We start from the raw sequence: 141,765 nt of genomic DNA, 5'->3' as shown, positions 1-141,765 counted from the left end.
CAACTCTTCTATCTTATATTTTATTTTAAACTTTACTTTATAAATAATATTGTCTATTAAGTATACATGGGTTGTTGGACATAATTTTACAAAACCGAGGGGGATAATGTACCCTTTGGACGGAGGGAATTGATGTAAAATTTATGAACTTTGTTTATATCTCTGTAGAGTTGATAGGAACTCTGGTCACGTCTCTGTAAAATTTATGAACTTTTAATGTTACAGCTTTTACAGCCACACCAGAGACAGGACAGTTAGGACATTTTTGCCTTAGCAAAGAATATCCCAGCAAAAAGACCTGGCGAGAGAACATGCGCAGATGTCGTGACATCGTTAAGGCTGGTAAAAAGGACATAAGAAAATATAAAAATGAGAACACCATCAAAACTAAGGACACCATCTTAAAAATCCGAAAAAAAAGTATGGTTAACATGCAACAAAATGAAATTCATACGCTTGATAAACATATTCCCACTACTCATTGAAGACTACAACCACCGCGACGCCATGCATGTAGAGACTGGTGAGCTTAGGGAATAATAACCAACCAACTCTGGTGTGGTAACCATTCGTGGAAATCGGTTATGATGCTAATTGTTAATGTAAGTTAGCATATATATGCTATATATGATGCTAAAAAGATGGTCATTTGTTTTACATTTAATACTAATAACTTTATTACAATCGAGTTTTTATTCAACCAAGTAAATAAATAAAACATATATATGTTTTCCAGTACAATAATCCATAATCAACTAACAACATAGTTCCGGACTATAGCTAGGCCTAGGCGACTACTCTTGGAGAAACGTGGATTCGGCGAGGTCAATGGCGCGAGCAGCCCCAGCAGCCTTGTTCAGGCACTCCTGGTGCTCGTCATCCGGCTTGCTATCGGCGACTATGCCGGCTCCGGCCTGAAGGTGAGCGATCCACTCCTGCCGTGACTTCCCGTTCGCGTAGGAGTACATGGTGTCGAACCGGGATGCGGTGGGGAAGACGATGGTGCGAAGGGCGAGCGCGATGTCCATGTCGCCGTTGAAGGAAATCCCTCCGAAGCCACCGCTGTACGGCCCACGCATGTCCGCTTCTAGCTCGTCGATCAACTCCATTGCTCTCACCTGGTTAATTAATCAAAAGAAAAAGCTCAAAGACAGATTATTCAGGAAAAAAGGTCATGCAATGAAAAATATTAATGACATATCCTAATTATTACATGTTTCTAAAAGCTTACTAATATATACTCGTAAATTTACAATAAGTTTATAACCAATTTCAACGAGTTACCTTTGGAGCTCCACTAACTGTTCCAACTGGCAATGCAGCTCGTAGCGCATCCCAGCACGTAAGATCATCACGTAGCTCACCGGTGACCTGCACAAGTTTTTTAAAATACGCATGTTTCTTATAAATAATTGTTGATACTACAAATCATAAAAAGCTGCTAACTTGTTCATACTACATAATTGTGTTATTCTACTTACCAAACATTCATAATAAGCAGTTAATGTGTTGTATATATGTTTGTATTATATTGCATGATATATAAAGACAATAATTGTTTAACTAATATATCCATGAAGATTAATTGTGGTATTGCTGACTTTTGTTATTATTAAAAGAAGACTCACGGTTGAGCTGATGTGCATGACATGAGAATATCGTTCAATATTCATCAATTTCTCCACCTTTACTGAACCTGGTTTGGAGACCTGTACACACGACAAGTTTATTATATCATAGATGAAACAAGATAGATGTGTAATAACAAACAAAACATAAAACCGACTTTTTTCTGAACTATAGTGCGACAAACGCATAGAAGTTTAATCATAACCAAATCAAGCCCTTGTCATTGATATTGCTCGCGTTTCATTAGTAGCCAACCACTAACAAATGTGTAGATGTATCTATAGTGGAAAATTTTACATATTTTGTTGTTATTGTAGAGAGTTGTCCAAATTTGTTTAAACATAAAACTTAAAATATATATAGTTGTACGTAAAAGTTAGACAGATGGGAAGTGGCAACATCTGGACATTCCACATAAAATATATCTCTACTATAATTTCTTTTACATTCATATTCAATTTCTTAATATGTTTACCATGCATGCTAAAAGTATATAGTTTTAGAGTCCCCTTTACTAACATAAACCAATGACCACCCTAACATCTCGTCATCTAGAAGCTTCTCAAAACATCATTTTCCAATTGCTCATTAATTAGAATATAATGAACAATTGTAGATATTTTTCTAAAATAATTTGGAGATAAATCATGCCAACAAAAACCAAAATGAATCAAGAAATGGAAAAAATGAACCTTTCCAACATCATTCCTTCCAAGGTCTACAAGCATTATATGTTCAGCACGTTGCTTTTCATCACTCAGAAGCAATTGTTCTAAAACTTTGTCTTCTGCCTTTGTTTTGCCTCTTCTTATGGTTCCAGCAAGCGGTCGATTGACTACTGTCCTCTGAAAAATATATAAATATGTAAAGAAAGTTCGTTATGCTCACTTCAACATGACATTTCCTTTTTATAATATTCACTAGAGTGCAATATAAAGCCCGAGATTAATTTAAGGCAACATGATGAACATATATGAAAAAGGCAATACAGTCACTATACCTTTTGTACCCGCGTAAGAATTTCAGGGCTTGATGCCACGAGAATACAGCCTCGTGCCTAAGAAACGTCATAAGAGATATATAAATCACATGCATATATATATCGTCGATTAATTAGTAAATATTATGCAGAAACTAAACATTTGACATGTATTATATAGTCACCTGTAGATAGGCCATATATGGGCTAGGATTGACGATGCGCAACGCACGGTAGATCTCAAAGGGGTCCGCGAACGTCCGTCTCTCCAAGCGCTGGCTTAGAACTGCTTGAAAAATGTCACCAGCCAAGATGTGTTCTTTAGCTTGGACAACGATATTTTTATACTCTTCTTTTGACATATTTGACTTTAGCGTCGCCGATCCAAAGCCTCCAACGTTAAGTTTTATAGAACCAGAAGAAAGCGTTGGGCTACAGAAGAATCGAATGATGAATGATTAGTAAAATTGGCAGTACCTAGCTAGCAGTAGGGAAGAAAAAAAAACGGTGAAGCAATGTAACTCACACGTTGAAGCAATGTAATCTTGATAGCAAAGATTCAAGCCGATTTGTCCCATCTTCATATGCTTCGTCAAGAGATTGGTAGCAGTCCGTCCTCACCCAGTGGATAACATGCATTTTCTGTAACAAATAAATTAACATCAGAGACTGGTAATTAAGCAATGCAACAAGATTTGATTGTCTGTTATATTTTTGTACTACTTTATTTAAAGTTGTATATGGTGGTGCATACCTTTTCAACATGATCAAACACAATGACGTTGGTATAGAGGCCTAAATGCATGTCAGGAATGTTCCTGTCGTCATGCGGTGCCTTGCTAAAAGGAAGCTTCTTTGTCTCAACATAACGCACTGTATCGTATGAGAAGAATCCAACCCACCCTCCTACAAAATACCATAAATTAAAAATGTTGTGTGAGCATTCACATTTCACGGTAATAAGAGCATCATTTGACCAACATTTATTTGAATTACATACAAGCACAGATTAGAACATGAGACTTGATATATATATCGATAGGCTTATATCGAGAGGTGCCTCTAATTTGAGCTTGATTTTTACTAGCAAACAACAACATCAGGAAGTGGAGGAGGCTAGGGGGGAGATAAAAATGTACGTACCACAAAACGCATCAGGGAGGCCATCAGTAACTTGCGGCGGGTTCCACTGTTCCATGATGGTCCTTGGAATCTTCATGGGATCAGGCACCAAGTGCTCCCTCCTCGACTTCAACTCATGGTCCATCACCGTGACTTTGTTAGCCTTCGCCAATACCTCCATAGCAGGCTGGGCCGCCACAACGCTATACCTTCCCTGCAAAAACGATCCCATGACCCCATTCATCCAGCTAGCAGCAGGTCGAGGCCGCGAGAGCCGGGCGAGTCTTACTCACCATATTAGTACCTTCGGACCCTTGTTCTACGGATTCGAAGAGGAAGCTAGGCGCCTCACGATCATCTTCTTTGACTAGGCAACGGTACGCGAGCACCGGAGTAAGATGATCAGAGAAAATGCTTCTCGTGATCGGCACCAAGTTACAGCCCTCCGCCGCGGCCCTCCGAAATTTAGACTCTTCCTCTCTCACTGCTGAGGAGACACCCAGGTCCAGTTAACTAATTAGTCCGGCCGGCGGCGCGAAGAGGCAGATTCGGAGGCACAGGAACTCACCGACGGCGTCGAGCCGGTGGAACGTGGCGGTGGTTGCGCGGCAGGTCACGGCGTCGGGCCTCCTGCGGTGGAGATTCAGCGGTCGCGACGACGGCGCGAATCGCAGCGAGAGCGCGAGACTGACGGTGGCCATGGAATGCAGGCGGATAAGAGCAAGCTAGCTAGTCACCAACCCAAGTGTGTGAGATGTGCCGAGAGTTGTTTGAGCGACAATGGATATATAGCGACGGGGCGGGGCGGCGCGGGGCGAGAGGACACCGCAGCGCCTGGCTTCCCGGCGTGGCCAACCGCGTCCTCCGCGCATCGCATCCATGCATGCATGGATGCCATGGACGTGAGTGGAGTGCTCTCGATCTGCTCAGCGCACGGAGTAGAGGACAAACGGAGAAAAGTCGCCGCGTCACGCATGCATGAGAGATCGACGGATCTGGCGGGGGCCTTGAGACGCGCTCAAGGCTCTCACGTCCCCTCCTCGGAAGACCGACTTCTTCGCGTCCCCCACTATCACTCCCCTGTCAAATGAATATCCACATGGCACTCATCTATCTATAGACTATAGCTATAGGTTTGTAACTCTCCCGGGATGCGGTGAGGCTAAATAATATTCCTGTTTATTAAAAGTCACTCGAGAATGTGGGTAGGGGTGACAATGGGTTAGGTTCCGGCTGGGTGCAGCAAAAATCCATTTCGCACTAGAACCTAAAACAACTCATGATTGGACCCACGGGTAAGTGTGTAAACGGTATGAATATTATCCAAACATGTGACCATCCGAAGAGACTAATTATCTGGTCGGATAGTTTTTTCGAATATCCGTAATATATCTGGATTTCAGATTCGGATCCGGATAGATATCAGATATGAATATGGGATAACTGATATCCGTTAGATTTTAGATATCCCGATATCTTTTCGGATAAATATATGCATTATAATGATTTTGTGAAGAAAAAATAATTATACATAAATAACCTCAGAAATTCATGAAATTTTACAGAGGCACAACATGTATCCAAATATAATCCTCAAAAATATTTGAACCATGAAATCCATAATATACCATAGTTTATTTCATTTTTCACTTTCACTTGTTGCGTGAGTTACACGTAAAATCACTTTAAGTATCCGAGTTTCAACGTAATCAATACTTTACTTTACCATCTTTACATGAGGACTTAAGGTTATCTTCTTATAGAATGTCTATTGGTATTGGTAACTTGTTTGCACTTTTTTGTCGACGCTACTATATTTTATGAATTTATTTGTATTTTAATGATTCTTTGCATGAAGAAATTAATAATACACAAATAGCATCAGAAAATCATGAAATTTGACGGAGGGGCAACATATGTTCACATAATTCCTAAAAAATGTTTAGACCATAAAATTCACAAGATGCAAGTGTTTCTTCTATTTTACTTTCACTTGTTGTGTAAGTTACACGAAAAATGTTTTAAGCATCCAAGTTTCAACATAACCAATACTTCACTTTATCATTTTCATGTGGTGACTTGCGGTTATCTTCTTATACATTTTTTATTAGTCTTCGTCACATATTTGCAATTTTCGGTCGACACTAGAATATCTTCTGAATTTAATTGCATTTTGATGATCTTCTAGCATGAAATTTTACGGATGCGCTACATATGTCTATATATAATCCTCAAAAATGTTTGGACCATAAAATATATAAGATGGCAACATTTCTTCAATTTAACTGCTACTTGTTGCATTAGTTACACCACTCTAAGTATCCATGTTTTAACATAATCAATACTTCACTTTCATTTTCATGTGAGGACTTGAGGTTATCTTTTTATAGAATGTTTGTTAGTTTTGGCAACTTATTTGCAAATTTCAGTCGACACTAGAATGTTTTATGAATTAATTTCATTTTGATGATTTTTTGCAAAAAGGAATTAATAATACACAAATAGCCTCAAGATTTCATTATTTTTATAGAGGCACAACACATGTTCACATATAATCCTCAAAAAAATTTGGTCTCAATAAGTGGCTAAATGATTACAACAACCGTGATATGTGTGGAATGGTGTGGAATCCGTAAAAAAATCCAGTACCGACGATATCCGAGATTGACTAATTCCATATTCGACATGCGATTATTCATATTTGCATATGAAAACATTCATATTTGTATTTGTATCCAAAGATATTCGTATTCGAATTCGAATCTGAATAAAATTATGAAAACAAATATAGTTTCGGTGATATCCGTTCGTATTCAATCCGATCACACCCCTATCTACGGGTGCAATTTTAAACCCACATCTGAACCCGTCGGGTTTTGGGTCATCCGCGCGTTTTATTGAGTGTACACATTTGAACAACAATTCAACTATAAGCACTTAAGTACCAACAATAATTGAGTTATATCTACGGATTTTAAGTCTTCTTATGTTGGGTAGCAACATAATTGTCGGGTACCATAATTAGGGGTACCCCCAACGCTCCTAATCATGGCTGGTAAACACCCTCAGACCAACTGACGGGTGTGGTTCAAGTCAAGACTTCGTCTACCCGAGGGACGCGATCTCACCCGAGCCCAGCCTCGGGTTGGAACAGTAGTCCCAGACGAGTTCACGCCTCGCCCGAGGGCCTCCTCAGGCAGCGGGCGCCCCCTCGGCTCTCCCGAGGCTCGGCTCGGGCAGGCTTCGTTGTGAAGCAACCTTGGCCAGACCGCCTCACCAACCGACCGCTTCGCAGGCACATTAAATGCAGGGGATGCCTGACGCCGTATCCTGACACACGCGCCTCAAGCGGGCAGGCCAAAGTGACCGCAATCACTTCGCCCCTCATCTTTACTGTCTGATCTGACAAGAAAACAACGCCGCTCGCTCCGCTCCGACTGCCGTGTCAGCCACCCCGACGACGACTGACAACAAGTCACGATCAACCACCGAGTTCAGCCTCGGGCGCAACAGGAAGCTCCGCCTCGCCCGACCTCATGCTCCGGCCTCGGGAGGAGGTCTCCGGCTCGCCCGACCCCCGGACTCGGCCTCGACCCCGGTCTCGGGAGGAATCGCGTCCTCGCCCGACCCCGGCCTCGGCCTCAAGAGAAGTCTCCGCCTCGACCGACCCCGGGCTCGGACCGACCGCGCTAACAGGGGATACATCATTTCCCTATTCCTAGCCTGCTCAGGCTACAAGGAACAAGACCGACGTCCCATCTGGCTTACCCCGGCGATGGGTAATGATGGTGCCCCGCGTGCACCATGACGCCGGTGGCTCTCAGCCCCTTACGACAGCAAGGAGACGTCAGCAGAATCCTCGCCGCGCTGCCAGCTGTGCTCCTACAGGACTCAGGCGCTCCTCCGACGGCCACGCCATCACATGTACAGGGCCCAAGCTCTCCCCCAACGGCCACGTTGGCATGTACACAGGGCTTAGGCACTCCACTGCTGGACACGTTAGCGCATAGCTATGCCCCCCGTTGTACGTCTGGACCCTCTCCTTGCCTCTATAAAAGGGAGGTCCAGGGCCACCCTGAGGGGGGTTCACGCGGGGGGAAGCGGCGGATGAACTCTGTGTCTCTCTCTCCCCCACGCGACGCGCTTGTAACCCCTACTACGAGTGGCACCCCTGGTACAGGATAATACAAGGCTTGTCCCACCTCTTGTGTTCCATCCCGCACCAACCCATCTGGGCAGGGGCACGCAGCGATTTCACTGGTCGATCCAAGGGACCCCCTAGGTCCGAGACGCCGACATTTGGCGCGCCAGGTAGGGGCCTGCTGCGTGTTAACAAACACCTTCCCGTTGAGATCCAGATGGGGAGTCTTCAGCAACCTCTTCAGCCCGGGACGGTGCTTCGCTTCGGGAGTCTCGAGTTCATGTCCCTCGACGGCAGCTACGACATGGTACTCCTCCCCACGCGGCGTGATGACAACGACGGTCTCCGACTCGCCCGGCGGCGGCGAGCTCTACGACAGCATCTCCCCGCGGCAGAAGAGGAGCACTCCGGTCGTCCCCGCCACTCTCCTCATCGGAGGAGGCGGAGGCGAGGCAACCATGGCCACGCAGGAGGCGGCACCTTGTCGGCTGTCGCACCAGAGCGAGTCAACGACGCCGGCACTCCCCCAGGGGACATGTCGGACATTGTCCTTGGACCTGAGACGACGGCGGGTGTCACTTCCCCGCGACGTGTCAGCCCCAAGCAGACTGACGACGCCAGCACCCTCGCAAAGGACCTGCTGGGCGTTACCCTCGTACTTGAGATGACGGTGTGCTCCGCCCTCGACACGACTTCACCACCGTCCAACGACCGGGAGGTACCGTCCATTTTCCATCCTGTACCTTTTTGGTTCAGCTTCGATCCACCTAGCGACCCCGCTATGGTGAGCGCCTTCGTAAAGGCATATCCAAACCTTCTGGGGTACCACATGTGGTCGACCTGGGACCGACTGACAGCCGTCTCAACCTTCGGACCGGCGGGTTCTGAGGAAGAGGATGACCCCGACTCCGGTTGGGATTTCTCTGCCCTCAATGACCCCGGTGCCATGTGGGGCTTCATGTCCGCATGTGACCACTGCCTCTCCGGTTGTTCTGACGATGGCCATGACCTTGACAACGAGGGTTACGGCCCAAGTCACGAATGTTTCCACGTCGATCTGGGAGATCACAATGAAGGCAACCACCTCGGTATGCTAGAGGTTGACGATCCCCCTGGGCCCGCATCTCGCGTTGGCATCCCGTGGGAGCTAGCTGTGGTCCCAGTCCTTGCGGGGGGTCAGGACATACAGCTCGAGCAAATCCGTGAGATGCAGGCCCGGGTCGACGGGGAAACAGACCGGCTTGTACAGCTCCGAAAGAACATCGAACAGGAGTGGGCAGGCCGAACACTCACCAGAGAAGCCTGTCACCAGGCCCAAGACATCCAGCACCGCATCATCGACAATGCCAGGGCAGCGCTGCCCCGGCCATCAGCGGGTCCGACCAGGACCTAGCTGCAGCGGCGATGCTGCTTTGAGCCATGCCGGAGCCATCCACCACCGAGGGACGGCGTATCCAGGGCGAACTCAAGAATCTCCTAGAAGGCGCCGCGGTTCGACGAGCCGAGAGCTCCGCCTCCCGCAAGCGAGCTGACCCCTAGGAGCATCACGCGGTGTCCTCCCAACGCATTCGGGAAGCCTCGGTCCATCCAGAGCGCACGTGGGACGAGGCGCCCGTCGCCTAGGAACACCTCGGCAACGAGCACCACCATCTCGACCATCGAGCCCGCCTCGACGAGAAGGTGCGCCGAGGCTACCATCCCAGGCGTGGGGGACGCTGCAACAGTGAGGAGGATCGCAGTCCTTCGCCCGAACCACCCAGTCTGCGAGTCTTCAGCCGGGCCATACGACGAGTGACGTTCCCTGCCCATTTCTGAGCCCCGACTACCATCACCAAGTACTCGAGGGAGACGAGGCCAGAGCTGTGGCTCGCGGACTACCGACTGGCATGCCAGTTGGGAGGGGCGGATGATGACAACCTCATCATCCGTAATCTACCCCTTTTCCTCTTCGACGCTGCCCGAGCCTGGCTGGAGCATCTGCCTCCTGCGTAGATCTCCGACTGGGACGATCTGGTCAAAGCTTTCGTGGGAAACTTCCAAGGCACATACGTGCGCTCTGGGAACTCGTGGGACCTCCGAAGCTGCCGCCAGCAGCCAGGGGAGTCCCTCCGAGAGTACATCAAGCGGTTTTCAAAGCAGCGCACCGAGCTGCCCAACGTTACCGACTCGGATGTCATCGGGGCTTTCCTTGCCGGGACCACTTGCCGAGACCTGGTGAGCAAACTGGGGCGCAAGACTCCCACCCGTGCGAGCGAACTGATGGACGTCGCCACCAAGTTTGCCTCGGGTCAAGAGGTGGTCGAAGCCATCTTCCGAAAGGACAAGCAGCCTCAGGGAGGGCCAAAGACAGACGCCCCTGAGGCGTCCGCCCAGCGGGGCACGAAGAAGAAGGCTAAAAACAAGTTGCAAGCGAAGCGTGACGCCGCAGACGAGAATCTCGTCGCTGCGGCCGAGCACAGGAACCCTCGGAAAGCTCCTGGAGGGGCCGACGCGTTCGACAAAATGCTCAAAGAGCCGTGCCTCTATCACCAGGGGCCCGTCAAGCACCACCTCAAAGAATGCGTCATGCTCCGGCGCTACTTCCATAAGACCGGGCCCCGGTGGAGGATGGCAAGGGCCATGACAACAACAAGAAGGAAGGCAGCAAGGAAGAGGGATTCCCGGAAGTCCATAACTGCTTCATGATCAACGGCGGGCAGGCGGTGAACGCTTCGGCTCGGCACCACAAGCAGGAGCGTCGAGAAGTCTGCTTGGTGAAGGTGGCGGCGCCAGTCTACCTAGACTGGTCCGACAAGCCTATCACCTTCGACCAAGGCGACCACCCCGACTTCGTGCCAAGCCCAGGAAGGTACCCGCTCGTCGTCGATCCGATCATCGACAACGTTAGGCTCTCCAAGGTCCTCATGGACGAAGGCAGCAGCCTTAACATCATCTACGCCGAGACCCTGGAACTCTTAGGGGTTGATCGGTCTGAAGTCCGGGTCAGTGCGGCACCCTTCCACGGGATCGTGCCCGGGAAGCGAATCCTACCCCTCGGACGGATCGACTTACCCGTCTGCTTCGAAACTCCCTCTAACTTCCGAAAGGAAGCTCTCACCTTTGAGGTCGTCGGGTTCCGAGGAACCTACCATGCGATATTGGGAAGACCATGCTATGCCAAGTTCATGGTCGTCCCCAACTACACCTATTTCAAGCTCAAGATGTCGGGCCCGAATGGGATCATCACCGTCGGATCCATGTACCGCCACGCGTACGAATGCGACGTGGAGTGCGTGGAGTACGCCGAGGCTCTCTCCGAGTCCGAGGCCCTCATCGCCGACCTGGAACGCCTCTCCAAGGAGGCGCCCGACGTGAAGCGGCACACCGGCAACTTTGAACCAGTTGAGGCAGTCAAGTCCGTCTCTCTCGACCCCAGCAACGACGCCAGCAAGAAAGTTCGGATCGGCTCCGAGCTCGACCCCAAATAGGAAGCAGTGCTCGTCGACTTTCTCCGCGCAAACGTCGAAGTCTTTGCGTGGAGTCCTTCGGACATGCCCGGCATACCGAGGGATTTCGCCGAGCACTCACTGGACATCAGAGCTGGAGCCCGACCCGTGAAGCAAACCCTGCGCCGTTTTGACGAAGAAAAGCGCAGGGTCATAGGCGAGGAGATCCACAAGCTACTCGCGGTAGGGTTTATCAAAGAGGTATTCCATCCCGAATGGTTAGCTAACCCTGTTCTTGTAAGGAAGAAGGATGGGAAATGGAGGATATGTGTAGACTACACTGGTCTAAACAAAGCATGTCCGAAAGTTCCCTACCCTCTACCTCGCATCGATCAAATCGTGGACTCCACTGCTGGGTGTGAAACCCTGTCATTCCTCGATGCCTACTCAGGCTATCACCAAATCAAGATGAAAGAGTCCGACCAGCTCGCGACTTCTTTCATCACACCTTTTGGCATGTACTATTACACTACAATGCCATTTGGGTTGAGGAATGCAGGCTCCACTTACCAGAGGTGCATGAACCACGTGTTCGGAGAACACATCGGCAGAACGGTCGAGGCTTACGTCGACGACATCATTGTCAAGACGAAGAGAGCCTCTGACCTCCTCTCTGACCTTGGAACGACATTCAAGTGTCTGAGAGCGAAAGGCGTGAAACTCAATCCCGAGAAGTGTGTCTTCGGAGTCCCCCGAGGCATGCTCCTTGGATTCATCGTCTCCGAGTGGGGCATCGCGGCCAATCCGGAGAAAATCACGGCCATCACCAACATGGGACCGATCAAAGATTTGAAAGGAGTACAGAGGGTCATGGGATGCCTTGCGGCTCTGAGCCGCTTCATCTCACGCCTTGGCGAGAAAGGCTTGCCTCTGTACCGCCTCTTAAGGAAGGCCGAGTACTTTACCTGGACCCCCGAGGCCGAGGAAGCCCTCGGAAACCTTAAGGCGCTCCTTACGAACACACCCATCCTGGTGCCCCCCGCCGCAGGAGAAGCCCTCTTGATCTACGTAGCCGCGACTACTCAGGTGGTCAGCGTCGCGATCGTAGTCGAGAGACGAGAAGAAGGGCATGCACTGTCTGTCCAGAGGCCAGTCTACTTCATCAGCGAAGTGCTTTCCGAGACCAAAGTCCGCTACCCACAGATCCAGAAGCTGCTCTACGCAGTGATTCTGACACGGCGAAAGTTGCGACACTACTTCGAGTCTCATCCGGTGACTGTGGTGTCATCCTTCTCCCTGGGGGAGATCATCCAGTGTCGCGAGTCCTCGGGTAGGATAGCAAAGTGGGCGGTGGAGCTTATGGGCGAAACGCTATCATTCGCTCCTCGGAAGGCCATAAAATCCTAGGTCTTGGTAGACTTCCTGGCTGAGTGGACTGACACCCAGTTACCGACAACTCCAATCTAGCCCGAGCTCTGGACCATGTACTTCGATGGGTCACTCATGAAAACAGGAGCAGGCGCCGGCCTGCTCTTCGTTTCACCCCTCGGAAAGCATCTTCGCTATGTCATTTGCCTCCATTTTCCGGCATCAAACAACGTGGTCGAGTATGAGGCACTGGTTAACGGGCTACGCATCGCCATCGAGCTAGGGGTCCGACGCCTCGACGCTCGAGGCGATTCACAGCTTGTCATCGACCAAGTCATGAAGAACTCCCACTGTCGTGACCGGAGGATGGAAGCCTACTGCGACGAAGTCCGGCGCCTGGAAAACAAGTTCTATGGGCTAGAGCTCAACCACATTGCCCGACGATACAACGAGACTGCGGACGAGCTGGCGAAAATAGCCTCGGGGCGAACGACGATTCCCCCGGACGTCTTCTCCGGAGACCTACATCAACCATCTGTCAAGATCGACGACACGCCCGAGCCTGAGGAAGCCTCGGCCCAGCCCGAGGTACCCTCGGCCGAGCCCGAGGTACCCACGGGCGGACCCGAGGCACCCTTGGCCATCGAGGAAGATGCCTTGCCCGTCGAGGAGGAACAGAATGGGGTCACGCCAGATCCGAACTGGCAGACCCCGTACCTGGAATATCTCCTTCGAGGAGAGCTTCCCATCGACAAGACCAAAGCTCGGTGGCTAGCTCGGCACGCCAAGTCATTCGTCTTGTTGGGTGATGAAAAAGAGCTCTATCACCGCAGCCCCTCGGGCATCCTCCAACGATGCATATCTATCGCCCAAAGACAAGAACTATTGCAAGAAATACACTCGGGGGCTTGCGGCCACCATGCAGCACCTCGAGCCCTCGTGGGGAATGCCTTCCGACAAGGTTTCTACTGGCCAACCGCGGTGGCCGACGCCACTAGGATTGTGTGCTCCTGTCGGGGGTGTCAATTCTACGCAAAGCAGACGCATCTGTCCGCTCAGGCCTTGCAGACGATACCCATCACCTGGCCATTTGTTGTGTGGGGTCTAGACCTCGTCGGTCCCTTGCAGAAGGCACCCAAGGGCTTCTTGCACCTTCTGGTCGCCATCGACAAATTCTCCAAGTGGATCGAGGTCCGACCCTTGACCAGCATCAGGTCCGAGCAGGCGGTGGCGTTTTTCACCAACATCATCCATCGATTCGGGGTCCCAAACTCAATCATCACCGACAATGGCACACAGTTCACCGGAAAAAAGTTCTTAGACTTCTGCGACGACCACCACATCCGTGTGGACTGGGCCACCGTAGCTCATCCCATGACGAATGTGCAGGTGGAGCGTGCCAACGGTATGATTTTGCAGGGGCTCAAACCGAGGATCTACAACGACCTCAACAAGTTCGGTAGGCAGTGGATGAAAGAGCTACCATCGGTAGTCTGGAGTCTGAGGACGACGCCGAGCCGCGCCACGGGTTTTACGCCATTCTTTCTAGTCTATGGGGCCGAGGTCGTCCTCCCCACGGACTTAGAATACGGGTCCCTGAGGACCAAGGTGTACGACGACCGAAGCAACCAGACCAGCCGGGAAGACTCGCTGGACCAACTCGAGGAGGCTCGAGATGTTGCCTTACTACATTCGGCACGGTACCAGCAGTCGCTGCGGCGCTACCACGCCCGAAGTGTTCGGTCCCGAGGCTTCCAAGTGGGATACTTGGTGCTTCACCTGCGACAGGACACCCGAGTGCGCCACAAGCTCACTCCTCCCTAGGAAGGGCCCTTCATCATCGCCAAGATCTTGAAGCCCGGAACATACAAGCTGGCCAACGACCAAGGCGAGGTCTACAGCAACGTTTGGAACATCCAACAGCTACGTCGCTTCTACCCTTAAGATGTTTTAAGTCGTTCATGTACCTCGTTTACATACACAAAGTCTAACCGTCAAGGAAAGGTCGGCCTTGCCTCAGCAAAGCCCGACCCTCCCTCGGGGGCTAGAAGGGGGAAACCCCCTCTGTGTCAAAATTTTCCTCGGAAAAATTTTCTACCAAAACAACCTTTGTGCTTTCGACTTCCGTATCGATAGCAGGATCCTGAGAACGACGAGAGTACACGTAAGCGGCAAGACCGACCGAGCCGAGGAACTCCTACGCCTCCAGGATACGGATACCTCATTCATCACCTTTCGTGAGAAGTAACTCACGCTCGGATAAGCGATCCTGCTACCGAACAACTTCTAACACTCGGGTAGAAAACGACTTTCGCGCCTTCTCGACTGTACCAATAATGGAATCCTTCGACCAAATGAGAGCGCACGTAAGCGGCAAGGCCGACCGAGCCGAGGGACTCCTACGCCTCCGGGATACGGATACCTCACTCATCACCTTCCGCAAAAAGTAACTCTCGTTCGGATGAACGATTCTGCTATTGACAGACAAGTAGTGATGCTCGAAACAAGAGGAGAGAAGACGCAACTTTTTAAACACGACGATAAAGTGTTTAGGCCTCGGCGGCCGCTAAAAAGCATGTGCATGCTACAGTCAAACTGTTCCTACAGGTTCGGGCATCGGCAGGGGGAGCAGCAGCACCCTCGGTGTTGTTTCCACCCTCGGCGGAACCTGGCCCGGCCTCGGACGGCGACCCGGGCAAAAGGACCTCCACCTATGGGAGGACGCCAGCACCGCGCCAGCAGATGTCTTGGCCAAGCTCCAGCGGCTGCTACCACATCTTCCTCGGCCTGGGAAGCCGCCATCTCCTGGGCCGACGAAGTCTCTTTCCGAGCCGACTCCACGTCTGTCTGCGCTAACACCACTTCCTCCGGCTCCGGCTCATCGCAGAGCAGCCGAGGGTTCCAAAAACTTAGCAAGAGAAGCCTAGAGCGGTGAGGCCGACAGAGCCGAGGGACTCCTACGCCTCCGGGATACGGACACCTCACTCGTCACCTTCCGCGAAAGGCAACCGACGCTCGGTTAAGTGGTTCGGCTAGCCAACAGACAAGTCCCAGCACTCGGAATGAGGAAGACACACAGCTTCATTCTCGAATACCCAAATGTTCAGGCCTCGACAGCCACAAAGAACAAACACATATACTTGGGGGTAACTATGCTACACAGACTTAGACGTCGGTAGAACCCTCAGCGGTTCTCTCGACCTACGACAAATGTCTAAGTACTTGAAGTGGTTACATTTTGCTCCGGCAAAAACCTGGTATATCTCCTTACAAACGGGACTCTAGTTCCATTCCCGCAGGCACGAACAACCTCCACACCGGAAGGCTTGCGGGATAAAAAATTCCAGGTGGCTTGCCGGCGACCCCTGACAATAGCGACAACGACCCCTGCTCCGAGCGGCTAAACAGCAGCAGCGATGACCTCAGGGCCGACGCTGCTGTGACGAGGCCCTCGCCCACGTCTCTGCTCGAGGGGCGAGGACAAGCCATCAAAGCCAAAGAGCCGGGGGTCCGGCCGCAGCTGGCGCCGATGGTCTCGTCGGCGGAGAAACCTTCTCCGGCTGCCACCGCCTCAGCACTGACAACAGCGGCCACCTGCGCGCCAGCGCCACGCCGATGAATGGCGGACGCCTCAGCCTGCACCGGCAGATCCCCACTCAGGTCCTCACGGACGGGCAGGCCCCGACCTCCGCGCGGAGGCATCGTGCCGGAGTGAGGACAAGACAATCCAAGAACACGAACATCACCCATGCGGCGTAAGGCGTCTTGGACGGTCCGCCAGTGCGCACGGCGCAACAGACGCCCGCGCCCGGACCAAGCGGCAGGAGGCAGCGTCGGAGGCCGCGACAGAGCCAGCTGAGCCAGCAAGCCAGGCACGCTGGAGCGGATGACGCTTGCGGCCGACCGGTCCCGCGTTGCCGAAGTTCGCCCCTCCGCAAGGTCGGTAAGCGCCTTCTCCCCTGAATGCTGAAGGAGGAGATGGCCTGCCGGCCCATGCGGGAGGTAGAACCCTGGCTCAGCTCTCCCTCCGCCTCAGCAAGGATGACGAAGATCCTTGAAGCTGAGGGCGGGGCGGAGGCCGCAGCCCGGCTTGCTTCTCCCCACCAAACTGCCCATTGGTGAGGGAATGCAGCCGGGCTGCACGACGAAAATCCTTGAAGCCGAGCGATGGCTGAAAGGTGCCGATCTCCACGAGGCCGCGCTCCTCCAACGACAGCAAGAGCAAGACGACGCTGGAGCACCCCATCCGGGGGCTCAAAAGGTGGAAGGGCGCAATGCATGAGGGGAGAACGAAGGCATGGCCACTGCCGAGGGGATCAATCCCCCTTTTATAGGCAGACCTCCTCACTTGCACCCCTTAGCGTCACGGGTGAAATCTCCACTGACATCCTCCAGGGTTCTCCCCCTACGACACGGGGGCTGGGACCCACACGTCATACGAGCTGATCCGAAGCACGAAGAAGGCGAACCGCCGCACGCGAGGCATGTAACCGTCCCGCGGTTACAAGCGCTCTCCCATCTTCGCAGAAACCGGTGGTCGAAAGGGTGGACTGCCACGTGACAGGCATCCAACTGCACCGCAACTGTGCGCCCCTTCGACTCCGTCCACATCCGACAGACCAGTGCAAAGGAAGCGTGCCCGCATGTCATGTAACCGGCGCGCCGGTTACGACGTGCGAGAAGTTACACCGCCACTCGCGCCAATGTTGCGCCTCCTCGACTGCGGAACCAGTACCGCGACTCGAGGTAGCCCTGCGCATGACCCAACAGTGCCAGTTAAAGGTGACAGCCACGGGCCGGTCAGCCGCGGGGTAGGCACGACGGTTGGCATGGTCAAAAGCGGGCCGGCAGTAACTGCAGCGGCAGACGAGCGGAGGCAGCGATCAAGTCGCCTGGAGGCTCACGTCCCCCCTGAAGCGACGGAAGAGCCCTCTCCCACGACATGAAGACGACGCGCCCGTGCCCCGTTCCTCGAATGGCTCGCGCGCGCAACGGGCGCCACGCGAATCACCCGTACCGTCGCATTAACTCCCCGACGGAGCGGGTGACACCTCTGGCAGGCGAGGCGAGCATCGCTTCGCCTTCGCCATAATGACCGCGTCAAAAAAGGTGCGCCACCTTATTTAAATTCATATCCTTCCCCTCCTCCTCTCTCTCTCTCTTGCTACAGGGACCAGGAAAGGGGATGTTGTGGAAAGGATCCTTCTCGGTGAAGGAAGCGGGCCCCGAGCCCTCCTACTGATCAGGGGTTCGAAGGCTGGCCCCTTGGGAGGGTTTCGACAGCCGCCCCAGAGCACTCGGACCTCAAGCCCATTACTGATCAGGGGTTCGAAGGCTGGCCCCTCGGAAGGGTTCGACAGCCGCCCCAAAGCGCTCGGGCTCCGTGCCCACTACTGATCAGGGGCTCGTAGGCTGGCCCCTCGGAAGGGTTCGATAGTCGCCCCAGAGCATGCAGAGTGAGGGATGACTCTGGGTACGTTCGATACATAACCGAGGCTCGGGCTACGCTCCCGAGGTACCCTAGGACATTTCCGAGACTGGCGGGAACGATTTGTAACAGAATCCCACCGGAGGGAGGCATCGAGCCCTCGGACCCTGTCGAAGGGGTCTGAGTCCGGCAAATCACCCGCAGGTACTTTTGGAGCGCGCCTCTAGGCCACCAGCCGACCCCTAACGAACGGGGCACGGGCATCCACTTGGATCGCCCGTTAGCAGCTCACTGGAAACACCATGTTCGGCGCCCTTCGAGGGCAACATGGCGCTTTCCCCCCTCCTCCTTGTGGAAACGCGACTCAGGGGCGTATAATAAAAGTCAAGAAAGTCCTTGATCGTCCTCTCGCTCCGTGAAGAGGCTTGGAGGCTACTCTCGCACCCGGCTACGGCCAAAACTGTTGACAGCGTCAACAAACCAGCTTGATAACTTGGAACCCGACCACGCACCTGGGCTACGGCCGGGCCGCATGAGGGAACGATCAGACCGGTCGAAGCACCACGAAAAGCATTCAGACCTCAGAGGAGTCAAACCACTCCTCCGAGGCCTCGGGGGCTACACCCGGCGGGTGCGCTCGCGCGCACCCACCAGAACAAGGCAAAAACCGAGAAAGGCTGGTCCCCTCACCGAAAACACGGCAAAAGCCTCCAAGCGAGTACCAACACTCCCTTCGAGGCTCGGGGGCTACTGTCGGGTACCATAATTAGGGGTACCCCCAACGCTCCTAATCATGGCTGGTAAACACCCTCAGACCAACTGACGAGTGCGGTTCAAGTTAAGACTTCGTCTACCCAAGGGACGCGATCTCACCCAAGCCCAGCCTCGGGTTGGAATAGTAGTCCCAGACGAGTTCACGCCTCGCCCGAGGGCCTCCTTAGGCAGCGGGCGCCCCCTCGGCTCTCCCGAGGCCCGGCTCAGGCAGGCTTCGTTGTGAAGCAACCTTGGCCAGACCGCCTCACCAACCGATCGCTTCGCAGGCGCATTAAATGCAGGGGATGTCTGACGCCGTATCCTGACACACGCGCCTCAGATGGGCAGGCCAAAGTGACCGCAATCACTTCGCCCCTCTTCTTTACTGTCTGATATGACTGGAAAACAGCGCCGCTCGCTCCGCTCCGACTGCCGTGTCAGCCACCCCGGCGACGACTGACAACAAGTCACGATCAACCACCGAGTTCAGCCTCGGCGCAACAGGAAGCTCTGCCTTGCCCGACCTCATGCTCCGGCCTCAGGAGGAGGTCTCCGCCTAGCCTGACCCCCGGACTCGGCCTCAACCCCGGTCTCGGGAGGAATCGTGTCCTCGCCCGACCCCGGCCTCGGCCTCAAGAGAAGTCTCCGCCTCGACCGACCTTGGGCTCGGACCGACCGCGCTAACAGGGGATACATCATTTCCCTATTCCTAGCCTGCTCAGGCTACAAGGAACAAGACTGGCGTCCCATCTGGCTTACCCCGGCGATGGGTAATGATGGTGCCCCGCGTGCACCATGACACCGGTGGCTCTCAGCCCCTTACGACAGCAAGGAGACGTCAGTAGAATCCTCGCCGCGCTGCCAGCCGTGCTCCTACAGGACTCAGGCGCTCCTCCGACGGCCACGCCATCACATGTACAGGGCCCAAGCTCTCCCCCAATGGCCACGTTGGTATGTACACAGGGCTTAGGCACTCCACTGCCGGACACGTTAGCGCATAGCTATGCCCCCCGTTGTACGTCTGGACCCTCTCCTTGCCTCTATAAAAGGGAGGTCCAGGGCCACCCTGAGGGGGGTTCGCGCGGGGGGAAGCGGCGGACGAACTCTGTGTCTCTCTCTCCCCCACGCGACGCGCTTGTAACCCCTACTATGAGTGGCACCCCTGGTGTAGGATAATACAAGGCTTGTCCCACCTCTTGTGTTCCATCCCACACCAACCCATCTGGGCAGGGGCACGCAGCGATTTCACTGGTCGGTCCAAGGGACCCCCCCAGGTCCGAGATGCCGACAATAATGTTTTATGAATCATTAGCCAAGTTACTTATTAAGAATAATTATTGTTGTATTTTAATATTTTTTGCAAAAATAAAGAATAAACCAGATTTCGAGTCGAGTGTGCGTCACCCGCGGGTTGAAATGGAAACCCGCACCCACGCCAGCGAAACTTCGGGTCGGGTGTGGGTTGCATCCAAGAGTCAAAATCTTCATTTGTATCCACATCCATCAGGTTTCGGGTTTACTGGTTAAATTTCCATCCGTAAGAATGGAGGCTATTGAGCACTCCATGGCTTCAACCGTCGTTGTAACGCCCCGAATTTTGCAGTTGAATTTTTTCTTTTCTTTACTCGCCAAAATTCGGGCGTTACCTTTCCCTTTTCTTTTTCCCCTCGCTAAACCTTGGCCTTTTCCAAAGTTCTAAGCGGGATTCGGTTTGGAATTCCCGTACGTATAAAAACCCTAAATACTTTATGTTGTTTGATGCACCATGCCGCCCTTGCATTTCTTTTGATTGCTTTGAAAAGCGCAATTGCATTCATGTAGAAAGATCGGATTTCGAAAATGTGGAGAAGATCTTTTCTTTCTTTTTCTTCCTCCCTCTCTTTTTTCTCTCCTCTTTTCCTCTCTCTCCCGCGCCGTGGGCCGACCCCGGCCGGCCCAGACCCCTGCGCGCCCCCCCCTTGGGCCCAATAGGCCCAACCGCCCCCCCCCACCTCCCCTTTTTCCCCAATTCTTTCTCCCTCCCTCTCATTTTCTCTCATTTTCTCTCCCTCTCCCTAAGCCGCCGCCCCTACCCCTGCCCTAAGCCGCCGCCGCCCCCTGCCCAACCGCCGCCCTCGGCCGCCCCTGCCGCCGGCCGCCCCTCGCCGTCGCGCCCCTCCCCGGTGAGCTCCCCCCTCCCCCTCTCCTCCCTCCCCCATCCCCTCTCCCCTTTCCCCATGGCCGGTTCGGCCGCCTCCCTGCCCGCCGGTTCGGCCGCCCCATGGCCGGCTCGGCCGCGCCGCCCCCTGCCCCGCCGGTTCGGCCGCCCCACGGCCGGCTCGGCCGCCCCCCGCGCCGCCCCCTGCCCCGCCGGTTCGGCCGCCCCACGGCCGGCTCGGCCGCCCCCTGCGCCGCCCCCTGCCCCGCCGGTTCGGCCGCCCCCTGCCCCGCCGGTTCGGCCGCCCCGCCCTCGCCAGCTCGGCCGCCCCTGCGCGCCCCGCCTAGGGCCGGTTCAACCGCCCTAGGGCCGGTTCAACCGCCCCCCCCCCCTTCTGTTTTTTTTATTTTTTTTTTTATTTTATTTTATTTACTTTCTGTGATCATAATTACTGTATTTTAAGTAGTCTAATCACTGTTTATGCTATGGGAAATAGGAAGTTTAATTTAAAATTCCGTTATGCTATTGATTCACGTAGTTAATTGTTTACCCTGTGCAATGTTGATCAACTAAAAGTGATTAGGTTTCCATTAGTATATATAAATATGTATAACAGAATTATTTTGTTAAAAACCAATTGTGTCATTAGTGCATAAGATTTAACCCCCTGCGAGACCTTTCCCGTTTCTTTCTATCCACAACAAATGCGTTATCGAATGTCATACTTGATGCATATTCGCTTTATTTGTTATCTTGTATGGTGTACTGTTCTTTTGTATTAAATATGTGGATGTATGTATGTACGTTTGCGCTCGCATAGAGAACGATCCGGTCGAAGAGCCCGAGGAATTCGCAGGAGAAGCCCCTGAGCAGCAGTCGTTTGGTGGAGGCAAGTGTCCTTTGACCTATCTATGTCCTATTCATTCTTTAATTCACCTCCCGCATTACACATTTATACCTAAGGATTGACTAGCTTTTGTTATCCATGTCCTTGTTTACCTACTTGGGTCGGATTATTACTACTTAGTCTGATGCTATTGCTCAACTCTAATCAATGAACATGATGTGATTATCTATGATACGCTGTTTTCCCGTTCTTCTTTATGATTATACTTGTGGTTTTCAAGGGGACTCGAGCGGTTTCTCGAGTGCCTCTCCGTAAGGACCTGTTCTATGGATGACCGCCCGGGAAAACAGTGCAACCATGAGGGTGGAATGGGGTGCCCTTAGCTGAATAATTAGAGGATCCGGGGTGTAGTTCACTTAGCCGTCGTGCCGTCAATGGGGCTCGGTGTATGCGGCTCGCTCTGCCAAGTTTGGGTTCGCCCCTTGGGGAGGAGTGCGGTGCATTTAGGAAACCTAACGGGTGGCTACAGCCCCGGGGAATCTTTGTAAAGGCTTCGTAGTGAATCCCTGGCCATTCACCTCGGGAGTGAATAAGGGTCTTGCAAGCCCGGGCCAGAGAGGGAATCACGGCTCGTGGGTAAAGTGCACAACCTCTGCAGAGTGTTATGAAACTGATATATCAGCCGTGCTCACGGTTATGAGCGGCCAAGGGAGCTCCAGTGATTAGTGGTATTTGATCAGAGATATTTTGGTACAGGTGGCAATGAGATTGATGGTTCTGGTTATGATTATGGTATTGGTAAGTGGTATTCTTTCCGTTTGGAAAGGATACATTGGGTTAATAACTTGGGCTAATGTTAAAACCTGGCTTTCTACTAGTAAGTAATAACCTGACCAACTAAAAGCAACTGCTTGACTTATCCCCACATAAAGCTAGTCCACTACAGCCAAACAGGATACTTGCTGAGTATGTTGATGTGTACTCACCCTTGCTCTACACACCAAACCCCCCCCCCCAGGTTGTCAGCATTGCAACCACTGCTCAGGAGAAGATGAAGCTGTGGAAGGAGACTTCCAGGAGTTCCAAGATTACGACGAGTTCTAGGAGTGGGTTAGCGGCAACCCCCAGTCGGCTGCCTGTGAAGGCCGTGTTATCTACGTTTCTTTTCCGCACTTTGATTTATTGTAAGAACTATATGGACGTCTCAGACGTATGATGTAATCGACTATTCCCCTTATTAATACTATTTTGAGCACTGTGTGATGATGTCCATATTATGTAACTGCTGTGTACGTGAATAACTGATCCTGGCACGTACATGGTTCGCATTCGGTTTGCCTTCTAAAACCGGGTGTGACATAAGTGGTATCAAAGCCGTGCTGACTGTAGGACCGCTAACCTAGAGTAGAATGGTCGTTCTAAGGATTATAGACCTCTGTCTCTGCCTTGACTTTGATATCCCTTCAAAAGTTGGTCCTACTGACCAAACCTATGTTCTACTATATATTATACCTTGCTGAAAATCATGTTTTATTCTGATCCTTCATTTACTTATGATTCATTATTTGCTGGTCATATTAATTCTGTTCTTACCCTTTTGCTTGCGATGTCTTTTGTAGATGGCTCGACTTAGACACACTGCACGAAAGTCAGTCATCCCCTTCTTACCTTCCCGCCTTGCTGAGCGTCCGCTTCGCCGTCCCGTGGCCGGACAGTCCAGCCACTTGGAGAGACTACACCACCGCCTGCGTGAGGAGCAGGAGCGTCGACGACAGGAGCAGCAGAGCTCTTCCTTCTCGCTCCACCAGGAGATAGAGTCTGTGAGGAGCTGCTCCCCTGTGCTTCCTCTGGAGCCGCCCCCTGCACCACCACTGGGCGCCCCAGCTTCTGGAGTAGCTGCTGGAGGAGACCCAGACGACGGAGGAGGCGACGACAGCTCGAGCCACGACACCGACTTCTCTGCTAACCCTGAGCCGGAAGGATGGGTTGCTCGACCCATCACTCGCGACGCTGCTCGCGGGTGTCACTTCCATGATGCGCTCGACACCCTGCTACGTCGGGCATTTGACCGGCATACTTGGTCCGTCGAGTATCGCTGTGTGGTCTACCAGCATAGTCGCGGGGTCTACCCGGACCGCTGGGAGGCGACTTGCTTGGTGCGCTGCCCGGAGGACAGTCTCCAGGGTGCAGAGGCCTGTTCAGAGCACTATTCTATCTCTGAACGGGACTCAGCTGAGGCAGCCATGCAAGATGCTGCACGGCGTGCGCTTTCGCACTACTGCTCGGTTTTCGGTGGGGCAGCTGACGGTCTTGACCTGAAGTATTACCCCCGCCGTTCATCTGGCAGCACAGGAGGCGTGATTGTCTCACCTGTCGGTGAGGGCAATCCTAGGTTGAGCAGCACAGTCAACCTAGCCGCCGTGCTAAACACGGAGCTGGACCATGCACTAGACGAGCTGAGTAGGGCTCGTGCTGAGATCGCCCAGCTGCGGGCTGAGCGCGCGGAACGTCGTTTTCTGGACGGTGGTTCCCCCGCTCCCGTTGGGACTCAGCACCCGTACCGCTCACCTCAGCGTGGACACCAGTCTTATGGCAATCCCGCCTGCAAGACCAAGATAAACCTAGAACCATAGATCGTTAGAGTTGGATCTTGTAATTAATACGAAATAAATATATACATAGAAGCTTCAGTCTTAGCGTTAGTCTCGGTCTTAGTTAGTTTTAGTTAGACAGGGTAGTTTGCTATATCCTGTGCATTTATGTTTGTCATGATGAACTATGTTTGGTTTGGATCTTTGTAATGATTGTCACCAGAGTGTGGGTATCCCCTGCATTTTGGTTTGCATACTATGTCAATAAAGTTAGTTATATAGTTGGGAAACCCATTATTCTCCTTTCCTCTTTATCTGAGAAGTTGTGTGGTCTGTGTTGGAGATCAGTGAAGATGCTCATCTGTTCAGTGCTGTTGGAGAATTCTATACTCTTTTCTTATGCTGCAAGCTTTGCCAGATCAGTTCTGATGTGTGGTTGCGTTCTGCAGATGTCAGAGAACAGGCGTAGAGGAGGAAGGCGTGCTCAGCAGGAGCGAGCCGCTCCGCAGGATGAGGTGCCCCAGCAGCAGCACCTGCCGCCCCCGCCCCCGATGTCGATTGAGCAGATGTTTCTGATGCAGACTCAGGCAGTTCAAGCCATCGGTCAGACTCTGGCCGCCATTCAGCAGCAGCAGCAGCAGCAACAGCAGCAAGCACCACCCCAGCCTCAGATGCCTCAGATGCCTAGAGACAAGCGTGCTGAATTCATGAGAGGTCATCCCCCAACGTTCGCTCATTCTTCTGACCCCATGGATGCTGAAGATTGGCTGCGCACTGTGGAGCGGGAGTTGCATACCGCTCAGTGCGATGACAGGGAGAAAGTTCTGTATGGTCCCCGTCTGTTGAGAGGAGCAGCCCAGTCATGGTGGGAGTCTTACCTCGCCACCCATGCCAACCCCGACACCATCACCTGGGAAGAATTCAGAAGTAGCTTTCGTCAGTACCATGTCCCTGCAGGTCTGATGACAGTGAAGAAGGAGGAGTTCCTGGCCCTTAAGCAAGGGTCATCGTCTGTCAGTGAGTATCGGGACAGGTTTCTGCAATTGTCTCGCTATGCTCCTGAAGATGTCAACACCGACGCCAAGCGGCAGTACCGTTTCCTGAGAGGCTTGGTTGACCCTCTGCAGTATCAGCTGATGAATCACACCTTCCCGACATTCCAGCACCTGATTGACAGAGCAATCATGACAGAAAGGAAGCGCAAGGAGATGGAAGATCGTAAGCGCAAGATCAGTGGACCCCAGCCTGGAAGCAGCAGCCGTCCTCGTTTCTCAGGCAATCAACCTCAGCAGTTCAGGCAGAACCAGCGTCCACCTCAGCAGCGTCAGCAGTATCAGCAGTTCCAAAGGCAGTACCCTCAGAATCAGTACCAGAACCGTCAGAGCAATCAGTCAGGAGGTCAGTTTCAGAAGCAGAATCAGCAGACACCTCGTCTTCCTGCCCCAGCAAATCAGCAGAACAGTCAGGCAGCACCAGCTCAGGTTGGAAACAGAGCGTGTTTCCACTGTGGAGAGCAAGGCCACTGGGTGATGCAATGTCCGAAGAAGGCAGCCCAGCAGCAGTCAGGCCCCAATGCCCCAGCAAAGCAGAATGTGTCTCAGCCTGGAGCAGGCAATCGCCCTCAGCCGCGCTATAATCATGGGAGGCTGAACCACTTGGAGGCTGAAGCAGTTCAGGAGACCCCCGACATGACAGTAGGTATGTTCCCAGTCGACTCCCATATTGCAGAAGTGTTATTTGATACTGGAGCAACACATTCTTTCATTACTGCATCATGGGTAGAAGCACATAATCTTCCAACTACTACCATGTTAACCCCCATTCAAATTGACTCAGCTGGTGGTAGAATTCGAGCTGATAGCATTTGTTTAAATGTAAGTGTGGAAATAAGGGGGATAGCGTTTCCCGCCAACCTTATAGTAATGGGTACTCAGGGAATAGATGTCATCCTAGGGATGAATTGGTTAGATAAGTATCAGGCAGTTATCAGTTGTGATAAAAGGACAATCAAGTTAGTGTCCCCACTAGGAGAGGAAGTGGTGACCGGGTTATTCCCTCCTGAGCCAAAGAAAGGAAGTTGTTATCAGATGGCTGTCGATAGCAGTGAAGCAGATCCAATTGAGAGTATCAAGGTTGTGTCTGAATTCCCAGATGTGTTTCCAAAGGATTTACCGGGTATGCCACCAGAGCGGAAAGTTGAATTTGCTATAGAGCTTCTTCCTGGAACCGCCCCCATCTCTAAGAGAGCTTACAGAATATCTGGACCAGAATTGGTTGAGCTTAAGAAGCAGATTGATGAGCTGTCAGAGAAAGGTTACATCCGGCCAAGCACCTCGCCTTGGGCCGCCCCTGTCTTGTTCGTAGAAAAGAAAGATGGCACCAAGAGGATGTGTATCGATTATCGAGCTTTGAATGAGGTCACGATCAAGAACAAGTATCCTTTGCCCAGAATAGAAGATCTGTTCGACCAGTTGAGAGGAGCCAGTGTGTTCTCCAAGATCGATCTGAGGTCAGGTTATCATCAGCTCAGGATCCGACCTTCGGACATTCCGAAGACGGCATTCATTTCCAAGTATGGTTTGTATGAGTTCACAGTGATGTCTTTTGGTTTGACCAATGCACCAGCGTTCTTTATGAACTTGATGAACAGTGTATTCATGGATTATCTTGATAAGTTCGTGGTGGTATTCATTGATGACATTCTGGTTTATTCCCAAAGCGAAGAAGAGCATGCAGATCATTTGAGGATGGTATTGCAGAGATTGCGAGAGCACCAGTTGTATGCAAAGTTGAGCAAGTGTGAGTTCTGGATCAGTGAAGTCCTGTTCTTGGGTCACATAATCAACAAAGAAGGATTGGCTGTGGATCCGAAGAAAGTGGCAGACATTCTAAACTGGAAAGCGCCAACAGATGCTAGAGGAATCAAGAGTTTCATTGGAATGGCCGGATATTATCGGCGATTCATTGAAGGGTTTTCGAAGATTGCGAAGCCAATGACAGCGTTGCTAGGCAACAAAGTTGAGTTCAAGTGGACCCAGAAGTGCCAAGAGGCCTTTGAAGCGCTGAAAGAGAAGTTGACTACAGCGCCCGTCCTAGTCTTGCCCGATGTGCACAAGCCCTTCTCTGTGTACTGTGATGCTTGTTACACAGGTTTGGGATGTGTGTTGATGCAAGAGGGAAGAGTTGTGGCTTACTCGTCCCGACAGCTGAAGGTTCATGAGAAGAACTACCCAATCCATGATCTAGAGTTTGACAGGTTGAGTCTCGGATTTCTGAACAATTCGCGAGGAGTCACAGTTGAATTGGAACCTACCTTGGAGCGCGAAATCAAAGAAGCGCAGAAGAATGATGAAAAAATCAGTGAGATTCGGCGACTGATTCTAGAAGGCAAAGGCAAAGATTTTCGAGAAGATGCAGAAGGTGTGGTATGGTTCAAAGACCGCTTGTGTGTTCCCAATGTCCAGTCTATTCGGGAGTTGATTCTTAAGGAAGCTCATGAGACAGCTTATTCGATTCACCCTGGCAGTGAGAGGATGTATCAGGATCTGAAGAAGAAATTCTGGTGGTACGGAATGAAAAGAGAAATCGCAGAGCATGTGGCTATGTGCGATAGTTGTCGAAGAATTAAGGCAGAACACCAGAGACCAGCTGGATTGTTGCAACCGTTGCAGATCCCTCAGTGGAAATGGGATGAAATTGGTATGGATTTCATAGTCGGATTGCCTCGCACTCGAGCCGGCTACGATTCCATTTGGGTAGTAGTGGACCGCTTGACCAAGTCAGCCCACTTCATACCTGTCAAGACCAACTACAACAGTGCAGTATTGGCAGAATTGTATATGTCTCGGATCGTTTGTCTTCATGGTGTGCCAAAGAAGATAGTGTCAGACAGAGGAACGCAGTTCACCTCTCATTTCTGGCAGCAGTTGCATGAAGCCTTGGGCACGCATCTGAATTTCAGTTCAGCTTATCACCCGCAGACAGATGGCCAGACCGAAAGAACCAATCAAATTCTTGAAGATATGTTAAGAGCCTGTGCGTTGCAAGATCAGTCCGGATGGGACAAGCGATTGCCTTATGCAGAGTTTTCCTATAACAACAGTTATCAGGCCAGTTTGAAGATGTCACCATTTCAAGCGCTGTATGGAAGGAGTTGCAGAACTCCGTTGCAATGGGATCAGCCTGGAGAAAAGCAAGTGTTTGGGCCAGACATTTTGCTCGAAGCCGAAGAGAACATCAAGATGGTTCGAGAGAATCTGAAGATAGCGCAATCGAGGCAGCGAAGCTATGCAGACACAAGAAGAAGAGAGCTGAGTTTCGAAGTCGGAGACTTTGTCTATCTGAAAGTGTCACCGATCAGAGGAGTCAGGAGATTCGGAGTGAAAGGCAAGCTAGCACCCCGCTACATTGGTCCGTATCAGATTCTTGCAAGACGAGGAGAAGTGGCCTATCAGCTCAGTTTGCCCGAGAATTTGTCTGCTGTGCATGATGTCTTTCATGTGTCTCAATTGAAGAAGTGCTTGCGTGTGCCAGAAGAGCAGTTGCCAGTGGAAGGTCTGGAAGTCCAGGAGGACTTGACCTATGTTGAGAAGCCAGCTCAGATCCTTGAGGTCGCAGACAGAGTCACCCGAAGGAAGACCATCAGAATGTGCAAAGTCAGATGGAATCACCACTCTGAGGAAGAAGCAACCTGGGAGCGTGAAGATGATCTGATGGCCAAGTACCCGGAGCTCTTTGCTAGCCAGCCCTGAATCTCGAGGGCGAGATTCTTTTAAGGGGGATAGGTTTGTAACGCCCCGAATTTTGCAGTTGAATTTTTTCTTTTCTTTACTCGCCAAAATTCGGGCGTTACCTTTCCCTTTTCTTTTTCCCCTCGCTAAACCTTGGCCTTTTCCAAAGTTCTAAGCGGGATTCGGTTTGGAATTCCCGTACGTATAAAAACCCTAAATACTTTATGTTGTTTGATGCACCATGCCGCCCTTGCATTTCTTTTGATTGCTTTGAAAAGCGCAATTGCATTCATGTAGAAAGATCGGATTTCGAAAATGTGGAGAAGATCTTTTCTTTCTTTTTCTTCCTCCCTCTCTTTTTTCTCTCCTCTTTTCCTCTCTCTCCCGCGCCGTGGGCCGACCCCGGCCGGCCCAGACCCCTGCGCGCCCCCCCCTTGGGCCCAATAGGCCCAACCGCCCCCCCCACCTCCCCTTTTTCCCCAATTCTTTCTCCCTCCCTCTCATTTTCTCTCATTTTCTCTCCCTCTCCCTAAGCCGCCGCCCCTACCCCTGCCCTAAGCCGCCGCCGCCCCCTGCCCAACCGCCGCCCTCGGCCGCCCCTGCCGCCGGCCGCCCCTCGCCGTCGCGCCCCTCCCCGGTGAGCTCCCCCCTCCCCCTCTCCTCCCTCCCCCATCCCCTCTCCCCTTTCCCCATGGCCGGTTCGGCCGCCTCCCTGCCCGCCGGTTCGGCCGCCCCATGGCCGGCTCGGCCGCGCCGCCCCCTGCCCCGCCGGTTCGGCCGCCCCACGGCCGGCTCGGCCGCCCCCCGCGCCGCCCCCTGCCCCGCCGGTTCGGCCGCCCCACGGCCGGCTCGGCCGCCCCCTGCGCCGCCCCCTGCCCCGCCGGTTCGGCCGCCCCCTGCCCCGCCGGTTCGGCCGCCCCGCCCTCGCCAGCTCGGCCGCCCCTGCGCGCCCCGCCTAGGGCCGGTTCAACCGCCCTAGGGCCGGTTCAACCGCCCCCCCCCCCCTTCTGTTTTTTTTATTTTTTTTTTATTTTATTTTATTTACTTTCTGTGATCATAATTACTGTATTTTAAGTAGTCTAATCACTGTTTATGCTATGGGAAATAGGAAGTTTAATTTAAAATTCCGTTATGCTATTGATTCACGTAGTTAATTGTTTACCCTGTGCAATGTTGATCAACTAAAAGTGATTAGGTTTCCATTAGTATATATAAATATGTATAACAGAATTATTTTGTTAAAAACCAATTGTGTCATTAGTGCATAAGATTTAACCCCCTGCGAGACCTTTCCCGTTTCTTTCTATCCACAACAAATGCGTTATCGAATGTCATACTTGATGCATATTCGCTTTATTTGTTATCTTGTATGGTGTACTGTTCTTTTGTATTAAATATGTGGATGTATGTATGTACGTTTGCGCTCGCATAGAGAACGATCCGGTCGAAGAGCCCGAGGAATTCGCAGGAGAAGCCCCTGAGCAGCAGTCGTTTGGTGGAGGCAAGTGTCCTTTGACCTATCTATGTCCTATTCATTCTTTAATTCACCTCCCGCATTACACATTTATACCTAAGGATTGACTAGCTTTTGTTATCCATGTCCTTGTTTACCTACTTGGGTCGGATTATTACTACTTAGTCTGATGCTATTGCTCAACTCTAATCAATGAACATGATGTGATTATCTATGATACGCTGTTTTCCCGTTCTTCTTTATGATTATACTTGTGGTTTTCAAGGGGACTCGAGCGGTTTCTCGAGTGCCTCTCCGTAAGGACCTGTTCTATGGATGACCGCCCGGGAAAACAGTGCAACCATGAGGGTGGAATGGGGTGCCCTTAGCTGAATAATTAGAGGATCCGGGGTGTAGTTCACTTAGCCGTCGTGCCGTCAATGGGGCTCGGTGTATGCGGCTCGCTCTGCCAAGTTTGGGTTCGCCCCTTGGGGAGGAGTGCGGTGCATTTAGGAAACCTAACGGGTGGCTACAGCCCCGGGGAATCTTTGTAAAGGCTTCGTAGTGAATCCCTGGCCATTCACCTCGGGAGTGAATAAGGGTCTTGCAAGCCCGGGCCAGAGAGGGAATCACGGCTCGTGGGTAAAGTGCACAACCTCTGCAGAGTGTTATGAAACTGATATATCAGCCGTGCTCACGGTTATGAGCGGCCAAGGGAGCTCCAGTGATTAGTGGTATTTGATCAGAGATATTTTGGTACAGGTGGCAATGAGATTGATGGTTCTGGTTATGATTATGGTATTGGTAAGTGGTATTCTTTCCGTTTGGAAAGGATACATTGGGTTAATAACTTGGGCTAATGTTAAAACCTGGCTTTCTACTAGTAAGTAATAACCTGACCAACTAAAAGCAACTGCTTGACTTATCCCCACATAAAGCTAGTCCACTACAGCCAAACAGGATACTTGCTGAGTATGTTGATGTGTACTCACCCTTGCTCTACACACCAAACCCCCCCCCCCCAGGTTGTCAGCATTGCAACCACTGCTCAGGAGAAGATGAAGCTGTGGAAGGAGACTTCCAGGAGTTCCAAGATTACGACGAGTTCTAGGAGTGGGTTAGCGGCAACCCCCAGTCGGCTGCCTGTGAAGGCCGTGTTATCTACGTTTCTTTTCCGCACTTTGATTTATTGTAAGAACTATATGGACGTCTCAGACGTATGATGTAATCGACTATTCCCCTTATTAATACTATTTTGAGCACTGTGTGATGATGTCCATATTATGTAACTGCTGTGTACGTGAATAACTGATCCTGGCACGTACATGGTTCGCATTCGGTTTGCCTTCTAAAACCGGGTGTGACAGTCGTATACACATGATGTGTGTGGACGCGCTTGGAGCGGTTATGGCCGTGACTTGGGTCCCATGGGATGATGCCTGCAACCGACCGAATCGATGAGGGCGATGGGCCTTGCGTTTCACTTATTATGAAATTGGAGTCTTTGATTATGTGAACTAAATTTGTGATGCAGTGAAATCATTATTCACTTTTTATATGATGTATGATGTATTTCTAAATTCTTGTAACTATATAATTTTTACTTTTTAAAACTGTGTGTAATCTATCATGTAAACTTGTTGTATTCGTTGCCTTGTAACTAAGTTTGGTATTCGGTTTTTACCAAAAACCAAAGTAAAATAAACAAAACCAAACTTCTCGGTTTTCTTTTTCTAGCAAAATGAACGGTTTCTAATGTTTGTAAAACCAAAGTTTATTAAAACTGAAAAACGGAACCGATGTTTTTAATAAAAACGAATGGCTCTTTCATTTGGTACAAATGCATATTTCTTATTCTTCTTGTGTCAAAGCTAAGACTAATGTGCTTCCAAGTGTATTTCTATACTTAGTCTTAGAATGAAAAAAGAATAGAGTTGTAGGCAAAGGCAAGGCTTCCACTGCATCTCCATTGGTATCAAATACCCTTTGCCCTACTCATGTACTTACACTTATATCTTTTTTGTTATAGGCCTCTAGATTTCTATATTTTTGGCTTTTAATGCCAAAGCAGAATTGCTGATAAAACTATGCCTACATTGAAGCAAGAGGCATATTCATATTATAAATACTTAAGTGTGGGTCTGAGTACCGCACTGCAGTTTGCCTTTTTGTGTCTTGAGGGCCTAAATTTCTCATTTGGGACTTCTATTGTATTTCTTAGGCTTGTAAGCTCTTTTATATCTCCTTTACTAATATATTTGTTTGGCAGATGTCCTGCCAACAATTTTCAAGGAAAAATATATAGCGCGCACAACGTTGGAGAGGTGGCATTTGAGCGATGTCATCTCCTTGTTGCAATTATCTTGGTCACAGCTTGTGGTAGTTCCGGCTAGCAAACTAGACTAGCAATCAAATCTTACAGAAAACATAGTCGATCGATCATACATAAATATATATATATATGCCATATGGGACAAACCAGACTAACACCTTTTGTATCTCAAATCCTCACAGTTTGCTACAAAAATTTGTTTATTGACATCATTTAAAGACACTTTTTTAATTGAGATAGTACCTAGGTATCTATTGTTTTCTTCAGACTCTTCGATTTTGATTTCAATGACTAGGGGTTCCCTTTAGATTCTTAGGTGTTGATTTTTTCTTTACTAGCTAGGGCCAACTATCTAATCTGTCCATTCCTCTCTTGTGAATGTCGTTGTTCTTGCTGTGATTTGAAATTGTGCACCTCCTATAGATCCGACTTTGTTGAATGTCTTTTTTGTACCTAGAAAAATATCCTTGTACATGATGACCAATGTGAGGGTATGTAGCCTGTAGGGCTATTGTCCTTAAGTTTCTTTGTTTTAGTTTGGCAAATGCACGTGTTCAACAGTTTGAGTGAATTTACTTTCTTATAACGAACATATTTCATTCTTTTGTAACTCTTATTATATCTCCTGGAATTCAGATATTATACTATTGATGCTTATTTAATTTTCTAAGTTAGCAATAGAGCACTAGGCAGCTGTAGACAATTTATATTGTCCCCGTGCTTCCAGATTTTTTATAATTTATGGTTTCATTTGGCCCATGTATGATACAATTACTAGTCCCAGGAGGCTAGTAAACACATTTATACATCAGATGATTTCAAATCTGCTTAAACGAGACAAACCTATAAAGGTGGCGATCAACTTTAAGAGTTGGTCCACGACTCGGGACATATCATTAGAGTGGGGCTGAAGCAGCCCGATTTACGCAGCGAAGCAAATCAGTGGTCCAACAGCCACAGGCAAGGTTGGGAACAGTCATAACTCTTACCCGATCTCCTTTTCTGAAAAACAACAAATAAGCAAGGGTGAGTACAAACGTACTCAGCAGCCCACCTTCACCCACGGAATGGGAAAATCAGATATAATGCATGGAATATGTGGAGCTCAGGATATTTTGCAGAAACAACAATATTTTATGCAGGGTTGTTTTGTAAAACATTTTGTATTTTTTCAAAGTGCATCCTCTCCCAAAGGAGCAGGAAGTTTTTCAGTATAGAACAAAATCCCCTAAACTAAACCATCCAGATATCTCAGCAGTTTCCCACTGGTTTTCATTTTCAAAAACAGCTACTGGACTTCCCGTCCACTATAGCTCACGGCTAAACCGCCGGACCTTTTAAAAACCACTTTTCTCAAACACACCTTTTTTTGAAAACAAAACATTAATTGCCATACCATACCAGACTCGTCCATTCCTGTGGACACAGACTATTCGAATAGGTTTGAAACTCTGCGCAGAGGGGTACACTTTACCCACTAGTCCGGTTTCTGCGATCTCACCGTCGTGAGACCCGAATGCTGAATCTCTTTCTTTCCTCGCACGTCCTAACCTTAACGGTTATACCGGAAGGAGTCAGGCCACCGCCATGCCCAAACTGGACAAAACATTCCCCCTCCTTATCCTCCTGGTGCTCCCCAGCCTTCATAACCCTGGGGTTGGACCGTACGAGTTCAGATTGAGTGACTGCCCACACAGTCTCGAGTGGTTGTACTTATCATGAGTACAGGTAGTGAATGATGACAAACCGGTCCTTATATGAGGGGACAATCCTTCTGCTCATGCCTAAACCAGCTGAGCCACCACCTTAGGCCCTCCCCTAAACCAGGGAGTCCCTGATCATCCCTACTCAAAGGTGATAAGGGTGAAAACCCTTCATCATACACATTTTGAAAAGCATTTTCTTTTGAAAACTCACACCTTTTCTCAAATCATTTGTAACAAATATATCAAGTATTGATTGCGGCAAGCGGCTGGGTGGCCATAATAACTTGTCTCAAAATCATATCATGCATAAAATAACAGGCTGAGGGTTGTGGTTGTAAAAGCATAGGTAATTTATGCATCAAAGGGATCCAGTGAGCTTGTCGTGCTTATCCGGCGAAGGGGGAAGGGGAGCTCGTGGAACTGGCTTCTAGCTCTACTGCCTGGCGTAGACTTGCAGATCTGGCCTCCACGAGACGGCACGAACGCTCCGATAATTATGCAACATGAACAAGCAAACAACAAACCAGCAAGTATACCAACAAATATTTAGTATAGTGGTCAGAATAGCGATATATGGATGGGCAGAGTCTTGAGTAGAATCGGTGTCATGTGGTGTTGAGGTACTACTAGTGGTGGAGCGGAGGTGCTTACTAGGAGGGTGGACTGGAGGCGAAGCGACACTGTGCGTGTAGCTGGCAGAGCGGAGTAATTGAGTGGGTGTTGGCTGAGGGTGTTGAGTGTGTGGAGTGGGAGAGGGTAGCTGGGTGTATTTATAGCTGGGGGTGTATGTGGTGTAGCTCAGTGAAGTTCACTATTGGTGAGAATAGTGACGAAAGAATCGTCTGACTTAGCATGGACAGGAGAGTTATAGGCAGAATATGGGACAAGAGTATTTTGGGAGTTTTCTGGAATATGAACCATGCTTAAGGGATGACATGGTTGGATAGAGAATAGTTTGACAAGAATTTTAGAAACAAGAATGACTGAAATCTGAGTTTGGATGGAGGAGTTTTGGATTTTATAATCATAGGGAGAAAAAGAAAAGGAAAGGAATATTCTAGAATTTGAATATTTAGAGATGTTTGGATAATCAAAAATACAAATGTATTTTTAAGCGGGGTGCGAGGAATTATTTTTTGGATTTTCTTGGGCAGAGGTTTATGTTGGTGGAAACTGTTCCTACCTACTGTGTCACATCAGAAAACAGTAAGGCGGGACCCAAATAGCTGGAATGCTGTGGTATTCTGGTCCAAGTGGGCTGTGGTATCTTGGGCCAGGTTTTATAGGATTGAAGACGTATCCATACAAATATGGTTCGCCTTTCTTTTTGGAAGTCTGGCTTGAAAGAATCTCAAAGTTAAGCGTGCTCAACTTGGAGAAATCTAGGATGAGTGACTAGATGGGAAGTTCCCTACTGGAAGGAAAATCACAGTCACCGGAGTTCGTATGACTGGAATATGGGTCTGGCTGGTCTTAGGTGGACTGGACAGCATGACGGATGAGTAGTTGAAATTTGGGGTGATCAGATGATCGATGAATAGTAACGATGAATAGTAACAACGGAAAAGTAATTATAGGTATCATCGATGAATAGTAACGATGATGACTAGTAATGATGAATAGTAACGAGGAATAGTGATGGTGAATAGTCCGTATGAACGAACGATGAACGATGAATAGTGACGATGAACGAACGATGAACGATGAATAGGAACTATGAACGAACGATGAACGATCGAATGATCGAACGAACGAACGATCAGAATTTCGGCAGCATAACGGCAGGAAAAAAGATTATATGGACGAACGAACGGACGAACGATCGAACGATTGGACGAACGAACCATGAACGATCGGACGAACTATCGAACGATCGGACGAACGAACGAACAAACTAAGAACAGGTGGACGAACGATCGAAGAACGACCGAACAATCCTTGTGCTAGTGTGTGCTTGTGTGGGAGGTGGAGTGGGAGTGGGCGTGTGGGGGGGGGAGGGATTTGCCATGAAATGGCTTGGGGTGGGATGAGAGGAGGCCCTTGCCCCTCTATTTATAGCCATGGTGGGGGGATTAGGGGGAGGGATGAGGGGATTAGTGGGAGGATGAGAGGATTAGTGGGAGATTAGCATGGATTTGTCTTATATGAGTGTAATTAGCTTGTAGAGCTCACCGTATGACACCGGAGGCATACGTATACGTATGAGCATGAGGAAAGTTATGGAGAAAATATTTGTAGGGACTTGAAAAATGATTCTGAAGGTATTTCTCAGGAAGAAAATACTTGGAGATATATTGGTGGAATATTTAGGCAGTATTTCTGAAAGAGTTTGAGGGTGATCATTGGGAAATATTTGTAGGATATTTTGAGGAGAATTTTGGAGAGAATATAGACCACTATAATTTATTTGTTGATATCAACTCACAAACAAACATTTTGAAATGAAGCTTGAAATTCATTTTGAATTTAGAGCAAGTTTGAGAAATTTCTAAGATTTGAATTTTTGGGATGCTACATAGACCATGGCTCGCCCCAGCCTCGGGCGACTACTCTGGGCCAGCAACAGCGCCCGACCCCGCCATGTGGACGGCTCTGAAGCCGCCATGTGTCCAAAGAAGGTGGCATATCAGACCCCTAGAATGGGATCGGACCCCCTCGTATAGGGTCTGGGCCACCCACAGGGGGGTCCCAAGGTCCCGGGACAGAGAATACGCAGGCCTTGCTCAGGCGGAGGTCTGGTGCCGACATGTGTCCAAGCCCAAGGTCGGGACCCGAAATGCACGTCGCAACCAGGCGCCCGTGCGCTACGGCCAACGGTTCGTGCATAATAGGGAGCCCAGGGTCGGGACCTAGTCCTACGGCAAGTACCGAACCGAGAAGGGCTCCACAAACTCTCCCCCAGCTGGGAAGGACCCTTCAAGGTGACAGAAATACGCCGACCTGGGTGTGTCCACCTTGCTACAACTGAAGGGGTACCTCTTCCTAACCCTTGGAGCATATCTATAAGTTCTATCCATAGGAGCAAGTCTGAGGGGTCGAGTTTTTCTCCCTTTTATAACTAGGTAATGCATACGTGTATGCCAGCCCGGTGAGGTCCGCCCTCATAAGCCCGGCCTGTTGGTCTGCACCCATTCATGTCAAGTTATAAAGAGAAGATCTACCCCCTCAGATGCGCTTCTATGATAATTTTATCCTCCTGCTCCATGGTCTTACCCTGTAGTTTCCAGATTTTAGTTTTTATCTAATCCACTCATATAGTTCCCATCCCGTCTGACATGATGACATCCAAATTGAATAGCCAGGCTTGCAGTTTAGGACCCCTCTGCGAAAGCAGGAGGGTCCGACAGCCTGGGGGCCGGTTTTAAAGAACGGGAGCCCGTTCCATGGGGTGGTCCGGAGCTGTGTGGCCGCTTAGCCTGGTTTCGTACCCAAAGCCTGCACACTCCACCACTCTGTGATGGGTACCCTAGTATTTGGAGCTATAGTCCTGTGGGTTCGACAACCTGGGGTCCAGCTCTAAAGAATGGACACTTGTCTCCTGGGGTGGTCTGGAGCCGTGTAGCCGCTCAGCCTGGAACCGTACCGTGAGCCTGCATGCTCCACCACTCTGCGACGGGTGTCCTAGTATTTAGAACCACGGTCCAGGGGGTCCAGATGCACAACTTGGCTTCCTAGACTAGATCCTGTAGGTCCCGTGCATGTGTCAAAGGATGGCTAATGTCAGACGATGGGTCCTATGGGTGTGCTACTAACACTCCCTAGCCGAAGCTGTGTACAGGTCCAGGTCCCAGTAGACACTACCTCCTAGGGACCGGGTCACCAAGTCTTTCTTAGGTATACTGTTATCCAGCCTCGACACGTCGGGCCAAGTACCAGGGAGACGTTGGTAACGATGCACACGGCGAGGGAAAATAACATACAGATAAGTGTTGTTTGAATAATACTTCTCAAAAGCATCTTACAAAACCAAAAGTTATTACAAGCCGCACCCCAGCGGAACCCTTGTTTTGTCTCTACAGAATGGACTACTCGTCATCAGCAGGATCTCGCTAGAAGCGCTTGGCCACCGGCTTCACGACGTCCTGTACGCCCTCCCGGGCGGCGTCTCCAGTATTGGCCAACGGACCAGCTCCACCGCTGGAAGCTTTAGCCCCACCTGCAGGCTCGCATCCTCCCCTGAGGTGGGCCCGGGGGCCACTATCGGTAACCTGAAACAGGGGTATCCCCTACAACAGTATGAAGACGTGGTACCCACGCGGCTATCTCTAGTCACGTGGTAAAGGAGCTGTGCGTGGGACCAGACCATGGCTCGCCCCAGCCTCGGGCAACTACTCTGGGCCAGCAACAGCGCCCAACCCCGCCACATGGACGGCTCCGAAGCCGCCATGTGTCCAGAGAAGGTGGCATACCGGACCCGTGGAATGGGATCTGGACCCCCTCGTATGGGGTTCGGGCCACCCACAGGGGGTCCCAAGGTCCCGGGACAGAGAATACCCAGGCCTTGCTCAGGCAGGGGTCCGGTGCCGACACGTGTCCAAGCCCAGCCTGGTGCGGACCTGACCGCATAACGTTACAGCTCCCCGCCCAGGCGGAGACCCAATGCTGCCACGTGGCCTACCGCGCGTGACGTAAGCCAGCGGGCGGAGCCTGACATAAGGACTACGTGCCACAGGCTGCACTACGCATCGCACGATACGCTATCTCAGTATTTAATGCGGAGGATGCCCGCAGCCTGACATGCGATGTGCCATCACAGCATTTAACGCGCCCCGTCCACTCCGCTGCAGGCGAGGTGACGGCTCGGCATTTAATGCACCCTCTCTCTGCTCCTCTGGCAGGCGACGACTAGGCCACCCTACAGGAGACGTGCCTGTCCAATCAGACAGCGGGCGTACACCCATACCACCGCGCACGCGCCGTGGTCATCATGACTTGTACGTTGCCAAGGAAACTTCTGCTGCAAGCCAATGCTACGGAGATCACAGATATCAGGGCACGAGGAGATTGCACTGGATGAATGGCTCCAAGTACTACGTCTGTTTTGTCCCTGGGCCCACATGTCGAGGCTCAGTATCCTTGTATGTGCCCTCCTTGAACTATAAAAGGAGGGCACACTACGTTACAAAGGGACAGACTCACTCAGACCCAAGTCATCTAGAACACACTTAGACTCCCTCGGGCTGACACACGACTCAAGCTCTCAAGCAATACAACACACAGTGGAGTAGGGTATTACGCTCCGGCGGCCCGAACCACTCTAAACCCTTGTGTGTTCTTGTGTTCATTCCTCTGATCTCTAACAAGCAAGACGCTTAAGCCCCCTCCACATCTTAGGACTTAGGGCGGATGCACTCTGCCACCCGGGCGGAGAATTTCCTCTCCGATAGAGAGGAATATTATATTCCTTCTAACTATTTCTCTCGCTTCATTATCTGCTACTCCCCTCATTCCAAATTATAGATAAATTATAGATATTTCAGTTTTTTAGATACATAGCTATATTTGTAGAGAAGCAAAAACGTAAAATTGGGAGTGGAGGGAACATGACAAATATATGAATGTGAACTTGCACTATGCATTAGACGTTATATGAAGGCAAGACAATCGGGCTCCGGCTCTGTTGGATACTGAGATCATAAATATAAAATTGTGTTCCTACAAAATATAGCAAACTAACGACTGACTACGTAGACACAATAAAAATATTAAATTGATCTAGCTTTGTAGGCCGATATAAAAAAACTTTAGACTAAAATTGGCCGCTATTTTATTGTCTTCTAATTTGAAGGCTATAATCTGAGTATTTTCTATAATTTTGAAGGTGAGGTTTTTCTGACATACAATCACAGATCCTTGGATGGATTGAATGTTTGTATTTTTATATATATATTTTTTATATAGCCAGATAGGTTCTGGCAAAACTTACACTATGGTAGGTACTATAGGAACTACAATAGTAATATTACTGATTAAAACTAACATCCTTACAATACCAACATGTGATAAGGAGGATAATAAAAAAAGAACAAATATGGTATATACATGAAAAACATTGTCTACAAAGAGGTCGTAACTCTATGAAATGTATTATCTTCTATTTTTATAACTTTTGTAGATCTTACATTTATATCGCATTACTAACATTTATCATATCCATCTGTATTGCAGGTAATAGAAGTCTAAGATAAAAAAAATATGTAGCATATGATGAATTGTGGACATGTTATTAATGTACTGGCTATATATATTAATGAGTATATGTTTGAATTGTAAGACATTATGGTATTTTCTAAAGACTTGTATAAGTTTATAATTATTGTGATAATCTTAGCATTTAAATGATACGATTGACATGACATTATTAAAATTATATACAGAAGTCTGCATGGTATTAATGGTTGCAATGTAGTGGTAAAATAACTAGATTAAAATAACAAATTTATGTATGACTCGAATCACAAATAGATTATGAAATATTTTTTCTCATAACATTATAACACACATCTGTATATAAGTTATCGTAGTATTATATGTTCCTGTTGCAACACACGGTCACTCACCTAGTGGTTTAAGATGATCCTTGGTACTTGTTGGGGGTATGCTTCGTCGTCGAAGATCCTGTAAGAAGAAACACCTTCGGCAGATCCTCTCAAAAGCAGCGCCGAAGCTACCATCCATGAAGCTTCGGCACAGTGACATGTCTCAAGACAAAGGATCGCACCGACTTAAAGGTGAAATGACCGATTAGTCCACCCTGTGTCATAATTGTAATCTTTTGTAAAGGACATGAATGTAATATCTCACAGGTTGCGCCCTGTGCCTATAAATAGATGAACAGTACCCTCGTACTGTTCACGCTGACTTGTATTTGCTCGCGCGTCACGCTTGGACTTTTGCCTTCTATAAAGCCGAAGGTATAAATGTAATTCAATATTGTTCACGTTTGTTCATGATAATATAATTTAAAGATATCAATAACGCCATATGATTATTTATGTTATTTCTCGTGTTTCATATGCTTCTTCCTTCATTAATATGTATTGAAATGTCGAAGGTATGTCCTTCATGCCCTTCGTCTGAAGATCTTTATAGCCTAAGGGATATAATGTTTCGAAGGACAAAGGGTATTAACCATTAACCCTTTTATGTTGCCTTGTTCTTAACTCATAGCATTTGAGAACAAGTCCCCAACATTGGCGCCCACCTCCGGTGAACTCACTTCCACTTTTGAGCTGATGGCTTCGTCCAACATCCAAGCTGAAGCTGCTTCGGCTACGAAGCTGGTGCTCCTAATAACAGGCGGTTCATGCTCAGAACCAGTCAACAAGAAGCAGAAGAAGGAGGCTCAGAGAAGAGTACAACATGTTGGGGGTACAAGGACCCTTCATCAAGAAAAAATGGTCCCACATCCCAATCACCTTCTCCCAGGAGGACCTTCAGCTCAAGGATTATCCTCATAATGATGATATGGTCATATCTTGTGTCATCAAGGGATTTCTGGTCCACAATGTTTTGGTTGATACAGGCAGTGCAGCTGACATCATATTTGCTAAGGCCTTCAGATAAATGCAAGAGCCAAAGGACAAGGTTCATGATGCTACACACCCTCTTTGTGGCTTCGGTGGAAGGCAAATTGTAGCACTCGGCAAGATCACAATGTCAGTAACCTTTGGTTTTGTCCACAACACAAGGACTGAACAGGTTGTGTTTGATATTGTTGACATGGAATATCCTTACAATGCAATCATTGGTCGTGGGACACTTAATACTTTCGAAGCAATTCTTCATCCAGCATACCTATGCATGAAGATACCTTCGGAACAAGGGCCTATTGCAATTCATGGAAGTCAGGAAGCTGCCAGAAAGGCTGAGGGAAATTGGACAGGCTCAAAAGCCATCCACAATATAGATGGAGCTGAAGCTTGTGAGCAGTACTAGTACAAAAGAGAGAAGGCTGCTTCGGCTGATCAGCCGAAGCCCATGCTTCTGTGTGAAGATATAGCAGAGCAGAAGGTACTGCTGGGGTCTCAATTACTAAAGAGCAAGAAAAAACTTTGATAAGGTTTTTATTCAACAACAAAGATGTTTTTGCATGGTCAGCCAACGATCTCTGTGGTGTCAACAGGGATGTCATTGAATATTCACTCAATGTCGATCCATCCTTCAGGCCCAGAAAGCAAAGGCTTCAGAAAATCTCTGATGATAAAGCCGAAGGTGCTCGGAATGAAGTAAAAAGACTTCTCAGTGCTGGTGTCATCAGAGAAGTAAAATATCCAGAGTGGCTAGCCAATACTGTTATGGTGAAGAAGGCCAATGGCAAATGAAGAATGTGTATTGATTTTACGGATCTCAACAAGGCCTGTCCGAAGGACGAATTCCCATTACCAAGGATAGGCTCTCTTGTGGATGCATCAGCTTCGTCAGAACTTATGAGTCTTCTGGATTGTTACTCAGGATATCATCAAATATGGATGAAGAAGGAGGATGAGCCGAAGACTAGCTTAATAACTCCCAATGGAACCTATTGCTATCTTTGGATGCCTGAGGGGCTCAAAAATGCTGGAGGTAGTTTCAGCAGGATGACGGCCAAGTTCCTTCATTCCCAGATAGGTAGAAATGTGCTAACATATGTTGATGATATCATAGTAAAAAGCACGAAGCAAGAAAATCATATCACTGATCTGCAAGAAACATTTGCTAATTTCAGACAAGCTGGCCTGAAATTAAATCCTGAAAAGTGAAAGGGAAATGTGCCCTTGGGCCATTACTAAGTATTTTGGTGGTTGAGTGCCAACACAAGTGCTTTTGTGTTAATCTATGCAAAGTGGTGGACAAAGTGCAAATCAAGTCAAAAGGTATGTTTCTAGACTTAGTACATTGTTTTATGGACTAATGTATTGTGTCTAAGTGCTGGAAACAGGAAAAATCGAATTGGAAAAGAGATGGCTTTGTACAGCCAAAGTCTGCTCAGTCTGGGTGCACCGGACTGTCCGGTGGTGCACCGGACAGTGTCCGATGCGCCAGGCTGGCTCTAGCGAAATTGCTGCTCTCGGGACTTCGACGGGGGTGTACGGCTATAAATCACCGGACTGTCCGGTGGTGCACCGGACAGTGTCCGGTACGCCAGGCTGGCTCTGGCGAAATTGCTGCTCTCGGGACTTCGACGGCGGTGTATGGCTATAGATCACCGGACTGTCCGGTGGTGCACCGGACTGTCCGGTGAGCCGTTCACAGGCGAACTCGTCGCTCTCGGGAAGCCATCAACGGCGTACGACTATAATTCACCGGACTGTCCGGTGAGGCACCGGACTGTCCGGTAAGCCAACGGTCAGCCGGGGCAACGGTCGGTCGAGGATTCCGTGCGTGACGCGTGGCCGAGCCAACGGTCACATTGGGGCACCGGACTGTCTGGTGTGCACCGGACAGTGTCCGGTGCGCCAACGGCTCTCAATCAGCAACGGTCGGCTTCGCCAAATAAGGAAACAAATCCGCACCGGACAGTGTCCGGTGGTGCACCGGACTGTCCGGTGCGCCAGGCGACAGAAGGCAAGATCTGCCTTCCTGGAATGCTCTCAACGGCTCCTAGCTTCCTTGGGGCTATAAAAGGGACCCCTAGGCGCATGGAGGAGGACATTAAGCATACTCAAAGCATTCCTAAGCACCAAGACTTCGATTCCACGCATTTTTTCTTCGTGATAGCATCTAGAGCTCTAGTTGAGTTGTGAACTCGTCGGGTTGTGTTGCGAGCTCTTGTTGTGACTTGTGTGCGTGTTGACATTCTGATTTTGTGTCTTGTGTGCGTTGCTCATCCCTCCCTTACTCTGTGCTTCTTTGTGAACTTCAAGTGTAAGGGCGAGAGACTCCAAGTTGTGGAGATTCCTCACGAACGGGATATAGAAAAGCAAAGCAAAACACCATGGTATTCAAGTGGGTCTTTGGACCGCTTGAGAGGGGTTGATTGCAACCCTCGTCCGTTGGGACGCCACAACGTGGAAGTAGGCAAGTTTTGTACTTGGCCGAACCACGGGATAAACCACTGTGTCTATCTGTGTTGATTCTCTTGTGGTTATCGTGTCTTGCAAGAACTTCTCCCTAGCCACTTCGCGATTATTGTGCTAACGCTTAATCAAGTTTTTGTGGCTTAAGTTTAAGTTTTATAGGATCACCTATTCACCCCCCCTCTCTAGGTGCTCTCATTGGTATCAGAGCCGTTCTCTTCACGAAGGGACTAATCGCCCGAAGAGATGGATCCTAAGGGGAAGGGAATCATGATCAACGATAAGGAGAAGGAGTCCTTCGTCAACGAGCCGAAGGATGACAAGCCTACCGACTCGGGCTCGGGCCATAAATGGAAAGATGGGAAGAAGAAGAAGACAAGGCGCATCAAGGAGATCGTCTACTACGACGACAGCGACGAGTCCACTTCTTCCCAAAAGGACGACTACGACTACGAGAAACGGAAAACGGTCAATTCGAACTTTTCTTTCAATTACTCTCGTATTCCGCAAAGTACAAATGCTCATTTGCTCTCCATTCCACTTGGCAAACCTCCTCACTTTGATGGAGAGGACTACGGATTTTGGAGTCACAAAATGTGTAGTCACTTGTTCTCTCTCCATCCAAGCATATGAGAGATAGTTGAGAGTGGAATGAAATTTGATAGTACTGATAGTCCCATGTTCATTAATGAGCAAATCCACAAAAATGCACAAGCGACTACTATTCTTCTAGCTTCATTGTGCAGGGATGAATACAATAAGGTGAGCGGCTTGGACAGCGCCAAGCAGATCTGGGACACCCTCAAGATCTCTCATGAGGGGAACGACGTCACCATGCTCACCAAAATGGAGTTGGTGGAGGGCGAGCTTGGAAGATTCGCAATGATAAGGGGAGAGGAGCCAACCCAAACATACAACCGGCTCAAGACCCTTATCAATAAAATAAGGAGCTACGGAAGCACGCGATGGACGGATCACGACGTCGTTCGTCTAATGCTAAGGTCCTTTACTGTACTTGATCCACATCTGGTGAACAACATTCGTGAAAATCCTAGATACACCAAGATGTCGCCCGAAGAAGTTCTTGGGAAGTTCGTAAGCGGGCGAATGATGATCAAGGAGGCGAGATACGTGGACAACGCGTTGAATGGTCCAATAAATGAGCCTCAACCCGTTGCTCTCAAGGCAACGAGAAGCAAGGAGGCGCTACCTAGCAAGGTGGCGCAAGTTGAGGCGGCAGGGCTCAATGATGAAGAGATGGCCCTCATCATCAAGCGCTTCAAGATGGCGCTAAAGGGTCGCAAGGGATAGCCAAGCAAGACCAAGACAAAGGGGAAGCGCTCATGCTTCAAATGTGGTAAGATTGGTCATTTTATTGCTAACTGTCCCGATAATGATAGTGACCAGGAAAAAGGGAACAAAAGGGAAAAGAAGAAGAATTACAAGGAGGCCAAGGGCGAGGCACATCTCGGAAAGGAGTGGGATTCGGATTGCTCCTCCTCCGACTCCGACAATGAAGGACTCGCCGCCACCGCCTTCAACAAGTCATCCCTCTTCCCCAACGAGCGTCACACATGCCTCATGGTGAAGGAGAAGAAGGTATGTACTCGAAACAATGCCACTTATGATTCTTCTAGTGATGATGAGTCTAGTGATGAAGAAATAGATTACTCTAGTTTGTTCAAGGGATTGAATAGAACTAAAATAGATAAGATTAATGAATTGATTGATGCCTTGAATGAAAAGGATAGACTTTTAGAGAAATAAGAGGACCTTTTATATGAAGAGCATGATAAATTTGTTAGTGCACAAAATTCACTTGCTCTAGAAGTTAAAAGGAATGATATGCTTTCTTGTGAACTATCTACTTGTCATGAAACCATTTCTACTTTAAAAGGTGTTAGTGATAATTTAAATGCTAAATTAGAAGTAGCAAGTAAATCTAACTCTTGTGTAGAACATGTTATGATTTGCAATAGGTGCAAAGAGTTTAATGTTGATGCTTGTAGTGAACACCTAGTTTGCATTTCTAAATTAAATGATGAAGTGGCTAGTCTTAATGCCCAACTTAAGACTAGCAAGAATGAATTTGACAAGCTAAAATTTGCAAGGGATGCCTACACGATTGGTAGACACCCCTCAATTAAGGATGGACTTGGCTTCAAGAGGGAAGCTAAGGACTTAACAAGCCATAAGGCTCCCATCTCCGCCAAGGAGAAAGGGAAGGCCCCTATGGCTAGTAGTGCTAAAAAGAACCATGCTTACATGTATCATGATAGGAGACATTCTAGGAATGCCTATAGAAGTTATAATGCTTTTGATTCTCATGCCATGTTTGCTTCTAGTTCTTCCTATATGCATGGTAGAGATATGTCTAGGAGAAATGTTGTTCATCATATGCCTAGGAGAAATGTTGTTAATGTTCCTAGGAAAATTAATGAACCCTCTACAATATATCATGCTTGCAATGCTTCATTTGCCATTTGTAGAAAGAATAAGAAGGTGATTGCTAGGAAGTTAGGGGCAAGATGCAAGGGAGATAAAACTTGCATTTGGGTCCCTAAGACCATTGTGACTAACCTTGTAGGACCCAACAAGAGTTGGGTACCTAAGACCCAAGCCTAAATTTGCCTTGCAGGTTTATGCATCCGGGGGCTCAAGCTGGATTATCGACAGCGGATGCACAAACCACATGACGGGAGAGAAGATGATGTTCTCTTCCTACGTCAAGAACAAGGATCCCTAAGATTCAATAATATTCAGTGATGGGAACCAAGGCAAGGTGAAAGGGTTAGGTAAAATTGCTATTTCGTCCGAGCACTCTATTTCTAATGTGTTTTTAGTTGAGTCACTCGGATATAATTTGTTATCTGTAAGTCAACTTTGTAATATGGGATATAATTGTCTATTCACAAATGTAGATGTGTCTGTCTTTAGAAGGTGTGATGGTTCACTAGCTTTTAAGGGTGTACTAGACGACAAACTTTATTTGGTTGATTTTGCAAAAGAAGAGGCCAGTCTAGATGCATGCTTAATCGCTAAGACTTGCATGGGCTGGCTGTGGCATCGCCACTTAGCACATGTGGGGATGAAGAACCTTCACAAGCTTCTAAAGGGAGAACACGTGATAGGTCTAACTAATGTGCATTTCGAAAAAGATAGACCTTGTGCAGCTTGTCAAGCAGGCAAACAGGAGGGAAGCTCTCATCACACCAAAAATGTGATGACCACATCAAGACCTTTGGAGATGCTTCACATGGACCTCTTCGGACCCGTCGCCTATCTAAGTATAGGAGGAAGTAAGTATGGTCTTGTTATAGTTGATGATTTTTCCCGCTTCACTTGGGTATTCTTTTTGCAGGATAAATCCGAAACCCAAGGGACCCTCAAGCGCTTCCTAAGGAGAGCTCAAAATGAGTTTGAGCTCAAGGTGAAGAAGATAAGGAGCGACAACGGGTCCGAGTTCAAGAACCTTCAAGTGGAGGAGTTCCTTGAGGAGGAGGGGATCAAGCACGAGTTCTCCGCTCCCTACACACCACAACAAAATGGTGTGGTAGAGAGGAAGAACAGGACGCTCATCGATATGGCGAGGACAATGCTTGGAGAGTTCAAGACCCCCGAGCGGTTTTGGTTGGAAGCCGTGAACACGGCTTGCCACGCCATCAACCGGGTCTACCTTCACCGCCTCCTCAAGAAGACTTTGTATGAGCTTCTAACCGGTAACAAACCCAATGTGTCTTACTTTCGTGTATTTGGGAGCAAGTGTTATATTCTTGTGAAGAAAGGTAGAACTTCTAAATTTGCTCCCAAAGCTATAGAAGGGTTTTTATTAGGTTATGACTCAAATACAAAGGCGTATAGGGTCTTCAACAAATCATCGGGTTTGGTTGAAGTCTCTAGCGACGTTGTATTTGATGAGACTAATGGCTCTCCAAGAGAGCAAGTTGTTGATCTTGATGATGTAGATGAAGAAGACGTTCCAACGGCTGCAATGCGTACCATGGCGATTGGCGATGTGCGACCACAGGAACAATTGGAGCAAGATCAACCTTCTTCCTCAACAATGGTGCATCCCCCAACTCAAGATGATGAACCGGTTCATCAGGAGGAGGCGTGTGATCAAGGGGGAGCACAAGATGATCATGTGAGGGAGGAAGAAGCACAACCAGCACCTCCAACCCAAGTTTGAGCGACGATTCAAAGGAATCAACTCGTCGACCAAATTTTGGGTGATATTAGCAAGGGAGTAACTACTCGTTCTAGATTAGTTAATTTTTGTGAGCATTACTCCTTTGTCTCTTCTATTGAGACTTTCAGGGTAGAAGAGGCCTTGCTAGATCCGGACTGGGTGTTGGCCATGCAGGAAGAGCTCAACAACTTCAAGCGCAATGAAGTTTGGACACTGGCGCCTCGTCCCAAGCAAAACATTGTGGGAACCAAGTGGGTGTTCCGCAACAAACAGGACGAGCACGGGGTGGTGACGAGAAACAAGGCTCGACTTGTGGCAAAAGGGTATGCCCAAGTCGCAGGTTTGGACTTTGAGGAGACTTTCGCTCCTGTGGCTAGGCTAGAATCAATTCGTATTTTGCTAGCATATGCCGCTCACCATTCTTTCAGGTTGTTCCAAATGGATGTGAAGAGCGCTTTCCTCAACGGGCCGATCAAGGAGGAGGTGTACGTGGAGCAACCCCTGGCTTCGAGGATGAACGGTACCCCGACCACGTGTGTAAGCTCTCTAAGGCACTATATGGACTTAAGCAAGCCCCAAGAGCATGGTATGAATGCCTTAGAGACTTTTTAATTGCTAATGCTTTTAAGGTTGGGAAAGCCGATCCGACTCTTTTTACTAAGACTTGTGATGGTGATCTTTTTGTGTGCCAAATTTATGTCGATGACATAATATTTGGTTCTACTAACCAAAAGTCTTGTGAAGAGTTTAGCAGGGTGATGACGCAGAAATTCGAGATGTCGATGATGGGCGAGTTGAACTACTTCCTTGGGTTCCAAGTGAAGCAACTCAAGGATGGTACCTTCATCTCCCAAACGAAGTACACGCAAGACTTGCTAAAGCGGTTTGGGATGAAGGACGCCAAGCCCGCAAAGACGCCGATGGGAACTGACGGACACACCGACCTCAACAAAGGAGGTAAGTCCGTTGATCAAAAAGCATACCGGTCCATGATAGGTTCTTTGCTTTATTTATGTGCTAGTAGACCGGATATTATGCTTAGCGTATGCATGTGTGCTAGATTTCAATCTGATCCAAGGGAGTGTCACTTAGTGGCCGTGAAGCAAATTCTTAGATATTTAGTCGCTACGCCTTGCTTCGGGATCTAGTATCCAAAGGGGTCTAACTTTGACTTGATTGGATATTCAGATTCCGACTATGCTGGATGTAAGGTCGATAGGAAGAGTACATCGAGGACGTGCCAATTCTTAGGAAGGTCCCTGGTGTCATGGAATTCTAAGAAACAAACTTCCGTTGCCCTATCCACCGCTGAGGCCAAGTATGTTGCCGCAGGACAGTGTTGCGCGCAACTACTTTGGATGAGGCAAACCCTCCGGGACTTTGGCTACAATCTGAGCAAAGTCCTACTCCTATGTGATAATGAGAGTGCTATCCGAATAGCGGAAAATCCTGTTGAGCACAGCCGCACAAAGCACATTGACATCCGGCATCACTTTTTGAGAGACCACCAGCAAAAGGGAGATATTGAAGTGTTTTATGTTAGCACCGAGAACCAGCTAGCCGATATCTTTACCAAGCCTCTAGATGAGAAGACCTTTTGCAGGCTGCGTAGTGAGCTAAATGTCTTAGATTCGCGGAACTTGGATTGATTTATAGCATACATGTATTTATGCCTTTGATCATGTTCCTTATGCATTTTGTTGTTTACTTATGGTGCTAAAGTTGTACAAGTACTCCCCGGACCTCACAAGTCCATTTGCAAGTGATGCACATATTTAGGGGGAGATATGCTACAACTTGACCCTTTGAGACTAACCGTGTGCTTGAGTTTTCTTAATTTAGTCTCAAAGGAGGTTTGAAAGGGAAAAAGTGGACTTGGACCATGAAAGACTTCCACTGCACTCCGATGAGAGGGTAACTTATTCCAAGTTCATCTCATGTACTCTTATTGCCTGTGTATTCTTATTTGAAGAATTTTGGTGAGACAATGGGGTTCAAGGGCCAAGATTGATCCCATTTTAGTGCTTGATGCCAAAGGGGGAGAAAATAAGGCTAAAGCAATAAATGGATCAGCTACCACTTGAGAATTTTGAAAATCGTAGAATAGAGCTTTTGGTTTGTCAGAACTCTCTTATTAGCTCTTTTTGTCAAAAGTTGATATCTTGTGGGGAGAATGGTTGATTATGGGAAATAGGGGGGAGTTTTTGATACTGTGATCAATTTCTATTGGAATACCTCTCTTTATGTCTCTACAAGTGAATTTGACTTAGAGATAGGAATTTGAGTTTGATTTGCAAAAACAAACCAAGTGGTGGCAAAGAGTGATCCATATATGCCAAATTTGAATCAAAACAACTTTGAGTTTTCATTTGCATTGATATTGCACTTGTTCTAGTTGCTTTATGTTGTGTTGGCATAAATCACCAAAAAGGGGGAGATTGAAAGGGAAATGTGCCCTTGGGCTATTACTAAGTATTTTGGTGGTTGAGTGCCAACACAAGTGCTTTTGTGTTAATCTATGCAAAGTGGTGGACAAAGTGCAAATCAAGTCAAAAGGTATGTTTCTAGACTTAGTACATTGTTCTATGGGCTAATGTATTGTGTCTAAGTGCTGGAAACAGGAAAAATCGAATTGGAAAAGAGATGGCTTTGTACAGCCAAAGTCTGCTCAGTCTGGGTGCACCGGACTGTCCGGTGGTGCACCGGACAGTGTCCGGTGCGCCAGGCTGGCTCTGGCGAAATTGCTGCTCTCGGGACTTCGACGGCGGTGTAAGGCTATAAATCACTGGACTGTCCGGTGGTGCACCGGACTGTCCGGTGAGCCGTTCACAGGCGAACTCGTCGCTCTCGGGAAGCCATCAACGGCGTACAGCTATAATTCACCGGACTGTCCGGTGAGGCATCGGACTGTCCGGTGAGCCAACGGTCAGCCGGGGCAACGGTCGGCCGAGGATTCCGCGCGTGACGCGTGGCCAAGCCAACGGTCACATTGGGGCACCGGACTGTCCGGTGTGCACCGGACTGTGTCCGTGCGCCAACGGCTCTCAATCAGCAACGGTCGGCTTCGCCAAATAAGGAAACAAATCCGCACCGAACAGTGTCCGGTGGTGCACCGGACTGTCCGGTGCGCCAGGCGACAGAAGGCAAGATCTGCCTTCCTGGAATGCTCTCAACGGCTCCTAGCTGCCTTGGGGCTATAAAAGGGACCCCTAGGCGCATGGAGGAGGACATTAAGCATACTCAAAGCATTCCTAAGCACCAAGACTTCGATTCCACGCATTTGTTTCTTCGTGATAGCATCTAGAGCTCTAGTTGAGTTGTGAACTCGTCGGGTTGTGTTGCGAGCTCTTGTTGCGACTTGTGTGCGTGTTGACATTCTGATTTTGTGTCTTGTGTGCGTTGCTCATCCCTCCCTTACTCTGTGCTTCTTTGTGAACTTCAAGTGTAAGGGCGAGAGACTCCAAGTTGTGGAGATTCCTCGCGAACGGGATATAGAAAAGCAAAGCAAAACATCGTGGTATTCAAGTGGGTCTTTGGACCGCTTGAGAGGGGTTGATTGCAACCCTCGTCCGTTGGGACGCCACAACGTGGAAGTAGGCAAGTTTTGTACTTGGCCGAACCACGAGATAAACCACTGTGTCTATCTGTGTTGATTCTCTTGTGGTTATCGTGTCTTGCAAGAACTTCTCTCTAGCCACTTGGCGATTATTATGCTAACGTTTAATCAAGTTTTGTGGCTTAAGTTTAAGTTTTACAGGATCACCTATTCACCCCCCCCCCTCTAGGTGCTCTCAAAAAGTGTGTCTTTGGAGTGAAGAAGGGCAAGTTCCTTAGCTGTCTGGTTTCGACGAAGGGGATTGAAGCTAACCCAAGCAAGATCGAAGTTATCCTTCGAATGGAACCACCGAGCACAAAGAAGGGGGCCCAACGGTTAGCAGGAAGATTGGCTTCATTGAATAGATTTATATCTAGATCAGCAGAAAGAAACTTGCCATTCTTTGAAATACTAAAGTCAGCCGAAGTCTTTCAGTGGGGCCTAGCTCAATAGAAAGCCTTTGAAGAGCTGAAGCAATACTTGATTGATATAACAACATTAACTCCACCTGCGCCAGGGGCTCCGTTACTATTGTATGTGGCAGCTTCACACTCTGCAGTAAGTGTGGCGCTTGTGCAGGAAAAATTCGATGGACAAATCAAAAAGCAAGCCCCGGTATACTTTGTCTCCGAAGTTCTAAGCTTATCAAAAAAAATTATACAGAATTGGAGAAGGTGTTCTATGCTGTCTTAATGGCCTCCAGGAAGCTTCGGCATTATTTTCAAGCATTCCATATAATTGTTCCTTTGTCACAGCCTCTGAAGGACATCATGAGGAACAGAGAAGCTACTGGAAGGATTGGAAAGTGGGCTGCGGAACTCAACGAATTCAGCATTGATTATGTGCATAGATCCTCGATTCAGTCCCAGGCGCTAGCAGACTTCATCGCTGACTGGACGCCAGGTGCTCAGGAAGAAGAAGCAAATAAAGATGCCGAAGCTTGGACAGTGTTCTGCGATGGTTCTTAGGGAACCTTCGGGGCAGGTGCGACTGCTGTCTTAGTTGCACCTTCCAAAGTCAGAACATGTTATGCAATAAGGCTTGATTTCAGTTGTACAAACAATATTGCTGAATACGAAGCTTTACTTTTGGGGCTTCGGAAGTTAAAGGCAATGGGGATAAGAAGGGCGGTCCTTAAAACCGACTCCCAAGTTATTTCTGGACATGTCGATAAGAGTTGCAAAGCAAGAGATCCGAAGCTTGAGAAATACCTAGACATAGTTCGAAGGCTTGAGGCTTCATTCGAAGGGTTTTCTATTAAGAATATTCCACGAGGAGAAAATAAGCACGCTGATCTGCTAGCCAAGTCAGCGGCACAGGGACTGCCTCTACCTTCGGAAGTATTTTTTAAAACGATAAGAGCACCTTCGGTGGAACTCCTCGAAAGAGCAGTGCTCACTACATCTCCTGTTCATAGTGAAGATTGGAGGACTGAGATTATATCTTTCCTTCAAGGTAATTGCCTTTCAGACGACAAAGCTTATAATAAGAGAATGGAGGCAAAAACAAGACCATATGTAATAATAGAAGGGGAGTTATACAAGCATGGAGTCTGCTCTCCACTTCTTAAGTGTTTATCCAGAGCCAAAGGTATAGAGCTGATGAAGGAGATACATGCAGGATTGTGTGGATCTCACATTGGGTCTAGGCCTTTGCTGGGAAAAGTTTTTCGACAAGGATTTTACTGGCCGAAGGCAGCTTCGGATGCAGCAGAGCTAGTCCAAAAGTGTGAAGGCTGTCAAAAATGTGCAAGAGACCAGAAGCAACCTTCATCTCTTACTCAATTAATACAGCCCACTTAGTCGTTGCAAAGATGGGGTCTTGATTTGCTAGGCCCACTTCCACCAGCACAAGGCAATTTAAAATATGTTGTGGTGGCGGTAGAATATTTTTCCAAGTGGATTGAGGCAAAGCCGTTAGCCACAATAACTTCGGTCACAGTACAGAAGTTTTTCTGGCAAAATATTGTTTGTCGCTTTAAAGAAGCTTTTAAAAACTACCACCTCATCCTTTTCTGGCTTCGGGGTGATCTCCTCTCCTCCAAAACGAACCAGCTTCTTCTTGGCTTCACTGAAATAGCCTAGTTTTAACAACTTTGGCATATCGTCCTCGGTAACAGTAGACTTTCCAAACTCCAAGTGGCTGGGTTTAGATGGTAGGGCACTGTAATCTTCTTCAGTTTCAACTTCTTCAACATCAACCTGCTCAACTTCGGCAGCAGGTGCACCTTCGTCAGAAACGTCTCCTGGCACTACCAGCCCTGACTGTCTCATTACTTCGGAAATCAGAGCAGTTTCAGCGGCTTCGGCTTCTTCTCCGTCATGCGTAACCCTGGCAGTGGAGCGCACCCTTGCCATTTGATGATGAATTTCTTACAATTTTTGATGAAGTCGTTAACTTTTTTTGATTTTGCCGAAGCTCCCTTTTGTGACGAAGCAAAAGCAAAAGCGGTGCTTCGGTTGAGTGCAATGAACAAGCTTCGGCTATGGTCAAATTTTTGGCAGCAAAACAGTGCAATAGCAATGAATGCTGTGGTAACTTCACACTTATCTGTCTATTTATATAGTGCCACAGGCGGAAGGTGAATCGTCAAGTCTTCCGCACCGGATAAACAGTCACCCGCACCCACTGAATGGTGGGCCGCAGAACTTGAGAAGGTGAATCGCCAGGATGCACGTGCCCGCCGCATGGTGGGACCATTTCACGCTCGAAATATTTTAATCGTTTCTCGGCAACGAGCTCAGGGAAGGTGTTTTCGGATCTTCGGCTTTCCGAAGCCTAGGATACTTTTTCGCGGATCAAGCTCGTTACGAAAAACAATCTAGCACTGCGAAGGGGCTACTGTTGGGGTATGCTTCGTCGCCGAAGATCCTGTAAGAAGAAACACCTTCGACAGATCCTCTCAAAAGCAACGCCGAAGCTACCATCCATGAAGCTTCGGCACAGTGACATGTCTCAAGACGAAGGATCGCACCGACTTAAAGATGAAATGACCGATTAGTCCATGAGAGCTTGTGTCATAATTGTAATCTTTTGTAAAGGACATGAATGTAATATCTCACAGGCTGCGCCCTGTGCCTATAAATAGATGAACAGTACCCCCTACTGTTCACGCTGACTTGTATTTGCTCGCGCGTCACGCTTAGACTTTTGCCTTCTGTAAAGCCGAAGGTATAAATATAATTCAATATTGTTCACGTTTATTCATGATGATATAATTTAAAGATATCAATAACGTCATATGATTATTTATGTTATTTCTCGTGTTTCATATGTTTTTTCTTTCATTAATATGTATTGAAATGTCGAAGGTATGTCCTTCATGTCCTTCGTCTGAAGATCTTTATATCCTAAGAGATACAATGTTTCGAAGGACGAAGGGTACTAACCATTAACCCTTTTATGTTGCCTTGTTCTTAACTCGTAGCATTTGAGAACAAGTTCCAACAGTATTAATCCTCTACACGACAATTGTTCCGATGAAATGTGAGGAAGGCCGGCCACCGGCATCGCAAGAAGAAAAAACATCATACTGGAAGCATATACTACTACCGCTATTTGTTTAAAGGTACTACTATTATTTATTGGTCACATTAACATACAAAAATGTCCAGACAAGAGGAGCATGGCAATCAGGCGTGTACATGTGCCGATGATCGGTATGCAGCAATGGCTGGGCCCGCGTATAATTGGCAATGGGCATCGATGGTCTGTCATTTCGAGGGAAACTATACTCCCCTCTTCTTATTTTTTTAAAAATGGATTGTTTAGCTGGATTTAGATGGTGCTTGGTTTGTAGTTGCTAATTTCTAGTCGCTCCATTTTATTATATTTTAGTATCTAAATTATTAAATATAGAAATTAAAACTATATTTTAGTTTTCATATTTTGTTTTATAATTTAAAGACTAAAATGAAATAAAATGGAGGGACTAGTTTATAATCACCTTAACGCTATATCAATTTTTTACAGACTTTGTAGTTAAATGAAACATAAAACTCTATTGAAATCTAAATTCCTCAGACTACATAATTAAGCAACTAAATTTTACACAATTCATAAAAACATTTAGAATATAAAAACATTTTAAAAACATAACTTAAATATAATATATATATATAATTTATAAATAAAATCTAATTTTCACATTGAATTGTAACATTTTTTTTAGATTTTTTGAACTTCAGACCGATAAAAATGCGCTAGCTCACATGATACAAGCTTGGAATAACCAAATCACTCAACGTCACTAATCACGGTTCTAACCATACAATTTGAGTCGGTATCAACCATACCGTGTCTACTGCGGTCGATACCGATCTAAAACGATAGACACACAAGCGCACCGACTAAACCAACCTATGTTAGAGCTAGATGGTCAATACCGATCTGCTCCACACAGTCGGTAACGGCTCCATTTGGACCTGCCTAAGCAATTTTACTACCACCCTCGTTCCATATTTTAATTGATTTTAGCTTTTTCAAAGTCCACACTATACATTTAGGTATAACATATATAAAAATATATAGAAAAACAACGACTAAAGGGAAGAAAGAATACTATAAATACTTGTTTAAAATGGGATTGTTGTCATGGACAAGGAATTATTATAAACATTTAAGGGGTGTTTGGTTTGAGTAATCACTCCATCCAATTTGAGGTGATGCATCATGGATTTATTCCTCAAATTTGGTGGGAGATCACATTCCTTGTATTAGTATTAACTAACTATGATAAATGAGATGATGATGGATCAACTTATTCCATTTCACAAACCAAACAAACATAGTGAGGAATAAGAAGATGATGGACTAGCTCATTCCTCAAACCAAACACCCCTTCAACACATCGTATTGTAAGACATGGCAAAAAGTAAGTTAAGCATACATATGGTCGAGTTAATTGTAGCACGATACTGTTTATAAGTGAAGTTTGAAATATGAGTTGGATAGAGGATGGATAGAAAGTCTGTTGGAGACAGTCTTAGAGTCTTTTTGGTTAGACTGTGAGCATGAAAAAAATTGATGTACGTTGTGAGCTATAAAAATTTTTATTGTGGTGTGGCTTTAATCTATAGAAGAGTTAAAAGTCGTTGAAAGTTCTTCCCTATATACTCCCTCTGGTGTCCTATTATTTATCGTTTTAGACAAGTTTTAAGTCGAACTTATAAAATTCTGACTATAAATAACTATTTTGATATTTAGTTTTGAAACCTAACATTTATATGCATTGATTTGTCTTAAAAATATTTTTTTACAAAAGTATAAATGTATTAAGAGTTTATTTATATTTAAAAATATTGGTAAAAACTATATTTTGGAGACTGTATTGTTATACTAAATGATAAATAATAGACACCGGATGGAGTTTTTGTAAAGTTCAGAGGTGGAGAAACTGTTTTATGAAAAAAACTGATTTGGTGTTTAGAAACACCTTAGTTTTATAAAACTGGTTTGATAGGGAAGGCTACCTTCTTCGTTTCTAAGAAATTGGGAATTCAATTTCTATAAACTAAAGATATAAACTGATATATTTGAAACTACATCGATTTTTTATAAAGCAGTTTTTCCAAAACTGAGTGATTCCAAACATATGTTTAATTTGATTATTTGCTTTGAGGGGCTAAAAGCTACAGCTAAAATTCAAACCAACACAAGCTAGGAATACTCTGCCAGTAAAATTCTAGACAATCACAAAACAACATGTTGCCAAAACCAAACGGAACCGGGTCCCCTGAATTTCCTTTCTCAACCGCAGGGAAGTATCTCCTGAATTTCACCTAATCTCAAGCGTTCATTCAAATAGAGTCAATCTCAGCCACACACGTTGCTCCCAGGCCAAAAAAAGAATCCATCGAGAGACTTCCCATCGGAATACCAACGCAGAACAGCGCTCGACGAGTACGACACCCGATCTCCCAGCCCGGTGGCGCCCGATCTCCAAACCCAGCGGCGCCCTGGCTTGGATCCCGACGGCGGCACCCTCCCTCGCGTCCCGACGTCCTCCCTCGCGTCCCGACGACGGCGTCTCCCTCACGTCCCGGCGTCCTCCCTCGCGTCCCGACGGCGACGTCCTCCCTCGTGTCCCGACGGCGGCGCCCTCCCTCACGTCCCAACGGCGGCGCCCTCCCTCACGTCCCGACGGCAGCGCCCTCCCCCGACCCCAAACAGCAGCACCCTGCCTCCAACGTCGATGATGCTCTCCATTGGCAACCTGGTAATGCTTCCTAAATAACTAGTTTTGTTTAGACTAATAAGTGCATTACATGTCTGATTCAAAATGAATTACATGTCTGATTCAAGTCTTAGCAAAAGATCTCAGAAGCTAATTAGATTGACAAATCAACTAGTTCCTCCATTATGGCTTGATCCTTGTGAGTTTAGACCACCCTACACCATAAGATAAACCAAATGATAAGTAATAATAAAGTGTGATCAATCTTATTAATCATAGGTGGATATTTACCAGTAATAGCTCAGTAAAGCTAGTAAAAGATCCAAAGCCCTCAAACACGCTAGGATTGTCTTCTGGCATGTTTTGGCTTCTTTGTCTTTGTCTTTGTGATGCTCTATGCAACTTGTCATACCATGTTCTTTGCCGCCTTGAAGTCCTCTTCTTAACAACCTTTTTCTTTAAACCAGTGATGTGAGAGTACTCTTCAGGTATTGCAATTGTTGTTTGTTCCTTAGGCTGGTTAGCCAACTCATTTGGAGTGTATTTTATCTTTTCATCAACATCTCTATGTAGAGTATCGAGTACATTATCAATATATGAATAGATTTCTTCATAGTCAGCTGCACGAGAAGCAAGTGACAGAAACTTGCGGGCAAGATTTTGGTAGCGTCTTGTTGCATCAATTTTTGGGTTTTCTATAACATTGTCTCCACGAATATCTTGTATAGAACCACATCTTGCTTCACGAGTCCATCTCTTTAGAATGTAGTGCTCAGACAATACCTTAATATTCATCATGTCAAGAACCTTTAAAGCGTGACAACACAATATTCAAACTCTTTCAAATTGCCGGCAGCTGCAACAAACCATTTCATTCGGAGGATCAAATTCAACTTTGTATTCCTTTTCCATTATGGTTTTTCCATCCACAACCTTAACAACCCCCATAGTGAACTCATTAGGTTTTTCCATTGGTCTAGCATATGCTGCCAATGATCTTTCATACTCAACTTGAAAGGCTTCAAAAATACATGCAGTGTACATGTTGCTTGCTTGTATCAACATAGGTGTTCTCACATGTATTCGTGGCAATTTCTTTCTTGAGTTGTATTCAGCATCCAACTCTTTATCTCGCTTGCTTGCAACCACCCTTTCAAAATGAGTGAAAAACCTAGCAATGTCCAAATCACATTTTAAAACATCTTTCATATCTTTGTTTAGCCTTTCACTTAATTGTGTGCTTCGCATTCCAAGAGTGAATACGTTCTTCATGTAACATTCAGCCCATTTCTCCTTTTGTTGGTAGAGACCACCCAACCAAGTATCATTTTTCACTTTACTTCTCAAGGTGCTGAAACTTTTCTCAAATGTGTTCACATCCTCATATTCATACATACATGCACTTAACTCAGCCAAGGCACTAGATTCATCTCTTCCTGTGCGAGCTAGGTGTTTTACAGCATTTTGCATAATGTGAAGTGAACACAAGCCATGCCAAGATTCCAGAAATACCACTGATATTGCATTTTTCATTGCCATATCTTGATCTCTATAGATAGTTCTTGGATGTTTTTGCTTGTGTGCTTCTAGAAATGCTTCAAACAACCATTTGAAAGAAGATTCTGTTTCATCATACAATAGAGTAGCTCCAAATATAACCATTTCTCTGAATTTGTTCAATCCAACAAACACACCAAGTGGCCTACAATCTTTGTTTGTCCCAAATGTGGTGTCAAAAGTAATAACATCACCAAAATAAGCATAATCAATAAGCATCTTAGCATCTGCCCAGAACAAGTTTGTTATTTTCTCATCGCAATCTAGCTGAATAGCTGAATAAAATGAAGGATTTTCTACAGTTTTCTTTGTAAAATACCTCACAATACTTCCTGCCTCTCCATACATCATATTTCTTTGTCTTTTTGTCCTCAAATAATTTTTGTGATCAATTCTTGTGTAACCAAGGTTACATGAACCACCAGATTGTCTACTAGCTAACTCATGAGCATCTTTAGGGCTAATTCCACAATCATCTGCCATATCAATTTGACAAGCTTGCACACTTGAAATTTTCCGTTGTGAAGGCATTAGGTGGCATGTTTCAGGAAGTTGAAGAATATGGTTATGTTCAAGTACTAAATCATTTAACTGGTAATTTCCCTCTTCTCTGTTTAATATAATGCTCATTCGAACTTTACAACCAGTTCTTGTTTCAGCCCGAGGATGCTTTGTTAGATGATCTCTTGGATCTTTTTCTCTAAAACCAGCCTTTGCACACACAAATCTGCTTGAAGTGGATACTCCATCTGTTTTTCTTTTGTTGTTATATTGTTTTCTTGCATCAAATCCTACCATACCACCATAGGAAACCCAGAAATTCCATGCCTGTTCTACACTATTAAATTTCATACCAATACTTGGCACCCAAGAAGGTTGATTCTCCATTCTACGAGAAAAAAACACAATGCAGTTCTAAGTTTGGTGTTTACTTGCTCATAAAAGAACTTGCACCAAAATTTAGTTGCCAAATAAAACCAGATGATTTGATGGAAAAAAGTTTGATTTTGACTTACTTTTGTGGTTCCATTCAGGTGGCAGTAGCTGTTTGCCTTTCACAAAAGCAAAAACAAGAGAGTGGGGACCAAGAGAATAAGATGGAGGGGACCAAGAGAAGAAAAGGAGGATAGGAACCAGGGACCTTGGAGTGTTGTGAGTAAGAAGAAAAGGAACAGGAAATGGAGGGGACCGAGAGAACAAAAGGAGAGGGAGACCAGGAGTTGCCCGGAGTGTTGGCGCCTTTTTTACTTGTCTGGATTGTTGGCACCTTTTTTAAGTTCTCTGTAGTGTTGACACCTTTTTTTATTGGCTGGAGTGTTGGCGCCACTTTATACTGTACTTTATTGAGTCCAACGGCTGAGATGAAACTAAATTCAGTGAAGTTATGTTTGTCAAATTGAGAGGACCCGGATGTGGGTCAAAATTCAAAGTGCGGAAGCGTGTGCGTGGCATCAGCGTAGCGCCCCTGAGCCTGGCTAGTGAGCACATTTCTTTCTCGTCTCGAGGCGTGGCTGCGAACCGAGCTCCATCCCCATGACTGTGGGCCCATTAATGGTGGCTAACGGGGCTCACTTATCAGCTTTCCCTAACTACCTTCCCAACCGGCCAACCCCAACCGTAAAATTGGGAAGGACTAAAAAATCGCCGCCGCCGCCCGCACGCAGAAGCAAAGCAAAACACAGAGAGGAGAGGGCTCATCGATTCATTCAACTGAACAGCAAGCGCACCTACCCTACCCGCCGCCGCCGAAGGCGAAGGCCTAGCTCCCGGTCCGGCGCGATGGCTGCCGCGGCCCGCCGCGGCCCCGGGGCGCTCCTCCTCGTGGCGCTCCTCCTGCTGGCGCTGGTCGTCTCCGGGCACTGCCTGGACGCGCACCACCGCGGGCTGAAGCGCCGCCGGCGGAAGCACGAGATTCACTCTCCGATCAAGACGGTGGTGGTCGTGGTGATGGAGAACCGCAGCTTCGACCACATCCTCGGCTGGCTCCGCCGCACCCGCCCCGACATCGACGGCCTCACGGGCCGCGAGTCCAACCGCCTCAACGCCTCTGACCCCTCCTCCCCGGATATCTTCGTCACGGACGAGGCCGGCTACGTCGACTCAGACCCCGGCCACGGTTTCGAGGACATCCGGGAGCAGATCTTCGGCTCCGCCGACACCTCCGCGGTGCCGCCGCCCATGTCCGGCTTCGCCCAGAACGCGCGCGGCATGGGCCTCGGCATGCCGCAGAACGTCATGAGCGGGTTCAAGCCCGACGCCGTCCCGGTATACGCCTCCCTCGCCGACGAGTTCGCCGTCTTCGACCGCTGGTTCGCCTCCGTGCCCACCTCCACGCAGCCCAACCGCCTGTTCGTCCACTCGGCGACCTCCCACGGCCTCACCTTCAACGCCCGCAAGGACCTCATCCATGGTTTCCCGCAGAAGACCATCTTTGACAGTCTCGAGGAGAACGGCCTGTCGTTTGGCATATACTACCAGAACATCCCGGCCACGCTCTTCTACCAGAGCCTCCGCCGCCTCAAGCACCTCGTCAAGTTCCACCAGTACACCCTCAAGTTCAAGCTGCACGCCAAGTTGGGGAAGCTGCCAAACTATGCGGTGATTGAGCAGAGATACTTCGATTGCGAGATGTTCCCAGCAAACGATGACCATCCGTCGCATGATGTGGCGAGGGGGCAGAGGTTCGTGAAAGAGGTGTATGAGACACTAAGGGCCAGTCCGCAGTGGAACGAGACTGCCCTGATCATCACATATGATGAGCATGGTGGATTCTATGACCATGTACCTACGCCGGTCGTTGGAGTGCCCCAGCCTGATGGAATAGTTGGGCCTGATCCATACTACTTCAAGTTCGAACGGCTTGGGGTGCGCGTTCCCACCTTTCTCATCTCACCTTGGATCGACAAGGGCACTGGTGAGTACTTGAATTCTTAATTTTCCTGGGAAACAACTCTGAAAATTTTGATGCCTGGCATGGCAATATATTTAACTAATCAGTTTGAGGTAGAAACTAAATTTTAAGGTCAGCTTGTGTTTTTTTTTGATTGAAGCGATAGTACAAATATTTCCATGTCATTGGATTCTTGTCAACATTTTATAAGGACAAGTTTGTTGTAAACTTAGCCCAGAAACATTCAGTGCAGAGGATGCTCTAATTTTCCTAGAAGCTGTTGATGACTTCCTCCATGTGGAGATATCCTGTATGTATAGCAAGCAGCAGTCCATGTGGTTAGTTTTGTTAGATATAACTTATATAAGTAGCACTTCAACGATCACTCTCATGAAAGAGGACCGCACTGCCTTTTATGCTATCGTTATGCTGTCTCTGTGTCTTGATCATCCTTATATTAATGTTAATGAAATTCGGAACTTTAAATATTTGCTGAACCTATTCATCAGGAAATTATGCTTCCAATATTGAGCTGCATGTTTTCACCAGCAGAATTCACACCTTACCTTTTCATTTCTGCAGTGATCCATAAACCAAACGGTCCACAGGATACTTCACAATATGAGCATTCGTCCATTCCTGCAACAGTAAAGAAGCTATTCAATTTACATTCTAACTTTCTGACAAAGAGAGACGCATGGGCTGGGACCTTTGAGAACTACTTTAAAATCCGGAGAACGCCAAGAACAGACTGTCCTGGTATGAATTTATGGTAGTTTGATATATGTGTTATGCCAATGGGATAACAATTATGACCTTTTTTTGGCACTATAGCTGCCACGGCGGTACTTCGTCAATGAACTGTTAACAAAAACGAAGGTCAACTGATAGTGTAGCATGTTCTGCTCCTGGAGTTATCAATGTGGAGAATGATGGATTTTACTAGGGTCCTAACCAGATTTTTTTTTCTCTCCCAAACAGAGAAGCTCCCAGAGGTGACAAAGTCACTGCGACCATTTGGTCCCAAGGAAGATTCGTCTCTCTCAGAGTTCCAAGTGGAGTTGATTCAACTTGCCTCGCAGCTTAACGGCGACCATGTACTGAACACGTACCCAGATATTGGCAGGACCATGACTGTCGGGGAAGCGAACCGCTACGCAGAGGATGCTGTCGCCAGATTCCTGGAAGCTGGTCGGATTGCTTTGAGAGCTGGTGCGAATGAATCTGCTTTGGTGACGATGAGGCCCGCTCTCACAAGCAGGGCCTCAATGTCCTCTGGTTTATCATCAGAGCTCTAGTAGATGGTTCCAGTCTGCCCACAAATTACACATCGCCATTCCCTCTGATTCAGCTCTTGGGTGGTGTAGTGCAAATATGATAGTTTGGTTCTGTAAATAGACAGTCGGTACATGTCAAAGCCTCAATGTGTAGTGGGGATTTCTAAAAGCAATTTGTGGGTACCTGCTTGTCAAGCAGCTGGACTGCACTCTGGAGTAAATGTATGATACTGTACAGTAACTGAATTTTCATGTCTGTAAACATGGGCTTAAACATGTGTAATATGATACTTAAACATTTGCTTGGGAGGATGAGGGTTAACACTTAACAATGTGAACAAGTACAATAACTCAATTTTCATGTCTGTAGACATTGGCATTCTCATGTCTACAAGCATGGCCTGATGAGAATGTCTGAAAACTGATGTCTGGGATTGGAAGGTAGGGTTACTGACCATCGGAACTAAGGGCCTTGTGGCAAACAGTTTGCTGACTAATTTTAGCATCTTAACCTCCAAACACCAGCTAATAAATTGGCTAATTGTTAAGAGCATCTCCAAGAGATTTTTCATTTTTAGCTCTATATTTGACTATCAATTTAACTTTTTATAAAGATTACACTATATATGTAGCATCTCACTCCAACAGACTATCTATCTAGTTTGGTTAGTCAGGTGGCTAGCCAAATTTGGCTAGTGAGAGAGTCAATTTGAAGAGTCAGATAGCTAATCTGTTGGAGAGTTATTTTACTATTGAGTAGCCAAAATTTGGTTTGACGAGTTATTTAGCTAGTCTCTTAGAGATGCTCTAAAAACTGTTTGTCCATTAGCTATTTGACCTTGGTAACATGTGCTAATAGATCGGATAAAGAGAAAAAAAACATATATTAGCCATGTCTCCAAACATATCCTAACTAATTTTTGCTAGCTAATTATTAGCCGATAAGCCATAGGAATCCATACAGGGTCTAATTTACTAAGACCAGACTCTGTTTAATTTGGGTTGGAATAATACTGCAAACATGTTATTATATGTTTCTTATTTCAAAATTTAAAGGACGGAAATGTTATTATTTAGGAACAATTGGATCTATACCATTAAAAGATCCAAACTTTAGATATATACCATGGACCCCACATGTCATTGACTCATGTGGACCCACATGTAAGTGAGATAGTAATGGTATGGATCCAAAGTGGTGATCTTTTAATGGTATGGATCCAAATTTCCCTATTATTTAAGCAGAAACTTCCATTAACAGGACCGAACCGTTACAACAGTTAGCCATGTGCTACTGGACTCAAATAACTTCGGTCCCATGCATATGCAACGGTACATCTGTCATCTAAAGCATCTCGAGTAGCTACGTAAACAAGTCTCTAAATATGAATTTAATAAGTTTTTGAGAAAAACTCTTCTCCAATAGTTATGTAAATCAGTTCCCTAAATATACAAACTCCCTACAAAACACAATTTCATCCCTACATTTACCAACCTTGTTGGAACTCCCTAAATCAATATGGTACTAAATCCATCATGAAAATAATACTTTTGCCACTGTTTTTTGCGCTGTCCCACTGTCATGTTGACCACAAATCCATCTTTAACGCCTAGATGTCTTGATGTCGCCACTGCTAGAAAACCTCTTTTGCTAGAAAACCTCTTATGTGGAGGCGTCGTCAGAGCACATCCTGTGATGTCTTCACGTCATCGCCGCGACCGTATGGTCTTCCATCGATAACTTCGACATCAGGGAAGGTTGTTGTTATTGATTTCTACCGCCGACTCAATTAAAATTAGAAAGCAAGTTCGCTTATTTTTTTTGTTGATATAGACAACTTTAAAATTAACAACCAATAAATAGAGAACTATTGGAGCATATACATTTTTCTACTCCTTAAAGTGTTTTAGCAACTTTTTAAATCTATAATTTAGGATGTTAAATTTACATAACTATTGGAGATGCTCTAACGTCGGTCCCCTCAGAGGCAGATTTATCTTTTCCAACGGCCGGGCCAGGCTACTGCTTGCTCAATGCTCATATCCAAGAGAGATTCTGTGGGCTCAGGCCCATGTATAAAAAATTTGCACGGAGCCTAATCCAGTCCAGTCCGTTCGACGTTGGACTCCGGTCTGCCTCTCAAATCTCACCGCCTGCTCTTCTTCGGTCCCGGCTCGGGCTCCTCCATATGAGCGCGCGCTAGGTTCTCTCTCGTCGTCTCTCGTGGCGGCTGGCGACGACTGGGGACCGCCGGTAGGCGCCCAGGCCTTCGTCGCGCTGGTCTTTCTAGGGCCCTTCGCCGGCGACGATCACCCTCCGCGACCAGGTACGCTCATCCCCTCTCTTCCCTTCCTTCCTGTTGCGCGAAACCCACCCTAGCTTAACCTGTTTATATTCGGATCTAATTAATTACAGTACTACAAGTGAATTCGTGCATTATGTCTGCTACCTTCGATATTTTTCTTTCTTTTGCAAACATTAGCGTCCTTTACTTGGTCCGCCCCTGCCTGCCATGTATTGCGTAATTCTTCTCTGTCGATTCCATCGAATCGTGCATACTCCATCATTCGGTGCAAGATACAAATGGTTATCACGGCGCCCTAGCGAGATGAGTCGCCTCCGGGGCGCCTGGACGCCTAGGCGATAGTTAGGCGACCAACTAGTTCATTCATGAAGACCAATTTTACCGTCCAAGTTTCCTATGTACAAAATCACAATTCAAGCTCTAATTTAGCATGAACTGAGGATTGATGTGTAGTACGTTGTACATGGCATCCATGGCACCTATATAATCAAACCATTATTGTTCAATGTCCAAACATTGATATAGAGATTGTAATAACTCAATCCATCCAACGGCTTCCCTGGTACGAACAAGAGATTCACCTAAAGTTAGCAAGGTGAAACACTTCTATCTAATGTTGGATACATGTAGTTCACATAAACTACAAAAATATCTTGAAAACATAATTGAGAATGTACCGAGGACAAAGGCATTGAAAGTTTAAGACATGGATATAATGTTCCAACGACAAGGACATTAAACCATAAATATAATGCTCCAAGAACATCGACATTCAAACATCAATGTCTAAGTCTAAACCATCTTGACGATTATCATCACTTGGTCCACTATCACGAGAAGTAGGTGGTGTTTGGCCATAATCATCATTGATGTCTAGATCATCGGCCACCAAAGGTTCATAGACTTTATCCTCGTCTGATCCTTGCTCTTGTACAGCTGGTGAACTCAAATTTACACCATGTCGAGAGTACGTCCTAGGCAGATTACGATCTTGAAGCATTAGTGATGCACTGGTGGCTTTATCAACATGAGCCCATGAAAGATTTTATTAGTGCTGGACTTTTTCTGTACTCATTTCAACTCATTCCTTGTCCCATTGGAACTCTTCTAAGATCAAAGGGTTGAAATTTGTCCCTTCCACATGCCTCTTTTGAAAACGTTTAGCAATCTTTCGGTTGTATTAAATAGACCAAATCGTTCGATTGTTGGTGCTCCAACCGGTTTCTTTTTTACATGGATCTGAAATTTAAGCACTAATTAACAACAGAAAGTACATGAAATTTATTAATAGTTTTGAAATAAATACAAGTTAGTTGCTTACAAATTCGACAATGCTCCAATTGTGCTCACAACTAGAGTCGAACAACAAAGACCGAGGATGCGTCTTGCAAACTTTTGAAGCTCTCTAGCAAGGCGACCAAAAGCATTCCACCAAACAACTAAAACAAAAAACATTATATCTATCTTACAAATTTGGAATGCTTAAAATTTAATCAACATAAAATAGAAGTTTAATACTTATGAGGGCTCTTTGTTTTTTGTTGCATCACAACTGTTTGCTTTCCAAAGCTCTCCCCGCCCATTACCAACTCTCCTCTTACAATCTTGATGTCTGGGTTTCCTGGTGTCTCTCAAGGGGGAGTGTAGTGGAAGATGGGAATGACACAAGGTGTAGGGGGGAAGAGGGCGCTGATCACCCTGATCACCGGCGCTGGTGCTGTGCCCGACCAGGATGGTCAAAGATGATCCCGCCCTATTGGGACATCTTTCTTCCTTTGATGCCTAATACCAACTATGGCTTGCACCTTTATAGATGTAGGTGACTTATAGCTTAAGAAACCAGCAGATACTTTTGGGAAACTAGTATGCTATTTTTAGGAACTAAACCAACCAAGGAAACAGAGTAACAACCATATCCCTGATTATTAGCTACAGTTGTTACGTGCTCCTTTCTTCCTTCTGCGATTGATACCTCCTTCCTTAGCTACTTCGGTCGGCATCTAGTACAGCAGGTATTCGTCATGTTTATTGCCGCCCAACAAAAGTATCTATAACACCACCGAGCACTATCATGGAGTCATCGCTGGCTTGGCCTCTCTGTTCTTCTTCCTCCCCCAACCCCGCTGCTCTCCATTCTAGCCGAGTTGTTGCTCTTCTTCCACCGACCTCGCTGCTCACCTCCGCAGCATTGTCTAGATCCCCACCGTCGCTGGCCTTCTTCGAGGCCCAGATCCCCATTGTAGGCCCCTTGCTTCTTCTCCTCAACCGGAGCTTCCAAAACTCCCTTGCAGGTTATGTTACTCTCCATCCATTTCCTCCATGAGTATATTATGTTTTAATGTTTCATGCTTATTTGAAAAACTAATTTGCATTACAACATTAGAGCTTGTAGAGGTTATGGAAGGTATGGGTGTGCCTTCACCACCGACAGTTGGGACTCCGTCGGCCTCGCCCTGCCGCATTACGTCCCCCGTTGATGATACCAATGCGTCGCTTGGCCAAGAACCAGAGTGCGCATTGACATATATCAGACAGGACGATCCTGACACATTCATTATCTCGGTGAGTAAGCTCTATTTGATCTTTGTAGTTCACTAGTTATATTTAATGAGAAGTGATTTGCTATGTAGGGAAATTTTCATCCAAGGCATCAAATCGATTGGGATTCAATTGAAGTAGAAGAAAGGTGGAATGAGGAAGGAAGACAGGATGTTACTAGTGAACGAGGATTGTATATTCAACTCGGTTTGCATAATGAAGATGAGAGGGTATTTAAGCAAAGGGAAGATGATTCAAGTGCTCATTGTGCTGGAAATAATAGGGAAGAATTTCACGATGAAGCTTCAACTGCCATGCCTTGTTCTGATTTTGTATTAGATGGGACAAGGACTATCTATGATATGAACAATCCTGTAATGGAGCCTGGTAGCTTGTACGCATCAATGGAGCAGTTTAGACTTGCAATTAGACAGTACGCCATAAATAAAGAATTTGAGTTGGGCATTGAGGCTACCAACAAGACTAGATTCAGAGGGTACTGTAAAGGGCCTGATTGTCCTTGGAGCATTCATGCGAGGTCTGAGATGAAAGGATCACCCACTATTCAAGTAATGTCAGTTTCCAAATTCTTATGTTTTGCATGTTAATCATTTGTACAAAATTTGAATAATCACATTCTTCTCCATTTTACAGGTTATTGTCTTAAACGATGAGCACACATGTACATCGAGCGGGAGACGCAAGACAACGACACCAACAGGTGCTTGGGTTGCGGCAAGGGCTCTTCCACTACTTATGAAAAAACCACATATGGGTGCTAAGGAGTTACAAAGTATGTTGCAAGATACATTTGGATGCACTATTACATATGATACAATTTGGCATGGGAAAGAGAAAGCTCTGAAGCAATTGTTTGGGAGTTGGGAAGAGAGTTTCCAACTTCTATGGTCTTGGAGAGAAGCAGTTATACAGAAGTCACCGGATAGTATTATCGAGTTGGATGTTAAAATGGATGAGGGCCGGCCATTTTTTAGCAGATTTTTTTGTGCACTTGGTCCTTGCATTACTGGTTTCAAAGAGGGATGTAGACCTTATCTTAGTGTTGACTCAACTGCTCTTAATGGAAGATGGAATGGTCACCTGTGTTGTGCCATAGGGGTTGATGGACAGAATTGGATGTACCCTGTTGCTTATGGATTCTTTGAGGCAGAAACAACAGAAAACTGGACATGGTTCTTTCAGCAGTTGCGCAAGGCTGTGGGAGATCTTCCTCTACTAGCATTGTGTTCAGATGCTTGCAAAGGTCTAAAAAATGCCATGAACACTGTTTTCCCTCAAGCTGAAAAAAGGGAGTGTTTCAGACACCTAATGCAGAACTACGTGAAGCAATTTGTTGGATCCGAGTACATGTATCCTGCAGCTAGAGCATATAGGAGGGAGGTGTTCGACCATTACTTTTCCAATGTCCAAGAAATTCCCAAGGTGTCTAGTTGGTTATATGAGCATCATGATAGTTTGTGGTATCGTAGTGGGTTTAATCCAGCCATCAAGTGCGACTATGTTACCAACAACATAGCAGAAGTGTTCAACAATTGGATTAAGGATTGGAAAGATCTGCCTGTCTGTGACTTGGCTGACAAGATAAGGAAGGAAATCATGGAGTTGTTTCATAGGAGGAGGGAAATAGGACAGAGGTTGCAAGGTCGAATACTACCCTCCGTGGTCCATATCCTCCATGTAAGGACTAGAGGTTTAGGTCACTTAACAGTTAAGAAAGCTGACAATTACATTGCGGAGGTGAGGGATAATAATAATGTGCACTCTAAGCACATTGTGAATGCTCAATTGAGACAATGTTCATGCAACGAGTGGCAGCATACGGGGAAGCCATGTCACCATGCCCTTCGCTTAATAACAACACAACAATTTAGAGATGTTCGGATGGAAGATTTTGTGGATGACTACTACTCAGTTGATAAGTTCATGAAGGCTTACTCGAGGGTAGTGGAGCCAATTGGTGACAAATCTTTCTGGCCTACAGTGCCATTTGCAAAAGAGGTGTGTGCTTCTATTGGGAAGCGTGGAGTTGGCCGTCAAAGGAAAAACATGATTAAAGGGTGCCTAGAGGGAGGAAGTGGTAAGAAGCCAAACGAAAATGAAAATGTCAAAACTAAGAAGATGATTCGTGGGAAGTTCAAGTGTCCAAACTGTGGTGAATTGGGACACAGGAAAGCCAGCTACAAATGTCCTTTGAATGGAACAAAAAAACGGTATGTACTTAATAGAACTAGTAGTAGAATCAATGTAATTGTTTTCTAATTCAGTTATTTTTTTATTTTTTGGAAAGCAGGAAAAGGAGAGCAAGGAAAAATGTTACTAAAGGTTGGTTCCCAAAAGATGTTGAGGCATGATGATGGTGCATGCACTAGCCACACAACCACCCCCATGTGATGATTGTGATGCCAGTATTGCGAAAATCTCTCCACTTTCATCTCCCAGACCTATCTAGAGGCTAGTGCTGGACCAGTGTACCCTAGGAGCTGGGTGCCAGGTGCGGTGGCGGGCGGGGCCTAGCAAAGCATGACGCTGTAGGAGGGATCCAGTCATCCGATACGTCAGCACTCCGGCACAGCAGTAGGCATCTCGGAAGCTGGCAGGGCCACAGGGCACCACGCCCAAGGCTTAGCCGCGCAGGCACTGAGCAGCCAAGTAGTCAGGCAGTCAGTGAGCAGCAGCAGACGGCAGCAAGGCTGGAAGCGCGAAGTACCTATATAGGCATATAAGTTTAGTTCGACCGGGAGTTTACTTCTCTGTTATCTGTGACTTGCCCGACCCCGACTTGATGTGCATTGTAGATTATCAGAAATTGATTAATGATTTAATCACAGATTTTAATCAACTCAACACGTCGAGAAGAATATTTTTGTGCTCATAGTTTTTTAGTTCAAGCAATGTTAATACTAGTGGTACTTCCCTGAGTTCATATCAATGCTTAGTCTTGGGCTCCTCAGAAATGCAAATTCTTTCTTTGGCTTGCAATTAGAAACAAGTGTTGGACTGCTGATAATCTGGAGAAGAGGGGTTGCAGCACCCAAGCAGCTGCCCTTTGTGTGACCAAGAAAGGGAAACGATACAACACATCATCACTACCTGTGTTTTTGCCCGGCAATTCTGGTTTCTTATCTTTGACACTCGGGATGAGTCACCTCGCTCTTAGGGCTGATGAGCGGTCGTTTGAGGACTGGTGGAGGAAGGCCAGCAACAGTACAAGGATAAGAGAAAAGGGATCAACTGTGTCATTATTTTGGGGGCTTGGTGCCTCTGGCTGCATAGAAATAGAACGTTTTTTATGGGAATCATCCATTCAGAGGGTGCAGCAACATTTCAGTGACGAGTTCTCCTGTTGGCTCTTGGTGCGCGCCAGGAGTTTGGGTCAGCTTGGTCTCCCTAGTTCCATGAGTAATATCGGATCTAATCCTTTTACTCCTCTATAACCTTTTTGCTTTTCTTTTGTTTCTTTTTTCTGTTTTAGCTATGGATGTAAGTCATGTTTTCTCTCTCTCTAATATAAAGATGTGCAGCTCTCCTGCGCGTTCTAGAAAAAATGAATGTAAAATTTGATCTTCAATTGTTTATTGGCCCATTATAAAATTGTACAAAGCTTCTCCAAATATGCCAATTGATCCATTACAATTGTTTCATAACTACTGTTTATGGATTTTGGGACTGCAGAACTGATGGATTCTAACAGATGTAACAGACCTACAGTAGGGATGCTAGGCCAAGGAGTTAAAATATATCCACATGTTAGAATATTTCGTAACTGTAGTAACTTCAACATTATATAGATTAATCATGAACTTTTAGTTGTATTAAACAAATAAGCTCTGTATGTTCATTGTTGTAGAACTAAGTTTATTGTGAATTTGTGAACACATATATTTGTTCATGAAACTGCATTGGATTTGGACTAACAAAGTTTGTGTATGTGATATGTTTTTAGTCTGGATCTGCCCTTGGTCAAGATTCAAATATGGCTTCTGCAGGGTTGGCTCGGGTGGGTGAGTGGTGCGACTCGTCCTCTCATGAGGCTCGTCACCTTGAGCAACATGCCGATCCTGCAGCAGCTGCACCTGGAGGAGCAGCTCCTGCGCCGCACATCGGACAACTGGTGTGTCATCAACGATGGCATGGCCCCTGCTACCATTCTCATGGGTATGTCTGGGTATAAACTAACTAAACTTTTCTCGGATGTTTTCAGGAAGGAAGATTCAATCATGTATTGGTCTCCTTGTGCCCCATGTTGAGTTGCTAATTTGGTTTTGCGTGATGGCAGGACTGCAGGAGAGTCTCGGAGCTTGTCGACATACAGCCGGTCCTCTGGGACCAAGTGCCGATTGTGAGGAGGTTCAGTGGAGGTGGCACGTCATTGTTGATTGGGGAACGGTGGTTGTGACTTTCATTTGCAACAAGAATGCCGTTGCCGGGCTGCAGATTTATGGCAAAAAATTTGACAGATTTGGTGAATTTCATCTGCGTGAGAATGGTATGGACAAACAGCACCAAGTTTCACCATTTGGCAGCTTAATATTTATTTATTACAGCGAGCGAAAATTTCATGTTCCAATGCATTGTATGATTGTATCGCAGCATATTCTTTAAGGATAGAAAGTTATGGCTTTTGTTCTTACATTTAAGCAGACGTAGTTTACTTTCCTTCATTTAACATATTTATTTCTAGATAACAAATTCGAATTTACATTGGTCGATGATTATCTTGTCACTAGCATGTATCCAAATATCTCAGGAAACTGATTTTTAATGCTGAGGATCTGCAGTACTGTCCAAGTGATTAACTTATTATGCATTTGTTTTTTCAGACTATGCATTTAGTCACTCGAAAGTTTGGCGGAAATGCTCAATCAATAACAAAAAATCGTTGGGTTCATCACACGTCGTTCTTGTGGGATTATGATGTAAAAAATATGGATTATCTCAAAATCCCAAAGCGTGCACCTGAATATCGACTGGTATGATCCTACCTTTTTTGTCTTGACCTGATTTTCAGCATCCTTTGTGCATAGGCATTGAGAATGATGTTTAGAATCAGCTTCTCCAATGAGATTATCAAATGTGAGCATCTTTAGTTTTGATATATGTTACTCAGAAGTAGTCGGGTAGGAAACCTGTACATCAGTAGTGTGCCATCATAAACTCTGGTGCCTGAACAATTGATCTTTAAAACACTGAACACCCTTTACAAGTCTCTGTTAGTTTTTACCAGATTGTGTCATAATGTTTTCCATAACTACCTGAAGTCAACTTTTGCCCCTTATTGGTGTGAACTGTCAATAATTGTTGTGACCCAGGTCCAAGAACTGTTTGAAGTTGGTTAATCATGGCTTTACCAGCATTAGTGATTACTCCATGTGTATATATTGTGTAAGAAAAAGTTTCACGGTGACTGCCACACCAAAGAGTCGAGCAGTACTAGTACTGATGCCTGGAGAGTTAGATGGGTTTTACTGTAAGGGCTGTTTTGGTAACAAGGTTCCCTTGTCACCAAACCGGCCCTAAATGCTTTAGTACACTGGAACCTGACAAGTTAGATGGGTTACTGTAAGTGTTTTATCGTTGTACTTGAATGGTAACCTAGATGAGATTTTGCTGGGTAGAAATAAAGTAGTTTGGGTTTTTATCAGTTATTGGTACAAAATAGTGCAACGGTGACCAGTGGTGTCACACAGCAGCTTGGCTTGGCTAGTTGATTTCTGGTGGAACCTACGGCTGTGGAAGTATTGCCGGGTAATGGCATGGATTTTCCAAAACTCGGTGCAACCACTGACATTTCTGGTGGAACTTCCACTGTGGAAGTATTTCAGATATATGTTATCACTCTTTTTTTTTGTGATTTAGGGAAGGTGATTCTCAACTCAAAATGCTCACCACTAACGTAGATTCCACATTTTTCTTCCCAGGCAAGAAACCACAGATTTCTTGTGCCGCATGAAGGAGTACATACCTTCGCGGTCAGTTTTCACCGATGAGGTCACTGCGGCCCTGGGAGAACACTTCTCAGTTCAGCCCGTGGATCTACAAGCAGTTCTTTCCGGTGATGAAGGATCCGTGCCTTCTACAAAGCTGCTGTCACAACAGGACCTAGAAAGAAATTGTTTCGTCCAAAGAATCCCTTAACAATATAGAAAGTTGAAGCGTGACCATGCTTGTCGTTTTTGTTGTGAAATATGAGCAGTTTTGTCGAGCTGTGAATTCATTCAAACATTATGGTCAACCCAGTACGTACATACGAATGCCCACCACCATCTTTAGTAACAAATGGTTATGTTTTGGATTGTAGGTCTACCGTTCCAAGCTTGGGTTACACGTTATTTGCCTATGGGCTCTAGACCGAGTGCTAAAACTATGAGAGACTGGCTCCAACATACTCTGTAAATGGTTATGTACTCTAAATTATAAAGAAATTTTTTGTCTTCTTATTTCAGCAGCGTCTTTTAAACTACTTATTTCAGCAGCAGCGTCTTTTAAACAGTCATTTATGATATGTTTGGTTTGAGGAATTGAGTGATCCATCTTCTTCTCACTTCTCACATTTTTATTTGGTTTAAGGAATAGAATGAGTTGATTCATCATCATCCTATTACTCCTTATAAGCTAATAATTAGTATATATATGAGGAGTGGGTTGATTCCACCAAAATTGATGGAATGAACTAATGATGCATCACCTCATGAAGCATTAGGTGACTCTACAAACCAAACACCCTTAAATTTAAAGGATGTTATTATATAGAGAGTTTCTCTCTCTTCTACTTTATTCATTTAAATACTTTAAACAACCGGTTTAGTAAAACTAAAATATGTTCAATATATTTAAGAGTAGAGTATGATAGATACGTGTGCACAAAATTTTTTAAAAATAAAATGTTGAAGAAAATGTTGAAGAAATTGTTTCTAATATAGATATTTACATATAGAGGACATGATTTAGAAAATGTTGAAGAGAAATAAGATATATAAGATAAAATCTCTAGAGAAGACTAGAAAAGTACAGAAAGAGGATTGATACGGAGGACAACTCTGAGGAGCAGACATTTGACAAGCGATTGCCAGAGCTTGGAGATGCTGTGTCGCACACGCAACTATGCATAGCTGCCAGCAAGCAAAGGAGGCTGCATGTGTAGTAGTGCATGTAAAAACGATCGACACAGTGCGACCACTGGAGTCAAATTGGAAGGAAAAGAAAAGAGCCATGCCAACTGCAATATATGTTACGTGTTCAATATGCCAGCTATGATTTTATATTTTAGTCCTCCGCCATTGTTCGTGTGTGTGGTTACTGGTTACACAATTCTACTGAGACTCAACATATCCCTGTAGAGTAAGGACTCCTCTGGATCTAAATAACTGGAATCAGCATGCCAAAATCTTCAGTCCTGACGAGACAGCCACACAAAAACTGTAGCTGGCTGTCAGGCGTAGTATACTGGTCGATCAGGGGCGCGCTTGGGTTTTCGCTCTGCGTGCGTCCTGATGCTCGAGCTGTCTACTTGCTTGGGCAGGGAAGAATGCGCCATCTACTTGTTTGGGCAGTCCGATGCACGGTGACCGGATTCGCCGCAGTTGAAACAAGCGCCACTGAAGCTTCTGCTGCTGCAAGCAAACAAGGGGAGAGACTACCAGCCTTAGCAACAGAAATACACGTTTGTTTGTAGTGTGGTAGTTGACTTATTTTCTTCTGAAAATAAGGTAATCTCTGATCATGATTCAAGGATGCAAAGAATGGGCTGTAGGAGCATCTAGTAGGCTAAGCAGACTACTTCACCTGTCACCGTTTTTATTATAGAAAATTAGGTTTCCATACATATACTGCTTTACTAATGGATACCAAAGCTTGATGAAGGAAAATACCAGATCGCTTATGCCTAAGAAGAACCAAGACCTGGGCAGCACGCACCTAGAATTTCTAATGCTAACCTTGCTATGCTGTGTCGGGAAATATTGTCAAGATTACCTCTCCCTACCGCCCAAGGATGATGAGCGGACACCGAAGGATGGTGATGGTGAGCCACGGCTGCCGTAGGATGATGAGCGGCCACCAAAGGATGAGGAGGAACGGTTTGATTTTCTCCCACCGCCTGACCAGTCATCATCTGACCAACTATCGTTGTCAGACCTCAAGCTCCTGCCACCACGCCGGTATCGGTCCTCACTGTCGGTGTCCCAACCACCCCGGCCTCTTGAAGCACCTCCACCCCTGGAACGCCTGTTCCTGGAACCTCGGTCGTTTGAAAAGCGACCATAGCTATCAGTAGCAGGACTATCATCTTGCAACGCAGGCAGCTGGAAGCAGGAAAAAAAATCAACAGTTACCACTGACTCCCAGAAAACCAAAATCACCTTCAGAATAAAGTGCCGTTCGGTTTTCACGGAACGGAGGTCTGGAACAATTCCTAGCTGGATTTCTTCTCTAAATTATATAAGTTTTGCTTAGGGCCAGTTCGGTTGTACCGGAATGAGCCAGGATTCATTCCAGCTCATCAAAATCTATATAAATTAGAGAAGTAATCCGGCTAGGAATTAATCCGGGGCTCCAATCCGGAACAACCGAACAGGGCCTTAGCTGGAACGATTCCATGTCCATTCCTGGACAAACGAACAAGCCCTAAGACTGTAAATATTACGCACTATAAGATCATTGCAATTCAAGCAGGCTTGGTTGGAGATAAATACAGCAGAAGAAAGAGCAAAATAGTGAGAGACTAGTGTTCTGACTCGTCTTCATCTCAGCCAGCAGTTTTAGCACATGCTGTAATGTATGGCATGATAAGCCAACCATGATAAACACCTGTGTATATTTTCATGACACGAATTGTCCACGACTAACTTAAGAAGATGAGCGGCAAAAAGATTACCTTCGAAATTTTGGTTAATGTGTTTCCCGGGGGGACCTCCATAGTAAGCAGGTCCTTTGCAATTTCCTCAGGTAAATCGAAGACTGCTCCTTGGACCTGATATGATCAGCAATGCATAAACCAACAGTGAAAATTTATCAGGATAATGGAAATAGCATAAAATATATTCCACACTACAGTCTTAGTTCATTATTATGCATAAAATTTCCTTTTTTGCAAATTGTAGACAAATATCAGTACAATTAATTGTTCCACATACCACATCCAAACAAATTTGTGATCCATAGGATTTAAAAAATAACCCCAACCAGCATAGCCGTAACCAGATAAAGGTGTATCCTACAAACTGTGGCACAATGGGCTTGTTTGGTTGTGACCCTGGTAAATCTGCCTGCGGCAAGCAGCTTCCCAGGCCGTCGATTTTGAGCGCCTGGTGGCTGAATCCATCTGCCTGGCCGGCACGCCCAGGCCAGGTCACGAACCAAACACGCCCAATATGCTTTGTCACTAATTGACACCACGACATAAAAGACTTCCATTTCATGATTGTAGTCAAAATCCGATAGAAAATCACGCCAAGTTTTTTACACTAACGAAGGGCAAGAACAAACCAAAGTGAATAGACACACAGAGTGTAGTGTAGACATGCAGAAAAAAGGTGGTTTTTATACAAGAAAATCATCTCGTTAGTGCCATGCACTCGAACTAGATCCAATGCGCATTGCGGTGAAGATATGCATGCAAAGGAAGTAGCAAGAGATGCTATCTTTACAATTGCAATGGGGAACAATTTAATATAATCATGGTTTTAAAGGCGGCAAGGCGTAACTACACGCCCAGCCACCACCTTGACGCCTAGGCGACGCCTTACTTGCAGGGATTGGGAAGATAAGAGGAGAGAAAGCAGTGGGTTAAGAGTTAAGACTTGAGAGGAGACAGTAGATTGCAGCAGGTAGATTGAAGCAATGTAGATTGAAGCAGTGTAGACAGGAGATTGCAGCAGGTAGAGGTGTCGCTGCCAGACCAGAAGGACGCGTGCGGCTGTCTCACGGTCATGGACGCCTCTTACCTTCTCTAATCTCTCCCTTCCTTTTTCTATTTATCCCTACCTTTTCTATTCCCGCACCAGACAAGGAAGCCCACGCACCAGAAAAGAAAGCCCGCCGCCAGATTTCTCTGGGCATAAGGCACACGCCTGGCAGTCATAACCGACGCCTCGGACGCCTTGCACGCCAAGGCGGCGCCGACGCCTAGCAGATTTGGGCGCCTGGACGCCTAGGCGACACCTTTTAAACCATGAATATAATCAGGCAAAAACTCACATTCTCATCTGCTGTTATGTATATTTTGCCAACTTCATCTGCAGCAGCTGAACAAACATCAGATAGAAAACCAGTAACAGATCTAGGAGAAAAGAAGCCTCTGCCATATCCCGGTTCTCTAGTTAGTTGCAATGTCACCCATCCCTGCATTTTAAACGAGAAAGAAACCATCTGAGAGTGTCTTCCTTAAGAACAAAACTACAAGAAAAGACAAATGCACAACAAAAGCTATGGAGCTTTTCTAGATGGATCTTGATGATGTTACAAATTCATAATAGGAAAAAAAGTGCTAGTGTTGGTATTAACAGTCATATAGCATCAACCATATAATTTTCAAATCTAGAAAACGGAAGCCAGAAATAACTGGATGAAATATTCAAAACGATGGCAGAACAGATGTAAAGTATGCTTACTTAACTGTGGAAAGTAGACCTCTATGCTAGGTATAATATAGAACAATGCATATGTAATTTTGTTGTGTCACTTCTTACCTGCTCATAACTGATCAGAGAACGTGAAGAAGGTGGCTGAGAAAATCCACTCAGATGTGCCAGTGCAGAAGCAAGGGCATGAGGTCCTAGTTCTTCTGTTAATTTCTCAGCTGCTCCAAGAAAGTATTGAGTTGACTCTGGGTGCACCCCTCGCAATGTAGCAATGACATGCTCAGCAGATGACTCCAGCACTTCTTCTATGGACGGAGGGCTTATAAACTCAAACTTGCAACCAACATCACGCTCAAGTGACATAACTGTCCTTTTCTGGCTGCTGGTAAACATCAAGATTGCAGTTCCTGCTTTCCCAGCACGTCCAGTGCGTCCAGAACGATGGACAAAAGTTTCTGGATCGTTTGGCAATTCGTAATGGATAATCTGCATGCAAAAAAGAAGCTCTCAATATTTGGAGACTGTATACCTACAGTTCATTTCAAATAACATAGTGCAAATATGCACTTAAAGTTAATATGAAGTGATAAAAACAATATCAAGTAAATCACAAAATTAACCAGCCCAATGCATCAGATAGGGATACTATCAGACATACCAATGTGATGAGAAGTGATGATGCTACGGTATGAAACCCAATGCATGCCAAACCAAAATACAGAATAACACTTGAATTTGTTTAGTGGCAAGAGCAAAACCTTCACTGCTGAATTCCTAAATGGCCAGGTAAAAAGAAAGCTAAGTACATTGTTTGAAGATATATTACCTTGTTTAGTGCTATAATATAAGAGTCTTAAATTCACTGATTATCTTCTCTAGAAGAACGTGTGACAACAATTTGGTAAGCAGAAGTTGTTATACATAGTTCAGCTAACCATCGCAGTTCCATATTAATGAGTTAATACATGTTTGTAAAGGTGTTTTTACAGAATTACAGTATCTAGAATCAGGTGAAGTGAAGAGGATTGTAAACCCACCAAATCAACATTTGGTATATCAAGACCGCGGGCCGCAACATCTGTAGCTACTAGAACAGTAAATTTCCCTTGACGAAATCCATTTAGTGTCCTTTCACGCTGATGCTGTGAAATATCACCATGAAGTGCCTCAGAAGCAATACTGGTTGTCAGTGCCAATGATACCTCATCTGCATCTTTCTTTGTGCGAGTGAAAACAATGGTTTTCCCACCCTTTGCATAAACCTGACAATAAAATATATGGATTAGCATTGACATTGATTGATCAAAAAAACCTTATCTCATGTGATAGATATGTGAAAGTGATACATGAATAAAATTGTGTTCTCAATCAGAACAAGGTAAAATTATACACCGACATAACAGTATCAACTATGACATTCATGATCTTATAAAATTTCAGATTCCAAGAGACAGGCTCCATCATTTTTTTTCTTGAATACGCAGGAGATCTGCGTATTTTTGTATTAAGAAGAGAAAAGGGGTGAAACCCCAAAAACACGAACAGCAGACTTACAGACACACACCACCAAATACACCACTCTTAAACCAACTCCTCTAGATGGAAAGAAGAGAGAGCTTTAGCGCCAGCCAAACGCCAGCACAACATCTCTTCCCTTGCAGCCGAGAGGGCGATCACAACACTCGGGCTACAGCCATCAAACACACACCTATTTCTATGCTTCCAAATGGACCACGCACCCAAAATGACCAGCGAGTTGAAACCCTTCGACAAAGGCTTGCCCACCATCTCAGCACTCTTCTCCCACCAAGAATCAAAACAGCTATCCCCTGTAGAAGGACAGAGCACCTGGAAGTCCCCCGACCGAAGGAGAAGAAACCAAAACTGCTTTGCAAAACTGCACTCAACCAGCAAATGATTAATTGTCTCATCGGCCTGGTCACAGAGCGGACAGCAGATGGGGTGGTCCAGCCCCCTCAAAGCCAACCTGTCAGCTGTCCAGCATCTATTATGTTCCACGAGCCACAGAAAAAATTTGCATTTACCCGGAGCCCAAGACTTCCAAATCCGCTCAGCCGGGCCAAAATCAACCGCTCCAAGGAGAAGAACTTTGTAGGCTGAACTAGAAGAGTAGTCCCCAGAAGCATTGAATTTCCAAATATGCCTATCTGGAATACCAGGCTGAAGGACAAGACCCTCCAGCAGGTCACAAAGGCCTAGAACTTGCGCAAGCGCCCTAACTGAAAGCGCACCCCTTATGTCAGCCACCCAATTTAGGTCAGTCAGAGCATCTTTAACCAGCCTTTTGGAAGCAATACGCCTAGGAACATGCTCAAGAACCTCAGGTGCCACCTCTCCGATGCATCTACCATTCAGCCACCGATCCTTCCAAAAAAGGATATCATTTCCATCACCCAACTCAGACACAACTGCAATATTAATCAAAGCCTGCACCGTTCCACAAGCCTGAACAGGGAGGACCGACCAAGGTTTAGAGTGGTCGGTTCTCTAGAGCCAGGGCCACCTAGCCCGAAGAGCCACGCTCAACAGCCGCAGATCAGTGATCCCAAGCCCACCCAAGCCCTTAGGCCTAGTAACCTTGCCCCACGCCACCAAACAGTGACCCCCATTGGCTTGTCTTCTTCCTTTCCAAAGGAAGCCCCTTCTTATCTTGTCAATAGCTTTAACAGTCCAGCTAGGAAGGTCCAAAGCCATGGCAGCATAGATCATTTTCGCTGTGAGAACCGACTGAACATACACAGCACGACCCGCTTTTGTCATAAGGTCGGCCTTCCAACCCGGAAGCACATTAGCTGCTTTGTCCACCAAAGCCTGCAACTGAACCTTTGAAAGCTTTCCCAAAGACAGAGGTAAACCAAGATACTGACAAGGGAAATCCGACAAGGGACATGGTAGACAATCTCGGACCCGCACCAAATCATCCTCGGTACAACGAATGGGGAACACACTACTTTTCTGGACATTAGTCTTGAGCCCCGAAGCTTCCCCAAAAAGTCGAAGGATCTCTAGGATTATATTTATGTCTGAAGCCACATGCCTAAGGAAAACCACAGCGTCATCCGCATAAAGAGAAAGCCTGTGATGCAAAGCTCCAGACGAAAGACGCTGGAGTAACCCTTCATCGGAAGCCTTCTGAATGAGCAGATTTAGAGCATCCATGACCAAAATAAACAACATAGGAGAGAGTGGATCGCCTTGCCTTAGACCCCTTTGGTGCGCAATGATCTCCCTAGGAACACCATTCAGCAAGATTCTAGTGGAGGAGGTAGCCAGCAGCCCACTAACAACATCACACCAAATCTGTCCGAACCCCATCTTCCTCAAAACCTCAATGAGAAACGGCCATGAAACCGAGTCAAAAGCCTTGGAAATGTCCAGCTTGAAGAGGATACGAGCCTGCCTTTGTTGGTGGAGAAACCTAGCAGTGCGTTGGACCAACATGAAATTGTTAAGAATGAATCTTTTTTTGATAAAAGCTGTCTGATTAGGCGAAACCATTGCATTCAAATGCACAGCCAGCCTATTTGCCATCAACTTTGTTACCAGCTTGGCGAAGCTATGTATGAGGCTGATCGGACGAAAATCCTTCACAAGGGCTGCACCATCAATCTTCGGCAATAGGGTAATGAACGCAGAATTAAGCAGCCCAAGATTTCTAAAATTGCAATCCCAGACACATGAGATCGCCGCCATCACATCAAGCCTGATAACAGACCAGCAAGATTTATAGAATCGACCCGTGAAACCATCCGGCCCCGGGGCTTTATCAGACGGGGTTGATTTAACCGTGTCCCAAACTTCATCCTCCGAGAAATGCACATTCAAGCCATCAAGATCAAAAGATTGCAACCCTAGCTCATCAAGGTCAATAGAGGCATCTCTCTGAATAGCAGTACCAAGCAAACCATCATAGAAGTCAAAAAGGGCTATTGCCTTGTCATCATGAGAAGTCCATACCTCGCCCTCGGTGGAAGTTAGAGAGGCAATAAAATTCCTCTTCTTCCTGCATCTCGCCTGGGCATGAAAGAGTGATGTATTGGCGTCTCCATCTTTCAACCAAGTAACACGAGACCGAAGCCGCGCCACTGATCTAGACCAGGAGGAAAGCGCAAGAATGCGCTTCTTCAAAGCACACCGGAACCAGTCTTCAGCAGGTGACAGAACTCGATGCTCCTGAGCCATCTCAAACATGTGAAGGAGTTCCCAAGCCATCTCAAGCTGAAGCTTCAAACAACCCACTTTTTTTGCACTCCAACTCTGCAAAGCCCTAGACGTAGCCTGCAACTTCCTGGAGAGAGTGACCAGAGGACAGGGACCTGGCGCCACCGAGCACCAAGCCTGATCAACAGTGTCATGAAAACCTTCCAACTTAACCCAGAAAGCCTGGAAGAAAAAACGCCCTTTTGCTCTATTGACATCCTGCAAACCTAGCAGAAGAGGGCAATGGTCTGAATCTTGAGAAGTTGTACTCTGAAGCAAACAATCCGGAAATAGAGCCTCCCAGTCCGCAGAACAGAACATCCTATCCAGACGAACCAAGGTGGGGTTGCTCTGTCCATTTGACCAAGTGTATTTGCGACCAGTCAAGGGAATTTCAAGAAGAGCCAAATCATCCTTCCATCTTCTGAATCTCCCCATCATATTTCGATCAAGGTTGGAATTGTTTTTATCCTCGTTACTTAGGATCATGTTGAAATCACCGATCACTAGCCACGGACCCAGGCAGTGAGTTCTAACAGTCGTAAGCCCATGCAGGAATTCAATTTTTTCAGCAATACCCTGGGGAGCATACACACAAGACAGCCACCAGGACGCGCCATCAGCCAGCCGAAAATTCACCGAAACACAGTGACCATCAATCCTTGACCCAAGAGAAGTTACATGACTCCTCCAAGCAACCAGAATACCTCCACTTGCGCCATTCGAGGGAGAGAAAACGAAATTGCCAAAGTCTGAACCCAAACAACGACAAACCAGCCACCTGGTAACATCCGACATTTTAGTTTCTTGAATACAGATCACATCCGCTTTGACGTTGTCCACTAAACATCGAACCACATCTTGCCGGGCCGAACTATTAAGGCCCCGCACATTCCAGCAAAGAATTTTTGAAGGATCCATTGAGAAAACAAAAAACCACGACCAAAAAGGACCAAGGCTTAGACCATCGCCGAAGAAGGCTCCCCCAACAAATTCTCAGGGATGGACATGTTGAGAAGCAGCGCCAAGGCGTTGAGCTACAGATCTGAGGGCCGCTTAACAAAAACCTTAGCATAATCATCGAGAACACTTGGAGACAACACATCGTCATGATCAGCCTGCAGAAGACCCAGCTCCTCCACAATCCGCAACCTGCCCTTCTGAACACGCTGAGGGACTGGCAGCTTCTCCACTCCAGCCCCGGCAAGACGCCTGCTGCGGCGAGGGAAGGTGCAGCCAGCCCGGGGCCTGGAACGATGTTGCCGCTTCTGAGGAACACCAAGAATGGACTCAACAGACTTTGACATTCTTTCAATGAAACCCGCCTGCGCAGGCGAGAGCACACGGGAAGCATCCGTCCCTCGCCTTCTACGGATGTAGGTAATTGGCGGACGGGTCCAAACCCTCATGCCTGGAGGCAACACATCCATGGGCGACCTCATCCCGCCCAATTCCGCCGGAGGCGCAGCTGGCGACAAATGAGGATCCCCAGACCCGTCATCGGGCAAGGGGACACTGGAGCCGAGCCCCGGCGACTCCCCCACGGCCGGCGAAGATGCGAAGTCCCCACCACCACCAGCATGGGAGGGCGAGAGGGGACCATCCAAATCAGGGATCCGGCCGGCGTCCGCCGCAACAGAAGAAGGAACACCGACAGACGGCGGAGGGACAACGACACCCTCAAAAGCAGTGAGCAGGTCGCGAGAGCCCAAGACGGGCCCCCCCCCGAAGGTGAAACAGCGTCCGGCCCACCAACATCCAAAGGCTGAACCCCGACTGCAGCCACCACCTCAGGCAACAGAACGTCTCCTCGAAAGAAACCAACACCATCAATGTTGCCCAGCCCACACTCCTCCTGTCCAACACGAGCGGTCGCAGAAAACGAGCCGCCACCACCATGCACACCGCCATGCAAAGGCCCCTGGCTGGAGTCCACGTGTCGTCCAAGCGTAGGAATGTGGCCAAGCCGCTCATGCACGGGCCTCCAGCCGGACTGAGGCCCCACTGAAGTTGAAGCGCCAAGCCTCTCCAGCACACCCCCATGCAGCCTGCGCCGGCGAGAATCTGCCTCCCGACCACCACCATCAGACGTTGGGGACGAAGGCAATGAAGGCGAAACAGTAGCATCCGCCTGGGGAACACGAGATACAGAGGCCGTCACCGGATAGGACAGCAGGCGTCTCACCGCCGGAGGGCCTCCCGAACTCATCACCCGCTCCGGGATGAGGAGCTCAAACGAGACTGGAATGAGCTGCGGCCGGCGGCACCATCCGAAAACCTTGAACGAAGAAAAGTCGAGCCGATTGACTGAGTCGGGAAGAAGTTCCACCTCAGAGCAGAAATCTCGCAGCAGATTTTGCACCGTAGCCAGCTCCCATGCGTGCACAGGAATTCCTCCAAACTCAACCATGACCAAAGAGGGGAACGAAACCGCCTCGGCGTGAGCCAGCCTAGACCATCGAATAAACTTGAACGAACCAGAGGGAGAATTGAACACCGAACCATTGTTGTACACCTCATTTGCTTTGTGCTCAGAGTCCAGAACCAAGACAAAATCTTCTGGGGAAGAACGGTGCACTGAGAAGGAGCCTTCATTCAAACCAAACCCAGCCGCAACCTCTGCTGCGAAAACTTCCAAAGTCACCTGAGGTCGCGAACCGGTGACCACGACAAACAAGGCACAGCGCTGCAATCTGAACTCCTCTCTGCCAAGCGCAACCGAACGCTCCAGCACGCAACCACGAGGGGCGGACGCATCATCTTCAACCTGGGACAGAAGGGGGGCTTGATCCTCGGCGGGCATCGGAGCTTGAAGATCCTGAACAGATGGCTCAGGAACCAACGGGGATGGGTTAGACCTTCTTCCCCTCGTGCGGTGGCGTCGCCTCTTCGCGCCTCCCTGCGCCTGAACCGGCGCCCCGGCACCCTCGACCATCTCGCCACGCGAGGGGACCTCCCTCCAAACCTTAACAGAACAAGGCTTGGCATCGACCAGCAACTGCCCGAGACGATCCCAGACCGACGTAGAATTCCTGCAGAGAGGCGCCCGGTCGAGGCGAGCATGGCACGAAGCAGCGCGGTGTCCCAAGGACCTGCAGGCGAAGCAGCGCACCGGGCACCAACACTCAGCCGCCTTGTGGGAGATAGCCATGCAGTTGAAACACCTTCCCCGGAGATCCTGAGGGATCGATCGACGGGGAGGCGGAGGCCTGCGAAGATGTCGTCGAGGACGAACCTCGACCCATCCCTCAGCGTCAGGGGAGGGCCTCGGCGCTCTCCTGGGAGAGAGAGGGCGAGCAACCACCCTGATCACCGGGCAGTGAGGCTCCCGCCGAGGCACCGGCCTAACAACACGCGGAGGCGGAAGCAGGGCCACCTCCTTGAACGATCGTCGCACGGGAGGACCGGCGACCTCACCAGAGACGTCCGCTGGAACTGTCTCCAGAGAGACCGGACTCGCCTCCGCCCACCGTTGCACCTTGGACCGGCCAGCCGGTACGAAGGGACGAGCCAGAGAAGACAAGGAAGAGGGGGAACCCGGCGCCACGGGGGGAGGGGAGGTGGTCGCCGGACCCGGAGTGGGCGCCGGCGAGAGGCTGGTGGGAAGGGAGGGGAGGGGGCGGGCGCCGGGGCAGAGGAGGAGGGAGGGGGAGGCGGAGAGCCGAGGAGCCATCCGTCCCGCGATCGTCCTCCTACACTATCTTTGTATTAGAGAGAAAACAACTGAACTCCGACAGGCTCCATCATGAAAAGTGAAATGGTGAAACTAAATACCAACACAATATTGATGGGAACAACAGCAACATGAATCCATGATTATCGAAGTCCTAATTTGCCAGCATCAGAAACTATAAGAAAACAAATGGCACGAATCCTTTTTGAAAACACTAAGAGCCAACACCCAGTTTCAGAAGCAGCAACCATTTGCAGTTTGAACCCCTGCTGAGTTAGGAGTCACTAAATGTAACTTGTAACTGCTAAACACCAAAGTATTCAAGGAAATCAGAAATGATATTCATGGTGAAGTAATCATACTGGCAAGAGTAAAAGATAAACCTATGTGTTTGTGTTTATGTTGATTCAAATAAAACATGTGCGCTACCTGCTGCCTGCACCATTTACCATTAACCAAGGAGAACCAAAAGGTGAGAAGAGGGGAGGAAAAAGCAGCTAAGAATTTCATGAGCAGCATGAACATACCGTAATTAGATCACTAAGAATGGTGCGCTTTGACGTCGCTGTGAGTGGGATGGCATGAAGTTTGATTCCTTCAGCAAGTTTTTCATCTTGATCACCAACCTTAACACATGAAGAGACACAATAGTGTATTATTACATAAAGATAGGGAATAGTAAACCATAGCCAGACACAGTTGACACAAACATCTCACAACGAATCAACATGGGCCTTCAAGTGAAAGTGCAATTAACAGCTCAAGAACACTCTGAGACCAACTCCAGCAGAATCCCTCTCCGCATCCTTATTTTACGTGACAACAGGCTCCGTATTTTGCACGGTCGTCCAACAGACTACATATCCGCATCCCCATCCCTCTCAATGACAGTTGGGTCCCGCTTCTTAAATACCCCAGTTTTTAACTTGTGTGGAGAGGAGAGAGACACCGTAGGAATACGGAATGGAAAAATGCACGCCCATTTTGCACGGTGGTTTACAGAGTCTGCTGGAGGGCAGAATAGTGGCTTCGGGCGTGCAGAATACGAATGTGTAGCCGAGTACAGGGCGTTGCTGGAGTTGGTATTAGCATGAATAAATTGTGTCCTAACAAAGTGCTAGTCAGAATTGCACAAACAATAAAACAGATAGTATATATTAACAGTAAAATTTATCCTTTACTCCTTTGGAGAGTTTCGTGAAAAAGGAAATGGCTATTAGCTAACTTATTGTGGTTTGTCTCTATGCCATGAACAAGAATTAAACCCAATATTTTCAGCTGGCACATTGCGCAGCAGAAACAACATGGGTTTCTTGTCCAACTTTTTAGGACAGAATATTTATCAAATAGCATGCACCATGACCATAAACTATGATCAAGTTAAAAATGATGTCTGCAATCACATGTAAAGAATGCTCTCATACAATAGTATCTACTGGATGACATAATTTATCTTTGTTCAACTGTGTAACAAACGAACAGGGTAAATAATGGCAAACAACAGTGGAAGACTGGAAGCCATACCAAGTCAATCGTCAAAGGATTGTTCAAGTACCGCCTGGATAGTTTCTTCACCCAGCTAGGCATCGTCGCAGAGAACAGCATGCTTTGCCTGTCCGCAGGAAGCTGTTGTAATATTGTTTCCACATCTTCCTCAAACCCCACTGCAAGCATTTGGTCAGCTTCATCCAGGACTAAATACTGAACTTCTCCCAACTGGAGGCTTCCGCCATTTATCAAATCAATTATGCGCCCAGGTGTGCCAACAACAACATCGACACCACGCGAGAGTGCATTCTGCTGGACATTATACGAGACACCGCCATAAACACACACCGTGCCAAGCTTGGGTGCTGATTCCTTTATTTCCTTCTCGACTTGTTTGGCTAACTCTCTGGTAGGTGCTAGAACCAGAACCCGAGGAGTACGACCTCGCCTGCAGAAAGGTAAAGGGGGCAGTCAATGTGCCTGTAATTATCAACCGACTCCAGTGAAAGCGGTATAGAAAGATGAATGGGTACCTTGTACTCCGACCATCGTCTTGCTCCATTAATTGCTTGATCATGGGAATACCAAAGGCAAGTGTCTTTCCGGTTCCGGTCTTTGCTCTAGCAATCAGGTCACGGCCCCCAAGAGCGGGAATCAACACAGCCCTCTGGAGGGAGGAGACGACAAATGAGCAAAATACAACAATAAGTAAGGCCCTCAGTAAAAACATGTGACACGTAGCAGCATGCAACTGAAAGTGCAGCTAATTTATCTGGCTAGTGGGCAGTGGCTCCAGCCATAAGCTCAAGTGCAGGCCCACTAATTTGATACTGAGTGTACGGATAAGCACTGCTAGTAGTAGGCTGTGGTCAGTAAGGACTAATCCACTCAGAATACACAACGGTCCTAAAGTCACCATTGCACTAAATTAGCCACGCTCCTCTCATCCTGCCTGAAAACAAGCGCCTCAAAATTTGGGCAACACGCAAGGTCTGCGCCGCGAATTTAACCCAATTCTCCAAATTGAACACCCAGTCGGCCCCCTCCCCATCTCCTCCGGACAACCGCAAATTGAACTAGCCGCGCAGTTAGAAGCAAGCGAGACAAGTAAATTGAGAGAGAGAGAGATAAAGAGAGAGATAGAGAGAGAGAGCAGTAGTTCATTCACCTGTATGGGGAACAGGTGCGTAATCCCGCGCTTCTCGAGCGTGGCGACGAGCTCGTCGGGCAGGCCGAGCCTGGCAATGGCGAGCTCCTCCTCGTCCCCCTGGAACCCCTCGTCGGCGTCGCTCCCGTACGGCCCTTCTTCGTCCTCGTCGTCACTTCCGAGCTGGAGCCGCTTGAAGGCGTGCTCGCTGAGCACGGAGTTGGGCGAGGCCACGGCAGCCGCCACCGCCCACCCGCGCCGCCGGAGCGCCCAGCAGCGGAAGGCCGCGGCGCGTAGGCGGACAGCGCCGGAGGCTGTGGCGGGGTTAGAGAAGGCGATGGCGGGGAGCGTGACGAGGGACGCCATCGGGAGGCGATGGCTGGGACTGGGAGGGGATAAGAAATGGAACGGATGGCGTTCAGAGGGTGGAGGAACGCAGAGCTTTTTATACAGGCTCGGGGTGGGCGAGGGTTTGAGAGGGGTTTTGGTCAGCTCGCCACGATTGGGATGGGAGTGGGGGGCGACAGTGTCGCGAACTCGCGATAGCCAAATGTGACCAGTAAATTGGAATTTATTATTACCAAATCAGTCCTAAAGCTATCGTTAGATGTTGTACGTGACTGCAAATATGTATAAGCACCAATCTAGACATGACCCTATAGTCTCTAGTCGTGTCGTACAATTAGTCATTTCTCCAAACTACCTATTTGATAAACGGTTTATTTTCTTCCGGCTATCACAGCTACCAACTCTTTCTTTTCAAAACGAATTCTACAATTAAAACTAGTTTGGCAACTTCCTTTTTTTAAAAAAATAATTTTTAGAAAATAAAAATCTCTTAAAAAATAAATTATCAAACTAGCTCTTAATAATTTATTTCCCGGTTCTAAATATAAACAAACATTAATCAAATGAAAAAACAACAAAACATATCCAAGGGAAAACAACAAAACGATTCCAGGAAGCCAACTCGATCCACTTGGTCAACGACGGTGGTTGCTCGAGGCACACGACCTCCACCGGCGCCGAGGTAGGAGCAGCAACGCTGGGACGCCGCCATCCTCGACGCACTTGTGCGCCAGCTATTGCAGCACCACAGCGGATAGGTTCAGTAAGGTGTCAGCTGCTGTAGGCGAGCAAAGAGAAGAGCCCGGGCCTGTTTGTAGTACCGTAATACATATTTGTAGTACCGTAATACATATTATTATCAGTTAATTAAACTTAAAAATGGTTAATTTCACAATTAAATGGATTGATTTGCGGAAGGGAGAGATTATAGCCCCCCCTCCGCAAGGTGCCCATCCCTTCTCTCCCTCATGAGAGGGCGCCGGAGGGGGACATTGTAGAAGTCATGGGGGTGTCCTCGACACTAGATCTTGTCAGGGGAAGCCACGAGAGGGGAGCGATTGGAGGCCACCTTATGAAGGGTTCCTATAGCTGTTTAAGTAGACGAGGGGGGAGCATCGACCGTTAAAGACAACCCTATCTCCTCCTCGTCTCCATCACCAGGAATGGTGGGCTTTCTTATGTGTCGGGTGTCATAATTAGGGATACTTAGATTGGGCCCCTAAGCATACCTAACATCTGATTACCAAGAAATCATAAGCACACGTTCCCCGATGTCAAACATGGTTGAATCACGATTCGCTCGATACCCCACTCGTCGGTCGCTCAAAACTACGTCTCACCCGAGCCCATCCTCAGGCAAAGGCTGCACTCGTAAGAGATCCTCGACTAGCTCGAGGGCCCCCTTCACCGAAAGGCAAATTCTGCCTCGCCCGAGCCCATCCTCGAGCAAAGGCTGCACTCGTAAGAGATCCTCGACTCGCCCGAGGGCCCCCTTCACCGAAAGGCAAATTCCGCCCGCCCGAGCTCGTCTCGGACAGGAGGACAGCCCCGAGCCCAGCCTCAGCCAAAGGTCACGAGAACCGTGGAGATGTGCGAATTAAATGCGACAATTCAGATATCTACTCCATTGACACCGCAATCAAACAGGGAATGATGGTACCGCAGTCCCGTCTACTTTCTCCGACTATGATGATGCACACCTGCGAATAACAGACACTGCTCCCCCACTCTGTCCACTGTTCTCGAACAACTCCGGATGAGACATGCACACGTCTGGGTACAGCCTCACCCTCGGGAGAGAACTCCGTCTCGTCCAAAGACGGCTTCAGCCTCGCCCGAGTTCGACCTTCGGCCAAATGCCCTGGTAGCAGCCACCAACTCCCCGCGAACCCCGGGAGGCCACTCTGTGAATCATCTAGGCCCCTTTGATAATGTTTTGGTAATTAATGACAACTACTTGTGGACTAACGATTCTTGGAGAAATAAGAATGCAGGGTTGGACCACATAGAAATGAAATGTTGAAGAGTCATACGCATTGGTTGTGGATCAGATGAAGGCAAAGGTATAATATAGGTTTTACTTTTGCCGGTCTTGAGGAGTTTAGAGAAGATACCTGACCGGATTGGTAGGCTAGATAGTCGTACTATTAAGAGGGGTCAATGACTTAGATCTGTGTAAAACTTAGTGCCTCATAGAGCATCAAGTAGTTGCATTTGCATGAGGACTAACAGCGCTTCTCATTTCGTAAGTTAAAAAGTTCATTCAAAAGCTTGTTTGAAACTTGAGAAGTCTTGGTCGCGCGGACTGTCCGGCCCTTGGGGGCGGACCGTCCGTGATCCTCCAGAGGGTCCGAGGTTTGACCATTTGTGTTGGTTCTGTGTTCTTTTTGCACTGCGGACCGTCCGGGCCTTAGGGCCGGACCGTCCGCAGTCCTGACCAGAGGAAGGTGGCTTCGGGTCAGTCCCTGAATTATAGCCGGACGGTCCGCGTGTGAGGCGCGGACGGTCCGCATGTGTCTAACTCGTTTTTGGACAGGGACTGTGTGTTTTTATAGATTTGTACTACGGACGGTCCGGGGGACCAGTCCGGACAGTACTGTCTCAGGTCGCGGACGGTCCGGGATTTATAGCCGGACGGTCCGCGTGTGTTAACTCCGTTTGATCCGAGGCTCGGGTGTTTGAAATTGCCAGGTCGCGGACGGTCCGGCCTTGATGGGCGGACTGTCCGGACCCACCTTTTTGAGTCTGCTCTGACATGTTTCAACGGTCATTATAGCCGTTATGGTGTACGGCGGACCGTCCGGCCCTAGGGCGCGGACGGTCCGCGTGTGCGCAGAACTGCCCCCTTTTGTGCATAACGGTTGGTTTTAGATGGGGGACTATAAATAGAAGAGTAGCTCGTGTGTGAGACCTCTCTTGGCCATTCCTTGCATACATTGAGCTCATTTGTAATCCTTCAACTCACTCTCTCACACTCTTTGCTTGAGATTGCATTCTAGTGAGAGATTGAGGGTTCCTAGTGCATTTGCATCATTTGGTGATTCTTGAGGCACTAGGTGATACACCGAGCAAGCGTCGTTGGCTTGTTACTCTTGGAGGTTGCCGCCTCCTAGACGGCTCGGGTGATTGTCTCCGTCGAGCTCTCCAAGAAGATTGTGGAGAAGCCGCGGTGTTGTTTGTGAGGGGTTCGCGCCTACCTCGCCGGAGCGGCAAAGGTGACATTAGTGGAATCGAGGTATTGAGTGATTTCTTGTCCACTTGGCTCAAAGATCAAGTCGTGTCTTGATAGAGGAGCAAGTGAGAGCTTGAAGTCCACCTCAACGTGGATTAGGGGTGATCGGCAAATCACCGATACCACGGGATAAATTTCGGTGTCTATTCCTTCTAGCATTTACTTATTGCCTTGCAATTGATTAGTGTTTTGCTTATTGTTCTTCAAGTATTCAATCTCCGTAGTTGTCTTTCATACATTGTTTACTTATTGACACTAGTAAATTTATTCCTCCTGTTGTATTGATTAAATTTACTTAGTATTGTTGTTTTTAGTCAAAACCGTCTATTCACCCCCCCTCTAGCCGGTGTCCTAGATCCTACAAGTGGTATCAGAGGTGAGGACTCCATTGTTTGTGGATCTAATCATCCCGGAGTGGGACAAAATGGCTAGTAACAACAATGTGCACATTGGGAAGCCACCGCACTTTGATGGAAACAATTATGATTATTGGAAAATAAGAATATCAATGCATCTTAGAGCAATGGGTGGAAAAATTTGGCCAATTGTTAGAGATGGATTTGTTGTTTTGAAGGAAGATGAACCATCCGTTAGTGATAATGAGAATATCCTCACAAATGATCAAGCCATGAATGTCTTTTATGATGCTCTTGATATAAATGAGTTCAATCGTATCAAGAATCTCACAACCGCTCATGAGATTTGGGTAAAACTAATGGAAATTCATGAAGGAACTACAATTGTGAAGAGTGCCAAACTATATGTGTGCAAAGGGAAGTTTGAGCAATTTATTATGAAAGAAGATGAGAGTGTATCCGATATGTTCAATCGATTGAATGAGATTGTAAATGAACTCAAAGGACTTGGTTTTAATGTACCGGATGTGGATTTCACACACAAGTTCCTTAGATTACTTCCGGAGAAATATGAGACTATTGTGACAATGCTAGTAAGGAGTGATCTATCTACAACCTCTCCAACCGAAGTATTGGGAGAAATTCTCACTCAAGATATATTTAAGAAGTCACAAGCCGATGCTTTAAGTTTGGCAAAGAAGGTGAAAAATGAATCTATTGCTCTCAAAGCCAAGGCCTCAAAGGCAATTGAAAAGGAAGATAGCAATGATGAAGAAAATGAAAGTGAGAGTGATGGTGACATGGCTCTATTTGTAAGGAAATTCAATAAATTCATGAAGATGAAAAGAGGTCAACCTAGAAGAGGTCAAACATCTAGAAGAAATGCTTTCAATGATAGAAAATGTTTTGAGTGTGGGGAACCCGGTCACATTGCCATGAATTGTCCAAGCAAGAAGAAGAAGGGCAAAGATGAAAGTGACAAGAAGAAAAAGAAATACTATAACAAGAAGAAAGATGGCAAAACCTATTTAGTTGAATGGGACTCGGATGATAGCTCGGATGATGATGATGATGACACCTCATCCAAGCTTAATGCCGGAATTGCCATCAAGGAAGCTCCCTCACTCTTCTCATCCCCCCATTGTCTCATGGCAAAGGGAGATGCTAAGGTAAAAATCACCACCGATTTAAATGATATAAATGATGATGATGATATCGATGATGTTGATGATGATGGCTATTCATATGATGATCTTGTTAGAATGTTAGGTGAGGCCGATGACTACATGCACAAAGAGAAAGAAAAATTTAAGGCCTTGAAGGAATTGTATAAAAACCTCCAAGTGTCTTTTGAGGAGCTCAAGACCTCTCACAATGACCTCAAAGAAAATTGTGAGAAGCTTGCGGATGCTCAAAAATCATCTATTGTGCATGAAGTTGAGGTGGTCACTAAGGATGTTGGAGTCACTTGTGACTTACTTGATAGTCTTACAAGTGAACCACTACCTACTAACTCTATTTGTGATAAGTGCAAAATTTCTCTCAATGATAATATTGCTCTTGATGAATCAAAAATTATTGTTGAGAATGAAGTGTTAGTGGATAGAATAAGTACTCTAACTCATGACCTAGAAAAGGCATATGGTGGTAAGAAGAATTTGGATTTCATATTGGGAAGTCAACGATGCTCTCTTAACCGTGAAGGTCTTGGATATGTTCCCAAGAAAGGAAAGAATGCTTTTGTAAAGCAAAAGACATTGTTTGTGAAAGAATGTGACAAAGTGTGTCACAAGTGTCACAAAAAGGGACATGTTAAGAAAAATTGTCCCAAGTTCAAACATGTATCCTCCACTTGTTTTGAGCATTGTTATGTTCTTTCTCATAATGCAAAAGGTGTTCATGCTAAATTTGTTGGTACTTCAATTGTTGGAAACAAAAAGAAAGCTATTTGGGTGCCAAAGACCTTGGTCACTAACATCCAAGGACCCAAGCAAGTTTGGGTACCTAAAAGAGATTGATTTCCTTTTGTAGGTAAACTACAAGGCGGGAGGGAATCATTGGGTGTTGGATAGTGGATGTACTCAACACATGACCGGGGATATGAAGATGTTTACCCAAATGAGTGATGAAGATTGCTCAAATTATGATAGTATCACATTTGGAGATAATCGTAAAGGAAAGGTTAAAGGTTTGGGTAAAATTGCTATTTCAAATGATCATTCTATATCAAATGTGCTATTGGTTGAGTCTTTGAATTTTAATTTACTTTCCGTAGCTCAATTATGTGATTTAGGATTTTGTTGCAATTTCACGGTTGAAGATGTTATTATCTCTAGTGTTGATGGTAGCAATCTTAAATTTAAAGGTTTTAGACATGAAAATCTTTATCTTGTTGACTTCTCATCTAATGAGGCAAAGCTCACAACTTGCTTATTTTCAAAAGCTTCACTAGGTTGGTTATGGCATAGAAGACTTGGTCATGTTGGGATGAAGCAACTCAATCGGTTAACCAAGCATGACTTAGTTCGAGGCTTAAAAGATGTGAAGTTTGAAAAGAACAAATTGTGTAGCTCTTGTCAAGCCGGTAAGCAAGTGGCAAATACTCATCCAAATAAAAGTCAAATGTCCACTCATCGACCTTTGGAATTACTTCACATGGATTTATTTGGGCCCACATCTTTTGTAAGTATTGGTGGTAATTCTTATTGTCTTGTGATTGTGGATGACTATTCAAGATTTACTTGGGTTTATTTTCTACGAGACAAATCCAATGTGTTTGAAACATTCAAGTCATTTGCTATATTGGCTCAAAATCAATTTGATTTCGACATCAAAAAGGTTAGAAGTGATAATGGGTCGGAATTCAAAAATGCAAGAATTGATCAATATTGTGATGACAAGGGTATCAAACATGAATTCTCTTCCAAATATACCCCGGAACAAAACGGTATTGTTGAAAGAAAGAATAGAACTCTTATTGATATGGCAAGGTCTATGTTAGCGGAATATAATATATCGGATTCTTATTGGGCCGAGGCAATAAATACCGCTTGTCATTCATCAAATAGACTATATTGTCACAAGCTCTTGAAGAAAACTCCATATGAATTGCTCATTGGTAGAAAGCCAAATATCTCATATTTTAGGGTATTCGGTTGCAAATGTTATATTTTAAGAAAGGGAAGCCGGCTTTCTAAATTTGAGAAGAAATGTGATGAGGGTTTTCTTCTTGGATATTCATCAAATAGTAAGGCTTATAGGGTCTTCAACAAAACTCATGGTATTATTGAGGAAGCATATGATGTTGAATTCGATGAAACAAATGGGTCTCAAGATGAGAGTGAAAATCTCGATGATGTTGGGGGAACTCAATTGATAAATGCAATGAAAACAATGGCCATTGGTGAAATAAAACCAAAAGAAGATGATGATGAAAATAGTGTGGTTGTCATTCCCTCATCTTCAACTATAAATGAGGAAGATCACCAAAGCAAACAACTCAATGAAACCATTGATACTCATGATCAAGGTACTTCAAGACCTCCAATTCCTCCTAATGCTTCAACAAGCAATTATCAAACGGTATCAAGAATTCATCATTCCATTGTGAAGGATCACCCGGTTGATCAAATTGTGGGTGATATTAGTAAGGGTGTTCAAACTCGCTCTCGCATAGCTTCGTTTTGTGAACATTTCTCTTTTGTATCTTGTGTGGAACCTAACCGCGTAGATGAAGCTCTACTTGATGTTGATTGGGTGAATGCAATGCATGAAGAATTAAATAACTTCGCTCGAAATGAAGTTTGGGAGCTTGTTGAGAGACCAAAGAACCACAATGTTATTGGTACAAAATGGGTATTTCGCAACAAGCACAATGAAGATGGTGTGGTAGTAAGAAACAAGGCAAGATTAGTTGCACAAGGATATACTCAAATTGAAGGATTGGATTTTGGGGAGACATTTGCTCCCGTAGCAAGATTAGAAGCAATCCGGATTCTACTTGCTTATGCTTGTGCACACAATATCAAGCTCTACCAAATGGATGTAAAGAGCGCCTTCCTAAATGGTAAGATTAGTGAACTAGTGTATGTTGAACAACCTCCCGGTTTTGAGGACCCCAAAAGACCTAACCATGTGTTCAAGCTTTCTAAAGCTCTCTATGGGCTTAAGCAAGCTCCTCGCGCTTGGTATGAAAGGCTTAGGGATTTCTTGCTTTCCAAAGACTTCAAAATTGGGAAGGTTGACACTACTCTATTCACTAAAAGAATTGGCAAAGATTTATTTGTTTGTCAAATCTATGTTGATGATATTATTTTTGGATCTACTAATGAATTATTTTGTGAGGAGTTCGGAAAAATGATGTCAAAGGAATTTGAAATGTCTATGATAGGAGAATTAAGCTTCTTTCTTGGCCTTCAAATCAAACAATTGAAAGATGGAATTTTTATAAGTCAATCAAAATATTTGAAGGACATGCTCAAGAAGTTTGGTTTAGAAAATGCTAAGCCTATCAAGACTCCAATGGCAACAAATGGTCATCTAGACTTAGATGAAGGAGGTACTATGGTTGATCAAAAACTTTATCGCTCAATAATTGGTAGTTTGCTTTATATTACCGCATCTAGGCCCGATGTTATGTTTAGTGTATGCATGTGTGCTCGATTTCAAGCTTCTCCTAGAGAGATTCACTTGAAGGCCGCTAAAAGAATTCTAAGATATTTGAAGTATACTCCCAATATTGGTCTATGGTATCCCAAGGGTGCACAATTTGAATTAATTGGATATTCGGATTCGGACTATGCGGGGTGCAAAGTTGATAGAAAAAGCACCTCCGGTTGTTGTCAATTTCTTGGTAGATCTCTTGTTTCATGGTCTTCTAAGAAACAAAATTCGGTTGCTCTATCTACCGCCGAGGCGGAATATATATCAGCCGGAAATTGTTGTGCTCAACTATTATGGATGAAACAAACCTTATTGGACTATGGAGTTATTTTCAAGAATGTGCCTCTCATGTGTGATAATGAGAGTGCGGTAAAATTGGCTACCAATCCGGTCCAACACTCAAGAACCAAGCATATTGATATACGACATCACTTCTTAAGAGATCATGTTGGCAAAGGAGATATCTCTATTTATTCCATTGGCACCGATGATCAATTAGCAGACATTTTTACAAAACCTTTGGATGAAACAAGATTTTGTTCTCTAAGAAGTGAAATGAATGTGCTCGATATCTCAAATGTGGCTTGAAGTTGATCACACATGTGTCATCTTGCATCTCGGGTCTAAGTATGTTCTTTATGCTATTTATTTGGTATTATTTGTGCATTTTTCATTTCTATTTGCTCTAGATAGTTTAATTCAAAAATCTTGCATTACTCCATTACATCATATGTATATGCATGCTTACCAACTCTTGGATTGGTCAAAATGTCCATATATGAGCACCAATTCGGATTCGGAATTCAAAATCAGAAAGTGGACAGAAGTTGGAAAAATGAGTGTCAGGCCGCGGACCGTCCGCCCATGGACCGCGGACCGTCCGCAGCATCAGGCAATGGACAGTCCGAGCAGCCTCGCAGACTGTCTGAGGTCATCAGGGCGCGGACCGTCCGCCGCCCCCGCGCGGACCGTCCGCGACAGGGCAGAAAAAGGAACAGAGCCCGCAGACTTGCCAGTTGTGCCTATTCGGTTGTTCTCTCTTGCTCTCCACTCGCTATATCCTCTCTTGTGTCGAGTGTGCGCGGACCGTGAAGTGAAGTTGCGTGCGGACAGTCCGACAGCTTGCAGCAACATTCCCTCAATATGTCTTCATCACGGTATCTTCAAATCTTGTGGATTTAATCAAATTTCATCAACTTTGAGATTATTTGGGTTTCTTCTCTGATCTGAAATTGAGCAGTGGGTTTCAAAATCTGATTGGTGGGATTGATAGTTCTTCTCAATGTCAATGCTATGCAAAATTTTGAACTTGTTTGGCTGGGTATTATCTGCAAAAACATCAAATTGAACACTTGTGGCGGCTAGGGTTCTTGGAGTCGCCCCTGGTCGGTCGCGGACCGTCCGCCTAGTGGACGCGGACCGTCCGGGCCTCTGGCGCGGACCGTCTGGCCCCCTAGCGCGGACCGTCCGGACCCTGGCAGAGCATTACCATTCCATTTCTTTTTATAAGTGGCGATTGGTATCAATTATTTATCTCTGGATGTCTGTCACCTTGTTGCAGTGGTTTTGGTGGTCTCCGCAAGAAACTTGCAGGTCGCTTTAAATCAAAGCGCCCTCGTGGCAATGATGATGATTATACACCGACCACTGATTCAGAGGCCCAATCCTCAGCTGGGGGCACTGAATCCATGGATGCTGAAGATTTTCTTCATGTTCATCCAGATTATCCCATTGATATCCAAGGCTGGACTTATCCCAAGCGGAGATTTTCTATGGCTGAGTACTGCTCTAGACGGACTGTGAACCAGTATGCTCTGCCATCAGATACCAATATTCAGTTTTTCCACACTCAGCTGCAGTTTGATGTCTTTTGGGGCACCCTGGTGGATACCAACTTTCATAAGCATCAGGTGATTGATTGGTCCTTCTTGCTCAGTCAATCAGTCATGGAGGGTCTCATCCCCAAATTTGAAACATGTGGGTTATATCAGTTTATGGGGCAGCGCACTGATTTCAATGAAATGGCAGTTAAGCAATTCTTGGCTACCTCAGAGATTGATATTGCAGAAGAATCTATCACATGGATGACTGGCTTTAAGCGGTATTCTGCTTCTTTTGCTGACTTTGCCGCTGCCAACAGTCTGAACTATGGCACCATTTCTGCTGGGGTGGATCTTTATACTGAAGATAATTTTGAGGATTTTGTGCAGTTTTATGAGCCCGCCAGGCTCGGTATACCCAGGAGGTTTGGAGAAACAGCAGGACTCAGACATCATCCTGCTGTCATCAACAAGATTGCCAGAGTCACCATTCTTCCCAAGAGTGGTGATAAGAGCAAAATTCGCGATAAGTTCTGGAACATAATCCAGCACATCATGAATGGTGAAGTCATGAACATTGTTCTTTTTATGATGAGGCAGCTTAATGATTTAAAGATGGACAAGAATCAAAACTTGGCTTATGCTCCCTACATTATGGCTCTCATAAAATCCAAGACAAGATTTGAGGGCCCATGTGAGATTGTTCACACTCCATTCCGGCCTTTTAAGAATGAGATAGGGTTCCTCACCAGGCCACTCACTCCATTCCCAGATGATGAGGAAGACCCTGGCTATGCGGGTGGAGCAGCTCCTAATGTTGAGGAACAGCAGATGCCTCCTCCTCCACCTCCTCCTCAGCCTCAGCACTATTGGGAGCCTGCTCCAGGATATTTTGATCCTTATTTTCACAATATGCAGCAAGGGCTGGAGACTCATATTGATGCTCGCTTTGATGGCCTGATGTCACATGTGGATCACCGCCTTGATGACATGCAGTCTCGCTTTGACAGCAACTGGGATGCGCTCAACTCTGAATTTTCTGACTTTCGTGATCAAATTCACACTAATGTCACTGATCCCATCATGTCAAGGCTGAATAATATGCAACAAAGTTTTCAAGATAACATGGGTGCTCTCTCCAGTCAGTTTGACAATATTTCTACAACTGACAACCTGCATGATATAAGTCAGAGGCAGCAGCAGCTCCAGCAGGACTTTGGCCAGTTCTCCTCCCTGTTTGACACCTTCAGCACTCATTATTACAACATGCATCCTCCGCCGAGTGATCAGTAAGGCCTCTCCTTTGTGGCAATTGATGCCAAAGGGGGAGAGAAGAAGTGATGAGAAGTTGTCAGGCGTCTCCTTCAGGAGCGTCTCCTTCAGGGGGAGTTGGTGGTTCTATGTGGACATTAAGATCATGCACATGCATTTTATTTTTTCATGCCGCTTTAGTTTATGTCTTATGCATTTGGAACTTGGTTTGATCTATTAACTCTATGTCGTATGTCTGTGGACTATTATCTGTAATATTCTGTGGGATGAACTATGTTTTAGTTTAAATTACTCTGTGTGTGGTTTATCGAGATGTGATTATAATTACTGCGCTCATTCTACGAATCATCTCTTGTATGCCTCGATAACCATGATTGTAGGAAAGTCTCCATCAAGCTCAAATATATTATGTGTGTTATATCTTCAACTTCAAATAATCCTGCACACACTTAGGGGGAGTCTTTCTTGCATACTGAGTTCTTATTGGGATTTATCTATCTTTTGGACAGAACTTCAAATCAAGATAAGTCCTATGAAACTCATCTCCATAATCTATCATATACCTTTGGTATGAGAGAGATTTGGAGAAACTAAACTTCTCTTTAATATACTATGTGGTGTTGTCATCAATTACCAAAAAGGGGGAGATTGTGAATCATCTAGGCCCCTTTGATAATGTTTTGGTAATTAATGACAACTACTTGTGGACTAACGATTCTTGGAGAAATAAGAATGCAGGGTTGGACCACATAGAAATGAAATGTTGAAGAGTCATACGCATTGGTTGTGGATCAGATGAAGGCAAAGGTATAATATAGGTTTTACTTTTGCCGGTCTTGAGGAGTTTAGAGAAGATACCTGACCGGATTGGTAGGCTAGATAGTCGTACTATTAAGAGAGGTCAATGACTTAGATCTGTGTAAAACTTAGTGCCTCATAGAGCATCAAGTAGTTGCATTTGCATGAGGACTAACAGCGCTTCTCATTTCGTAAGTTAAAAAGTTCATTCAAAAGCTTGTTTGAAACTTGAGAAGTCTTGGTCGCGCGGACTGTCCGGCCCTTGGGGGCGGACCGTCCGCGATCCTCCAGAGGGTCCGAGGTTTGACCATTTGTGTTGGTTCTGTGTTCTTTTTGCACTGCGGACCGTCCGGGCCTTAGGACCGGACCGTCCGCAGTCCTGACCAGAGGAAGGTGGCTTCGAGTCAGTCCCTGAATTATAGCCGGACGGTCCGTGTGTGAGGCGCGGACGGTCCGCATGTGTCTAACTCGTTTTTGGACAGGGACTGTGTGTTTTTATAGATTTGTACTACGGACGGTCCGGGGGACCAGTCCGGACAGTACTGTCTCAGGTCGCGGACGGTCCGGGATTTATAGCCGGACGGTCCGCGTGTGTTAACTCTGTTTGATCCGAGGCTCGGGTGTTTGAAATTGCCAGGTCGCGGACGGTCCGGCCTTGATGGGCGGACTGTCCGGACCCACCTTTTTGAGTCTGCTCTGACATGTTTCAACGGTCATTATAGCCGTTATGGTGTACGGCGGACCGTCCGGCCCTAGGGCGCGGACGGTCCGCGTGTGCGCAGAACTGCCCCCTTTTGTGCATAACGGTTGGTTTTAGATGGGGGACTATAAATAGAAGAGTAGCTCGTGTGTGAGACCTCTCTTGGCCATTCCTTGCATACATTGAGCTCATTTGTAATCCTTCAACTCACTCTCTCACACTCTTTGCTTGAGATTGCATTCTAGTGAGAGATTGAGGGTTCCTAGTGCATTTGCATCATTTGGTGATTCTTGAGGCACTAGGTGATACACAGAGCAAGCGTCGTTGGCTTGTTACTCTTGGAGGTTGCCGCCTCCTAGACGGCTCGGGTGATTGTCTCCGTCGAGCTCTCCAAGAAGATTGTGGAGAAGCCGCGGTGTTGTTTGTGAGGGGTTCGCGCCTACCTCGCCGGAGCGGCAAAGGTGACATTAGTGGAATCGAGGTATTGAGTGATTTCTTGTCCACTTGGCTCAAAGATCAAGTCGTGTCTTGATAGAGGAGCAAGTGAGAGCTTGAAGTCCACCTCAACGTGGATTAGGGGTGATCGGCAAATCACCGATACCACGAGATAAATTTCGGTGTCTATTCCTTCTAGCATTTACTTATTGCCTTGCAATTGATTAGTGTTTTGCTTATTGTTCTTCAAGTATTCAATCTCCGTAGTTGTCTTTCATACATTGTTTACTTATTGACACTAGTAAATTTATTCCTCCTGTTGTATTGATTAAATTTACTTAGTATTGTTGTTTTTAGTCAAAATCGTCTATTCACCCCCCCTCTAGCCGGTGTCCTAGATCCTACACACTCGAGCGGGTATTCTAACCACTCCCTACACGATCGCATGCCCCAGCGCAGGTCCCACACTGGCCTCGGGAGGAACCTCCGCCTCGCTAGAGCACCGCCTTGCCCTAGATAACATCGACGAAAGGACGCTCGACACCACCAACCCCTCCGCGGAGACATCTCACAACAGGATGGCTACATAAACTATGGGGGTTGGTGACAAGTCTGCTTTTATGCCATACAGGACGACTTACTATGTGCTTTTCCCATACTTATCACTATTCTAACAACTACGGCTTGGACAACACATCCGCAAGGTAGGTTCGGCTATGCGTCCGAGCTTCCGATCCTGGCCTCGGCTCTCTGCTCGGTCAAGATGCGAGATACATGGGGCAGACGTCTCCCCCCGATCCAAGTCAACCGCAAGTACAAAGGCCATTCCTGTGGCCATGTTGCTATAGGCGCTCGGGCTCGCCTCCTCTTCTATTTACGACAAACCTGGACGCTCCTATGATCCCTCCTTGAGGCTATAAAATGAGGAGTACATGGCTTCTAGGGAGAGGAGGAGAACATTATTTCACATGTTTTCGTCTCCACAACCGATATTGACACTTGTCTCAATTATCTTCAGAGACTTGGGATCCACTCCCTCTCTCGATATAATTCAAGTTATTTCTTTTGTCTTCAAGTTATCTAAACATGTAACATTTACTCCTTCATATAAGATAAGACACTACTAGTCCTTCGTACGGTCGCCAGGTGTTTCGTACATCGACATAAAACTAAATTTTGTACTTACCCCACAAAACTATAACCTTACGGTTTTCAGATTTTGAGATCATTTGGTCATGAACGTGTTTTGTATACCTGTCTAATTTGTCCTAACTTGTCACGTCTAAATTTAGTGAGGTTTGATCAACTTTAATATATATTTGTTTTCGCATTGGTTTTATTCGTCAATGATTTATAAAAGCATGACAAATTTTTTTAAACATGATAAGGTGTGGTGAAAGATTTAAACGACAAATTTTAGATTAATACGATATAAATATATGATAATATAAAAAACATAACCTATATGTTTCGCGTAGTATTTTATGAAGGAGCAGCTGTTACATGTCAATGGATAACGAGCAAATTGATTCCTTCGCTGATAAGAGCGAATCAGTAGCTGGTGTTGTCAGCAAGCTGGCATGCAACGAACACATTCTGTCGCTGGCTTATCCTCGCAGTTTTCTTGAGAATTAGAATTCGCACGAATTACAGCTAGATTGCTTACGAAATCCCTGCGTCCAAGTCCAACTGCCTCGCACGGTTGACGCTCGAGAGACCAGAAAACAATTCTGAAGCTTCCTCCGGCCCTGCCACTGCTCGTTCTCGAGACTTTTCAAATCTCCAAACAAGTCAAATCAAATCAAACCCTTAGGCCTTGTTCGTTTCCGTCGGATTGCACCCGGAATCGTTCCAGCTAATCAAAGTTTATATAAATTAGAGAAGCAATCCGGCCAGGAATTGTTCCGACCCACCAATCCGACAGAAACGAACAAGGCTAATTTACTACCCGATTTTTTTTAAAAAAACAAGTTAAGCCAAAAACCAGACGCGAAAAGCCGATGCTATCAACGCTAACTGTTAACCCCTCTCCGTTTGCCCAAGTGCCCAAGCCCAACCACCCGCACCAAGCCAAACCAGGACAGAGAGAGAGAGAGAGCACGCGGCGCGGCCCCGCCGAGCCGAGCGCCTGCCTGCAAGGCTCCCCTCCTCCCTTTCGCTTCCTCCTTCGATCGGCCCCGCCCAGCTGCTGCTGCTCGCGCCGCCGCGGTGAGACCCGGGAGGAGGGCCTGGTGGTGGGCGGCCCCGATGGAGTGGGCGTCGGCGGCGTACACGGCCGCGGCGCTGGTGTGCGCGGCGGCGGCGTGCGTGGTCGCGCTCGCGCACATCTACCGCCACCTCCTCCACTACGCCGAGCCAATCTACCAGCGGTTCATCGTCCGCATCATATTCATGGTCCCGGTAAATGCTCAACGCTCGCCGCTCATACCTAACCCTCGCGGCGGCAGATCTGGCGCCGAGCTTTTCCGTACTGGGTGAGCTCGAGGGCGCGTCGCGGTTGTTAGCTGGACTAGGGCCGGTTTGCGAGAGCTAGTTGCTTGCCTGTGCGCGATTGTTAGGTTTCAGTAGGTATGTAAGGCGCCTGCCTTCTTTTTCTGTAGACTTTCCCGTGAAAGTTAGCCTCTCGTGGAATTGAAGTACTTACTGGTAATTTTGCTGGTGCGTGTGGTTCTCATCACAATGCGAATGCTCACCATGTCATGGAGCTTTATGCAATATAGCTGTGACTTACTTCGATGCGTGCAGTTGAGTTCATTGAGGTTCTCATCAGAGTCCATCTGGATCTTCTTCACCCTTGTGTCCCTTTGCTTTTGTCTACAAGCCCTTTTTATGTGTATTGCGCATTTCATTATATTAACCCCAAAGTCATGTGCTTTTCTGCAGGTATATGCTGTGATGTCATTCCTTTCCCTTATCCTCCCTAACAACGCGATATACTTTAATTCTATTCGGGAGATGTAAGTTCTACTTGTAAGCGGATCTCTCTTGTCACCTCAAATGATTTGTTTAGTACAATGTGGCATTGTGGCTTCTAATTTTGGCCACTGTTGAGACGTGCAATGTTTTATTCCATGATTCCATATGTTTGTAGATAGAAACAGCAAATATGTTTTATATACTAACAAATATGTCAGCAACCGTGCGGATAATCTTTGATGATCTCTAGTAAATAAATGGATTATCCAGTATCCTCTGTGAACTAGTGCACATGTGTCCAATTTTATGAATATCGGTCTGATCCCATGAGTGCTTCATCAATTGATAAACAACGGAGAGTGATCATGGTTCTGTCTGCTTTTGAGTGTTTTCTTATGGTAAATTTGAAACAAGGTGGATACAATTTAGCAGATGACCTCCTTTTTGTAAATTGCAAAAAAAGATTTTCACAGGTCATAATTTGGTATTGGTAGTAAGTTTAATCTTTTTGTTTCTTTTAATCTAATATTTGATAATAAGTCTGTCTTCTCATGTCATAGTTGCCTAGATTCTTGTTACTCTTTTCTTTCTCCCTTTTTGGTGCATGCTAAGGTCATGAACATGTCTGCCTAAATAGTATAGTGCAAACCTTAGGCACTGTTTATCTTTATGTTTGTGTGAGTTTGCCCATGTGCTGTTGGCTTTTTTTGGTGCTGTTACAGAAGTTCTTACAACTAGTAATTTCAAAATCAGCGTTTTCTGAAACATCACATTCATGTTATTGCAGCTATGATGCTTGGGTCATCTACAATTTTCTCTCACTCTGCTTGGCATGGGTGGGAGGTCCTGGTGCTGTGGTGGTAAGTTTGAGTGGCCGAACACTGAAACCATCATGGATTCTGATGACTTGCTGTTATCCAGCTATTCCTCTAGATGGGTGCGTATGTGTCCTTGGTGCATTACCAAGCGACTACTACAACTTTTAAAAAATTTCTGTGACATTGCTCTATAGTAAGTGATTAGTGTTTGTCTACTACATTTTGTGGTTATTATCGAAGTGCTGTCTGACAAAAATCTTTGGTCTTGAACAGGCGTTTTATACGAAGATGCAAACAAGGTTGCTTGCAGTTTGTGATTCTCAAGCCTATTTTGGTTGTCATCACCTTCATACTTTACGCAAAAGGAAAATACAAAGATGGAAACTTCAGTGTCAACCAATCCTATCTCTACATAACTATCATATATACAATCTCATACTCAATGGCTTTATATGCCCTTGCATTGTTCTACGCGGCTTGCAGAGATCTACTTCGGCCATATAATCCTGTCCCAAAATTCATCATGATCAAATCAGTGGTGTTTCTCACATATTGGCAGGTAAATACTTTTCAAGTATTTCCCCTTTTCACACTCCTTTACTAAACTAAATTCAGAACTGCATTTCTGTTTGCAATGGCTTTGCCAATAAATTTTTATGTGATATTCAAGCCACAAATTGGACCTTGTTATTACAGGGCGTCCTGGTTTTCCTTGCTGCAAAATCTCGATTTATCAAGAATGCTGATAAGGCTGCTGATCTCCAGAACTTTGTGTTGTGTGTTGAGATGCTAATAGCAGCCGTTGGGCACTTATTTGCCTTCCCCTACAAGGAATATACAGGTCCCAATGCCCGCCCTTCACGTGGTTTCAGAGAAAGCCTTCTTCATGCTTTGAAATTCAATGATTTCTACCATGACACCGTTCATCAGGTAACTAGGATCTTTCACACTCCAAGGTTGTGTTTGGTTTCAAGACACTATGGGATGGGATCGGCCCGTCCCTTATTTGGAGGGCGGGATCATCCCATTTTAATGTTTGGTTAGGGGGATGGATCCGTCCTCAAGCTTGTGTTTGGCTGGAAAACATGAATGATCGTTCCAGGCAAGTGGGGCCCACCTGTTATCCACTCTGCACGTTTCTTCCTTGCATTAAAAGAAAGAGAGCCGCATGGTCCCCAATCGGTGCGCCTGGTGCTGAGGCCACCGGGTCCGATGCCGATGAGCCTGTGGCCACCGTGCTTGAGGCCAGTGAGCCTGCAGCTGAAGTATCTGAGTTTGTTGCGCTTGAGGCCACCATGCCCGAGGCAAGCGAGCCTGCGGCTGTCTGATGCCGTGGAGTCTGAGGCTTGCTCGTGCACTCTTGTATCTGCTCGTCCCACCTTGTTCCCCCCAATTTCTGGTTACGAGCTCGTCCCAGATATGGAGGGATAGTCCTCTGGGGATGATCCCAGTTCATCGTCTCTGTGACCCAAACCAAACACATCCTAATACACCATAACACTGTAGCATTTATTTTGTCTGATGAAACCCCCATTGTCATGCAGTTTGCTCCTACATACAATGAATATGTGCTCTACAATCACAATGAGGGAGACAGTGCACAAACAAAGTATCCCTCGGGGAGCACCGCCACAAGTGGGCAGGGTGTAGAGTTGGCTGGCATCACCGTGGCGGCCTCAAACAGTCCAGTGTCGTCAAGTGTATCATCCAACCAGGCAGATCAGGAAGAAACAATGACAACCCCAATCAAGGACAAAGTTGATCCTCCTGGAGGGCTCTACGACCTCACAGAATTGCTTGATATTGATCTGTCTAGCTACCCAGCCAAGCTTCCTGGAACCACCGATGTAAGAAAACAATGATCAAGCTTGATGAGATGGGCTATTGGTAGGGTTGTTGCGATTGGGTTGGGGGAAAATCGTGATTATTATTTTTTTACTGTTGAAGAGTGCCATAGTTAACATTGTAAAAATGTGTGTATTATTTGTTCTGATTTTTCCCCCCGTTGAAGGGGGTTTATTCATTGTCAGCAGTTGCTGCCACACGGCCTCCCTCACCCTGCTCTTTATTAACCGTGTAAAATGTTGTGAGCTTAAGGTGAACCTTAGTGTCAAGGGGAGTCTATACCAGTACAATATTCTGCGTTTCTGGTGGCGTATTTTTTGTCTCTCTATCCAAGGGGCTTGTTTGGCCCTAGCCAAAATTTCTTCGTGCCTACAGCTTTGAAACATGAGCTCGGCACGCTGTCACCACAACAGGAACGTGATAAATCCAGCATTCCGTTCCATTACGCTTGACTCAAAAGCCGGATGCGGACAAGGATCAGGAGATGGGCGTGCCTTCTTCCTGAGTCCTGACCCTGAATCCACCTGATAAGGACGAGCCGCAATGCAGCTCATCGACGGCAGGATGAGGTCGAGGCCGGCATGGCATGGGTGCGGGCGGCTAACGATGCATGCATGTACGCACTGGCGATCTCTTGGGCAGTGACACGTGTGCGTAATAAGTCTCGACGCATAGGTGCGCGCGCGCACGAGCGAGAGACACAATAGCTATCTTCTATAGCTCTCTCTATATACGTATGCTTTTGCTTGTCCACAACTCTCCCTTATCACTGCCGATCAGATCATCTCTCTCTCTCTCTCTATCACACACACACACACACAGTTCTTCGTCCTGCAGCTATAGGACTATAGGAGAGTAGTAGGATCGTCCTGCAGCTATATATAGTAGCGCGATGGGATCCCTGATGTCCGGTTGGAGCTCCTCAGTGCTGAGTGACAAGGAAGGTATATCTATCGTCTATAGCATCCATGCATGCCTATTATTTGGTTGCCGTCTGTCTGATGTTCATCATTCACTCACCGATATACACGTACGTACGTACATGCGTGCCTATAGCTCGTTTGATGAGGAACCGGTCGCTGACAAAGGAGGAGGTGGCGGCGTTCTGGAGGCAGCACGGCAGCATACCGAACGCCGGTTCTCCCCGCGCGGTACCGGTACAATACTGCTGCACGAGGAGCGACGACGATGGCTTCTTCCTCCCCGAGAACGCCGCCGATAGCTCCGCCGCGAACCGCGGCAGCTGGTACCGTACCGTCGTGTTCACAACTAGCTAGCTAGCTAGTCAGAACTGGTCTCATGCATGTACTGTTGTACGCTGCGCATATATATGCTCGCTCGCGTAGGTGGACTCGGAGCAGCTGGGCGTTCCTGAACGAGCCGCCGCCGCCGACGACGACGAGAGAGGCGGAGGCGGTGTTGGGCAGCAGGGCGCCGAGGAGCTTCGTCGTCGTCGCGTGTGACCAGCAGCTCCACGCCGCCGCCCGGATCGTCACCGGCAACGCCTAATATGAGTGACATACGTGTCTGTGGTTGTCACGTACGTACTGTACACGTGTGCTTATACTACTCGTAACTATATATATATATATATAGCTTTGGCTTGAGGTTTACGTGAGTCATCCAAATATATGTCTTCCTCTTCGTATAATAGTAAATAACATCCATACACGCGTCATGCTAGCTGCTATATATCTGCAGACCATCGCCGTGCAAAAAAGTTTTCTGAATAGTTATTATTTGATAGCTGAGAGAAATGCATAGAAAAGATATGCACGCACGTTTTGGATGCAACTCCATGCATCAAATAACTCCTAAGTAGTTATTAACCTTTCTCTCTCGATTAAAACTCCTATGGTTATTAATTTGGCCAAATTAACTAGCTAGAGCGGCCACTAATAACGCCACCGCATGCAGTTTCATAAATAGAATCTTTATTATTATATGAAATATTTCCACCTATAAAAACCAGCTAGGTGTTCCTCCCTCGCTCCTCCTAGACCAGCGCAAGCCGTTCCTTCCATCCACTACACCTGCTTACACAACGCACGCACGACCATCACCAAGCAAGCCGTGAAGAACGAAATGGCCAAGCTCGCCAGCCTCACAACCCTCCTCCTCCTCATTGTTGTTGTCATGGCCACCGTCTCATCCGTGCACGGCGCCCGCGCTTTCGAGAGAGTGGATCAAGTAGCCATCCTGCATGAGCCGTCGCTGGAGGCGAATCCACCCTCAGCAACGCTGCTGGAAGTCGAGGCCCTGGTCCCTTTCGATGAAGAAGCGGTGGACGGGCCCGTCGGGTACGACCTTGCAACTGATTGCACCCGTAAGACGCCGGTGTTCGGGCCCTAAGCGACACAGTTGGGTGGCCAAGTGTAGTGAGGCACCGGCGTCTAGCATTGTTGAGTTTGCGCCAGCTATATATGTAAACAAACGACCTTCAATTAACGATAGGCCGACATGAATAATGAGATGTGTGTGATGCTGCTAAGTTTGTGTACCAAGACTATGTATCCTCTTGATGTATCGCTCTTGATAATCTTTAATATAAAACTTTCTTTATCGAAAAAAGAGAGTTACAATTAATACTCCCTCCGTTTCTTTTTATTTGTCGCTGGATAGTGCAATTTTACACTATCCAGCGACAAATAAAAAGAAACGGAGGGAGTAGTTAGGAAAGAGACTTATGTCGTTTGCATATAGTACTACACAGATAAAAACAGTCCGTTTTGAGTGCTGATTCCTCCTCCACAGCTTCAGTTAGTTCTCAGTTTTGTACTTTCATTGTTCCCAAGTTACTTCTGAAAACTTAAGCTAGGAGTTAATGATGGTACTGCTCAGTTTACTATCACAGAAAAACGCCCAGCTATAGCAGCAGGAATAAGGTACAGGGCATTTCAAAAGGAGAACTGTACAAGGATAAAGTATCAGAGGAAAACAGAATAGCAGACAAAAATGGCAGCCCACAATTAGAAAAAAAAATTATATAATGTGGTAAGCACACGATGCATACAATGCCATCACATGAAAGTCGAGGACATTTCTGCCAGTTTACCCTCTCAGCATAGGTTTAAAAACACCATCCCGAAAACTCAGAATATATTGACAAAAGGTAAGGTCAACCGGTGTAGCAGCAACCAGCATTAGATGTCAACGATGAACTGCAGTAGCTGATTAACTACGTTACAATAGAAATGGAAAGATTACAATAGTAGCACGAGATTAACATATTATAAGTGAGCATCCTTTCATGTAGCTGCAGCTACAGCTACTTGGCCATATCCTCCCAGTGAGGTGAAAGCCGGATATCGGTTTCCATCATCTAAAAATGTAGCCGCAGCTACAGCTTCGGTCAACCTTCTCATAAACCAGAGCAGCTACAGATTTTAGATAAAAGAGAGAGCATAAGGCATTCCATGAAATCCTGACTGTCTGCCCAGCATAAATGGCTTTGAGCTACCATATCTGAAACCAGAGCTTGGACTCTTGCATACTTGTGGAGATGACATGACCTTCAGAGTTTGTCCTGGAGAACCTAGTATGCACTGGGGTTCCTGTTATCAGTTGCATATGAATGAATTAGAAATGGAACAGTGTGTGGCGTCCCTTCTTGCTTTTTTAGAACTTTAAACAAATACCTGGCTAAAAAAATCAAAGAGTAAGAGAAAGGACAAATCGATAATGCAATAGGTCAACTAGTCCACAGCACACAAAGTGCTTACCCAGTAGCATGAAATATGAGACGGAACATGGAAGACATGCATGTTTGACTAGAGATACTCAATTAATCAAAAGGTTAACTTTCTCTAAATTCAAATTAGTTCAGTAAAAACATTGAAGATATTAAATCAAAGTGTCAACTTTGTCTGTTTCAAAGCCAAATACATACATCTCAAGTGACAATAGCAGCTATATTATGAACTTTAATAAACCAAAATTACACAAATAATCTGCAAATCATTTATTTGCACAAGACTAACGCGAATTCATGACTAAAGAAAATGAAACACAAGCAAAGGATTAAGACTAAAATAATGCAAAACAACTGTACAAAAAAAGTTTTAAACAATAGATTTTTAGATCTGCACCTTCTCAGTATGAGATCCTCGTAAGCTAGCAACTGGTGTTAAATGCTTCATTCTGGCACAAACAAAAAGATAGTATTTCAGATGTGTATGGATGATTCTCCAATCTCCATGAGATAACATGGAGACTACAAAACTCACCTGCCTGGGGAATACCTATCCCTAGCAACCTTTATCTTTTCTACTGCCTAATGAAAGAAGGCATGGATTATTCCAGGAAATCAACCATTTGGTGTTAGGATAGTTAAAAAATAATTTGGGTGTGAAATAAAATAAATAACACATGCCTTTGTTACTCTATCAGGACTGAAACTGTTTTCTGTTGACAAGAAATCCATAAGGCCCTAAACACAGAAAGCAAAGCATGCTTAGCTTGTGAAACAATAGGAGTCATGTATTATGGTCTATCAATGAAAACCTCTGGATCTGGTGAGGTCCACGTGAAATCTGGAATTCCTGCACAAACATTAGGTTCCTTAAACAATGTCCGAACTTCCTGGTAAGGCCAGTCTTCTGGAACACTGAATCTACAGACCCGAAAAGAACATGCACGGTAAGACCAGCATTTCAAGATCACTCAGAGAATAACATGGTAATCAAGAAAACATGCCAGTAGCACCAACTCATGAGTACAACCTACTTCCTACATGCAGTTTTATATTTCTAAGGTACAAACAGTGTAACAAAAAAGCTACACAAACATAAACTGGTTAATGATTGAGCTTTTAAATAATTAATTAATCCTTGATATATATTTTAAAGTTGTACTCCAAGCAGTCATCAAGGACTGGTCAGATTGAAAGGCAAACAATTCTCAGACACAGATCGCATAGTGATGGTATCAGAGGCGTTAGGAGACATGTTAGTGGTGTAAAATGCTTGGTGTGCAGTGTATAATATAGCAGCATAAGTGCATAACAAAAAAATGTTTTCTTCTCTGTTACATGGGGAAAATGACTTGCAAAAAAAAAAAACAATTTGAATAATTTGCAGCCCTGTTAACACTCACAAACCACATATAATCCAATGTTATTAACGTTAAACATTGGCTAGCATGTCCATATAACATAAAATCATTGTCGACATTGAAAAGGCATTTGACATTCCATTGCAAACCTTATCATTTCATGGAGTTCAAACAATGTGTACTTTTCTGGCAAAGCGGCAATGCAACTCACTAGAGAGGATTTGAGTAAACATTTGACTGAATGTATAAGACAATAATTATCTCATCCACACATACCTCGTCTGGTTCAGATTTTGCAGAACTTCTTCTATGCAACCATGCTGACGAATGAGTTTCAAGGCTCTTTGTCCTCCGATACCTACCAACAAAGGAATATGACTGTTACAAGAAAAATTAAATACCTTATAGATTACAGTGTGGTCATGAATGCTATTGGTTTGAAGATTGTTTAGATTGTAGATAACATATGGCACAAAACTATCAGCCTAAAGAAAAAATAAACAAACTTGGAGCATGAAGTGACATTGATTCAGCATTTAGTCGACAGAAGGAAATTACAGAAAATATAATTGAGACTAAAACCTGAAGCCAGGTACATTTGGCTTCCACAGTTCGTTGCTGCTACATTTGGGAAGGCGTGTATGTTTTTTCTCGAACACACAAGAGAGCTGTGTATTATTTCATTATGTTTAGAAAGGTCTGAAATACAGAGGAAGATAACTCCAACAATACTCACGCACACAAACACCCAAGCACTATAGAAGATCAGAAGTTCAGAACAAAATTGAAAATAAAGGCAGCAGCATTTATCTTAAAGCCCCATCAAATGGGCAGATGAACAACTGAAAGAACTAATAGGAAACCACAATCTCTTAATCGAAGCTATTTACTGATGTTAAGTATATGCAGGCTCATCAAATAGAGGCCCATTTGGATCTATCTATAGTAATATCCACTAATGGAGTGATTATCCTCTAAAATCCCCAAGGTTAGTAACATGGTACCAAAGCAATGGATTAGGGTTAGGATTATATTAGTTTAATTCACCAACGATCCATATTTGCCTTGGGATCTTTCCTCTGCTTCGCATGGTCTTGCACTGTCCATTCCTCTGCTTCTTGCGGCCTGTCATCATGTGTTACAGATGCATTTGTGGGGCAGACTTATACTAGGAGGCAGCAGAGGGAGAGCCAGATCCAGACCCGGGGCAGTGAAGCCAGCAGCTCTGCTCTAGCAGATAAGTCTGCTGCAGATAATTCCTAAGTTCCAGCAGATAATTCTTAAGTTCCAGCAGATAAGGATTAGCTAAATAATAGCTAGGTTGTTAGCTAGATAATAGCAGGGAGTTGTTAGCTAAATAATAGCTGGGTTGTTAGCTAGATAATAGCAGGGAGTTGTTAGCTAAATAATAGCAGGGAGTTGTTAAGCAAGTTTATCTCTTATCAGTTGATGCCGACCCTGGTCTATAAAGGGGAAGCAGTAGCATGTAACTAGGCATCGAAGGAAATACAATCTCCCTGTGGGGCGATTACCTCGGTCACCCTGGCCGACGGTGATCTTGCTCCTGCTTCTTCCTCTCGCTCTTCTCCACCATACGCTCTCAGGTCCCTGTCCCAGGCTGCGCTGCTCCTCTACTCGCCCTTACGCACTCCTAGAAGGCCCAGGCGTATCAATTTGGTACCGGAGCCGATCGACGCCTCGACAAAAATGTTCGGCATCGAGAACGATCAGGGGGACACCATGGCGATACACGAGAAGCTGGATCGCCTCCTAGCACAGGTGACCACAATGAACAAGAGAATGGATACCCATGACCAGCGTCTAGCGCGGGTTGAGGGTACCATCGCAGAGCCCACCGACGATGGTTTTCTGCCCAATGCGGACGCTGAATCAGGTGCTTTCAGCGGCTGGAACGACAGGAACCGTGGCGGAAGCCGCGGTGGTGGCGGCGGCGGACACACTCAGCAGCAAGACAGCGGATATAGGCGGCCGAACGTCAGCTTCCCAAACTATGATGGGGAGTCTGACCCCCTTACATGGCTGAACAAGTGTGCCACGTACTTCCGTGGCATGCGCACGCCTACGGAAGAAAGGGTGTGGATGGCCTCCTTGCACTTAGAGGGAGTGGCGGCGGAATGGTTCTACGCACTAGAACGCGACAACGGCGTCATTTCATGGGCGCAGTTCGTCGAATTCACCAACCTGAGATTCGGCCCGCCAATTCGCTCCAACCCTATGGCCGAATTAAAGGATCTCTACCGCACAGGCACTGTCGAGGAATACCAGCGGCAGTTCTCACTTCTTCTCTGCCGATGCAACGACCTTACTGCCATGCAGCAGGTCAACATGTTCACAGCCGGTCTTGGGGAACCCCTGCGCACAGATGTTGAACTACAAGCTCCTGGAAATTTGCAGCGCGCCATGAACCTGGCAAGGGCCTATGAGAGAAGGGAACTGGAAGCAGGGAAAAGGGGAGGTTACAAAGCTGCTGGGAAGAGTTTGGTATTCAAGGAGGCCGGCAACAGCACGCCATCTAAGGTAGCTGCTGCGCCCCGGCCTCGATTCAAACGGCTATCACCGGAAGAACTAGCAGCGAAGCGTGCAAAGGGGGAATGCTATCACTGCACAGAGAAGTACTCAGTGGACCACAAATGTGCTGCTCGAGGGGTTTTCTTGCTGGAATTAGAAGATGACACTGGAGAAGAGGAGGCAGTGGCCGAGCTGGGCATATCACTGCACGCCTTGACAGGAATTGATGTGGGGGAGACTATGAAGCTTACAGTAATAATCAAAGGAGTGCCACTCACAGCCCTAGTAGACACTGGTTCCACACACACATTCATCACAGAATCAAAGGTGTCTGAGCTGCAGCTTCCACTGGAAAGGCGCCAAGGAGCAGTAAGGGTCACCAATGGGGACAAGGTCACCGGCCCAGGGTTCTGCACAGGATTATCTATACAAATTGCTGAAGAGCGGTTTGCCCTGACTTGCTATGCTCTACCACTAGAAGGCTTTGATGTGGTGTTGGGAGTCCAGTGGTTGCGTTCCTTAGGCCCGATCCTATGGGACTTCGAACGTCTATCAATGACGTTCTGGAAACAAGGACGCAAGGTGTGCTGGACAGGGATGGGTAGCTCAAAACCCCGCTGTTGTGTAGTTTCAGAGGGCAAGGAATTATTGGACAACTTGCTGCAATCATACGAAGATCTGTTTGAAGAACCTCGTGGCCTACCACCAGCCCGGCGCCATGATCACCACATCAGACTACTACCCGGCACAGCGCCAATAGCGGTGCGGCCATACCGCTACCCCCAGCTCTTAAAGGATGAGATCGAGAAGCAATGTGAGGACATGTTGCAGCAAGGAATTATAAGGGAATGCACATCCGCATTCTCTTCCCCAGTGCTTCTAGTAAAGAAATCAGATGGAACATGGCGATTCTGTGTGGACTACCGGGAGCTCAATGGGAAGACTGTGAAGGACCGTTACCCCATACCAGTAGTGGACGAGTTGCTAGATGAGCTCCATGGTTCCAGATTCTTCACCAAGCTGGACCTTCGGAGTGGGTACCACCAAGTGAGAATGCACCCCGAAGATGTTGACAAAACAGCATTCCGAACACACCGAGGCCACTTTGAGTTCCTCGTCATGCCATTCGGTCTCACCAACGCCCCGTCAACATTCCAGAGCTTAATGAATGATATCCTCAACCCATTCATACGCAAGTTTGTGCTGGTATTTTTTGATGACATCCTAATTTATAGCAAGACGTGGGCGGCTCACCTTCAACAGGTCAAACAAGTGTTCCAAACACTAAGAGCACATAAATTGGCATTGAAGCGCTCTAAGTGTTTTTTTGGGGTCACTAATGTGTCATATTTGGGCCATATCATCTCGGCATCTGGAGTGGCGATGGATCCTGAGAAGATAGCAGCAGTAGAAACTTGGCCGCAGCCCAGAACTTTAAGGGCGCTGCGCGGGTTCCTCGGGCTCACAGGATATTACCGGAAGTTCATTGCAAGCTATGGCAACATTGCTGCACCACTAACTGCCCTATTGAAGAAGGAAGCATTCCAGTGGTCGGAAGCATCAACAGAGGCATTCCTCGCACTCAAACAGGCACTCATGACCGCTCCCTTGTTGCAGATGCCGGATTTCAGCAAAAGATTTGTGGTTGACTGCGACGCGTCAGGTTCAGGGTTTGGGGCAGTTCTCCACCAAGGTGCAGGGGCAGTGGCATATTTCAGTAGAACTGTGGCACCACATCACCAGAAACTTCCGGCATATGAGAGAGAACTGATTGGGCTTGTCAAAGCAGTTCGCAATTGGAGGCCATATTTGTGGGGACGAGCGTTCACAGTGAGAACTGATCACTTCAGTTTGAAATACATACTGGACCAGCGATTATCCACTATACCACAGCACACATGGGTCAGCAAACTATTTGGGTATGACATGGAGGTGGAGTATAGGCCAGGGAAGATGAACAGCGCGGCTGACGCCTTATCAAGAAGGGATGAGGAACCAACAGCAGCAGTGAATCTGCTGTCCACCCCAACTCTAGAAGTCTTTGATACACTTAGGAAGGAAGCATTGACAGATCCGCAAGTCCAGGAACTAAAGACGCAGTTGGCAGCAGGAACTGCAGGAGAAGGGTGGGCTGAAAGAGATGGATTGTTGATATGCCGGGGCAGAGTCTTCGTTCCAGATAATTCAAGTGTATGGGATCAGTTGCTGATAGCTGCTCATGCAGCAGGTCATGAGGGAGTAGAGAAGACCTTGCATAGATGGAGGAGCTCATTCCACAATACCCATATCAGGAGACGGGTACAGGAATTTGTTCGGGGCTGTGCAGTCTGCCAAAGAAATAAGTCCGAACATCTTCACCCTGCTGGGCTATTACAGCCATTACCAGTTCCCTCTGAAGTATGGAGTGATATCTCCATGGACTTCGTGGAAGGGTTTCCAAAGGTGGGGGGTAAATCGGTTATCCTCACAGTGGTTGATCGTTTCTCCAAATTTGCTCACTTCATTCCCCTGGGTCACCCTTATTCAGCAGCTTCAGTAGCACGGGCATTTTTTGACGATATTGTCAGGTTACATGGCCTGCCCTGTTCGATAGTAAGTGACCGAGATGTGGTATTTACCAGCAACTTTTGGACAGAATTGTTTCGGATGGCAGGGGTAAAGCTGCAGATGAGTTCCGCATTTCACCCACAAACAGATGGTCAATCGGAGGTCACAAACAGAGTGATATTAATGTACCTGCGCTGCTTAGCAGGTGACAGGCCGAAGACTTGGCTCCAGTGGCTGCCATGGGCGGAGTACAGCTATAATTCTTCATATCAAACTGCCATCAAGTGTTCACCCTTCCGGGTAGTCTATGGGCGTGACCCCCCGCCATTACTACCTTACCAGCCGGGTAAAGCGCGAGTAGCTGCGGTGGATGGCCAGCTTCACGATCGGGATGAGTTCTTAGCAGAAATCAAGGAGAGGCTGGTCCAGGCCCAAGTCACAATGAAGCAGTACCAAGACCAGACTCGACGGGAGGTGAAATTAGGTTGGGGATTGGGTGTGGCTCCGGTTACAGCAAAGGTCAGCCGTGGGCGTGACACCAGCATCTACATCTAAGTTGGGACCTCGTTTCTTTGGGCCCTACCAGGTTACACAGTTAGTGGGGGACGTATCTTATAAATTGCAGCTCCCTCCAAAGGCAAAAATTCATGATGTTTTTCATGTGTCACTATTAAAGAAATTTATTGGACAGTTGCCAGACGAGGTGGTGCCTCTTCCAGATCTGTTACATGGCAGGGTGGTACCTACACCTGAGAAGGTATCCAAGGCAAGGCTTAACAGAGGTGTGTGGGAAGTGTTAGTTTACTGGGTAGGCCGTCCAGCAGCAGAAGCATCCTGGGTTCAGCTAGAGGATTTCCAACTACGATATCCAGCTATACAGGTCGCGGACGACCTGTTTCTCCAGGAGGGGAGAAATGTTACAGATGCATTTGTGGGGCAGACTTATACTAGGAGGCAGCAGAGGGAGAGCCAGATCCAAACCCGGGGCAGTGAAGCCAGCAGCTCTGCTCTAGCAGATAAGTCTGCTGCAGATAATTCCTAAGTTCCAGCAGATAATTCTTAAGTTCCAGCAGATAAGGATTAGCTAAATAATAGCTAGGTTGTTAGCTAGATAATAGCAGGGAGTTGTTAGCTAAATAATAGCTGGGTTGTTAGCTAGATAATAGAAGGGAGTTGTTAGCTAAATAATAGCAGGGAGTTGTTAAGCAAGTTTATCTCTTATCAGTTGATGCCGACCCTGGTCTATAAAGGGGAAGCAGTAGCATGTAACTAGGCATCGAAGGAAATACAATCTCCCTGTGGGGCGATTACCTCGGTCACCCTGGCCGACGGTGATCTTGCTCCTGCTTCTTCCTCTCGCTCTTCTCAACCATACGCTCTCAGGTCCCTGTCCCAGGCTGCGCTGCTCCTCTACTCGCCCTTACGCACTCCTAGAAGGCCCAGGCGTATCATCATGCTAATCCTTCTTCTGCTTCGTGCGGCCCGTCGTCGCGCTGCCGATCCTTCGTCTGATTCGAGCGGCCCGTCATCGCGCTGCCAATCTTTCCTCTGCTCGTGGCCCGTACCACGCAGGTCCCCTGTTGCACGAGGTATCTCTGTAGCCCGCGGTCTTCACAAATGGAAATTCTATCGCCCAAGCCTTCTGCACGCGTGTGGATGCCCGGCATCCTTCTTTCTGCCTGCCTGTGTGTGCGGCGCCTGTGGCCCACCCAAGTCTGTGCTATTGCCTCTTCTTCCATGAAGATTTGGACTACTGCTGCAACCGGCTCATCCCCTCTGCTTCCGCAGAGACCATCTCCTGCTTCTTCCAAGCACAGTGGTTACAGTTTCTTTCTCACTGTTGGTTGGCTGCTAGAAGTTTTCAGTCATGTCTCAGATCAATACTGTTGTTATTAATATTACCCTTGATGGTCAGAATTACCCAGAGAGGGCATTTTGTGTGAAAACTGCTTTAAGGGGCCATAGCCTCCTTTTTCATCTGGCTGATGATCCTTATGTGCTTCAACTAGATCAGAGTAATGTTGTTGATGTCAAAACTTGGCAGACTAATGATGGCAAGATGATAGCTACCATGGTCAACAGTACTAAACAATATATGATTATGAGTCCGTCCAAGTGTAAAACAGTCATCGGTATCTGGTTATGCTTGAAGGAGCGCTATGTTCAGGACAGTGGTGCTCTTTTGCACACTCTTATGAAGCAAACTTGCATTATTGAGCCGCAAGACATGTCTATTGATGAATAGTACTCCCTCCAGTGTCCTATTAATTGTCGTTGTGGACAAGTTGAGTCATACTTATAAAATTTTGACTACAAATAACTATTTTGTCATTTAATTTTGAAACATAATATTTATACGAACCGATTTGTCTTAAAAAGTACTTTTATAAAAGTATAAATGTATTGAGAGTTTATTTGTATTTTAACAAAAAACATTGGTCAAAACTATATTTGGAGGTTGTGACATTGTTCTAAACGATAATTAATAGGACACCGGAGGGAGTACTTGGTTTTTGGTCGTTTTGATGGGATCATTGACCTCTGCAGTGCTTGTGTGTACTGCTGCTGATTGCCCAGCACACAATTTTGTTTAAAAGTTTCTTACTTATCATTTTGTCCTGGGTGTAAGAGCAGAATTTGATTCCATACATACCAGATTGCTTACTTGCTTCATAATTCTTCCACCCTAACCATGGCAAAGGCATTGTCAGAAACTCATTTGCTTGCTGAAAAGAACGTTAGGTTGATCTCATCTGCTTCAGTCATGGGACCGAACCGAACTCTAACTTCAGCGTCCGGATCGAGGGCGTAGCAACCTTATGGTTGCGGGGCCCCTTTCACACCGTGTATATAAGCCAGGAGAGGGCCAACATGTGAAACAACGTTCGTCATAGCCTCCTCTTCCATACATTACTCGTGAGATTCGATTTATCTCTTATGCGACCAGTGAATGGAAGGCCGTCGCCGCACTACCTTGTCCGAGGAGCTTGTTGCTCTTGATCGTCAATGCACTTGGGAGCTTGTCCCATTACCTTCACATGTTGTACCTATCACCAGTAAGTGGGTATTCAAGATTAAAACCAAGGCTGATGGTTCTATTGAGACATACAAAGCTCATCTTGTTGCACGAGTTTTTTAGCAGACTCCACGCATGGATTATGAAGAGACATTTGCCCTTGTTGCTCACAAGACCATTATATGGTCTTAAACATGCTCCTCATGCTTGGTTTGAACGTTTTGTATCTTTTATAAAGGTTGCTGGCTTCACATCTAGTGATCATGACTTTGCTCTGTTTATTCATCTCTCACCACGTGGTCGTACTTTGTTTCTTCCATATGTTGATTACTAGTGATGATGTGTTCAAATGTTTGATTTAGGCCCTCCCAACTATTTCTTAGGCTTGAAGTTAAGTAATATGCCAATGGTTACTACAGTTCTCGGACCAAGTACATACACGATCTTATTGCCCGTGTCGGTATCAGTATCACTGATAATTGGATGGTTGGCACACCCATGGATCATCATTTGCAACTTTGTCCTATTAATGGTACACCTCTTCCAGATCACTCTAGATATAGAAACATTTTGGAGTCTTATTTATCATACAGTATATATTTTCAGCCAGTTTGTGAGTGGCCCTACTGTTCATTTCAGACAATTACTTTGTGTGTTATGGTACGGGGCATTATCTCGTTGTTTATTCTATGCTTGTAATAGTCTGCTTTGGCTCCATGCTTACTCGGACTCCACTTGGGCGAGTGACCCAACAAATTGTTCTTGGCTCCTCTCCTATTGCATGGAAGTCTAAGAAGCAGCCAAATGTTTCTCGCTCTAGTACGGGGGCAGAACTTCAAGAACTTGCCACTACTACTTCAGAGATTGTATGGTTTGATGGTTGTTGGATGATTTTGGGATTTCTTGTGATGTCACAACACCTCTTTGTTGTGATAATGCAGGACCTATACAAGTTGCCAATGATCCTATGAAGCATGAACTTACTAAACATATTGGTGTAGATGCCTTCTTTACTCTGCCTCGTTGTCATCAGAAAACATTTGCTCTTCACTACGTGCCTTCTGAGCTGCAGTTGGCCAATTTCTTCACTAAAGTATAGACTTGAGAGCAGCATCGGCTTCATTCATCAAAATCAATGCTTCAGATCCTCCACTTCCACCTTGAGTTTGAAGGGGGGTGTTAAGAGTATGAAGGCCCATCTAATAGAGGCCCATATGGCCCATGAGGCTCTATATATAGTCATCTCCACTAATGGAAAGATTATCATCTAAAAACCCAAGGTTAGTAACAACTAAATCATATGCTGAGTTTAATCTAATAAAAATACCTCTAATATTCTCACAGTAATCACATCCACTAAGGATACACAAGTCAATGAACTGATCCATCGTGAGTCCAAGTTCTTCCAAAACCTAGAAAACCATAACAAAAATCACTAGAACACTAAAGAATAAAAAAGACAAAATATGTGAAGATACCTTTGACACATCAAATTCTGTCACAGGAGATTTCTTATAACCAAGGTCAGTTAAGTGACGAAGAAACCTTCGGGCACCAAAAGTCAGTGTGTCCATGTCCTCTGAAGCTACAGCATAAACCTAGCATTCACAACTCAGAATGAAAATAAAGTAAAATTAAGGTACAGGATTCCACAGAGCTATTAACTCGGTATACCTGGTGATTTTCACAAAGTGCTGCACACTGTGCTTCAGCCTCACCTGGTGCCTGTGGAAGTGATTAGGAAACTTAATTACTTATTACCTTTTTTCTCGAACACGCGGGAGAGCTATGTGTCATTCAGTAAAAAAGTAGAAGCAGACCGATTACATGCCGGTCCCATGGCTTGGGTTAGTTTTAGAAAAGATTTGTGCTCTTCTATACATTAAGTATTACCTATGATGATGTAACAGTACGAGATCACAAAGACTACCATGCTTGCATTGCTGCCATCAAATCAGGGTGCAGAATGTGGTCTAGACAGAAGAACACACCCGCACCTGATCAAAAAATCAAATGGTGTTTTCTGTTTGTTGTGATAGCATCAATATCATGTGTGGGCAGCTATTGGTTGCGTTTATATTCAATGTGTGCAATGTGTAGCAATGGTCTAGTTAAAACCCAATCTTAACAGCAAATATGTTTAAATCAATACCAAAAAGACATCTTATTTTCAGTAAAGCCATATGCTTAATCCTCCCCATCAGCAAGAGACTTGGCTAAGCTTACCTAAAAAGTTCTGGTGGCTTGCTCCTTCGCGAGAGTCTTTTGGTACCAGCTTTTCCGGAAATTTGGGCTTCACTCCCTAGCTCCCTAGCCGGCGGTCACCTCTTTCTTGAATTGGTGGGAGGAGGTTTCAGAGGTGGTCTCAGGTGTCACCAGAAAAGGCCTTAGCTCCCTTATTATCCTGGGTGCTTGGACTATTTGGATTCATCGGAACAAATGTGTCTTCGATGGATTGTCTCCTTGCCTCACCTATATCCTTGCTTGGGCAGACGAGGAGAGAAGTCGTTGGGAGGCAGCTGGGGCGAAGGGCCTATGTTCTCTGGCTGCTTCTGCAGCTGCTCCCTAGGATGGTGTGTTGTTTGTTCCTTTCACATGATGAGTTCTTTCTTTATTGTATGCTATTTTCTGGCCCCATGAGGAGGCCTGCTGTTGTTTGGTCTATTTCAGACCTTTTTTCCCCTATCTTCTTAATATATAAAGGGGCGCAGCTCTCCTGTGCGTTCTCGAAAAAAAGTTTCTAGAGCCCTAAGCTCATGAACCTAGAGGGCTGACTCATGAGCTCAACTTGAAATCATTGGTTACAGATCGTCCGACTAATCGCGATTAGTCACCATTAGTCGGTCTGATCAGATATCAGGTCTCTATCAGAGGTATCGATTCGATCAGAGTACCTAATCGTCCTTATGGTCCGCCTAATCGCGACAAAGATCGATTAATCGTCATAGTGGGCGATCAACTGATCAACTTAATTGCGCTTTGGGTAGTCCAGAAGCCATCTTAGGCTTAAATGCACTCTGGGTAGTCCAAACGCCCCCCCCCCCCCCAGTCTCTTCAACTCTCTGTCCAGGCGTCTCTTCTGCTTCCAGTCTCTTCAAATCCCTGTCCAGTCACAGCAGCTCCAAGTTGGTGTGTCTGCTACTCTGCTTGCTTCCCAGAGCCTCCAACTCCATTTCCATTCTCTTCTGTTCTTCACTCTTCTCTTCTCTGTTCTTCACTCTTCAACAACAGCAGCACTCCAGAGATGAGCAGCTCTTCTGATGGACTCATGGTCTACTACTCTACTGGTCTAGTAAGGTGTAGACTTGCAGTTTCATAGTCTTATATAAACTTGTTGCTGATGTGTTGTTATGGACTATTCAAGTATTGAAATAAACTTGTTGCTGTTGTGCTGGTCTAGTAAGCTGGATGTACTGCTGTTTTGGACTTCAAGTATTGAATATTGATATTGTTGTGCTGTTATGGACTATTTAAGTATTTATACTGATCGCCCAGTGGCATCGATCAGGCGATCTGAAAACTATGCTTGAAATGTAGGAACGTAGTCCATCTGACCCTGCATCTATGGTGTTTAAAATTTGTATACAAATAAAAGCATTCCTAATATACCACCTCTGCCACAGGCTCAAAACAGCTCTCATTAAATTACCTCTCAAGGCTCAAGCGAGGAGCATCAACATTTTCCCTTCCTACTTAACCTGTGCTAAAAATCTCAGGAATGCTAATATACATAGACAGAATGACTTAGACTTGTCTGAGAAACCATACAAATAGGACTTGACCAAACACTTAAAACATCCTAAGCATGCAATATGCAAGTTCTACTAGTGCCAAACTATTCTTTAAGTTCAAAAGATTATCAATATTCTGCTGACCCCTCATGGAACTGGAAGAAGACATCAATAAAAGGCAGAATCTGATCTGTATAGAAAAGTAAAAAAACAAAGTTATTTGACAGCTGGACAAAAGCAATAATGATACCTCAACTACAGGGACACCCATCAACCTTAACAGCCTCTTGCAGTCATCATTATGCCTTCCTGTAACCTGGAAAGGGGAGGCCGAAATCACGATACATGCTCAGAATGACTCCACAAGTTAACAAATTAGTACTAACACTCTCAAACTGCCAAAAAAGCTTAAACTGTTTTGCTAAAGAGACTCCAAATGACATATTTCATGAGAGACTAAAAGTCTGCTGCATCTGATATAAATCAAAGGACACTCTTTATTGCTTATTTCTTCAAAGAGTAGGATCATTACCTTGACAGTCCTTTTACTAAATTTTTCAATTGCATTCTCATCCCCAATCTGTAATGCATTGCCACTTTAGAAATACAGCAAAAACAATGGAAAAGATAAGCACGTACAGTAAGGAAGCTCTAGAACTACATTGAGGAGCAGCTGACCTCCATAGCTCTATTAAGATCTTTAATAGCATCATCCCTCTTCAAGGACCTAAATAATAGAAACATTGGAAATGTGTGTTTTGAGATTTAATAGTGAAGATCAAAGAAATAATTCACGAATACCTTTTTGCAAGCTCCTTTTTCTTCATTTCAGGTGGCTCGCCATCAAACACAAACCTAGCATAAAAGCTCAGCACATTCAGCAAAAGTAAGCTAACTTCAAATAGTTGACAAGGACCACAAGAATGCAAGAAGCTTACACGGGCTTTATCCCTGCTTCTAGCATTCTTATCGTCCGGTTCAACATACCCTGCAGATGACTACACAGTTCACAGAGATGGCAAGTTAAATAATCTGGAATGGTAATTATCAGACCACAGTCAGGGCAAGCAATATTTCTTGCCTTGTGATTTCACCAGCCTCATTGGTCAGAAGCTCTGATCCTTTCCTTCCAACCACGGCCTGCAGAAATTGATGATACATTTGATATGAATGAAATGAAAACTAGACAGATCCACTACAGTACGACGACCCAATAAACAGTTAAATACAATATATACAAATGTCTGCACATGCTAACAGCATGAAACTTTGAGAGAATAAAAAACTGTGCTGCAGTTTTCAAAAAAAAAATTCTGACAGCAACATTAACCTCCGAATTTTTTATTTTTTATTTTTTTTTGGCGGCCATGCCGAAGCACATATTCCTTTAAGAGGAAGAAATCAAGAACCGTTACTGTTACTGAAAAGTGAGGAGCCTAGGCTTACCCAAACGAACCTGACAAGACAAGAAGCACTAGGTGTTGTTGTTTACATAAGCGAATTTTGAACTGATAAACCATCATGATTGTATGCATGCACATAATACAGCAGATGCCAAATGTAACAGTACGTAGCAGCTGGCTCTCAACACATTTTTGTACCCCTATGAACCGACACGGGCGTGAATCTTCAAACTGACCGTGCTACTCACAACAGTAACAGACTAACAGGTAGAGGTAGGAATGTATCGCACCAAATTTGAAACCGGGAACACTCTGCAGGTCATATCACCACATCATCGGATAAATCCAACCCAGCCGCAATACAATCCGCAGAAATCCACTGTTCCCACTTCACAGACGCAACGACAACTCACGAAAAAACTGAAGAAAGGGGCCGAACAGACAGGGGCGGGCTGGCGCGAGGACTCACGAGGAACTGGTAGATGCTGACGCTGGCGTCTACGGCGATGACGCGGCCGCGGTAGTCCTCCACCCGCCGCTGCACCGCGGCTGTCGGTGCGTGCTGCGCCAGCAGCTTCGTCAAGCCCTAGAGCGCGCCACGAGCACGGACGCTGTTACATCGAGGCCCAAGGGCAAAATTGCAGCGGTGTGAACCACCAAACCGCTGGAGTATAGTACCTTGATTCCCATGGCACGTCGGCGGCGTCGGCAAGGCAAGGCGAACCGAGCGCGGATCCGCCGCCGCCTCCCCGCGAAAGCTCCGCTGTGTAGTTTCCCGCCTCGGGACAGGAACCGCAAACGGGGTGTATTCCAAATATCTGGTGTCGTGTGGAATGGGAGCGGATAAAATCAGCGGGTTTGGGCTTCGCTGCGTGATTTGCGTCGGCCTGTGCCGTTCGGTTTCACTATTCGCAGCAGCCCATATGTACGGTTGTGTTTAATGTAAAGATTTTTGAGCTGTTTAAAAAGGGTTTTTTTAAAATCGTAGAGTCATATCTCCGTGAAGTAAGGTTTATAGTTCGCAACCTTAGTAGTAACTGATGTCTCACTTCTCAGTGTATAAATTTGTCGTATGTTCTATCGGTGAGATATTATACAAGTGCATTTACTTATGTATTTATTAGTGGGCTATATTTATAGACACTCTATTGTATAATAGAGTCTCTTAGTTGTCTCTTGTGTTTAGATAATCATTTTGGTGTCTCTCCACTGTACATGCCCTAATGCCATTTGGCATGGCTATTTGGTGGCTTCAGCTCGAGTTTCTCTATCAAACGGTTAAAAATGGCTTCTCCTTGAGAGCCTTCCGAGAGTTTGAGTTGTTTTATTGCTAGGAACCAGAATATAAAAAACATGGCTTCTATCTCATGTATCATTCGAAAAATATAGGAGAAACTATTTTACCAAACGAATTGCAAAACGGCTACGACTCTCCTAGAGAAGCTAAAGAGCAAGAGAAGCCTGGGCTAAAACTGTTTTTAGAGAAGCTAGAGCCCTACCAAAGGTGGCCTAAGGGTCCGTTTGGTAGGGCTCTGTCTTGCCTAAAAACAGCTCTAACTCTAGCTTTTTCTAAAAACAGCTTTTCTCGTAGAGGTGAAGCCATTTTGCAAATTGTTTGACAGAAATAGCTTATGCTAGAGCCAGAGCCATTTCTCTATATTAAAGTGCTAGAGCCAGAGCCAAAGCCGGTGAAGCTAATTTTTGTTGTTTCTTCTATGTAGTACAAAAATAGCTCTAGCTTTTAGGTGCTTTACGCAGTAAGTCATCTTAAAAATAGTATTTGGTAGGGCTGTGACTTTTTTCTATAGAAAAGCTAGAGCTGAAGCACTGTCAAACGGGTTATAAGTATAGGTGACTACACTATGGTGGTGTCACATTAGTACTCGACATGCCTAAGTATAGGTGACTACGGCTATATAGGCTAAAACGAGGCACGATCACTTTAGTATAACTCATACACAACACAACACGATAGTAAATGTGCTCAGGCCGATGTGAGGATTGTCATGACCCGTGCTTGGGCCTGGGTACAGATCTATCGGCGGACGACACTGACACGACCCGTTTACTGTCACCCATTTTGTCCGATACTAGATACAAATAGCCCACTAGACCGAGTACGACCCAGCATGACTTATTTGTGAACCAACCTTACTTGTTCTAATTTAGCACGCTATATATACGGTTACGACCAACTCATCCCCATTTCAAGCTATTTTTAAGTATAGTTAGAAAATGAAAAAATGATCAAAAAATAAGTTATTTTTAGCTCTGTTTTAAGATGGGCATTAGTTCGTCGTACATGGTAGCACGGCATGATATGATAGCCTAGCATAGCCTATTTAAAATTAGTCGGGTAGTGTTTAGGCTCATACTTCAGCTCACGAGCAGTCATGACACGACCCACTATTTATCTGTGCCTTGTCTCAACCTGATTAAATCGGTCCGGTCTGTGATAGGTTGGGTATATGTGCAAGCATTAGTGCTGAGTCTATTAGGGTAATTCGTTTTGGCCTATTTGGGTTTTTGAAATTTCGGTTTCTAAAAATGAGAACCAAAATTTTTAAAGCAAATTTAGGAACCAAACCTGAATATACCAAATAGTAGAGATACTAGTGTCTTTGGTTAAAATACATACAATAAAAAATTAAATAGAATTATTATTATTACAACATGCTACTATAAAAAATTAACATATATATAATATCGTTAACAAAACATCATATTTTTAGCTAGCAAGTTCATAAATCACATAATAATATAATCACGTACTAAGAGTTTTTTATATTTCAGATTATTTGGTATATTCAGTGTTTAAATGGTATGAACCGAACCCCAACTCGTACACCAAAATATAGCACATAGGATCCAAACCTGAACTCGAAAACCTGAATAGACCGACATTAGATCTATTCAAGTTCGGTTCAAATTCGATTTTTTTTACTTTAAGATATCCATCCCTAGTAAGCATGGTAGTACCACGTCAATTTAAATTGCTGATTTGAGTTTAATTATAAGGACGCCCATTCACCACCCCCTCTGTGCTTGCTGGAGTCTTTTCATTAAATTTAATCTCAAGCATATAAGACTCATGATCACTACAAAATATGGTGCACATACAATGACTTAGGCTATCTTCAATAGCTTACTCATCATCATACCCATATACATACTCTACTCTGCGGGCAATGCAGTTTATAATGTAAAACAGTGTTTTAAGTGATCATATGGATAAACTGCTGGACACGACCTTAGTGTATAATCACAGAATGGATATGGACAAGGAACGGTAATCTGGGACATAGTATTTTTTCAGTTAGTTCCACACTGTCAGTATGTTATTATGGCGAATACAATAAGACCAACAATCCTGATAGTTCCAGACTTCAAGAGAAGTATTTTGTGCAAAGTAGGGTAAGACCATATCCTTGATAGATCTCAACAGTATCATGTTTTTACCCCTGATAGACCTCGCTGCAGAAGCGTTTCCTCTCAGCGTCACCTTGGACGGTTCGCGGACCGTAAAGGCGCAGAACGTCTTCTGACAACACGGAACACTAGGTCTTGCCTCTCATAAGGGACCCCGTCAGAGAGAAGTATTCCAACGGGTGTCTTGGAGTCGACAGGCCAACCTGGATGTCCCTAGACGACATAGAGTCGTCTATAGATGAAATAATAGGTCAAGAAAGACTAATACTAGATTAATTATTGTTACTCCTAGGACAAGAAAGCAAAGGAAATGATATACAGATTGATTTGTCTGATTGTGTTCTGCGTCAATCGATCGTATTCCTTCATATACAGGGAGAAGTATGGATCTGTTATTAGGTGTTCTCTGACAGAATCCATGTGATTAGATGAATAAGCACACATGCAAACAAGGGGTTTCTCGTCCGAGTTAATCCTATCGCGGACCGTGCAGACTACCCCGCGGACTGTCTAGGGCACGAACTGTTCGAGACATATGGATGGACCGTCCAGCCTTCCCATATGTCACATATGGTGTTCAACACTAACTCAGCTAGAGGCCCTTTTGCACACATTTGTTGTAGACTAGACCAAGCATGATCCATATTGAGAAGGAACTCCACGTTGTATGCTCACTTACAACAACATGTATGGCCAAACATCATTCAGATCCAGCTGTGCCGCCATGCGCACATACACAATGACACAAAACATCTAGTCTTCTCATCTCCGGCCTCTAAGGAAAAAACAACTCACTCGTACAACGCAACACTACATAACTGAGCAGACATGTAGCAGTGTGATCTTATTCCTTCCTTCCAGCACCTTAAGACGGGCTATACGCTACACTCTCCCATTGACAAATGGGAAGGTGGCCATCCAGACGAGGCACGACATGGCTCAGCCACCGCAGGATAGCGGAGTCGGCTCGACGGTGAGCCCCGCCATATTGTCATAGCCGTCGTACATGGAGTTGCCACCGGAGTTGTTGGCCTTCAACACCGTCAAGCTGGAGCCCTTCCCACGATGCCTAACACCGCTCCTCCCGCTGCGCGCGGACGCGGCTTGCCCTTTCTGGCCTCCGTGCCGTCTTGCCATTCCTTTTTTTTATTGGGTTCCACCACTGGTAATCAGAACCGGTTAGAGAAGATAACCTCAGAAGAAGTTTATGAACTCATTATCTTATTGCTAGGATAAAAAATAAAAATAAATGATTTGAGCCTTCCTAACCCCTACATGATTTCCCCTACCCATAGGGTCACTCTATGGTACATATAATCAGGAGAACCAACGAGTAACTTTTTTAAGACCAATCTTAAATTTGTTTTCACTACGATTTAGGGTTAGGACATAATAAGTGCTAATCAGATCATCTAACTAACTCATCTAGAGACTCTTTCACTCATATTTGCGCTAGACTAACCAAACATGGTCCATGGAGAAGGGACTCGATGTTGTATGTTCACCTACAACATGTATGGCCAAATCATTCAGATTCAGCTCTGCCACCATGAGCGCGCGCGCGCACACACAACGACACAAACATCTAGTCTTCTCATCTCCGGCCTCTAAAGGGAAAAAAACATCTCACTCATCTGTACAACACAACACTACATAACTGAGTAACAAACACGTGGCAGTGTGATCCTATTCCTTCCAGCCCCTCGAGGCGGGCTCCTTCCACACTACACTTTCTCCTTGACAAATGCGAAGGTGACCATCCAGACGAGGCACAGGACGGCCCAGCCGCCGCCGCCGCAGGGTAGCGGCGCCGAGCCGGCGGTGAGCCCCGCCGTGTTGTCGTAGCCGCCGTACATCGAGTTGCCGCCGGGGTTGTTTGCGTTCAGCACCGTCGAGCCGGAGCCCCCTCCCATGGTGCCCGACACCCCTCCTCCCGCTGCGCCGTAACCGGCGCCCGGCATCCCCGGAGTGTAACCGCTGGGCACGCCACCGCCGCCCGTCGTCGTACCCGGGCTGTAACCGGCGCCGAAACTGCACGGGTTCGTTGCAATGTAACATGGATGCGGTCAGAACACGGTCATGCATGGCACACTGCACCTGCCATCTATGTCGTATGTGATGCGCGATGGCAAGATGGAATTTTGAGCGGGGTGGATGGATCACTCTTGTCTTACTTACCCTGCTGATGTCTGGTACACGCAAGTTCCCGAGCCTGCAAAGGTTGGTTGGCAAAAGCCAACGCGAGCGTTCTGTTAGATGTGCGACAACAGAGCAAGCAATTCGTGACAGAACTTTGTGTGTGTGTGTGTGTGTGTTGTTGCCTTGTTGGCGGGGCGGCTTACTTGGGTTGACGTTGACGAGCATGCCGGCGCCTCCGAAGTCGCAGCTGGTCGCCGACGGGTTCCGCTGGAAGTAGCTGTTGAAGGCGTACGAGGCGTGCGCCTGCAGCGTGTTGGGGTTGTAGCAGGTGCCCATGGGCTGGATGGCCGAGCAGTCGGCGCCGCCCGCGCCGCACGCGTAGTCGATCCCGTCCTGGAGGGCGGCGTCCATGAGCCCCGACTTGGCGACGCACCACGCCTGCCCCTGCCCGGTCACAGACGGCGCGCTCTGCTGCGCTGTGCCGGGCGTCGTCGTCGCGGGAGGCTGGTACACCTCCGGCGTCGTTCCCGGCATGCCGCCCTGCTGCGGGTACGGGTACGTGGTCACCGGGTTGGTGACCGGTGGGAACTGCGACGGCGTCGTGGCCGGGTTCGTCACCGTCCCCGGCATGGTGGTCGTCGGCGCGGCGACCGGGTTCGCGAAGGGGGACGGCACGGTCACGGGCGGCGGCATCGTCGTCGTCGGGTCAGGCGTGGGCATGGTGACCGGCGCCGTCGTCGGCTCGGGGTACAGCGGCGGCAGGTTCGTGTTGCTCGCGAACCCGTTGCCCGGGTTGGTCGACGGCACGGTGACGAATCCCGGGGACATCGGGTTGGCCACGGGGTTCGTGGCCGGCACGGTCACGGGGTTGCTCACGGGCGTCGTCGCCGGATTACTGACCGGAGAGAACTCGTCGTGCGCCGTCGCTCTCGCCTCGCCGAGCTCCCGGTCCCGCCGAGGAAACGACACGTCCACCAGAACACCCAACGACCTCTTCTCCCCCCGGCCGGTAAGCTTTTCCATTGCCGCCGCGCTTGGAACCGCACGGCTCTTGATGTGGAGCACGACGCCGACGTCAGCGCCCAACACAGCGGCAACTTGAGCGGCGGCCTCTTCGATCACCGCGACGACCTCCCCGTTCGCTCCCGCCTCCGTGTCCACACGAACAAAGACCAACGAGCGTGTCCTCCTGACGAACTCCAGGACCTTGCCCCACCGCCGCTTCTTGGTCGCACGAGCGAGATCCTTGCCCACGACCCGCAGAGAAGACATCGAGAGCTCCGGCGAGACCTTGACGCGCTCCGCCAACCCAGCGTCGCCGAGAGAAGCCTGAAGCGACCGCAAAGTGCGGAGAAGCGCGCCGAGCTGCCGCGTGCCGGTGGCCGTCACGACGATGCCGCTGACGTTGAGCCGGCGGTCGGGACCGAGAACATCGCTGATGAACGAGCCGGCGGTGGACTCCGATCCGCATGGCTTGTCTCTGCACGCAAACGGCTTCAGGAAGAGGTAGGCGCGCTGCTTGTCAGTGACCATCACTCTGTAGCCGTCAGTGACCACTGAGGTGGACAGTACCTGTACCTTGACCTGTGTCGAGTCGTATGATAGCTCCACAAATACTCCTGAAATGGAAGAAAACGTACTTTGTTTTCAGGAAGACGAATGGTTTCATCAGGTTTATTTACCTGGAATGGAACAGGTAAATAAAAGCTGTATAATAAAGGAAGGATTTCCCCCCAGAAATTGGAAATAAATAACACTGACCTGAACAGCAGATTGTTTGAAGGAGGAGGAGAATACAGGAGGAGGAGAAGAATGCGAGGGCAACAGGGCAGGAAGCCGCCGCCATTGAAGAAGGGAGGGAGGGAGAGAGAGAGAGAGACAGATCTTTGCAAGCAAGGATGTGGCTGAGCTGAGCAGCCTGTGGCGAGGGAAATGAGCACCAGATGGCCAAAACAAATGGCAGTGGGGAAAGGGGCTCCGCGATTTGAAGTACAACAAACAAGGGGTGGAGCAAAGCTTGTGTGTCCCAGTGTGACACAAAGCGGAAAAAGCATAAGCAATAGGGGCAAAGTGGATAACTATTGTATTAGATACGCAATGCATATGCTCCTTTCTTCTTCTTTTTTCACTTTATTAGAACAGGGCGGACAGCAAGGAGTACATTACATTGCATCCTTTTTCCATGCAGAAAAAAAAATAGATGACTGGGGCCGGGGCAATGCACTTAACCTAGGAGCTTGATCATTTTTTGGGTTCAGCTGTAGCATTGATCTCCGCATGGGGATTGGGGATGGCCAAGAGTTGCTGCAGCCTGCAGAACAAGACGTGGTCACACGATCAAACAGTATTGTTGTCTCACAGACTTACCTTCTAAGAAGCTGTAGCATGCCATGCATGAGCACACTGTGAGGGACACTGAGCAAGCTTTTGGACCAAGTGGGGCACAGGAAGCATGAGCCCTCCAGACCCAAAAGGTTGCGCTTGCCCCCTTGTAGGCGGTAGCTCATGCCATGTGCGTTTCAAAGATCCTTGTCATTCACACTCTGGAAGGCTGAAGCCATTTCTTCGTTGGGATAGGGTAGAGTAACTAAGGATTAGTTTAGAAGGCACAAAACCAAAAAATCAAAAGGGATTAGAGGGCCTAAAACTCCCTCTTTATTCAAATTAAATAAGAAGGTGATTTTATCCTCTCCAATCCTTTTCGGTTTTTGAACTTTCAAATTAGTTCTAAGAGTTCATTTGGTGACAGTAGGATCATAGAGAATTAGAGAGGATTCAAGAAAAAAAAACTAATTTCCCCTCGATCCCCTTTATCCCCGGTCATTTCCCCATTCAATTCAACAGCAGAACAGCTATAGTGACAGGACCATGCTGACATTGCCTCCTACTGTCGAAAAGGCTGCTTATGCTTGGCCTTTTTAACGCATGGATTTGAGGAGGAAGACGCGCCGGGTTGCAGGGGCTGGCTTGGCTTTGCTTTGCTTTGCCTGCACCGATCATTGGACGGGACACATCAGGCCGGCGCATGCAGAGAGGGATCGGTCAAGTTTCCAGGCTGCTGCTGCTGCTGCTGTCTGTAACGCATCCATCCACGCATCAGATTCATGGCGTCTTTTCACGGATTCGCCTGTGCCATCTCACGCATCACTCTAGATCGACTTCCACCTCTTCTTTTCCTACACGTAAAATAAAGCTGGGATAAGGGGTAGATAGAGATAGATAGATAAATCGGCATCCCCTCCATCTTTTAGCCGCAAGCAAGCATTGCGATGTCAAAGGGTCTCATCGTGAGTAAAGAACGAATGCCATTGCCATCCCAAGTCCAATGGCCACACCAGAGGACATCACTTGCGGCATTCCATTGTTTATTTTTTGTAAGGGATGGAAACCATGGCGCTTCAAGCGGCTCTTTACGGAGCACTAGTGGCATGTTTCAGTCGCTCGAATTGAAGAGCTAAGGTTAGGCAGAAAAGTTAGGCACGTTGTGGCGTCTTAGGTAGCAAACCAAACAGCCCCTAGATGTGACGTGTGCGACGATGATGACAAATACACGTATGATTGTATGAACAAGTTTTTCTTTTCTTAAGCAGCAGGTCGTTAAAGCTGGACCGACTATCGGAGCAATCGTAGATAAATCGATCGTGGGGGCGTCTGCTTTATGCATCATGCGGTCACCATTATTGTCCCTTGCGTCGATCTGATTGTGCATGTATACAATGCATCACCGCTAGAAAAAAGAGTATTACTTTCTGTTTGAAATCATCTGTCTAAAGAAAGTTAATGAAAGTTGTGTATCTCAAAAAGCTATACAACTTTGGTCATGTTTAGGACTGATTCAGCTTCAAGTCAGTAGGAGCTTCAGAAAATCGTGAAGCTAAAGTTACAAACTTTCAGAAAATATTTATATAAGTCATTTTGTTTCTTATTTACATTAAAAATATTTCTTAAACCGTTTATATTTATGCTATGCACCACGGTTTCAGGTTAAAGCTAGAATCCATAGTAGTGCCAATTGTTGTTGACAACTTTTTTATTCAAAGCCGTCTATCTAAGGAAAGCTAGGTTATGTTCGAATTTCCTCACGTTTCGAACTCTACGGCAAATAAAATAATACCCCATTTGGATGATTTCGTGGGTTTTTTTTCTAACTCTACAGAAAAAATCGTCCATAGCACTTGGATGATTTCATGGGTTTTTTTTCTAACTCTGCGGCAAATAAAATAATACCCTATTTGGATGTAGATATTGGAGCACAAGATTAAGAATTAGAATCGGCTTTTCTAAATTCTGTTGTTTATTTGCACGTTGAATTGAGATTTGGAATCAGTAATATAATTCCTCGAAATTGGACTATAACTAGAAACCTTCTCTCCCAAATTGTTAGGTCCCCACTTAAGTATATAATATAGTACATAGTAGCCTAAACAAACAATGTTCGCTGTGTTAGTTGATCGACCCAACACATAAGCCAAGCTACGATCACATATAGGTATACACCAGTTCACAATTCCAAAGTGCCCTAATTCCTGCCAAGTAGTTATGGTTACATAAGAGGCAAGCTACGATTATGTTCACATGTATGGTTATATCATGTTATCAAGATTGAAAAAGTATACATCGATATTAATAACATACTCGATGTCCTTATAACAAGAATATTTTTAAATAACTTTATAAGCTAATCCAATGTACCAGGTAAGTTTTACCATTCAAGTTAATAGTGTTTTTAAACCTTTCAACATATATGTTTATAATTATATATATGCATACATATATGGGTCAAAAGAGCCTCCTTTTGATTTTTTTGTCCACGGCCCCTCAAATCTTAGGCACGACCCTGGCTAGATTGTGATTTTCGATGAGAGCAAACCTCTTGACTTTTATTTTTTTAAAACAAAGAAACTAGAAAAAAAACTTAATGCGTGAATCGGAGATCGCTAATTTGAGCCTTAGACTGTCTTCAATAAAGTGTAGAAAAAATAAGGGACATAGAACTGTATTTGACACTATTTAGCCTTAGGTCCTGTTCGGTTGTTCCGGATTGAAGCCCCGGATAAATTCCTAGCCGGATTACTTCTCTAATTTATATAGATTTTGATGAACTGGAATAAATCCTGGCTCATTCCGGTACAACCGAACAGACCCTTAGAGTGCGTCCATCCGCCTCTGCCCCTTAAAAGCATCCGTATAGTATTGCATGTACATGCACGTATATATATATAACACTAAAATAACACTAGTAGCATAAAGTATGATCGTTGCTTAGCATGGATGGAATAGCTTGCTTAGCAGCTAAGGCCGAGCGAGCGCGGAAGTGCGTGTGTGGTGGGCCATGCATGCATCCGTGGATGGATTAAACAAACGCAACGCGGGAGCACAGGCTTATACGAAAGTCGTGGGTACCCATCCATACGACCTGTAACTTTCTAGATGGTATTTCTCTTTTAATGTATAATAGGTCAAAATTCAGGGTTCGAAGAACGTTTATTAGGCTCTAAATTACTTGGATCAAAATGTTTATCAACTAATAGATTATGTTATAGATCGTCGCATCGGCCGTTCGAGGTGGTCTGAAAATTCAAGATTTCGTACTTCAAAATCTAACGGCTTAAGCCTAGTGCGGTGACTAAATTTTAGTTACTTTTAATCACTAAAATACTATACTAAGAGGGTGTTTAACATAAATGCTCTAAAACTCTAGGGTGGGGTGCTCTAAATTCTATGTTGCTTTCTCATAACCAGTGACCGTGCGAATAAATAACTTCAATCTCAATCTCTATGTTGTTTTTAAGAATTTTTAGAGCAGCAACATGGGCACTCCAAGGAAATTGTATTATAGCTCTCAAAACTCTATGTAGTTTGCCACTCTAGAGTTATAATGTTTGGCTGGCTCTAGTCAGCTTCCCCTTAGAGTCTTGCTCTAAAGTGATGCTAAACTCACCCTAAATAGGGTGACTAAAAGGTTGCTCCAAAAGTTTAGTAACTAAACTTTAGTTAGTTTTAGTTACTAAAATACCAAACAAGGTGACTAAAACCTCCCCCTAAATTAAAGTTTAGTTCTCTAGTCATCAAGGGGTCACTAAAAGTGACTACAATATAATGGCATATTTACTATATATGTCATCTCTCTTCCCTGCACCCTATTAAATAGGGGTAATACAGTCTCTAAGTATAGTAATTATTAATGCTCTTTAATCATGTTTAATTACTGAAATCAAACAGGGGACTTTAGTAAGTAAACTAAAGTTTAGTTAGGTAGTCAAGGAACCAAAGAGAGCCTTAATTTTTCTTTTAGTTGCGTATACTATGGGTGGTGTCATGTCTTTTGTCTTTCTTTTCCTCGTGACCTGCCCGTGGGTATCGATGGATCACGCATCGGATTCTGCGGCCCGCGGCCCGCGGCCCGCGAGGAACGAGCAATCGTCTGTTGCTGTCCAAAGAAACACTTGTGCAAAATTTGAGCTCAGCCTAAAATAGTTTTTCCAAAATTCATTTTTTTTCTGGAAGGTTTTCACGTAGGGGGAAAAAGTTGGCTAGGCTAACTTTATCGACTTTGTGTGCCCTAAGCTCATCTTCAGCAGGTTACACATACTCATACTCATATTCAAATTACACTTTATAAATAATACTCCCTCCGTTTCTTTTTATTTGTCGCTGAATAGTTCAATTTTGTACTATCCAGCGACATATAAAACGAAACGGAGGGAGTATAATCTACAGTGCAAAATGTATTTTTATAAAACAGTGCAAATGATACAAATAATATTTTCATGTTCTTGTTGAAACGACAGTCAAGAACATATTGAGCGAAAGTTTTATTGGTTTTCCATTTATCCCAATCTCGTTGTCGGTATTGATCCACATGTGCAAGATTTGCCCCCTTTTTTCAATCTCGCTGTCGGTCCTCCACACGTGCATGATTCGCCTTTTTGCCCTCAACATGGAGAGCACGTGAATTCCCATTCCCAGTGAGCTTGTATTCCATTTCCTCGATCCGGACTTATATACAGTATTCAGTTCGTTCATCATAGAGCCTTTCAATTCCTGTTCAGATGAACTTACGATTTGTATATATTTGGATCCGTCTATCATGTGTAATCTGCGTATACATACATGCATCTAATAATTTAACATATATATACATACCATGTGCCGCCTTTACATATATACATGCATCTTGCAATCATATGAATGGTGATGATGAACGGGAACGTATCTGGTGTTTGATAATATTTGGCATGGAGCATGCATGCATGCATGCATGGGGAAGAAACACTAACAAGAATCATTAGGACACTGTTTAGATACGAATTTTGTTCCTTTTGAACAACATTAATTACTTTAGTAAATGTTTTAATCGGGGATCCAAAGAGAAACCAAATAGACCCTAAGTTATCACTACTCCGATGTGGTCGTTGTATGAATATCTGTCAAAACAAAATAATCTTTTGAACAATGAAGAGGGTATATTTTTAACATACGTGTCTTCTAACGTTACTACTAGCAATATAATCAAACGTGAAAATAACTAAATACCTAGCAGCCGAAATATCGTCACTCTTTTTATATATATCTATACCACTATATAACTCATCAGTTATAGCTTTATAAAACCCATCCAACGAAATCACTCTCGCGCTCATAACCTCTCCTAAATGTGCCAAACAATTGTACCCACGTATAAACATGCCATCAGAACTAACGGGAACTACTTTTTTTACCCACTCAAATTTAATGACCAATATTATTTGAATCATCGTTTCTCCCTCATCACTCACACACACGACCTCCCCTTTTCCAGCGACCCTGCCACCGTTGTCGATGTCGGCCCCTCCATCGCACCGCTTTCGTCGACCCTTCTCCCTCCCTAGAACAGTAGCGTTGGCATGGAAATTAGACTAGTAGTTTGTAGTTACTTTACTACTTGTGTCGATGCATGCGCATGCACTCGCATATGATGACTAACTAGGATTCATATACGAGTACTGATGTAGTCAACGAGTCATAGAATACACTTTGTCCATCCACCTCACATGGTGCACTATTATTATCTGTATTTAATCGACATGCCACAATGGGATTAGCATATCTATAGTGTGGCTCTCTCACTCCCTGATGGTGGCAGTCATGATAGCTAACGCCACAAGTGAAGTGATATGCGCAGTGTCGACAGATGAATTGATCCAGAATCAATTGAAGCCAATTACTATTTAGACTTGGATCAGTTATTCCTATTTGACATGGGTTAGATGTGAGAATGAAAAAAATATGAAAATTTTTGACTTGCTATAGATTCAAACTCATCCAATCCTATCCAACTCATATAGATTGTTATCGACGAACAGGGCCCTAATTTGATACACATGCATGACACACATGAGTAACCATGTGAGTCTGTGCTATGGGTACACACGAGGTTACACG

General features: G+C 46.2%; 8 protein-coding genes across 12 annotated transcripts; 4 read left to right on the top strand and 4 right to left on the bottom strand.

Moving 5' to 3' along the window:
• Positions 1 to 628: 628 nt before the first annotated feature.
• On the bottom strand, positions 629 to 4,431 carry LOC103625743 (anthranilate synthase alpha subunit 1, chloroplastic). The gene is made up of 11 exons (XM_023300070.1): positions 4,299 to 4,431; positions 4,024 to 4,214; positions 3,752 to 3,944; positions 3,363 to 3,514; positions 3,135 to 3,250; positions 2,794 to 3,040; positions 2,630 to 2,686; positions 2,322 to 2,474; positions 1,629 to 1,709; positions 1,285 to 1,371; positions 629 to 1,118 (listed from the first exon to the last, which is right to left on the bottom strand). The coding sequence occupies exons 1-11, from the start codon at positions 4,429 to 4,431 to the stop codon at positions 795 to 797; spliced, it is 1,734 nt and encodes a 577-aa protein (XP_023155838.1). The 3' UTR covers positions 629 to 794.
• A 57,355-nt stretch (positions 4,432 to 61,786) lies between these two features.
• On the top strand, positions 61,787 to 64,614 carry LOC100384160 (Non-specific phospholipase C1). Its single transcript, NM_001176738.1, has 3 exons — positions 61,787 to 63,069; positions 63,628 to 63,804; positions 64,027 to 64,614. Exons 1-3 carry the CDS (start codon positions 61,935 to 61,937, stop codon positions 64,341 to 64,343), a joined length of 1,629 nt encoding a protein of 542 aa, NP_001170209.1. The 5' UTR covers positions 61,787 to 61,934; the 3' UTR covers positions 64,344 to 64,614.
• A 1,827-nt stretch (positions 64,615 to 66,441) lies between these two features.
• Positions 66,442 to 75,629, top strand: LOC103625741 (RMUA). The gene is made up of 9 exons (XM_008646143.4): positions 66,442 to 66,649; positions 68,815 to 68,919; positions 69,012 to 69,190; positions 69,259 to 69,735; positions 69,821 to 71,397; positions 71,478 to 73,342; positions 73,464 to 73,673; positions 74,008 to 74,157; positions 75,106 to 75,629. The coding sequence occupies exons 3-6, from the start codon at positions 69,026 to 69,028 to the stop codon at positions 71,536 to 71,538; spliced, it is 2,280 nt and encodes a 759-aa protein (XP_008644365.1). The 5' UTR covers positions 66,442 to 66,649; positions 68,815 to 68,919; positions 69,012 to 69,025; the 3' UTR covers positions 71,539 to 73,342; positions 73,464 to 73,673; positions 74,008 to 74,157; positions 75,106 to 75,629.
• A 745-nt stretch (positions 75,630 to 76,374) lies between these two features.
• On the bottom strand, positions 76,375 to 90,768 carry LOC100193526 (RNA helicase3). Of its 2 annotated transcripts, none has more exons than XM_008682930.3 (10): positions 90,315 to 90,768; positions 89,680 to 89,813; positions 89,183 to 89,594; positions 88,186 to 88,284; positions 80,802 to 81,026; positions 79,873 to 80,250; positions 79,382 to 79,525; positions 78,060 to 78,155; positions 77,159 to 77,487; positions 76,375 to 76,794 (listed from the first exon to the last, which is right to left on the bottom strand). In XM_008682930.3, exons 1-10 carry the CDS (start codon positions 90,657 to 90,659, stop codon positions 76,722 to 76,724), a joined length of 2,235 nt encoding a protein of 744 aa, XP_008681152.1. In that variant the 5' UTR covers positions 90,660 to 90,768; the 3' UTR covers positions 76,375 to 76,721. The 2 variants fall into 2 exon arrangements, with proteins under 2 accessions (XP_008681152.1, NP_001345753.1); NM_001358824.1 differs by having other exon boundaries at positions 76,392 to 76,797; positions 90,315 to 90,684.
• Positions 90,769 to 106,001: 15,233 nt separating this feature from the next.
• LOC100382518 (Protein LAZ1) lies at positions 106,002 to 109,783 on the top strand. Its single transcript, NM_001175255.1, has 6 exons — positions 106,002 to 106,316; positions 106,800 to 106,873; positions 107,620 to 107,769; positions 107,924 to 108,209; positions 108,347 to 108,580; positions 109,195 to 109,783. Exons 1-6 carry the CDS (start codon positions 106,164 to 106,166, stop codon positions 109,510 to 109,512), a joined length of 1,215 nt encoding a protein of 404 aa, NP_001168726.1. The 5' UTR covers positions 106,002 to 106,163; the 3' UTR covers positions 109,513 to 109,783.
• Positions 109,784 to 110,258: 475 nt separating this feature from the next.
• On the top strand, positions 110,259 to 111,203 carry LOC111589261 (uncharacterized). Its single transcript, XM_023300058.1, has 3 exons — positions 110,259 to 110,439; positions 110,552 to 110,741; positions 110,842 to 111,203. The coding sequence occupies exons 1-3, from the start codon at positions 110,388 to 110,390 to the stop codon at positions 111,002 to 111,004; spliced, it is 405 nt and encodes a 134-aa protein (XP_023155826.1). The 5' UTR covers positions 110,259 to 110,387; the 3' UTR covers positions 111,005 to 111,203.
• A 1,311-nt stretch (positions 111,204 to 112,514) lies between these two features.
• On the bottom strand, positions 112,515 to 128,598 carry LOC100383660 (Flap endonuclease 1). Of its 2 annotated transcripts, none has more exons than NM_001362101.1 (17): positions 128,452 to 128,598; positions 128,243 to 128,359; positions 127,452 to 127,510; positions 127,309 to 127,368; positions 127,172 to 127,225; positions 127,049 to 127,097; positions 126,903 to 126,950; positions 126,621 to 126,686; positions 124,314 to 124,364; positions 124,118 to 124,237; positions 123,967 to 124,051; positions 114,824 to 114,905; positions 113,999 to 114,107; positions 113,868 to 113,924; positions 113,722 to 113,768; positions 113,584 to 113,635; positions 112,515 to 113,049 (listed from the first exon to the last, which is right to left on the bottom strand). In NM_001362101.1, the coding sequence occupies exons 1-17, from the start codon at positions 128,461 to 128,463 to the stop codon at positions 112,882 to 112,884; spliced, it is 1,236 nt and encodes a 411-aa protein (NP_001349030.1). In that variant the 5' UTR covers positions 128,464 to 128,598; the 3' UTR covers positions 112,515 to 112,881. The 2 variants fall into 2 exon arrangements, 1 of the variants encoding a protein (NP_001349030.1); XR_002261830.3 differs by having other exon boundaries at positions 112,569 to 113,049; positions 113,999 to 114,036; positions 128,452 to 128,587.
• Positions 128,599 to 132,536: 3,938 nt separating this feature from the next.
• LOC100274879 (uncharacterized) lies at positions 132,537 to 135,797 on the bottom strand. 3 transcript variants are annotated; one of them, XM_008683359.3, is made up of 5 exons: positions 135,103 to 135,797; positions 134,914 to 134,960; positions 133,545 to 134,835; positions 133,381 to 133,414; positions 132,537 to 133,233 (listed from the first exon to the last, which is right to left on the bottom strand). In XM_008683359.3, exons 1-5 carry the CDS (start codon positions 135,185 to 135,187, stop codon positions 132,927 to 132,929), a joined length of 1,764 nt encoding a protein of 587 aa, XP_008681581.1. In that variant the 5' UTR covers positions 135,188 to 135,797; the 3' UTR covers positions 132,537 to 132,926. The 3 variants fall into 3 exon arrangements, with proteins under 3 accessions (XP_008681581.1, XP_023158203.1, NP_001339553.1); NM_001352624.1 differs by having other exon boundaries at positions 132,539 to 133,233; positions 134,920 to 134,960; positions 135,103 to 135,284; XM_023302435.1 differs by having other exon boundaries at positions 133,545 to 134,960; positions 135,103 to 135,796.
• Between the last annotated feature and the right edge of the window lie 5,968 nt (positions 135,798 to 141,765).

Source organism: Zea mays, chromosome 5 (assembly GCF_902167145.1).
Source record: "Zea mays cultivar B73 chromosome 5, Zm-B73-REFERENCE-NAM-5.0, whole genome shotgun sequence".
Taxonomy (NCBI): Eukaryota; Viridiplantae; Streptophyta; class Magnoliopsida; order Poales; family Poaceae; genus Zea; species Zea mays.
Note: the sequence above shows the minus strand (reverse complement) of the source record. Positions and strands in the feature narration are given on the sequence as shown.

Excerpts from the sequence above, each read along its gene's own strand:
- LOC100382518 (NM_001175255.1), top strand. The coding sequence starts at position 106,164 with ATGGAGTGGGCGTCGGCGGCGTACACGGCCGCGGCGCTGGTGTGCGCG. Across the intron at positions 106,874-107,619 it reads TTTAATTCTATTCGGGAGAT|CTATGATGCTTGGGTCATCT; the intron begins GTAAGTTCTACT and ends ATGTTATTGCAG. Across the intron at positions 108,581-109,194 it reads ACCATGACACCGTTCATCAG|TTTGCTCCTACATACAATGA; the intron begins GTAACTAGGATC and ends ATTGTCATGCAG.
- LOC111589261 (XM_023300058.1), top strand. The coding sequence starts at position 110,388 with ATGGGATCCCTGATGTCCGGTTGGAGCTCCTCAGTGCTGAGTGACAAG. Across the intron at positions 110,440-110,551 it reads AGTGCTGAGTGACAAGGAAG|CTCGTTTGATGAGGAACCGG; the intron begins GTATATCTATCG and ends GCGTGCCTATAG. Across the intron at positions 110,742-110,841 it reads GCCGCGAACCGCGGCAGCTG|GTGGACTCGGAGCAGCTGGG; the intron begins GTACCGTACCGT and ends TCGCTCGCGTAG.
- LOC100193526 (NM_001358824.1), bottom strand. The coding sequence starts at position 90,659 with ATGGCGTCCCTCGTCACGCTCCCCGCCATCGCCTTCTCTAACCCCGCC. Across the intron at positions 80,251-80,801 it reads ATATACCAAATGTTGATTTG|ATTATCCATTACGAATTGCC; the intron begins GTGGGTTTACAA and ends TTTTGCATGCAG. Across the intron at positions 78,156-79,381 it reads ACATAACAGCAGATGAGAAT|GTCCAAGGAGCAGTCTTCGA; the intron begins GTGAGTTTTTGC and ends TGATCATATCAG.
- LOC103625741 (XM_008646143.4), top strand. The coding sequence starts at position 69,026 with ATGGAAGGTATGGGTGTGCCTTCACCACCGACAGTTGGGACTCCGTCG. Across the intron at positions 69,191-69,258 it reads CTGACACATTCATTATCTCG|GGAAATTTTCATCCAAGGCA; the intron begins GTGAGTAAGCTC and ends TTTGCTATGTAG. Across the intron at positions 71,398-71,477 it reads TTGAATGGAACAAAAAAACG|GAAAAGGAGAGCAAGGAAAA; the intron begins GTATGTACTTAA and ends TTTGGAAAGCAG.
- LOC103625743 (XM_023300070.1), bottom strand. The coding sequence starts at position 4,431 with ATGGCCACCGTCAGTCTCGCGCTCTCGCTGCGATTCGCGCCGTCGTCG. Across the intron at positions 3,251-3,362 it reads TGTTTGATCATGTTGAAAAG|AAAATGCATGTTATCCACTG; the intron begins GTATGCACCACC and ends TATTTGTTACAG. Across the intron at positions 2,687-2,793 it reads CATATATGGCCTATCTACAG|GCACGAGGCTGTATTCTCGT; the intron begins GTGACTATATAA and ends GACGTTTCTTAG.
- LOC100384160 (NM_001176738.1), top strand. The coding sequence starts at position 61,935 with ATGGCTGCCGCGGCCCGCCGCGGCCCCGGGGCGCTCCTCCTCGTGGCG. Across the intron at positions 63,070-63,627 it reads TTGGATCGACAAGGGCACTG|TGATCCATAAACCAAACGGT; the intron begins GTGAGTACTTGA and ends TCATTTCTGCAG. Across the intron at positions 63,805-64,026 it reads GCCAAGAACAGACTGTCCTG|AGAAGCTCCCAGAGGTGACA; the intron begins GTATGAATTTAT and ends TCTCCCAAACAG.
- LOC100383660 (NM_001362101.1), bottom strand. Across the intron at positions 127,511-128,242 it reads TCAGCATCTACCAGTTCCTC|GCCGTGGTTGGAAGGAAAGG; the intron begins GTGAGTCCTCGC and ends CAATTTCTGCAG. Across the intron at positions 127,226-127,308 it reads GAAGCAGGGATAAAGCCCGT|GTTTGTGTTTGATGGCGAGC; the intron begins GTAAGCTTCTTG and ends CTTTTATGCTAG.
- LOC100274879 (XM_023302435.1), bottom strand. The coding sequence starts at position 135,187 with ATGGCGGCGGCTTCCTGCCCTGTTGCCCTCGCATTCTTCTCCTCCTCC. Across the intron at positions 133,415-133,544 it reads GCTCGTCAACGTCAACCCAA|GCTCGGGAACTTGCGTGTAC; the intron begins GTAAGCCGCCCC and ends CAACCTTTGCAG. Across the intron at positions 133,234-133,380 it reads GTGTACCAGACATCAGCAGG|TTTCGGCGCCGGTTACAGCC; the intron begins GTAAGTAAGACA and ends GAACCCGTGCAG.